Source organism: Pristis pectinata, chromosome 43 (genome assembly GCF_009764475.1).
Source record: "Pristis pectinata isolate sPriPec2 chromosome 43, sPriPec2.1.pri, whole genome shotgun sequence".
Taxonomy (NCBI): Eukaryota; Metazoa; Chordata; class Chondrichthyes; order Rhinopristiformes; family Pristidae; genus Pristis; species Pristis pectinata.
Genome location: NC_067446.1, coordinates 1,267,996 through 1,405,912, shown reverse-complemented (window position 1 = coordinate 1,405,912; position 137,917 = coordinate 1,267,996). Strand labels below are relative to the sequence as shown.

The window sequence follows — 137,917 nt, the reverse complement described above, 5'->3', positions numbered from 1 at the left end:
GGCTATTGTGGAAAATCTGCTGTGTGTAGGCGTATTCAACCAAGAACTTACGTTAATCCATTAGCAGTAAAGACGTTGGCGAAGCAAGGGCTGCCGTGTGCGGTTGGAATGGGGAAGTAGCAGGTCGACATTCCGCAAAGCACGGGTGCAACACTTGGTACCTTGGTGCCTGTGTATACCTGTGGCCAGGCCAGTGATCCTTGCGTCCCGGGTGGGGGGGCACCTCTGCTGCCCGATCAGTCACATCCCTGCCTGTGGCCAGGAGTTTTAAACTCATGGATGTTGGTTACTCGGGTGGCAGTTGCCCACTGTGGAAGGGGTTATAGCCATCTCCTGGACCCATGAAGCCAGCTTGAAGAAACTGCCAATGACCTCTTTCCCCTCCTGGGGCACTAATGTCCGATAGTATCAGTCGTTGGGTTTCCATCGCCGCGAGAATGCACCTGTCCCTCCTTGCTTAGTCTTTGTCCTCCCATTGGAAGCCGCGAGTAATCCGCCAAGTCACCCAGCTGTAGAGGACAAACCCGCTTTCTAACATACCCAAGCTGCTGATGCAATCGGAGAGCAATTTCCCTAGCAGGCTGTGGTACCTTCCACCTTTCAGCAGGCGAGCTTCACTGCGTTGCAGGGACTGTCATCCAGTGGCAGTGGTCTTTTCTGTGGGTGCAGGTCCCTGGCACTTGGAGGCACCCTCTCTTCAGGTGGCCCTCCTCATTTTGCCAACGGGAGGATTAAAACCCCGAAGTCTGTCCAACTTGTTTCTTGCACACCAGCTGGTCCTGGCTGGTGGCATACCCCCTGCCATCCTGAAAAGAGAGAAAATTGGAACCTCATCTCGGCGCCTGTGCGCCCCTTGGTGTCGGGCACCGTGTGTGCTGCAGAGCCGGCGTGCGAGTCGAGCACACGCCACTTAGGGAGGTTCCTTGATGTCTGGAGCAAAGTGGTGGAGGGGGTGGTCTGTTTCAGCCGGGTACCCAGCTCCAAGAGATGGGCACTGGCAGTCCCCATCATCATCATTGAAGACACGCCATCTGGTGTTAATATTGTCTGGCTCCAAGTTTCCATCAGCAACTTCTCTCCTCCTTTTCCCCCACCAAGCACACACCTGACCTTTTTGTTTTATTTTGGAAAGGGAGCATTGCCACTCTTGCTTTCATCCATCCCCGGGAGGGATGTCTCGCATATTGCTTGCCGTGGTTTGACAACCCCTCCCAAAAGCTGCAGAAATGGGTGGCGAGGACCCGCCAGAAACCTGTTGTAGTCCACACTCCCTCTAACGACGTTGTTCTTGTGTGTGTTGTCAGTGACGAGAATCTTCTTGTAAAGCCAATACCACCTACGTTTAACCAGTGACTCTTTTACTCTTTAGGATAACGCTTTTTTTTGTTTTTGCACGGAAATAGAGAAACGTTTATATTTTTTTTTAAAAAAAGAGAAAAATTCATAATTGTAAAACTGTTCTGCTTGTGAATTCACCAAAAACCTGTTTCAGTAAAAAAAAATAATATATACATACATATATATAAAAATATATATATCTATAAATAAAATGGTTGCTTTTACAGTGTTCACATTTACCATCATGTAGGTAACTTGGTTGGTGTGCTGATGCTTTTATTTTTTAGTGACTTAAATTTAAAAAAAAATAAATTAAATAGCGTTCCTCTGCTTTGGCCTACGTCTGACCAGAAGCACATTGAGACTCGTGAACTTTAATCCAGTTTCCTTTTGTTCTCGCCCACAGACCTGTTTTGTAATTTAAAAAAAATGCCTATCTTTTAAAAAAAAGAGTGTGTGACCTTTTTGAGAAACAGCAGGAAGGAGAAAGCGTGGTAGGGAGGGGGAGCAGGGAGATCGGGGAAAGGACTTGCACGTCGTACCTGGGTGAAAAATCGACAGCCACACGGATCAGCAAAGCGCTTCCGTATTTCAAGAACTGCGGCTAGTTTCCGGCCGCCAACGTGATGGAAATTTTTTTTAAATAGATAATCCATTTGTCCGGTAAAGATTGACTGGATGGGGGACCACTTGGTTTATATTTTTTACATTTTAGTAATATATAGAGCTTCCTATAGAATATAAACATATAGTTTCCTATAGAATATATATGTATAGTTACATAATAGATTATAGCTCAGTGCTTCCTTTTTTCTGTACATTGTAATTACCGTGACTATGAATCCTGGCCTGTAGTTTGTGACTGGTTGGGGCAGTACTGGGGCTGTCTCTTCTTTGTAACTGCACTACAGTGCTGGGAGTGTTTCTTGTACTAACTGTATGGAGTCCCTGTTTGTTCAACAGGGCATGGACCGCTCAGAGTAATTATGGAGTCCCTTGTTTGTTCAGTGAGGTAGAGCGCTCTGTGCGCTTTGTAACCGTGTCGAATTCTTCCTCGCTGGGGTAAGGATTGCGCTTGTGTGATGATGATGTTGTTTCTGTTCACTGGTGGGGGGGAAGGGGTGGGTGAAGCTAATTCGCGGTGTAACGGTGTGGAGCTCTTGTTTTTTTTCTTTCTTCAGCAGGGTGTAAGGATTGCTGACTGCAATAGTGCTGGGGTCTGCAAGGTGAGGGTTTCTCGCTGCGTACTGGTTGTTCAGCAGAATGAAGGTCACTGTGTAACCGTGGGTCAGCGTTTGTTCTCTTCATCAGGCTAAGGATTAAGATGCCTCGGTGGCCTGATTTGGTCTCTCATTTAACCTTCCAAGTGACTCTTAAATGTGGCTTCCATGACTCATAGCACGTATGATGAACTAATGTGGTCTCCCATCACTGTCGAAACACAAATAAAAACTTCCAAGTCCTTAATTTTAATCACTTGTAAGAGTTTTACTTGGGCAGTGACGTCTTCTCACAGAGTCCGTTGAACTTCCAAGCCCTCCCCTCTCCCCGCCCCCCGTGGGTTACCCTCAATGCTTTAGGCGGGGCAAGACGTGGGGGTGGTGTGGGTGGGGAAACGGTCTGCTGGTTTGCTAGTTGACCATGGGGATGGATGGGCAGGTGGGTGAAGGGAAGGGGGCAGACAGTAAAAGCCCAGAGCGGGGTGGCTTCAGGGAGCCGAGCTGAGGCAACAGCAGCTTGCTGGGTCCTCGCCTCCACCCCCTTGTGGATCGTGCAAGAGCCCCCTGCTTCCGGCTGGATTGCTAAGACCTGCACCCCTAAGGGAATAACCCATAGGGACCTTCCATTCCCCAGCAACCCGCTTCGTCCGTAGTTTTACCCACACACCTCCTCCTCCACCCACCCCCCTGCCCCAAGATAATGCAGACCCACGTCAGTTGGACTCTGAGCCCATGAGCTGCTGATTGAGAATGCTCGCTGTTGTACTTTGTGCGTGCGTGTGTTTTTTTTTGTAGTCAGATTTATAGATCTAGATTTATATTTTAACAGTTATTAGCTCCATATGTAGTTTGGAGAGGTGGGTGGGGAGGGAGGTTTCATATCGCTTGTGCATCGGGTAAGAGAATTAGGTGGCTGAAACTGACCCAAACGATTCCTCCCGCAGCGGGGTCTTTAAACAAAACGTGGCCCGTTGAAACCAGCTTGTTGACCAGTCAGAATCCCGTTGCGTTATTCTGCCTGTTCCGCGGGACCCTCCTCTCGTGCTGTTGTTTGTTCTCCAGTTGCCCTGCACTTCATTGAGTGGCCACCCCTTGTCCTTTCTTTTTTAAAAAAAAGAGAGAGGTGGGACGCTAGGTCACGCAGTGAGCGTGTCGCAAAAGTGTCTCCCGACTTTTCTGTTCCCGGCCCCCCCAGAAGCCAAGCGTCTTGATGGGTTACTCCGTCCCTCTCCCCTCTCATCCTGGTGTACAGTTACTCAAGTTTACTGTGAATGTTCAGTGAAACTCTCCTTCCTGCACCTTCCCCCCCCTCCCCCCCCCCCCGCCCCCCCCCCACCCAAACCCCCTGACAAGGACATGGCTTCACTGCAGTAAGTGTGAGGTGACGCATGGAGACACTCTGGGAGTGTGTGGGGAGGTGAAGGTGACAGGCCCGGGGGGTGGGGGGGGAGGTGGGGGCACGGACGGGGCTCACTTCCGTGAAGAGCCACAGTGTCACTCGCCCCCACCGCTGGTGTCTGAGCTCCGCGTAAAGACGGCGTCCGCAGCCGGCTGACCCTCTGCCTCTCCGGTGCGACGTTTGGCAGTAACGGCATCCTGAAGCACCCGTAAACCTCACGGTGACGCGGCCTCCACCCCAGCTGTGCCTGGCCGTTGCCTGGCCGTTGCTGGGGAGGTGCCCGTCTGGTGGGGTGGGGCAGTTGCCCTGCACGCAGTTGCCAAGCAACCTTGTCAGCTGGTTTTCCTTCACACCGCTCGCTCTTCCGTACTTCTTGGCAACTTCATTCTCGTCTCCCTGCCAAAGTCTCGTGCTCAGTCTGTGTATTAACTGGTCCATGTCCTGTGTCTTTGTGTGTGCGCATGCGAGTCTGTGTGCCCGCGTGTGTGTGCGCAAGTCTGTGTGCGTGTGTGTGTGTGTGTGTGTGTGTGTGTGTGTGTGTGTGTGTGCGTGCACGAGTCTCTGTGTGAGTCTGTCTGTCTGTCTGTGTGCGCCTGGTCAGATCCCTAGCCGCGTCAGGAGCCAGATTCAGCCCAGCGGGATGTTTTGGGGTGTGGAGGGGGGAGGTGACAGTGGTGTGAACGATGGCAGGGAGCGGGAGCTTGGTGTTGGCGCGGTGCCACCCATGCCAGGAAGGTATCACAGCCCGGCCTTGGCCGTCACCCCAAGAGAACCTGGGAGCCGGTGGGGTGGGGGTGGGCCTGTCACCTGATCGGACTCGGGAGAGGTTAGCGGGAGTTGACGGAGACACATCTGGAAGTCACGGCTGCGACACGGGGCGGGCGCCTCCCCTCTCCCGTCTGGGTCTGCCAGCCCCCTGTCCCAGAGTCCCCCCAACACCCCCGCCCCGTGCTGGTCTCAGGAGGGACCTGTCACGGAGGGTGTCCCGTCACGGAGGGGCTCCCCGGAGACCCTCTGCTCTTCCAGCTCCAACGCCACCTCCCCGCATCTCCCATCACTTGGGTCTGCTCCCGCCAGGCAGGCAGGCAGACTTCCCCGTCCCGTGATCGCGGAACGACCCCGGCAGTCTGCTGCCGACGTACACTGAGAACGGTTCCCAAATCCCCACCGCCCCGCTCCCTCCCAATCTCTCTCTCCAGCACCTAAATCTCCCTGGCGCGCGGTGACCCCGTGGTCCAAAGGAACTAACCAGTGCCACCTGCAGCAGCCAGGCGGACAGAGCCAGCTCTTCCCCTTGGGCCGGCACCAGTGGGTAGAGCTCCCTCCCCGCAGCCCCAGCTGCCCAGGTTCAATCCCCACCTCCGCCGCTGTCTGAGAGGAGTTTGCACGTCCTCTTTTCCCCCTCCGCACCCCTGCGTTCCCAACCCACTGCATGTTACCCCTAGTGTGTCAGTAATAGGATCGGTGGGGGGTGGGGCGGAGGTTAAGGAAGTGAAGTGGGATGGGCTTGGGAGAAGTGCTGGTCGGCGTGGACCCGACGGGCTGAAGGGCCTTTCTCCACGCTCGGCGACTCCCGGCCAAGGGCCGCCGCCTCCTGCTGGCTTCCCCGAGGTGAGCAGAGCCCCGAGCTCAGCCGGCGCAGCAGCGGGAACTGGGGGGAGGGATCCTCATCTGCCTGCAGACCCCAAGGAGGGTGAGCGGGTTGAAAGGTTGAGTGGAGGTGGGGGGGGCTCCCAGGGTCTCAGAACAGTGTGGCCTTCCCCACGGGGTCGGCTCCCCCTGGTTAGAGATGACTGCGAGTAGGTAGTGCGAATTGAAGTGGCTCGCAGTGCCTGCCCCCCCCCCCCCAAATCATTCCCTTCCTCCTTAACACCCCCACCCGAGAAAGCGTTGGGTCCCACCGATCACTGGCGCAGGGAGTTGCCTGCCTGCGCCGCTGCTACATGATGCCTCACTGAGCCGTTTGGGGCCCCACGGGACCCGCCGTTCTCTGTATCGGCAGGGTTGGCAGCCTTCCGAGGTCCACCCCACCCCTCCCCACTTCCTCCGATTCCCCTGCCTCCCCGTTCCTCACTCTCACAGCCTCCTGTGCTCCCTCTGCGAGGGAGGTATCCTCCCCCTTTTCCTCAACTAAACCCCCCCCCCCCAGGGTGAGCTCTGGGGACCCCTTGCCACCTTGGGTCAGGCTGGCTCCCTTCTCTACCCAGAGCCGTGCCAAGGGTCGGGAGCGCACAGGCGCCCTTAGAGGTGGAGGGTATAAGACAAAAAGCCCCACTCCCAGCCATCGAACATGTACCAGTGACTTGCCTGCCCACCCTGTCCAATGCCTCCCATACTCTTGAGCTTATTGCTGGGGTGGGGGGGGGGGTGTGTGTGTGTGTGTCAGATGTCTGTTGCCTGCGGTGCATGTTGCTGTCGTCTCAGCTCCCCACTTCTCCCCCCCCCCCCCCCAACAATCCACAGGGAGGTAAATCCAATTAAACCCCAAGATGTGCTGGTGCATCGAGTGTGTGTCCCCTTCCCACTCCACAGGGGAGGTCATTAACCCCCACCCCGCGCCACTCCCAGTGAGGTTTTAGGAGGGTGTTCCTGCAGCATTCCCCTGCCCACTTCCTCCAACATAAGAGTGCCAGTGGTGCAGTGAAACCAGAATAAATTCCTGACGGGTTGTGTCGTCTAACTGCTTTAACCAACTTGCTCTAGGGAAGGTTTAGCAAAATCTTTTTTTTCAAAAAAAAAATCCTAGCAAACGCCAGACCAAATACACAAGGACTGTTATTCAAAATATACGCAGTGCATGTTGGTGTTTGAGACGCATATAACACACTCTCTCTCTCTCTCTCTCTCGCTCTCTCTCTCTCTCTCTCTCTCTCTCTCTCGCTCTCTCGCTCTCTCTCATTTACCATCAATATTACACACTTTACCTAGTCCCTTGACCGTGGTGTCTTCCCAAACACTTCTAACACGTGTTAATCCCTGCACCCCCCCGCCCCCCCCCCATGTTTTGTGTTAGAATTTTGTTTTTAAACAGATTAATGTATCTTGACTTTATTTTTAGACCGATTGGGGAAAAAAAAGTTTTTCTTTAAACTCTTTCTTGGATTTTTTTTGTTTGGTTGTCGAAAGGGGTTAATGCGGGAGCGACTTTGATTTATTTAACATGCGATCAATAAATTAAAGACAAAACAAAGGTTCTATTTTCTAACTGAAGTATTGGGTTCTTTGTATTAACTAAAGAACACTGAAACGCACTGAGCTTACAGAAAACCACGTGATTTGTTTAAGAAAAAGAGGAAATTTGTATCATTTCAGTTACTGACTTGTCTGAATGTGTATCCGTGTAAGTGACATGAATTCCCTACAACATATTTATTAAAAAAAAGCAAACAAAGCAAAAAAAAAGAAACATTGGCCGCCTTGTTGCTTCTGAGGTGCTTCTGAGGTGCCTCTGTGTCTGTGTCTTGTGTTTTCCTTCAGGTTTGGAGAGGGAGCTCTTGCCTTCCCCGGTCAAAGAGCCGGCTCTTCTGTTGAAGTGCAGCCACTGTTGTAACGGGCCGTGGTCCACGGGAGAGCAGCGGTCATCCAAAGGCTTGGGCTGACGAGGCAAGTCCGCGAAGTTCAGTTAGTCCATGGTGACCGCGTAACAGCAGAGTCATTGTACAACCCAATCCACGGCGTCGTAGCCTTGTACAGCACAGAAACAGGCCCTTCGGCCCAACTGGTCCACACTGACCGAGGTGCCCAACTGAGCTAGTCCCACTTCCCCGCATTTGGCCCACGTCCCTCTAAACCCTTTCTATCCGTGTGCCCATCCAAATGTCTTTTAAATGTTGTAATTGTACCTGCCTCTACAGTGCAAAGACATAAAAAACTATAAATTTATTTTGTAATGTATAGTTTTTTTATATTTTGCACTGTGCAGCTGCCACAAAACAACACATTTTACGTCAGTGATAATAAACCTGATTCTGTCTCTACCACTTCCTCAGGCAGCTCGTTCCACGTACCCACCACCTTCTGTGTGGAAAAAGTTGGGTCGCCTTGCAATCATTCAATCATCCTCCGGGATCTTTTGTGCACCCTCTCCAGACGTCCTCTCTAGCCGGGCAACCAGAACTGCACACAGTACTCCAAGTGCAGTCTCACCAATTTGTACTGCCTGCTCTTATAGACCCATGGAGTTACACAGCACAGGAAACATTCGGCCATCTCATCCATGCCAACCAAGATAGTAATACAGACCAGTCGCATTTGCCTGTGTTTGGTCCACATCCCTCTAAACCTTTCCTCTCCATGCAGCTGTCCAAATGTCTCTCAAACATTGTCATTGTACCACTTTCCTCTGGCAGCTCGTTCCATACACCCACCACCTTCTGTGTGGAAAATGTTGCCCCTCAGGTCCCATTTAAACCTTTCCCCTCTCACCTTAAACCTGTGCCCCTCTAGTTTTAGACTCCCCGACCCTGGGGGAAAGACTGACCATTCACCTTATCTGTACCCCTCGGGATTTTATGTTCCTCTGCTCCAGGGAAAACAGTCCCAGCCTATCCAGTCTCCTCGTAACTCGAGCCCTCCAGTCCTGCTAACGTCATCTTCCCTGCCCCCTCTCCCGCGTAATGACATCCTCCCTACAGCTGGGCGACCAGAACTGCACGCAGTGCCCCAAGTGCGGTCTCACCAACGACTTGTACAGCTGTAACGGGACATCCCAGCTCCTGTACTCACTGCCCCAACCCATGAAGGTCGGGTGTGCCAAAAACTGCCTTCACCACCCTGGGAAGGAAATCTTGTGTCGTTAAGAGGAGAAGAGGGTGGGGAGTAGCGAGGGGGGGGGGGGTCTGATTGCATTGTGCTGTTAGAGAAACTGTGACCGAGCTGTGGGGAAAGATGATGTCATTTATCAAACACCGTCCATCCAACAGGGCGTTGGAGTGGAGGAACAGCCGTGTTGGTCATACACCACGCAAACAGGCCCTTCGGCCCATCAAATCCATTCTGATCACTTAGCACCCTTTTACACTCATCCTATTCCGATCAATTCTCTCCCCCTCCCTAGATTCTACCCCTCGCCCACACACAAGAGGCAATTCACAGCAGCCAACCCCGCACGTCCGTTGGGAGCACACGGAAACCCGCGCAGTCATAGGAGAACGCGCAAACTACACACGCAGACAGTGCTGGAGGTCGGGATTGAACCCGGCTCTCCAGATCCATAAGGCAACAGTTATACCCGCCACACCACTGTACCACTCAAGTCTACGCACTTGATTCTCAATCCTTCATTGAACCACTTTTGCTGAGTTAAGTTTGCAGATTTCTAAATTGAGATTACTGTCATATACACATACACATGTCAAGTCCGTGTGTGCACGGGTGCAATGAAAAACTTACTTGCAGCATCATCACAGGCACACAGCATCAGATAAACAGCATCCACAAGAAAAACATATAAAACAAAGTCCATGTTAGTGCAAAGTGGTCACAGTGTTACTAAACTGTAGTGATTAGGGTTGTTCCGGTCGGTTCAAGAACTGAATGGTTGAAGGGAAGTAGCTGTTCCTGAACCTGGTGGTGTGGGGACTTCAGGCTTCTGTACCTCCTGCCTGACGGTAGCTGCGAGAAGATGGCATGGCCCGGATGGTGGGGATCTTTGATGATGGACGTTGCCTTCTCGAGGCAGCGCCTCCTGTAGATACTCCTGATGGTGGGGAGGGATGTGCCTGTGATGTACTGGGCTGAGTCCACTGCTTTCTGCAGCTTCTTTTGTTCCTGTGCATTCGAATTGCCGTCCCAGACCGTGATGCAACCGGTCAGGACACTTTCAACAGCACATCTCTGTAGAAGTTTGCTAGAGAGTTCAGTGAGAAGCTGAACCTCCTGAGAAAGTAAAGATGCTGATGCACCTTCAGGACGCTGGGCCCAGGACAGATCATCTGACATGTTAACACCATGTAGTCAGCAGCTTGGGCGCATGGGTGAGGTTTTACCTTCAAGTGCCCAAGTTGATTGATTAAAACGAAAGGTCAAATGAGCCCCCACTGTTCTTTCCATGTTGCTGTTATTAAAGGTGTGAATAAACATCATGAACTTCACAGGAAATGAACTTGACATTCAAATGATATGTGACCGAGGCATGAGCCACGTCAGGGCGTTCATCAGTTTTTCTCCAAATTTCAGCACAGTGGTTTATCACGATGCAAGTTTTTCTCCGGAACGTTTATCGTCCTTAAACCTCTGGCAGGTTTCTCACTGAGCCCGTGTCCCATTGCCCCCCCCCACCCCGCAACTGGTTGACCCGGCGCGCCAGGGCAGTCGCAGCTGGCGGCCTGGGGTGCAGAGGGTGGCTGCTGAGCACCGTACAGCGCGAGGCGCGGCAGCAGTACCCCTTGCAGAGCAGAGTTTGCTCTTGGCCGTCGGGGAGTCCCGCTGTCATGCAGTGTTGGCAGCGGCAGGGGTGTCTGGGTGCGCGGAACATAGCACGGTACAGGAACAGGCCATTCGGCCCACGATGTTCTGCTGATCTTGATGCCAGTTTATACTACATGTCCTCCTGTGTATCATTCCCATCCCTCCATATTCACGTGTCTGTCTAAAAGCCTCTTAAACTCCACCAAGCTGTCTGCTTCCACTACGACCCCTGGTGACCCAGTCCACCCTGCGTAAAAAAACTTGCCCCTAGCATGGCCTTTAAACCTCCCCCCTCTTACCATAAAAGCATGTCCTCTGGTGTTTGCCATTTCAACCCTGGGGAACAGACTCTGTCTACCCTATCTCTGCCTCTCTTAATCTTATAAACCTCCATCAGGTCTCCCCTCAGCCTCCACCTCTCCAGAGAAAACCACCCAAGTTTGTCTGACCCCTCCTTATGGCTCATGCTCTCTAATCCAGGCAGCGTCCTGGTGAACCTTTTCTGCGCCCTCTCTGCAGTCTCCTTCCTGTAGTGGGGACGGGAAAGAACGCAGGGGGACGACTAGCGTGAGAAGATCTACGAGGATGATTCCCAGAATGAAAGGGCTGACACATGAGGAGCGTTTGTCAGCTCTTGGACTGTACTCAATGGAGTACAGAAGAATGAGAGGGGACCTCATAGAAATATTTTGAATGTTGAAAGGACTGGACAGAGTAGATGTGGCTAAGCTGTTTCCCAGGACTAGAGGTCACCCATTTAGAACAGAAATGAGGAGAAGTTTCTTTAGCCAGAGGGTCGTGGATTTATGGAATTCGTTGCCAAGTACAGCTGTGGAGGCCCGATCGTTGGGGGTGTTTATGGAGGAGGTTGATAGGTATCTAATTAGTCAGGGTATCAAGGGATATGGGGAAAAGGCTGGGAATTGGGGCTAGATGGGAGAATAGTTTAGCTCAGCAGAGCAGACTCGATGGGCCAAATGGCCTATTTCTGCTCCTTTGTCTTGTGGAACGTGGACCATTCCAAGGCACGGACCTCTTGAGCTACGTGATGCATCCTGGATTAAACTGCACCGCAGAAGAGAAGGGTGAAGGAACAATTGACGAGCATTCGGCTCCCTTTGGCGTGTTGGTCAGATACCAGAGGGCGTGGGTGTGACGTGAGAGGGGCAATGTCTAAAGGAGGTCTGCGGGGCAGGTTGTCCTCCACCGAGAGTGGCGGGAGCCCGGAGTGCGCTGTGGGGGGAGATGGTGGAAGCAGACGTGATAGCTAAGTTTAAGAGGTGTGTAGACAGACGCGTGAGCAGGCAGGGAGCTGGAGGGAGGCACAAGAGATGCCAGATGCTGGAAGCGGGAGCCACACATGATCTAACAGCATCTGTGGGGGAAGGGGAAGGAATTGTCAACCTTTCGGGTCGAAACCCTTTCATCAGGATGTCGACTGCTTATTTCCCTCCATAGATGCTGCCTGACCTGCTGAGTCCCTCCAGCAGGTTGTGTGTTGCAGGGAATGGGGGGATACAGACCATGTGCGGGCAGATGGGATTAGTTCTGATCGGTATCACAGCTGGCACATTCATAGAGCCATACAGCACGGAAACAGGCCTTTCGGCTCAACTCTTCCATGCCAACCATGCCCACACTACCAGTCCTCACTGAGGGGTCAGCGGTGAAAAGGGTGAGCAGCTTCACGTTCCTGGCATCAACATCTCGGAGGATCTATCCTGGGCCCAACACATTGATGCAGTCAGGAAGGCGGCTCTACTTTGTTAGGAGTTTGAGGAGATTTGGTCTGTCACCAAAGACTCTTACAAATTTCTATCGATGTCAGGTGGAGAGCATTCTGACTGGTTGCATCACAGCCTGGTATGGAGGCTCCAATGCACAGGATCGCAAGAGGCTGCAGAGGGTTGTAGACTCAGCCAGCTCCATCACGGGCACAACCCTCCCCACCATCGAGGACATCTTCAAGAGGTGGTGCCTCAAGAAGGCGGCATCCATCTAAGGACCCTCCCCACCCGGGACACACCCTCTTCTCGTTACTACCATCAGGGAGGAGGTACAGGAGCCTGAAGACCCACACTCAACAATTCAGGAACAGCTTCTTCCCCTCTGCCATCAGATTTCCATTGTCCATGAACCCTACCTTGTTATTCCTCTTTTTTTTGCACTATTTATTTATCTTTGTAATTTATAGATTTTTTCTGAGAGAAACAACGGACTGCAGATGCTGGAATCCGGATGAAAAACACGACGATGCTGGAGGAACTCAGGAGGTCCAGGCAGCATCCGTGGAGAAAAGCAGGCGGTCAACGTTTTGGGTCAGGACCCTTCCTCAGGATTGGAGATAGGAAAAGGGGAAGCCCGATATATAGGAGGGAAAAGCAGAGCAGTGGGTGGACAAAAGAGGGGAGACGGGGTGGGCACAGGGTGGTGACAGGTAGATGCAGGTAAGAGATGGTGATGGGCAGGTGCGGGGGAGGAGGGGAGGGCAGGTCCACCGGGAGATGGGGCAATGGTCAGGAGAGAGAGAGGGGAAAAAGATAGAATAAAAGAGGCTGGGTGTTGTTTGTGGGGAAGGGGGGTGGGGATTACCTAAAGTGGGAGAATTCAATGTTCATGCCGTTACGCTGCAAGGTTCCAAGACGGAAAACGAGGTGCTGTTCCTCCAGTTTGCGCTTGGAATTCTCCCAGCAGTGGAGGAGGCCGAGGACTGACATATCAGTGATGGGGTGGGAGGGGGATCTGAAGTGACCGGCAACAGGGAGACGCAGGTTCTGGTTACAGACAGAGTGCGGGTGTTCTGTGAAATGGTCACCCAGTCTCGCCGATGTAGAGGAGGCCACACTCGGAGCACTGAATGCAGTCGATGACGTTAACCTCCCTTGCCCAACCCCCTGAGCTCCCCCAGCAGCCCATGTCTTGCTCTGGGTTCCGGCATCCGCAGTCTGTCGTGACCCCAGCCTTCCGGCCCATGTCCGCGGGGAGACTTCACCCCACTCCGAAGATTCGGCTCAACCGCCACCACCCACCCCCCACCCCACTTTCAGAACAGCCAACATGGAGCTACTCCTGCTGGTCTGAGAACGAAGGGCCCCGCTGCAGCCAATCACCCAGGGCAAGGAACCTGGCGGCTGACCATCGGCAGCAGTGTCCGAGGCACCAGGGCGTCCATTGTTGTGTGATATTGATCGGGGGCTGGGGATAAATGTGGGGTGGGGGGGGTGGGGTCCATCCTAGGTTCAACACATCGATGCAATCGTGGAGAAGGTACGCCAGCGGCTCTGCTTCGTCAGGAGTTTGAGGAGATTAGGTACATCACCAAAGGCTATAGATGTCCGGTGGAGAGCATCCCGACTGGTTGCATCACCGCCTGGTACAGAGGCTCCAGTGCACAGGATTGCAAGAGGCTGCAGAGGGTTGTAGCCTCAGCCAGCTCCATCACGGGCAGAGCCCTCCCCACCATCGAGGACCATCTTCAAGAGGTGACGACATCCATCACCAAGGACCCTCACCATCCGGGACACGCCCCCTTCTCGTTATTACCATCGGGGAGGAGGTACAGGAGCCTGAAGACCCACACTCAACGATTCAGGAACAGCTTCTTCCCCTCCGCCATCAGATTTCTGAATGGTCCATGAACCCATGAACACTGCCTCGTTATTCCTCTTTTGCGCTACTTATTTGTTGGTAACTTATAGTAATTTTATGTCAGAAGAGTAGAACATCTGCAGAGAGCAGCTTCCAACCGGTCACCGCGCTCGGGCGCCAACTGCACTGTAATTCTGGGACATAGCTGTCGTGATAAGTTTTAAATTTCAACTTCAAGTTTATTGTCAGGGGCATATAAACACCCAGGGTATAAGTGCCGTGAACATCAGCTGTTGGCTGCAGCAGCAGCTGAGTACATTACAAGAGAACATAAATTAGACATGCTGACAAAATAAACATAACATTATCACAAGTTGAGAAAAAAGATATAGAAATATATTCCAAGGTGGAATCAAGGTTTCTCCGGTGGGTTCAAGAACCTAACGGCAGTGGGGAAGAAGCTGTTGTTGAACCTTGAGGTGTGGGTCCTCAGGCTCCTCATGGCAGCATGGAGAAGAGGGCAGGTCCCGGATGGCAGGGGTCCCTGACGATGGACATCACTTTCCTGAGACATGTATACATCGTCGACGGTGGGGAGAGCTGTGCCCGTGATGGAACTGGCTGAGTCCCACCGCCTCTTGCGTTCCCACACCAGGCTGAGATGCGACCAGTCAGTGTGGGAAAGGCAGTGATTTTCACAGCTTGGGTGTTGGAAGTAAATGGAGCGTGTGGAATACCAGGCACGTGTGTGTCGGTGTTACTGAAGGTTAATGGATCTCACCAGCGACGGTAACGCCGGCTGTGGCGGTGCATTCTGGAATGTGGGAATGACTGGGAGGCGGGTGAACAATGCCCAGAAAGATGAGGCTGAAGTTGCTGACCTCAAGTGCGGAGTCCAGGGAGCCAGTGGGCTGAAGGGCCTGTCCCTGGGCAAGTCAGAAGGAATCAGAATCAGGTTTATTATCGCTGACGTGTGATGTGAAATGTGTTGTTTTGCAGCAAGGACATAAAACCTTTAAATTACAAAAATAAATAAATAGTGCAAAAAAAAAGGAACAATGAGGCAGTGTTCATGGGTTCATGGACCGTTCAGAAATCTGACGGCGGAGGGGAAGAAGCTGTTCCTGAATCGTTGAGTGTGGGTCTTCAGGCTCCTGTACCTCCTCCCTGATGGTAGTAACGAGAAGAGGGCATGTCCCGGATGGTGAGGGTCCTTGGTGACGGATGCCACCTTCTTGAGGCACCACCTCTCAAAGGTGTCCTCGATGGCAGGGAGGGTTGTGCCCGTGATGGAGCTGGCCGAGTCTACAACCCTCTGCGGCCTCTTGCGATCCTGTGCATTGCAGCCTCTGCACCAGGCGGTGATGCAAGGAGCTGCTGCCAGAACTGGCATTGTATTTTATTGCAGCAGTGCTGAACAGGTCAGCGTTGGAGCAAGGTAGAGAGTTAAAGTTGGAGGGAGCTGAAAATCAGATGCATTCATGAGGAGTAGAGCATCGGTAAATTACTTTATTATTGTCACATGTACCGAGGGACAGTGAAAGACTTTGTTTTGCGTGCCATCCATACAGTCGATTCATTACATCTGTGCATCGACGGAAAACAATAACAGAGTGCAGAATAAAGTGTTGCAGTGACAGAGAAAGTGCAGTGCAGGCAGACAATAAGGTGCAAGGTCATAGTGAGGTAGATTGTGAGGTCAAGAGTCAACAGTCCTATAACAGCGGGGTAGAAGCTGTCCTTGAGCCTGGTGCTACATGATTTTGGGCTTTTGTACCTTCTGCCTGATGGGAGGGGGGAGAAGAGAGAATGTCCGGGGTGGGTGGGGGCTTTGACTATGGTGGCTGCTTTACCGAGGCAGCAAGAAGCATAGACGGAGTCCATGGTTTCTGTAATGTACTGAGACGTGTCCACAAATCTCTGTGGTTCCTTGTGGTCCCAGGCGGAGCAGTTGCTGTACCAAACTGTGGAAAGACAGTACAGCACAGGCACAGGCCCTTCAGCCCGCGAAGTCTGTGCCAAATTAAACTAAATCCACCTCCCTCCACTCCCTGCCTGTTCACGTCAACTAAAAGCCTCTCAAACGCCACTATCATACCTGTCTCCACCACCCCTGGCAGCGCATTCCAGGCACCTGCTGCTCTCTGTGGAAATAAAACTCACCCCACAAATATCCTTTAAACTTTCCCCCTTTCACGTTAAATGCGCGTCCTCTCGTGTTTGACATTTTGACCTGGGGGAAAAAGACTCTTGACGGTCTGCCCTATCTACCCTCTCATAATCTCCCCCTCAGCCTCCACTGCTCCAGAGAAAACACCCCAAGTTTGTCCGACCTCTCCTTGTAGCTCATGCCCTCTAATCCAGGCAGCATCCTGGTGAACCTCTCCTGTACCCTCTCCAAAGCCTCCACATCCTTCCTGTAACGGGGCAACCAGAACTGCACACAATTCAGTCCCAGGTGCAACTGAACCAGAGCTTTGCACAGCTGGAACGTGCCTCCCCGACTCTCAAGCTGAGAGGCAGCCACCAGATCAATGTTTGGCTTCTCCGATGCAGGGGAGTCCCCCATCGTGACCTCCCAATGCAGGGATCTGGACTCTGACAGGTAGATCACTGCCTCACCTCCAGGTCCGGACACAAGGTGAGCTGTGTGTTTTGTGTGTGTGTGTGTGTGTGTGTGTGTGTGTGTGTGTGTGTGTGTGTGTGTGTGTGTGTGTGTGTGTGTGTGTGTGTGTGTGTGTGTGTGTGTGTGTGTGTGTGTGTGTGTGTGTGTAGGGGGGGATGGGGAAGTACCTCTTTAAATCATGTCCCCTTCTCCACGCCAGAACGCTTTCTGTTTCTGTACAGCAAGGGGGAGTGAAGTTTAAGTTCAAGTTACTTTATCGTCAGTCACCCATATGTTATAAAAACACACGGAGGAACGAGATGTCTTTTTCCCCCAGACTCACAGAACAGAGGACATACATAGAACAGAGGACAATACAATAAACACAGACAAAAAAACTGTACAAGTACGAATAGTGCAAAAAATGGTATATACAGAATACAATTTAGTGCAGGGTTAGTGCAAAACCGAGTTGGACGAAGAAAATACAGAACTCAGTGTGTTGCACTAAGTGTATAAACATGTTCAGCAGCAGCCAAAGTTCTTATACGCTGTCGTGCAAACCAGGGGTTTTGACGCGGCATTTGTCTGTGAAACGGTCTCCAGGGTATTCAGGAGCCTGACAGCCTGGGGGGAAGAAACAGTTGTGCAGTCTAGTAGTTCTGGCCCGGATGCTCCGGTACTGCTTGCCAGACGGCAGTGGGACAAATAGGTCGTGGGAGGGATGAGAGGGGTCGTCTATGATTCTGCAGACCTTGCGTGTGCATCGTGTGTTGTAGATGTCCAGGATGGAGGGAAGAGGTACTCCAATGATCTTTTCAGCTGCACTCGCAATTCTCTGCAGAGTCTTACGGTCAGAGATGTTAGTTACCGTACCAGGCAGAGATGCAGCTGGTCAGGACACTCTCAATGGTGCCCCCGTAGAATATGGTGAGGAAGGCACTGGAGTTGGAGTCTCCTCCACGTTGGAGGGAACAACCACCGGTCGGGTGGTGATGAGGCCACAAGGGGGCTCCCCTGAGCTTAAATCGTCCACCCCACTCACACCTTTGCCACTGGCCTGCTGCCCTGTTCCAATGCAACTCAATGCCGGCCTGAGGAACAACCCCTCGTGGAGTTAAAGACACACAGCACAGAAGCAGACCCTTCGGCCCAACTGGTCCCACTTGCCCGCGTTTGGCCCATGTCCCTCGAAACCTTACAAATGTTGTTCATGTACCTGCCTCACCCACTCCCTCTGGCAGCTCGTTCCATGTACGGACCACCCTCTGGGTGAGAACGTTGCCCCTCAGGTCCCTTTTAAATCTTGCCCCTTAAACCTTAAACAGGCAGGTACATTAACAACATTTAAAAGGCACTTGGACAGGTGCATGGATAGCAAAGGTTTAGAGGGATACGGGCCAAACATGGGCAAATGGGACCGGCTTAGATGGGAATCTTGGTCTGCATGGACCAGTTGGGCTGAAGGGCCTGTTTCCGTGCTGTAGGACTATGATTTTGTGTCCTCCAGTTTTTGATTCCCCAACACTGGGAAACCAGACTGTGCGCATTCACCCTATCGATGCCCCTCATGGTTTTATACACCTCTATAAGATCACCCTTCAGTCTCCTACACTCCAGTGAATAAAGTCCCAACCCGCCCAACCTCTCTGTGTAGCTCAGTCCCTCGAGTCCCGGCAACATCCTCGTAAATCTCCCTCTGCACTCTTTCCAGTTTAATGGCATCTTTCCTACAGCAGGGCGACCAAAACTGAGCACGATATTTCCCAACGTTGCCTCACCAACACCTTGCACAACTGCAATATAATGTCCCAATTCCTATACTCAGTGCCCTGACTGATGAAGGCCAGTGTGCTAAACGCATTCTTCACCACCCTGTCTACCTGTGACACCACTTTGATGGAACCATGTACATGTACTCCTAGGTCCCTCTGTTCTACAACACTCCCGGGGGCCCTGCCGTTCACTGTGAAAGTCCTGCCCTGGTTTGACTTCCCAAGATGCAACATCTTGCACTGATCTGAATTAAACTCCATTTGCCATTCCTTGGCCCACTGACCCAGCTGATCGAGATCCCCCTGTAAATCCTGATAACTGTCCTCACTGTCTCTGACACCAGGGGTCATGGGTCCAGCCAGCTTGTTCACACCTCAAACTAAAGCCTTTGTACTTTTAAAATGTAAAGATCATGGAACTTTTTTATATAAGACAACCCAAATGCTAAAAAAAACTTTGAAGTTAATAAATTGGTTTATTATTGTCACATGTACCGATGTACAGTGAAAAACTTTGTTTTGCATGCCATCCATACAGATCATTTCATTTCATCAGTGCATTGAGGTAGTAAAAGGGAGCAGCAATACCAGAATGCAGAATAAAGTGTTACAGCTACAGAGAGAGTGCAGTACAGGCAGACAGTAAGGTGCAAGGGCCACGACGAGGTAGATCGTGAGGTCAAGAGTCCATCTTATTGTACCAGGGGACCGTTCGATAGTCTTATAACAGCGGGATAGAAGCTGTCCTTGAGCCTGGTGGTATGTTCTTTCAGGCTTCTGTATCTTCTGCCCGATGGGAGGGGCGAGAAGAGAGAATGACCCGGGTGGGTGGGGTCTCGGCTGCTTTCCCGAGGCAGCGGGAAGTGTAGACAGAGTCCGCAGAGGGGAGGCTGGTGTCCGTGATGCGCTGGACTGCGTCCGCAACTCTCTGCGGTTTCTTGCGGTCTCGGGCAGAGCAGTTGCCGTGGAGTTGAAGATGTAACAAACGGATGAAGGGAAGCAAAACGCCCAGTGGGTCAGTCAGCATCTGTGAGGTGAGAAGCAGTTAACGACTCGAGCCTGCCGCTTGGATAAAGGGGGAGTGGAAACGGCCAGTGTGTCGTCCTGGGTTCCGGGTGTGCTGGGGGTTGCACAAGCCGCAGGTGGAAGGTAAATATTCGCGAGAGGAGTGGAGGGGAGCGCGGCCCAGTCAGCCTGACCCCTGAGTCACAGAGCTGTACAGCACAGGAATGGGCTCTTCGACCCAGCACGCCCACTCTCGGAGCCCTCCGTGCCATGCCTGCTGAAGTGTCTGTCTAGACGCCTCATAAACCTGGTGATTGTGTCTGATTCCACTCCCACCTCTGGCAGCACCTTCCAGGTATCTGCCACTCTCTGTGTATCCCTCAGAACCCCCTCAAAGCTCCTTCCTCTCACCCTGAACCTATGCTCTCTTGGTTTTGATACTCTTACCATTTGTTACATAGAACATAGAACAGTACAGCACAATACAGGCCCTTCGGCCCACCATGTGGTGCCGACCTTTAAACCTCACCTAAGACTATCTAACCCCTTCCTCCTACATATCCCTCTATTTTAAATTCCTCCATATGCTTATCTAGTAATCTCTTGAATTTGACCAATGTACCTGCCTCCACCACCGCCTCAGGCAGCGCATTCCACGCCCCAACCACTCTCTGGGTAAAAAACCCTCTGATATCTCCCTTGAACTTCCCACCCATTACTTTAAAGCAGTGCAGGTGAGAGGCAGGAGATTTGAGGGGCGGGGGAGAAATCGAAGGGGGAATTTTCTCACCCGGCGGGGGGTGGGGGGGGGTGGGAATCTGAAACGCACTGCCTGAGGAGAGTCTGAGACTCTCGGGACATTTTAGGAAGCATCTAGTGCTAGAATGGCCAAGGCATGGAAGGTTATGGACCCCCATGCGGGTAAGTGGGATCAGGGTAGGGAGGGGCAACGGGCAGCATGCATGTGGTGGGCCGAAGGGCCTGTTGTATGACTCCAGAACAGAGTCAATTCCCTCCATAGATGCTGCCTGACCTGCTGAGTTCCTCCAGCATTTTGTGTGTTGCTCTAGCACCACTGCAGTTCAGTAACACTATGACCGCTTTGCACTAAAATTGACTCTTTTTTCCAGCACCGTCCTCCCTGACAGTGTGGCACTCCCTCAGCACTGCCTCTCCCCACAGGAGGAAGCCACCTCCGCACGGACCCAACAGCACTGCGGCACTGCCTCGGTGCAGCCCCTGCAACAGTGCGGTGCTCCCTCAGCCCTGGACCCAGATGTTTTAAAGTCTAAAGTTTAAAGCCGCGTTTATTGTCAGACGCACAAGTCCATCTGTGCACCAGGGCAATGAAAAACTTACCTGCCGCAGCTTCACAGGCACATAGTGTCCGAGACACAACATTCACAAGAAAAACATAAACCATGCACAATTTTTACAATTAGAAAAAAAATTTAAAAAACCAAAGTCCATTGTAGTGCAGAGTGGTCCCAGTGTTGCTGTACTGAGGCAGTGATTAGGGTTGTGCCGGTCGGTTCAAGAACTGAATGGTTGAAGGGAAGTCACTGTTCCTGAACCTGGTGGTGTGGGGACTTCAGGCTTCTGTACCTCCAGCCCGACGGGAGCTGTGAGAAGATGGCACGGCCCGGATGGTGGGGATCTTTGATGATGGACGTTGCCTTCTTGAGGCAGCGCCTCCTGTAGATACTCCCGATGGTGGGGAGGGATGTGCCCGTGATGTATTGGGCTGAGTCCCACGACTCTCTGCAGCTTCCTGCGCATTCGAATTGCCGTCCCAGACCGTGATACAACTGGTCAGGATACTTTCAACAGCACATCTGTAGCAGTGTGTTAGAGTGTTTGGTGACTGTATGGATGGTGTGCAAGACCTCGGTACAAGTTTAGACTAAGATCTTCATTAGTCACGTGTACACTGAAACACAGTGAAATGCATCTTTTGCATAGAGTGTTCTGGGGGCAGCCCGCAAGTGTCGCCACGCTTCTGGCACCAACATAGCACGCCCACAACTTCCTAACCTGTATGTCTTTGGAATGTGGGAGGAAACCGGAGCACCCGGAGGAAACCCACGCAGACACGGGGAGAACGTACAAACTCCTTACGGACAGCGGCCGGGATTGAACCTGGGTCACTGGCACTGTAATAGCATCACGCTAACTGCTGCACGACCGTGCCTGCCATACCAGACCATGATGCAACCGGTCAGGACATTTCCAACAGCACATCTGTAGAGGTTTGTTAGAGTGTTCAGTGACTGTATGGACGGTAGGCAAGACAATTTTCTCACTGTACCTCAGTACAAGTGACAACAATGAACCAATTTACCAATTTACATGTCAGATCTCCTTAACCTCCCAAGAAAGTGAAGACGCTGGCACGTTTCCGAGGAGCCCTCAGAGGTGACAAATTGGATTTCCTTTGCAAAAACAGAAAGAAGCAGTCCTGCACTCCAGGAAGAATGCTTTGGGTCAGTGGGAGAGGTCCCTGACTGGTTTCTCATTTCTACAGATGCTGCCTGACCAGCTGAGACCTTCTGTTGCGGCCTCGGACTCTGGTTTCTTTAATTTTCCTTTGCCCTTAATTCCCCTGAGTCACTCTCAAACCCTGTACTCTGGGTCACAGTCAGGAGTGCCACCCAATGCCACAACTGACACCTGTAAGGAAAGGGGAAGTCCTGCCTGTTATTTTTCACTCTCCTCCCTTTACGTGTGAAGTTTGAGGGAGGGCGTGCGGGGGCTGGGGCACGGCCCGCGTCGGTTCAGACCAGGGGAAACTTGGCGCTCGTTCAGCTCGAGCTGGGGGACTTCCCGCTCACTCAGCACCCACTGCAGGGAACGTCCAGCTGCCTCGGTGGTTTGACAGATTCTGCTGGAGGTGTCGCGGACCGAGCTTGCTGCAGGGGGCGACGGCAAGTCACCTCCACTGGGCCCGCACTGATTGAGGGCTGCAGCGCATGGAGCCACTGCCTCACAGCACCAAGGACCCGGATCCGATCCCGACCCCGACCCCCGCCTCTCTGTGTGAGAATGTGTGCGTGTTTGTGTGTGTGTCCGAGTGTGTGTGTGTCCGAGTGTGTGTGTGTGTGTGTCCGAGTGTGTGTGTGTCCGAGTGTGTGTGTGTGTGTCCGAGTGTGTGTGTCCAAGTGTGTGTGTGTGTCCGAGTGTGTGTGTGTCCGAGTGTGTGTGTGTGTCCGAGTGTGTGTGTGTGTGTGTGTCTGAGTGTGTGTGTGTGTGTGTGTATGTGTCTCTGTGTGTGGAGCTTGAACGTTCTCCCTGTGGCCGTGTGGGTTTCCCCCACTTCCTCCCACATCCCAACACGTGTGTGCTGGAAGGTTCATTGGCCGCTGTAAAGTGTGTGTGTGTGTATGTGTGTGTGTGTGGGGTGTGGGTATGTGTGTGGGCTGTGTGTGAGTGAGTGTGTGTGGGTGGTATGAGGGTGTGTGCATGAGGGTGTGTGTGTGTGTGGGGTGTGTGTGCGTGGGATGTGTATGTAGGGTGTGCGTGTGTGTTTGAGGGTGTGTGTCTGTATGTGTGGGGTGTGTGTGTGAGTGTGTGTGGGGTGTGGTTGGGTGTGGGTGTGTGTGTGGTGTGCGTGTGTTTGTGTGAGGATGTGTGTGGGGTGTGTGTGTGTGTGCTGTGTATGAGGGTGTGTATGTGGGGTGTGTGTGTGTGTTTGTGTGAGGGGGTGTGTGTGGGGTGTGTGTGGGGTGTGTATGTGAGGTGTGTGTGTGGTGTGTATGAGGGTGTGTGTGTGGTGTGTGTGTTTGTGTGAGGGTGTGTGTGGGGTGTGTGTGGGGGTGTGTGTGTGGGGTGTGTGTGGGGTGTGTGTGGGGTGGGTGTGTGTGGTGTGTGTGTGTGGGGTGTGTGTGTGAGGGTGTGTGTGAGGGTGTGTGTGTGGGGTGTGTGTGTGAGGGTGTGTGTGTGAGGGTGTGTGTGTGCGGTGTGTGTGTGAGGGTGTGTGTGTGTGGGGTGTGTGTGTGAGGGTGTGTGTGAGGGTGTGTGTGTGGGGGGTGTGTGTGTGTGGGGTGTGTGTGTGGGGTGTGTGTGAGGGTGTGTGTGTGGGGGTGTGTGTGGGGGTGTGTGTGTGGGGTGTGTGTGGGGTGTGTGTGAGGGTGTGTGTGTGGGGGTGTGTGTGGGGGTGTGTGTGTGGGGTGTGTGTGTGGGGTGTGTGTGTGAGGGTGTGTGTGTGGGGTGTGTGTGTGGGGTGTGTGTGAGGGGGTGTGTGTGGGCGTGTGTGTGTGAGGGTGTGTGTGTGAGGGTGTGTGTGAGGGTGTGTGTGTGGGGGGTGTGTGTGTGAGGGTGTGTGTGGGTGTGTGTGTGTGAGGGTGTGTGTGGGGGGGTGTGTGAGGGTGTGTGTGAGGGTGTGTGTGTGAGGGTGTGTGTGAGGGTGTGTGTGAGGGTGTGTGTGTGTGAGGGTGTGTGTGTGTGAGGGTGTGTGTGAGGGTGTGTGTGTGTGAGGGTGTGTGTGTGTGTGAGGGTGTGTGTGTGTGTGAGGGTGTGTGTGGGGGTGTGTGTGAGGGTGTGTGTGGGGGTGTGTGTGGGTGTGTGTGTGAGGGTGTGTGTGAGGGTGTGTGTGTGTGTGAGGGTGTGTGTGTGTGAGGGTGTGTGTGGGGGTGTGTGTGAGGGTGTGTGTGGGGGTGTGTGTGAGGGTGTGTGTGAGGGTGTGTGTGGGGGTGTGTGTGAGGGTGTGTGTGAGGGTGTGTGTGGGGTGGGGGAGAATGAGAACGCAGGGAGAATGGAATGTGGGGCTGGTATCAGCAGACGGTTGAAGGGTAGCCTGGGTTCAGTGGGTGAAGGGCTGTATCTCTCTCTGACTCTGTCCCTTCATGCAGAGGGGGTGCATACATGGAACCAGCTGACAGACAAAGGCAGGTACAATTAAAACATTCAAAAGGCATTTGGCCAGGTGCAGATAGGAAAGGTTTAGAGGGCTATGGGACTAGGTTGGTGGGCACCATGGCCAGCATGGACAAATTGGGCCGAAGGGCCTGTTTGCATGCTCTGTTACTCTCTGAATCTATGTCGCATTCACACCCCCCAACCGCCGACTTCCACCGACTGAGCAAGGCCTCAGCTACAAAGTTCCAATCCACATAAAACCGAGACACTGCAGATGCTGGGATCTGGAGCAACAGACACAGAATGCTGGAGGGACTCAGCAGGTCAGGCAGCATCTATGGAGGGAAAAACACAGTCGACAGTCCTGATGAAGGGCCTCGACCCGAAACGTCGACTGCTTATTTCCCTCCCTGACCTGCTGGGTTTCTCCAGCATTTTGAGTGCATTAATCTATATTAAAGCTCTGGTTGGGCCACATTTGGAGTATTACGTGCAGTTCTGGTCGCCCCCCCCCCCCCCCATTACAGGAAGGACGCGGAGGCTTTGGAGAGGGTGCAGCGGAGGTTCACCAGGATGCTGCCTGGATTAGGGGGCGTGGGCTACAAGGAGAGGTTGGACCGACTCGGGTGCGTCTGCAGGAAGGGCAGTGCTATGATTTGCTACACTCCTGCAGGCTGCCATCCGGAAGAGAGTAGGATGTTGTTTACGGGCACCGCCTCTCCCCCACTCAACATAAAATCTTGTGGCCATCGTTTTAAAACAGATTAAATGGACATTAACACATTGCTGTTTGTGGGATTCAGATCGCATTAGTTTATTGTCATACACACCAGGGTGCAATGAAATGCCTCGCTCGCGTGAAGCTCACAGAGTAAACGGTGTACATGGTAATGGTAAATGGGAGAATAAATACAGCAACAAGTGCACTAACAACAGAACGGTGCCAAGACTGTAGTGGGATCGGAAGTAATGCAGAAAGAAATGCTAAAGTGACAATAACGGAATAACCGACAGAGGGAGAGTTAACAGTCCGGGAATGTGGCAGCACCGCCAGGAGGGGGATGGGAAGGAGGTGAGCGTGACGGCAGTAGGGAAGAAGCTGTTCTTCAGTCTGGTTGTCCGGGCTTTCAAACTCAAAGTCAAAGTTGAGCTTGTCATCTGCGCAAGTCCATGTGTGCACGGGTGCAATGAAAAACTTACTTGCAGCAGCACCACAGGCACACAGGCCGTTATACGATGAGATGGACTCTGACCTCACGATCTACCTTGTTGTGACCTTGCACCTTATTGCACTGCACTTTCTCTGTAGCTGTGAGACTTTACTCTGTACTGTTATTGTTTTTACCTGTACTACCTCAATGCACTCTGTACTAACCCAATGTAACTGTACTGTGTAATGAATTGACCTGTACCATTGGTTTGCAAGACAGGTTTTTCACTGGACCTCAGTACAAGTGACAATAATAAACCAATACCAATACATAGCATCAGATATTGGAATTGGTTTATTATTGTCACATGTACCAAGGTCCAGTGAAAAACGTGTCTTGCAAACCGATGGTACAGGTCAATTCATTACACAGTGCAGTTACATTGGGTTAGTACAGAGTGCATTGAGGTAGTACAGGTAAAAACAATAACAGTACAGAGTAAAGTGTCACAGCTACAGAGAAAGTGCATTCACAAGGAAAACATAAATTATACACAATTTTTACAAGAAAGAACACAATTAGAACAAAAAGAACAAAGTCCATTTTGGTACAAAGTGGTCCCAGTGTTGCTGTACTGAGGCAGTGATTAGGGTTTTACCAGCTGGTTCAAGAACCGAATGGTTGAAGGGAAGTCGCTGTTCCTGAACCTGGTGGTGTGGGACTTCAGGCTTCTGTACCTCCTGCCCAATGGGAGCTGTGAGAAGGCGGCACGGCCCGGATGGTGGGGATCTTTGATGATGGACGTTGCCTTCTTGAGGCAGTACCTCCTGTAGATACTCCAGATGGTGGGGAGGGATGTGCCCGTGATGTATTGGGCTGAGTCCACTGCCCTCTGCGGCTTCTTACGTTCCTGCGCATTCGAATTGCCGTCCCAGACTGTGATACAACTGGTCAGGACACTTTCAACAGCACATCTATAGAGGTTTGTTAACTGTGTTCAGTGACGAGCCGAACTTCCTTCACCTCCTGAGAAAGTTCCTGTATCTCCTCCCAGAAGGTAGAGAGAAACGGAAATGGCCAGGGTCTGACTGTGCATCCACTTGCTGCAGTGTTACACTTTAAGAATTGGTTGCAACACAAGATCACAAGACAAGGGAGCAGAGGAAGGCCATTCGGCCCATCGAGTCTGCTCCATGAGCTAAACTAAACTATTCCCATCTAGCTCCAATTCCTGGCCTTATCCCCATATCCCTTGATACCTTGACTAATTAGATACCTATCAATCTCCTCCTTAAACACCCCCAATGATCAGCCCTCCACAGCTGTATGTGGCAAAGAATTCCATAAATCCACGACCCTCTGGCTAAAGAAATTTCTCCTCATTTCTGTTCTAAATGGGTACCCTCTAATTCTGAGACTGTGCCCTCTAGTCCTGGACTCACCCACCAAGGGAAACAGCTGAGCCACATCTACTCTGTCCAGTCCTTTCAACATTCACAATGTCTCTATGAGGTCCCCTCTCATTCTTCTGTACTCCGGTGAGGACAGTCCAAGAGCCGACAAGCGCTCCTCGTACGTCAGCCCTTTCATTCCGGGAATCATCCTCGTAAGTCTCCTCTGAACCCTCTCCAACATCACAGTATAATCCTTCCTGACATAAGGGGCCCAAAACTGCGCACAGTATTCCAAATGAGGTCTCACCAGTGCCCCGTACAGCCTCATCAACACATCCTTACTTTTATACGTTATACCTCTCGAAATGAACGCCAGCATAGCATTCGCTTTCCTTACCGCCGATCCGACCTGGTGGTCAACGTTTAGGGTATCCTGCAGGAGGACCCCCTCTGTACCAGGCTCTGAAAGGGACAGAAACACATGGGCGAGTTTTTAATCCCTCAGCATCCTATTCTGTCACTGCAATGTCAACAAAGTATTGGTCATGCCCCATGGCTGCTCAAGTATTGGTCATGCCCCATTCTCCCTCTTGGTCTTATGATTCATATTATTATAGTTGGGGCTTTTGCAATGCAAAACACAGTGAGAATAAGCTATTCTTATACTTGCGGGCTTTCATTTTGCAAAAAGAGGAACAAGATCCTGAAATGGAACTGCGCTGAATCTGGTAAATATTCTTGAGAATGCCAGCTGAATTGGATTGACAGGCCGCCTGACGAATCAGCAAGTCGTATTCCCGTGACTGACATATCATGGGCGGGCTGAATCCCGGGGCGGGATTCCCGTCCCACGCGGATTTGATTGACAGCAGGCCTTGCCCAATGGGAGGACGGCGTTGGCCAAGAGCCTGGCGAATCGAAAACAGAAGGGAGACGTGGCGGGCCCGAGCTCGGCACCGGCGACCAATGAAAAGGCGAGGGAGAGGGGAAGGGCGAAGACCTCCCACCGCCATCCAATCCGAGCAAGGCTGTATGTTATTGGCAGCTCCTCTGACCAATGAAGGAGGCGGGGTGGGTGGGGACCCGGCCGACTGCCCGCTTGATCGGCGGGGGGATTGGCCAATTGGGAGTGGGGAAGTCAAGGGAGGGGCGGGCCAGCATGAGGAGGCGGGGTGCCGCGGGTCCACCAATCGGGTGGGCCACCAATCGGCGGGGTGGCCGTCAGGCGGTCGGCTGAGGAGACGGCGGGCGGTCAGCGCCGGGAGCCGGGTTACCATAGGAACGGCGGCCCGGGGGTCGGGAGGTCGGGCCTGAGGCCTTCCCGCAAGATGAGCGGGTGGGATCCGGGCCAGGAGTTCATCCACCGGCTGCCCGCCGCCGTCATGCACCGGTTCTGCTCGGTGATGGACTCGCTGGACAGCGCCGACTGGGGCCGCTTCGGTGAGAGACTGGCGAGGGAGCGCCGCGGGGGTAGGGGTTGGCGAGGGAGCGCCGCGGGGGTAGGGGTTGGTGAGGGAGCGCCGCGGGGGTAGGGGTTGGTGATGGAGCGCCGCGGGGGGAGGGAGCGCCGCGGGGTAGGGGTTGGTGAGGGAGCGCCGCGGGGGTAGGGGTTGGTGAGGGAGCGCCGCGGGGGTAGGGGTTGGTGAGGGAGCGCCGCGGGGGTAGGGGTTGGCGAGGGAGCGCTGCGGGGGGGAGGGGTTGGCGAGGGAGCGCCGAGGAGGTGGGGGCTCAGTGAGGGAGGGTCTCGCCGAGGGGGTGAGGGTTGGGGAGGGAGTGTCTCGCAGGGGCGGTGGGGGGCTTAGTGAGGGAGGGTCCCGCGGAAATGGGGGCTCAGTGAGGGAGGGTCTCGCCGAGGGGGTAGGGGGTTAGTGAGGTGAGGGAGCATCTCACTGAGGTGGAGGGTTAGTGATGGAGCATCCCACTGATGGGAGTGTGGTTGATGAGGGAGCCTCTCGCCGAGGGGGTGAGGGTTGGGGAGGGAGTGCCATGGGGGTGGGTTCAGTGAGGGATCTCCTTGCTGAGGGGTTAGGGCTTAGTGAGGGAGTGTCTCGCAGGGGCGGTGGGGGGCTTAGTGAGGGAGTGTCTCGCAGGGGCGGTGGGGGGGCTTAGTGAGGGAGTGTCTCGCAGGGGCGGTGGGGGGCTTAGTGAGGGAGTGTTTCGCAGGGGCGGTGGGGGGCTTAGTGAGGGAGTGTCTCGCAGGGGCGGTGGGGGGCTTAGTGAGGGAGTGTCTCGCAGGGGCGGTGGGGGGCTCAGTGAGGGAGGGTCCCGCGGAAATGGGGGCTCAGTGAGGGAGGATCTCGCCGAGGGGGTAGGGGGTTAGTGAGGTGAGGGAGCGTCTCACTGAGGTGGAGGGTTAGTGATGGAGCATCCCACTGATGGGAGTGTGGTTGATGAGGGAGCCTCTCGCCAAGGCGGTGAGGGTTGGGGAGGGAGTGCCACGGGGGTGGGTTCAGTGAGGGATCTCCTTGGTTAGGGGTTAGTGAGGGAGTGTCTCGCAGGGGCGGTGGGGGGCTTAGAGAGGGAGGGTCCTGCCGAGGAGGTGGGGCTTAGTGAGGGAGGGTCTCACCAAGGAGGTAGGGGGTTAGTGAGGTGAGGGAGCATCTCACTGAGGTGGAGGGTTAGTGATGGAGCATCCCACTGATGGGAGTGTGGTTGATGAGGGACCCTCTCGCCGAGGGGGTGAGGGTTGGGGAGGGAGTGCCATGGGGGTGGGTTCAGTGAGGGATCTCCTTGCTGAGGGGTTAGGGCTTAGTGAGGGAGTGTCTCGCAGGGGCGGTGGGGGGCTTAGTGAGGGAGTGTCTCGCAGGGGCGGTGGGGGGCTTAGTGAGGGAGTGTCTCGCAGGGGCGGTGGGGGGCTTAGTGAGGGAGTGTCTCGCAGGGGCGGTGGGGGCTCAGTGAGGGAGGGTCTCGCCGAGGGGGTAGGGGGTTAGTGAGGTGAGGGAGCATCTCACTGAGGTGGAGGGTTAGTGATGGAGCATCCCACTGATGGGAGTGTGGTTGATGAGGGAGCCTCTCGCCGAGGGGGTGAGGGTTGGGGAGGGGGTGCCATGGGGGTGGGTTCAGTGATGGATCTCCTTGCTGAGGGGTTAGGGATTAGTGAGGGAGTGTCTCGCAGGGGCGGTGGGGGGCTTAGTGAGGGAGTGTCTCGCAGGGGCGGTGGGGGGCTTAGTGAGGGAGTGTCTCGCAGGGGCGGTGGGGGGCTTAGTGAGGGAGTGTCTCGCAGGGGCGGTGGGGGGCTTAGTGAGGGAGTGTCTCGCAGGGGCGGTGGGGGCTCAGTGAGGGAGGGTCTCGCCGAGGGGGTAGGGGGTTAGTGAGGTGAGGGAGCATCTCACTGAGGTGGAGGGTTAGTGATGGAGCATCCCACTGATGGGAGTGTGGTTGATGAGGGAGCCTCTCGCCGAGGGGGTGAGGGTTGGGGAGGGGGTGCCATGGGGGTGGGTTCAGTGATGGATCTCCTTGCTGAGGGGTTAGGGGTTAGTGAGGGAGTGTCTCGCAGGGGCGGTGGGGGGCTTAGTGAGGGAGTGTCTCGCAGGGGCGGTGGGGGGCTTAGTGAGGGAGTGTCTCGCAGGGGCGGTGGGGGGCTTAGTGAGGGAGTGTCTCGCAGGGGCGGTGGGGGGCTTAGTGAGGGAGTGTCTCGCAGGGGCGGTGGGGGGCTTAGTGAGGGAGTGTCTCGCAGGGGCGGTGGTGGCTCAGTGAGGGAGGGTCTCGCCGAGGGGGTAGGGGGTTAGTGAGGTGAGGGAGCATCTCACTGAGGTGGAGGGTTAGTGATGGAGCATCCCACTGATGGGAGTGTGGTTGATGAGGGAGCCTCTCGCCGAGGGGGTGAGGGTTGGGGAGGGAGTGCCATGGGGGTGGGTTCAGTGAGGGTTCTCCTTGCTGAGGGGTTAGGGCTTAGTGAGGGAGTGTTTCGCAGGGGCGGTGGGGGGCTTAGTGAGGGAGGGTCCCGCGGAAATGGGGGCTCAGTGAGGGAGGGTCTCGCCGAGGGGGTAGGGGGTTAGTGAGGTGAGGGAGCATCTCACTGAGGTGGAGGGTTAGTGATGGAGCATCCCACTGATGGGAGTGTGGTTGATGAGGGAGCCTCTTGCCAAGGCGGTGAGGGTTGGGGAGGGAGTGCCACGGGGGTGGGTTCAGTGAGGGATCTCCTTGGTTAGGGGTTAGTGAGGGAGTGTCTCGCAGGGGCGATGGGGGGCTTAGAGAGGGAGGGTCCTGCCGAGGAGGTGGGGCTTAGTGAGGGAGTGTCTCACCAAGGGGGTAGGGGGTTAGTGAGGTGAGGGAGCGTCTCACTGAGGTGGAGGGTTAGTGATGGAGCATCCCACTGATGGGAGTGTGGTTGATGAAGGAGCCTCTCGCCGAGGGGGTGAGGGTTGGGGAGGGAGTGCCATGGAGGTGGGTTCAGTGAGGGTTCTCATTGCTGAGGGGTTAGGGGTTAGTGAGGGAGTGTCTCGCAGGGGCGGTGGGGGGCTTAGTGAGGGAGGGTCCCGCGGAAATGGGGGCTCAGTGAGGGAGGGTCTCGCCGAGGGGGTAGGGGGTTAGTGAGGTGAGGGAGCATCTCACTGAGGTGGAGGGTTAGTGATGGAGCATCCCACTGATGGGAGTGTGGTTGATGAGGGAGCCTCTTGCCAAGGCGGTGAGGGTTGGGGAGGGAGTGCCACGGGGGTGGGTTCAGTGAGGGATCTCCTTGGTTAGGGGTTAGTGAGGGAGTGTCTCGCAGGGGCGGTGGGGGGCTTAGAGAGGGAGGGTCCTGCCGAGGAGGTGGGGCTTAGTGAGGGAGGGTCTCACCAAGGGGGTAGGGGGTTAGTGAGGTGAGGGAGCGTCTCACTGAGGTGGAGGGTTAGTGATGGAGCATCCCACTGATGGGAGTGTGGTTGATGAGGGAGCCTCTCGCCGAGGGGGTGAGGGTTGGGGAGGGAGTGCCACTGGGGTGGGTTCAGTGAGGGTTCTCCTTGCTGAGGGGTTAGGGGTTAGTGAGGGAGTGACTCGCAGGGGCGGTGGGGGGCGCAGAGAGGGAGGGTCCCGCTGAGGAGGTGGGGGCGCAGAGAGGGAGGGTCCCGCTGAGGAGGTGGGGGCGCAGAGAGGGAGGGTCCCGCTGAGGAGGTGGGGGCGCAGAGAGGGAGGGTCCCGCTGAGGAGGTGGGGGCGCAGAGAGGGAGGGTCTCGCCGAGGAGGTGGGGCTTTGTGAAGGAGGGCCTCGCTGAAGCAGTAGTGGTGCTGCAGGAGCCCCCTGCGGAATGGTTGGTTGTGCTGAGGGAGGTGGCCCTGTGGGATATTGTTGCCGCGGGAGAGGTAATGATGAGGGAGCGCTTCACCATTGGGGGCTGTTACTGAGGGAGCCGCTCACTGTGGGGTGGGATTGTTGAGGGAGCCCCTCCCTCCCTGGGGGCTGGTAAATGCCTGACCCGCTGAGTTCTTCTAGCAGTATGCTTCTTGAAAGATAAATGCCTCCTTAAATGTACTTGGCCTTAACTGTCTCATGTGGGGGAGAATTCCAAAGGTTCTCCACTCTGAGTGAAGGAATATCTGCTCATCTCAGTCCTAAATGGCTAACTCTGTATTCATGCTGTGATATTCCTAGTTCAGGACTGCCTGAACTCGTCTGTTCAGTTCTGTCCAGTTGTTTCGTCACACTTCCAGTGACCGAGATACACTCCTGACCTCTGATGGCTTCAGTGTGAAGGTTGTACGTTCTCCTTGTAATCACATGGGCTACCCCCTACGTACGAAAGACGTGCGGGTCAGTGGGTCTAATTAGCCTCTCGCGTGTAGACGAGTGGTTGAATCTGTGGGCTGTCAGTGGGAATAAGGGGAGAATTAATATTGATTGTTTGATGGTATCAATGGCTTGATGGTTGGCATGAACTCAGTGAGCTGAAGAGCCTGTTTCTGTTTCTGTGCTGTACTGTGACTCGATGACTATAATTTTCGGTGAGGCCCCCTCTCATTCCTCCAATGAATACAAGCCCAGGTGTACCTGTCTTTCTTCATGTGTCGTTCCTCCTATCCCAGGGATCGGTCTGATGCCCCTTTGCTGAACTCCTTTCATAGCAAGGCCGTAAGATAAAGGAGCAGAGTTGGACCATTCGCTCCATCGAGTCTGTTCTGTCATTTAATCATAACTGATTTCTTTTTCAAACCCAATCCCCTGCCTTCTTCCCGTAACCTTTAACCTCCCCCCCCCCCCCGCCTTAAATACACCCAATGACTTGGTCTCCACAGCCCTCCTGTGGCAAAGAATTCCACAGATTCACCACCTTCTGGCTGAAGAAATTCCTCCTCATCTCAATTCTAAAGGGATGTCGCTTTATTCTGAGGCTGTGCCCTCAGATCCTGGACTCTCCCACTGATGGAAACATCCTATCCACGTCTGCTCTGTCCAGGCCTTTCAGTGTCCGGTAGGTTTCAATGAGATCCCCTCCCCTCATCCTTCTGAACTCCATGGCCCAGAGACATCAAATGCTCCTCATAGGTTAAGCCTGTCATTCCCGGGATCATTCCTGCGAACTTCCTCTGGACCCTCTCCAGGGCCAGCACATCTTTCCTCGGATACAGGGCCCGAAATTACTCTCAATATTTCCAAATGTAGCCTTATAAAGCCTCAACGTCCTTAAATAAGGAGCCTAAGACCTGCACACAATACTCAGTCTCATCAAGGCCCTGTGTGATTTCAGTAAGACATCCCTGCTCCTGTCCTTGAATCCTCTTGCTATGAAGGCGGATATACCATTTGCCTTCTCAATGACCTGCATGCATACTTTCATTGCTTTCTGCCAAAGGCTCCCTCATCTGAGATGTTTGCTGGGGTTTTTTTGTACCTTTCCACAGATGCTGCCTGACCTGCTTAGTTTTTATTTTCTATTTTTATATTATGTTGGTTCCATTTATCTTATTCTACTCTTACTCGTACCATATTCCGCTTGTACACAGCCTGCCAGACACGTCCCATAACCTTACCAATAGCAACACATTACTCAGGCCGAGAAGGTTAATGTGCCATTATTTGCCACCATTAAGCCGTAGAACCATACAGCACAAAACAGGCCCTTCGGCCCACCATGTTGTGCCGTCCATCAAACCACCCTCACACTACCTAACCCCTTCCTCCCGCATATCCCTCTATCTCATGTTCCACCATATTGCCTATCCAACGAGCTCTTGAACCTGTCCAATGTATCTGCCTCCACCACCACCCCAGGCAGTGCATTCCATGCACCAATCACACTCTGGGTGAAAAACCTCCCCCTGACATCTCCACTTCGACACGTCCTATCATGTACATTCCCTTTGTTCCACACGTGCCTCCCCCCTCCACCTCCTTTTCCACCCCCACTGAAAACTGACTTCTATCTCTCTGTTTCCAAGTCTGACAAAGGGTTGCAGACTGGTTGATTGTTTCTCTACCCACAGATGCTGCCTGATCTGCCAATTTTTTTTTCCCCAGTACTTTCTGTTTTTATTTCAGCTTTTCAGCATCTGCAGTTTTCTTTTTATTTTCACTTACCTTCATTGACTGGTGTGTACACCTTTTCCAGATCTATCAGATAATAATCTGCCTTCCTGTTTATGGTCCCAAAGAGCATTTATCCACATTAGACGGCATCTGTCTTGCATTTGCCCATTCACTCAACCTGGAGCCTCACTCTGGAGCCTCTCTGTATCCTCAGAGCCCAGCAAGGTTGGCATTTTATTGCGCACCCATAACTTCTTCTCACAGACTGCTGAGAAGCTGTGTTGGTTAGTGAATTTAGTCACTGAGAAGACATCCCTTGGATGTATTTCATAAATCCCACCTGTTCATCCCAGCCGGCACGGTAGTGTAGCGGTTAGCGTAATGCTATTACAGCGCCAGCGATTGGGGTTCGATTCCCTTTACCGTCTGTCAGGAGTTTGTACGTTCTCCCCGTGTCTGTGTGGGTTTCCTCTGGGTGCTCCGGTTTCCTCCCACATTCTAAAGACGTACGGGTAGGTTAACTTGGGGTTTAAAATGGGCGGCGCGGACTCGTTGGGCCAGAAGGGCCTGTTAACGCGCTGTAAATAAAATTTAAATAAAAAAATTTAATAGCCATTTTTGAGGTCAAGAAGGGTGTCAGTCTTCTGGCAAGAGACGTGTACAGCTTCAGACATAATGATTTTTACACCACAGATTTTAGTGAAGCCAATGAGGTTGATAGTTTCTTGTCCACTGTTAGGGATAGCAAGTTACTGTCCTACGTTTAATTTTGAACCTGAATTTCAGTTCCCTAATGCAACAGACTTGTGCCTCTGGATCAGTAGTCCACCCCTCTGGATCAGTAGTCCACCCCTCTGGATTACTGGTCCAGTAACCTAACTGTACTGAGGAATGGAAGATGGTGATCTCAGCCAATATTTCCACTGGTGTTGAATTTATGACCTCCCATATTCTTGTGCCTAGTCTAGCCTTATTTAGCAATCGGGGTCTTGTCAATGAATTTGCTGCTTCTCCGAAGTATGCCTGTCGGAGTTCTTTGTACTCCTTTTCCTGATATCTCTTTGGCTTTCTATTCCCTTTCTCATCTCCCTTAACTTTTAGATTCAGTCTGATTCTCCCATTCATTATCAAGCTGACGTCTGTTGGACAGTCTCCCACTCACCAACTCCTCCTGCCATCAGGATGTCAATAGTTTTGGTTTCCCTTTCTCCCCTTATTGGGATTCACCTGCATAGTATTCCAATATTTTTCTTATTCCAGACCAACAATTGATCCATTACATTTTTACCTGCCTGCCATTCAGATAAACTGGGCCAAATTCTGACTTGGGTCACAAAAATTACAAATCATTCTGTAGTTATTCTAGATTGTGACTTGTTCTTCATAACTAACCTAAGACTATGATCACTATTACCTTGTTGCTCCCCCATTCACTACTTAGCCTTCATTCCACAGGACTAGATCTAGCGATGCATATTCCCTAACTTAGAGGAAGCTAACTAACTGAGGAAAAATTGCCTGAATACAATCCAGATACCCCATCCTATAATATCAAAATATAATGGGACAGCTACTAAGTTAATTCCTGTACCAATAAGTTTTAATTGATTATAAACTTTGCATTGCTGCTATTCTTGTAGTTCATGCCTCTAAAATATTGTTTGGAATTCCAAAGAAACTTGGTGTTGTATATTACAAGATTTATATATAAAGTAATCTGTAACACTTATTTCAATTCAGATTCAATAATCTTCAATAGCTTTTAATTTGTGCAAAATAACCTTCAAGATGTAATATTGCAATATATATTGATTACACAATTCAATATTCATAAATACCTCGCCAAATAAAGTGGCTTCTCCATCACCATTTAAAAATGCATTTAACATTTTTAACAAGAATTGTAATAACCTAAATTATGTATCAAAAATCAATTACATCAGCTTTGCACCACTTAAAGATTCATAAAGCAAGAATATATTTGTCTCTGGTGTTATTTTTAGAGTAAGTGTCATTTGAATATTTGCACTTCTTTTATTTCTTAGCGTCTATGATAGCACTATGTTTTTTTAATTAATTTTTTAAAAGTTATATACATCATTTAATATAAAACAGAACCCAAGGTTGGGTTAGCTTGGAAAATACTGCAGCTGCTTGGGTTGGATTGGACCAGGTTAAGTGTTGATATAAAAATGTGCTGATGGTCATGTCTTGATAACTAAGTGCGCTTATGTATGAGTAAATTAGCAGGGGTGTAGGTTGGGTCCTTGTTGGTCACACAAGAGACTGCAGAAGCTGGAATCTGGAGCAACAAACAAGCTGGAGGAGCTCAGCATGTGGAGCAGAATCTTTGGGGTGGGGATGAGGGGGGCGGAAGGAGGAATTGTTAACATTTTGAGGCAGGGTCTCGACCCGAAACGTCGACAGTTCCTTTCCTCCTGCAGGTGCTGCTCGACCTGCTGAGTTCCTCCTGCAGATTGTTGCTTTATGTTGGATTGGGTCAGGACAGGTTTTACTTTTATACCCAAGCGGATCGCTTAATATAAAGTAATTTAGTCCAATTGGGATTTGTACTGTGATCGCTGTTCCCAGATGCTCCCTCTCCTCGTCATTCTGTGCTTGGCCAACACTACAACAAGGAGCACGGAGTCAAAAGAGGAGAGAGTAGTTTGGTTGGTTGAGGGCATTTGGGGGAGGGATCAGAGTCATAGGGAAATACAGCACGGAAACAGGCCTTTCAGCCCAACTAGTGTATGCCGACCACGGTGCCCACCCAGCTAGTCCCAATTTCCTGCATTTGGCCCCTGTCCCTCTCCCCGCCCCTCCATGTACCTATCCAAGTGCTGCTTAAATGTTACTATCGTACCTATAACAGGGAGACCAAAACTGTACACTGTACTCCAAGTGCAGTCTCACCAACGACTTGTACAACTGCAACATGACATCCCAACTCCTATACTCAATGCCCTGACCGATGAAGGCCAGCGTGCTAAATGCATTCTTCACCACCCTGTCTACCTTTGACGCCACTTTCAAGAAGCCATGCACTTGTACCCCTTGTAGAATCTCAGGCGTACAGGAGTGAGGTAGGTCAGCTGGTGGAGTAATGTCACAACAACAGCCTCTCTTGTAGTGAAAAATCATTCATTTGGGGAAGATGCCTTTTACTGCCAATGAAAGGTTGCACTGCAGTCACCATTGCAATGTCCAAGGTACATCGGCCACATGATGACCAGATGTTTCGGGGATGTTGGCTGGCAGATCAGTGTTGGCCTCAGAATGCTGGGGAATACTCAGACACAAGAGACCGCAGATACTGGAATCTGGAGCAACGAACCATCTGCTGGAGGAACTCAGTGGGTCAGGCAGCATCTGTATGGTGGGGGTGTGGGGGGAAGGTAAATACCGGTCGATGTTTCAGGTTGGGTTCTGATGCAGGGTTTCGACCCGAAACGTTGATGTTTCCTTCCCCGCTCCCACAGATGCTGTTTGACCTGCAGAGTTCCTCCAGCAGATTGTGTGTTGCTCCTGGGGTAACTCCCCAACGTGGGCCAGCACATTAGGGGACTTGGTTAACGTCCTGCAACTGTGCCACCCATTGGCTGTTGCATAGTTCCTGGACATAGCGCTTGAGCCTCTGAAAGGGGAGCTGGTGGCCTCATCCACTGACTCATTATCCCTCATCCAATAATACAGTGCAGGTGTACAATATGAGGCATAGATCGAGTGGACAGTCAGAGACTTCTTCCCAGGGTGACATGGCTAACACGACAGGGCATAATTTTGAGGTGATTGGAGGAAGGTATAAGGGGGATGTCGGGCAGTTTTTTCACACAGAGAGTAGTGGGTGCGTGGAACACACTGCCGGCAGAGGTTGTGGGGGCAGATACATTAGGGACATTTATGATACTCGTAGCTAGACACATGAATGATAGGAAAATAGGGGGCTATGTGGGAGGGAAGGGTTAGATAGATCTAGATAGAAGGGTTAGAGCAGGATAAAATGTCGGCACAACATTGTGGGCTGAAGGGCCTGTACTGTGCTGTAGTGTTCTATGTTATAGGGTTTTGCATGTGAGTTTTTGAATATTTCACTTGCAGACAGACAATAACTCCCATAAATTACTGTAGGAAGTAATGGATGCGTTTCACAGCAAGTTATTGTTGCAGGAACAGAGGGAATCGGTTGTGGATGTGCATGAATCCAAGGCAGTTTGAGGGAGAGTGGCTAGTCTGGAGGCCTGAGATCGATAGAGACATAGTGTGCTGCATTCCATCCCAGGGATTGCTGTCTGGGAACGGGGATCCGGGTAGCCTGCTTACGATTGCCAGCACATGTGAAAGTCCAACATGTTCGGCATTGTAGCAACGAACAAGACTCTGGGGAAACTCTTTTGGTGGGGGGGTCAGGCAGCGTCTGTGGAGGGACACAGAGTCGACGTCGAAGGCTTTCGAAACGTGGACTGCCCACTTCCCTCTACGGATGCCGCCTGACCCGCAAAGTTCCTCCAGCGCCCTGTCCGCTGCTCCAGATTCCAGCAGCTGCCCTCTGTTCCTTATGCGTTCGGCCTTGTACTTGAGTGGCACCTGGCTTCTCTTCACCGACGCTTAGCTGCGTTACCAGTATGCTCTTCGATCCCGGAATGGTGCTCCCTTGCAGGGGGGACGAGAGTCTTCGTTGCTTCACTCGGGAGCTGCGTATGGTTAAGTGCGTGAGGGAGGTCAGTCTCATTGAGAGTGGGTGACACATTGAGAGCGGCTCCAGAGACCCAGGTGTTAGCTTTCATAAGTCGAGGAATCGAGTTTAAGAGCTGCGGGGTAATGATGCAGCTCTACAAAACTCTGGTTAGACCACACTTAGAGCACTGTGTCCAGTTCTGGTCGCCTCATTATAGGAAGGATGTGGAAGTGTTGGAAAATGTGCGGAGGAGATTTACCAGGATGCTGCCTGGTTTAGAGAGTATGCATTATGAGGAGAGACTAAGGGAGCTCGGGCTTTACTCTTTGGAGAGAAGGAGGATGAGAGGAGACATGATAGAGGTGTACAGAATATTAAGAGGAATAGATAGAGTAGACAGCCAGCGCCTCTTTCCCAGGGCACCAATGCTCAATACAAGAGGGCATGGCTTTAAAGTAATGGGTGGGAAGTTGAAGAGAGATATCAGAGAAAGGTTTTTTACCCAGAGAGTGGTTGGGGCATGGAATGCGCTGCCTGGGGCAGTGGTGGAGGCAGGTACATTGGTCAAGTTCAAGAGATTGCTAGATAAGCACATGGAGGAATTTAAAATAGAGGGATATGTAGGAGGAAGGGGTTAGATAGTCTTCACGAGGTTTAAAGGTCGGCACAACATTGTGGGCCGAAGGGCCTGTATTGTGCTGTACTGTTCTGTGTGCAATACCAACCTCTGGCACTTGAAAGTCGAGTTTATTGCTATGTGCACAAGTCCACGTGTGCAATGAAAAACTTGCTTGAAGCAGCATCAGATGCACAACATTCACAAGAAAAGTGTAAGTTATACAAGGAAGAACCCAATTAGAACAAAAAAAAAGTTTATTTTGTGCAGTGCGGAGTTTGCACGTTCTCCCTGTGACTGCATGGGTTTCCCCCAAGTACTCCAGTTTCTGCTCACATCCCAAAGGGTTGGTGGGTTAATCGGCCGTTGTAAATTGGTATTGGTTTATTATTGTCACTTGTACCGAGGTACAGTGAAAAACTTGTCTTGTATACTGATCGTACAGGTCAATTCATTACACAGTGCAGTTACATTGAGTTAATACAGAGTGCATTGAGGTAGTACAGGTAAAAGCAATAACAGTACAGAGTAAAGTGTCACAGCTACAGAGAAAGTGCAGTGCAATAAGGTGCAAGGTCACAACAAGGTAGATCGTGAGGTCATAGTCCACCTCATTATATAAGGGAACCGTTCAATAGTCTTAGTGAGGTAGGAGCTTTCCTTAAGATAAGATCTTTATTAGTCACATGTACATCGAAACACACAGTGAAATACATCTTTTGCGTAGTGATTTTTGGGGGGCAGCCCACAAGTGTCGCCACGCTTCCGGTGCCAACATAGTATGCCCACAACTTCCTAACCCGTACGTCTTTGGAATGTGGGAGGAAACCGGAGCACCCAGAGGAAACCCACGCAGACACGGGGAGAACATACAAACCCCTTACAGACTGGCCGGATTTGAACCCGGGTCACTGGCGCTGTAAAGCATTATGCTAACCACTATGCTACTGTGCCTGGTGGTACGTGCCCTCAGGCTCTTGTATCTTCTGGCTCTTGTATCTCCTGCCCCCCTAGTGTGTGATTGAGGGGTAGAATCTGGGGGGAGTTGATGGGAATGTGGGGAGAATTTTTTTTTAAAAAATGGCTTGATGTAGGATTAGTGTAAATTGATGGTTGGTAGGGATTTGATGGGCTGAAGGGCCTGTTTCTATACTCTCTGACCAGGCTGAGTTGCTTTGGAGGTGCAGGACTGGTGAGGGAAGGGAGGGAGGTATGTCAACTGATGCAGAAAGGTGTCTGTGTGATGTATTGGTTTATTATTGTCACTTGTACCGAGGTACAGTGAAAACTTGTCTTGCATACCGATGGTACAGGTCAATTCATTACACAGTGCAGTTACATTGAGTTAGTACAGAGTTCATTGATGTAGTACAGGTAAAAACAATAACAGTACAGAGTAAGGTGTCACAGCTACAGAGAAAGTGCAGCGCAATAAGGTGCAAGGTCACAACAAGGTAGATCGTGAGCTCAGAGTCCATCTCATTGTATAAGGGAACCGTTCAATAGTCTTATCACAGTGGGGTAGAAGCTGTCCTTGAGCCTGGTGGTTCGTGTCCTCAGGCTCCTGTATCTTTATTCCCCGAGTAGTCCAGGAAAGTGACTGTGGATTGTGGCAACGGACAATCTGCTGGAAGAACTGTGGGTCTCAACAAGAGACGTCGAGAATTCCTCTCTCTTCACCCCACCCCACAGGTGCTGCTCGACCCGCAGGCTTCCCCCAGCGGGCTGTTTGTTGCTTCAGATTCCAGCGTCTGTGGTCTCTTCCGTCTCCTGTGGAATGTGGTGGCTGTTGGTTTTCAAATGGCCGGGGGGGGGGTGGGGTGGTTTAACGGAGGGGTGGGTTAATAGATAAGATATCTTTATTAGTCACATGTACATCGAAATGCACCCTTTGCATAGAGTGTTCTGGGGGCAGCCCGCAAGTGTTGCCACACTCCCGGCACCAACATAGCATGCCCACAACCTCCCAACCCGTACGTCTTTGGAATGTGGGAGGAAGCCGGAGCACCCGGAGGAAACCGGAGCACCCGGAGGAAACCCATGCAGACATGGGGAGAACGTACAAACTCCTTACAGACAGCAGCCGGAATTGAACCCGGGTCGCTGGCGCTGTAAAAAGCGTTATGCTCACCGCTACACTAGCGTGCCTGCCCAAGGCAGTTCGTTGAGTTTATTCACCTGCTTCCTGGTTGGATAGAGTGAGTCATTTCCACGGGATGTCTCCTCGGCCTTTGGCTCTCCAGCACTCGGGGCGCAGTGCTGAGACTCTCCAGACCCCTGCTTTTTATTTTAATTAAACAGAACATTGTTAAGAAGTCAGAATGTTAAGAGGTTACAGCAGGACATAGATAGGATGCAAAACTGGGCTGAGAAGTGGCAGATGCAGTTCAACCCAGATAAGTGTGAAGTGGTTCATTTTGGTAGGTCAAGTATGATGGCAGAATATAGTATTAACAGTAAGACACTTGGCAGTGTGGAGGATCAGAGGGATCTTGGAGTCCGAGTCCATAGGACGCTCAAAGCGGCTGCACAGGTTGACTCTGTAGTTAGGAAGGCATACAGTGTATTGTCCTTCATCAATCGTGGAATTGAATTTAGGAGCCAGGAGGTAATGTTGCAGCTATATAGGACCCTGGTCAGACCCCACTTGGAGTACTGTGCTCAGTTCTGGTCACCTCACTACAGGAAGGATGTGGAAGCCATAGAGAGGGTGCAGAGGAGATTTACAAGGATGCTGCCTGGATTGGGGAGCATGCCTTATGAGAACAGGTAAGTGTGAAGTGGTTCATTTTGGTAGGTCAAATATGATGGCAGAGTATAGTATTAATGGTAAGACTCTTGGCAGTGTGGAGGATCAGAGGGATGTTGGGGCCCGAGTCCATAGGACGCTCAAAGCGGCTGCACAGGTTGACTCTGTGGTTAGGAAGGCATACAGTGTATTGTCCTTCATCAGTCGTGGAATTGAATTTAGGAGCTGAGAGGTAATGTTGCAGCTGTATAGGACCCTGGTCAGACCCCACTTGGAGTACTGTGCTCAGTTCTGGTCGCCCCACTACAGGAAGGATGTGGAAGCCATAGAAAGGGTGCAGAGGAGATTTACAAGGATGCTGCCTGGATTGGGGAGCATGCCTTATGAAAGCAGGTTGAGGGAACTCGGCCTTTTCTCCTTGGAGCGACGGAGGATGAGGGGGGACCTGATAGAGGTGTATAAGATGATGAGAGGCATTGATTGTGTGGATAGTCAGAGGCTTTTCCCCAGGGCTTAAATGGTTGCCGCAAGAGGACACAGGTTTAAGGTGCTGGGGAGTAGGTACAGAGGAGATGTCAGGGGTAAGTTTTTTACTCAGAGAGTGGTGAGTGCGTGGGATGGGCTGCCGGCAACGGTGGTGGAGGCGGATACGATAGGGTCTTTGAAGAGACTGTTGGATGGGTACATGGAGCTGAGAAAAATAGAGGGCTGTGGGTAAGCAGAGTAATTTCTAAGGTAGGGACATGTTTGGCACAGCTTTGTGGGCCGAAGGGCCTGAATTGTGCTGTAGGTTGTCTATGTCTCTAAGTCAACATGAAGGTTGACAGCTGAAGCTAGACATCAGGACTGCACTCTGAGCCAGAGGCAGGAGTCATGTATGAATGCGTTCTGACAGTAACCCTGAAGTCAGCAAGAATGCACTGCCCTCTTGCTATGAGATAGTGACTCACTTTTGTGTTGAGTCAGTGTTTGTCGAGTGACTCATTGTTGGACAGATCTCAAGGTGAAGAATTATTGCCCAACGAGAGACTCGCACTCATCAGTCACGAGATCCGCAGCCCCCGTGATGTTATTTTTTATTATCATCTCTTGGGGGTTTCCCCTAACGTCTTTGTCAGCTACGGCACTGAGTGTAAGAGGTGTTGCAGTTGTACCAAACGTCGGTCAGGCCGTGCTCAAGAGTGCTGCACGCGTTTCTGGCTGGAAGGATGCGTCTATACTAGAGAAGATTCACAGGGATATTTGGTTGTCACGTGTACTGAGGTCCAGTGGAAAACTTGTCTTGTGTACCGATGGTACAGATCGATTCATTACACAGTGCATGGAGGTAGTACAAGGGAAAAGCAATAAGAGAATGCCTCAACATCGACTTCTCTTAACTGTTGTTAACCCCACCCCTCTTCCCCCTCCCCTTTGTCTTTCCTCATCCCTGTGGCCCCCTCACCCCTTCTCTTTCCCCTCCACTGCCCTCATGACCTGCCCATCTATTCCTCACCTCCTTCCCTTTATTCCATGGTCCACTGCCCTCTCCGACCAGATTCCTCCTCCTTCAGCCCTTTGCCTCTTCTACCTGTCATCTCTCAGCTTCTTACATCACTCCCTTTCATCCCCCCCCCCCCCCCCCCCCCGCCTCTCACCTGGACTGACCTATCACCTGCCTGCGTGTGCTCCTCCACCTCCCCTGACCACCTTTTCCGGCTTCTGCCCTCTTCCTTTTCCAGTCCTGATGAAGGGTCTCAACCCAAAACATCGACTGTTTATTTCCCTCCATAGATGCTGCCTGACCTGCTGAGTTCCTCCAGCATTGTGTGTGTGTGTGTTGCAGAATGGAGTGTTACAGTTACAGAAAAAGTGCAGTGCAGGCAGACAATAAGCTGCAAGGGCCACGACGAAGTAGACTGAGGTCGAGGGTCCATCTTGTCGTACTAGGGGGACCGTTCAATAGTCTTATAACAGTGGGATTTGGTGGGGCTTCAGTTATCAGGAAAGAGTGGATGGGCTGTGGGTCTGTTTTTCCTGCAGTGAAGAAGGTCGGGAGGTGAAATGATAGCAGTGTATAAAACTATGAGAGGGGTAGATAGCGTGGAAAGTCTCTGTTTCCTTTATAAAACTAGGGAGCAGAGGTTTAAGGTGAGAGGGAAGAGGTTCAAAGGATCTGTGGGGTACATTTTTCACACAGAGTAGTTGGTACCTGGAATGAGCTGCTAGATGAGGTGATGGGGTCAGGAATATGAGGAGGGGCCGCGGTCTGGCGTGATGTGTTTCAGCTTGGGCTTACAAACTGAAACGTACCGGGTGCTATTTCCTGCTCCCATTCAGCTTACTGGGGCTCATTTTCACATTTTTAGACTTTGAGGTGCACTGAAAATTTTATTATACAATTGTGTAACATTTAAAAAAAAATGAAATGAAAGTGAGTTAAGGGGTGTAAAAGTACAGTTCTGGTCGGCCTGCTATAGGGTGGATGTGATTGAACTGGAGAGAGTGCAAAAAAAGATTTGCAAGGATCTTGCGGGAATGGAAGGCTTGAGTTATAGGGATAGATAAGATATTCATTTGTTAGTCACATGTACATGGAAACACACAGTGAAATACGTCTTTTTGCGTTGCTAAGAATGTGCTGGGGGCAGCCCACAAGTGTCATCACTTTTCCGGCCTCAACATAGCATGTCCACAACTTCCTAACCCGTACATCGTTGGAATGCGGGAGGAAACCAGAGCACCTGGAGGAAACCCACGCAGACACGGGGAGAATGTACAAACTCCTTACAGGCAGCGGCGGGAATTGAACCCGGGTCGCTGGTGCTGTAATAGCATCACGCTAACCGCTATGCTACTGTGCCACCCAGGGATAGGCTGGGGCTTTTGTCCCTGAAGTGAAGAAGGCTGAGGGGTGACCTTATGGAGGTTTATAAAATCATGAGGGGCACGGATATGGTGAATAGCCACAGTCTTACTCCCAGGGTAGAGGAGTCCAGAACTAGAAGGCACAGGTTTAAGGTGAGCGGGGAAAGATTTAACTTCTTCCACACAGAGGGCGGTGGGTGTGTGGAACGAGCTGCCGGAGGAAGTGGTAGAGGCGGGTACAATTATGACATTTAATAGACATTTGGACAGGTGCGTGGATAGGAAAGGTTTGGGGGGGATATGGGTCAAACACGGGCAAATGGGACTGGCTCAGTTAGCCAACTTGGCTAGCATGAGCAAGTTGGGCTGAAAGGCCTTTTTCCCTGCTGTATGACTCTGGAACCTCTAAGGGGCATCAATAGGAGTAGCATCCAGAAAATCTGTTGGACTGGTACCATGGAAGCCCCCGGGGTGGCAGGTTATTGTAGTTTTATCATAGGTATTGTTGCAGCTGTATAGGACCCTGGTCAGACCCCACTTGGAGTACTGTGCTCAGTTCTGGTCACCTCACTACAGGAAGGATGTGGAAGCCATAGAGAGGGTGCAGAGGAGATTTACAAGGATGCTGCCTGGATTGGGGAGCATGCCTTATGAAAGCAGGTTGAGGGAACTTGGCCTTTTCTCCTTGGAGCGACGGAGGATGAGGGGGGACCTGATAGAGGTGTATAAGATGATGAGAGGCATTGATCGTGTGGATAGTCAGAGGCTTTTCCCCAGGGCTGAAATGGTTGCCACAAGAGGACACAGGTTTAAGGTGCTGGGGATAGGTACAGAGGAGATGTCGGGGTAAGTTTTTTACTCAGAGAGTGGTGAGTGCATGGAATGGGCTGCCAGCAACGGTGGTGGAGGCGGGTACGATAGGGTCTTTGAAGAGACTTTTGGATAGGTACATGAAGCTGAGGAAAATAGAGGGCTGTGGGTGAGCCTAGTAATTTTTAAGGTAGGGACATGTTTGGCACAGCTTTGTGGGCTGAAGGGCCTGAATTGTGCTGTAGGTTTTCTATGTTCTTTTATTGTAAAATACCTTTCCCATCATCAGTTGTGGAGAGGGTTGGCTGTCGGAAGTGAACCTGACATGAAGGATTGGAATGAACGTAGGGAGAAGTAGAAGGAGTTAATGATTTGCGGTCTCTCCAGGTGAACGAGTGCATTACTGGTGAAAGGAACAGACTATTCCTTTGTGGGGCGAGAGGGTGTGTAGCCTGTGGAAAGGACAGCCTGCACATTGAAAGATTGCACTGGAGTGGAACTAATGGGAGGGTGGTGATGGGGAAACTAACCAAGCAGCCCGCAATGAAACAATTCAATAGAGAAAAGTTGCCAGAAGATAATTGGTTGATGAAGTCTACGCTGAGCCATAAAGCCTCAAGTCTGGGAGGAAGAGTTGGGGGTGGAGTATACTTCCAGCAAGTGAAACGTATTCTGGCAGTGTTGTTCTGGCTGTCGGGATCAAGAAACAGGAGTTTTTCAGTGAGCAGCCGATATTTCTCTCTGTCCCTCTCTTTCTCAACCCCCACCCTCCCTTACAGTCAGATCTGTGGTCGCCCCCTCTTCTAACTGACTTGAGCAAGGCACAGCCTTTAAACGGACGTGTCACGATGCTCCCAGCAACATGACTCACGGTGCATGAGTGTGACGCATCTCTGGATGGCTGGACTTCAGCGCACCTTGGGTCTGTCAGATGAAAGTGGTTTCTCTTTGCTGGAAGGATGGTGCAGTAGCTTGTGCCTGTCGTGAACTTCATGAGCTCCAGCTCGATATCCAAAACTTGTCAGGGCTGACGGTGGGTAAACTTACAAGGCAGGAGGTGACCGTTCAAGTCCATCATTGCCTGTGCTGGTAAGAAAACAGCTGCATGTCCTAACCCCTGCCAACACTGGGTCTGAAGCCCTGCAGCTCACAACTTTTAAAGTGCACATCCAAGTACAATCGAAGCAGAAGGTAGAACAGGACAGCACAGGAGCAGGCCTTTCAGCCCACGGTGTCTGTGCTGGACACCATGACCGATTGAACTAACTCCCTTCTGCCTGTGCATGATCCAGATGCCTCCATTCCCTGCAGATTCTATCTGGAAGCCTCTTAAATGCCACTATCGTATCTGCTTCCACCACCCTTGGCAGCCTGTTCCAGGCACCCACCACTCTCTGTGTTTAAAAAAAAACTTCTTTAAACTTCTTCCCCCTCTCCTCTTGTACTTGACATTCCTACCCTGGGGAAAAAGACTGACTGTCTACCCCATCTGTGCCTCTCATAATCTTACAAACTTCTATCAGGTTGCTCCTCAGCCTCTGATGCACCGGAGAAATGGGACGAAGATTTCTACCATTCCGACTCTTACTCTCCAACTCCCTGCTGCGTGGGGAGGGGAAAAAATGCCCCCACCTTCAAATCTGATCCTTCTACCGTTTACTTTAAGTGAGTTCCCAGCCTGCACGACCTGTAGGATGAAAATAAAATGCCCCCACCTCTGATCTGATCTTCTATCAATTACTTTGGTTTTTAACTCTTTGCTGGGGAAATGTGCCTTTATTTATCTATGCCCCTCCGACACTTCAGTCAGTCTGCCGCTGCCTTCTCTGTTCCAGGGAGAGGAACCCCAGCCTATTGACTCCCTCAGTCTTTCCTCATGACTAACGCTTTCCAGTTCCTCTGACCTTGTCCCTGCCATTGTCACGTGTACCAAGCTGCAGTGAAAAACTTTGTTTTGCACACCCTACATGCAGATCATATCATCACATCAGTGCATTGAGGTAGCACAAGGGAAAACAATAACAGAATGCAGAATAAAGTGTTACAGTTACAGAGAAAGTGCAGTGCAGGCAGACAATAAGGTCACAATGAGGTAGGTTGTGAGGTCCAGAGTCCATCTTATCGTACAAGAGATCTGTTCAATAGTCTTATCACAGTGGGGTAGAAGCTGTCCTTGAGCCTGGTGATGCGTGCTTTCAGGCTTTTGTGTCTTCTGCCCGATTGGGGGGGGGGGAAAAGAAGAGAGAATGTCTGGGGTGGGTCTTTGATTATGTTGGCTTCTTTCTTGAGGCAGCGAGAAGTGGAGTCCACGGAGGGGAGGCTGGTTTCCGTGATGTGATGTCATGACCATAGCTGTACACAGTACTCAATATGTGACCTAGCTAGTGTTGTGCGTGGCGCTGGTCTGATCCTTCTGCTCTGCACCACCCTCCCCTCCATGGAGGAGTTGGGCAGGTGAGGTTTTTATCCCTTGGACCATAAGAACTGAGGGGCGACCTTACAGAGGTGTATAAGATCATGAGGGGCGTAGACAGGGTGAATGCATGCAGTCTTTTTCCCCAGGGTTGGGGAATCCTGAACTAGGGGGCAGAGGTTTAAGGGGAGAGGGGAGAGACTTAAAAGTGACCCAAGGGACAACTTCATCACCCTGAGGGTGGCGCATATGTGGAATGAACTGCCAGAGGAAGTGGTTGAGGTGGGTACGATAACATTTAAAAGACACTTGGGCAGGTACATGGATGGGAAAGGTTTAGAGGGATGTGGGCCAAACGCGGGCAAGTGGGATGAGCTTAGATGGGCACCTTGGTTGGCACGGACGAGTTGGGCTGAAGGGCCTGTTTCCGTGCTGTATGACTCTGACCCTCGGGTCTCCAACCAATGAAGTACTTTGAACGTGTTGTCATTGGAAGGGAGCAATCGGCTCCCATAAACAGCAGCATTGTTGTGATCAGAGCATCTGTGTACCGTAATGCCGTGTGTGGAGTAAACACTTGTCCCCTCCTCTGGAACAGACAGCCCTGTGTCCCTTAACCGCAGGATCCTTCATGAGAGAGCTTCGACGTTTAACACTCCATATGAAGCACTGCACCTCTGGCGTGTTACTCCCTCAGTACCGCGACAGAACGTCAGCCTAGATTTGGGAGATTTAGCAGCACTTGAACCCAGGTCTTTCTGACTCGCAAAAAGCAGTAAATCACAGCTGCCGTTCTCTATGGTGCGGAGGCTTCCTTCATGAATCCGAGAGCCTTTCTGCTTGAAGTAACGCTGTTCAAAGCACTTCCTGCAGCTTTTTCTTCCGCTCCATTTGTTTTCGCGTAGTTCAGCACTGGACGAACGAATGGGGTGGAAGAGAAAGTTCAGATGAGCCACTTGCCTGCCTCCCTTCCTCTGTGAGGACATTACATAGAACAGTTCAGCACAATACAGGCCCTTCGGCCCACAATGTTGTGCTGACCTTTAAACCCAGCCTGACTATCTAACCCCTTCCTCCCCCATATCCCTCTATTTTAAATTCCTCCATATGCTTATCTAGCAATCTCTTGAATTTGACCAATGTACCTGCCTCCACCACCGCCCCAGGCAGCGCATTCCATGCCCCAACCACCCTCTGGGTAAAAAACCTTCCTCTGATATCTCCCTTGAACTTCCCACCCATTACTTTAAAGCCATGCCCTCTTGTATTGAGCATTGGTGCCCTGGGAAAGAGGCGCTGGCTGTCCACTCTATCTATTCTTCTTAATACTTTGCACACCTCTATCATGTCTCCTCTCTTCCTCCTTCTCTCCAAAGAGTAAAGCCCTAGCTCCCTTCGTCTCTCCTCATAATGTATACTCTCTCTAAACCAGGCAGCATCCTGGTAAATCTCCTCGGCACCCTTTCAAATGCTTCCACATCCTTCCTATAATGAGGCGACCAGAACTGGACGCAGTACTCCAAGTGTGGTCTAACCAGAGTTTTATAGAGCTGCATCATTACCTCGCGGCTCTTAAACTCGACCCCTCGACTTATGATTGTTGGTGAGGGGGAGACCCGTGACTTAAGATGAGCTGAACAGCAGCTGTGGAGTGCGGATACAACTCTGGGGACTTGGCAGAGTTTGTAGTCGATTTCACAATTGACAGCAGTGACTTTCGTTTCTTCATGCCTCTGTCTCACAGTGATTGAACCCAAGCCAAATTATTCACATGAATGGATTGATACGTCTGTTCTGCCTAACTCATCAGACAGGTTTTAATGCTTGAAGATCCCAGATGGAAGGGGTGTCTTGAGTTTCTCTGTTTACTTGCTTAGAGCATGTACATGTCAGAATCAGGTTTATTGTCACCGACATATGTTGTGAGATGTGTTGTTTTGCGGCAGCAGTACAGTGCAAGACACAAAAATTACTATGAGTTACAAAAGTAAATAGTGCAAAAGACGAATAACAAAGGGCCTCTTTCCGTGTTGTTTCGCTCTAAAACCCTTCTTCAACAGTGCTGAGGTCAAGAGGGTTGAGAGCTTTAAGTTCCTTGGAGTGAACATCGCCAATAGCCTGTCATGGTCCAACCGCGGAGACAACACAGCAGGCACGGTGGTGTAGCGGTTAGCATAGTGCTATTCCGGGTTTAATTCTGGCCACCGTCTGTAAGGAGTTTGTACGTTCTCCCCGTGTCTGCGTGGGTTTCCTCCGGGTGCTCCGGTTTCCTCCCACATTCCAAAGGCGTGCAGGTTAGGAAGTTGTGGGCGTGCTATGTTGGCTCCGGTTTCCTCCCACAATCCAAAGGCATACGGGTTAGGAAGTTGTGGTCGTGCTATGTTGGTGACACTTGCGGGCTGCCCCCAGAACACTCTATGCAAAAGATGCATTTCACTGTGTTTCGATGTACACGTGACTAATAAAGAAATCTTACCTGGCAATAAATGGTGACCTCCCCAGTGAAGCCCAAGTCCCAGGAAGGAATGCAGCAGGTCAGCCGGCGATAAAAGTTGACGGCCGGCCAGAGACTCTCTGTAACCATGCCAATGGGTTCGCGAGGGCTGAGTGGTACTGCTTGTCTCCAGTGACCCAGGCTCAGTCCCAACCATCAGTGCTGTTTGTGCACTCTCACATTCTCTGTGACTGAGTGGGTTCTCTTGGGTGTTACAGCATGGAAACAGGCCCTTCAGCCCATTGCATCGATGCCGACCATCGTGCCTATCCATATCAATCCCACTCGCCTGCATTAACTCCATATCCCTCTGCACCCTGCTCATTCAAGTACCTGTCTGGATGCCTCTTCAATGTAAGATATCTTTATTAGTCACTTGTACATGGAAACACACAGTGAAATGCACCTTTTGCGTCGAGTGTTCTGGGGGCAGCCCGCAAGTGTCGCCACGCTTCCGGCGCCAACATAGCATGCCCACAACTTCTTAACCCGTACGTCTTTGGAATGTGGGAGGAAACCGGAGCACCCGAAGGAAACCCTTGCAGACACACGGGGAGAATGTACAAACTCCAGTGTTATTACTATTCCTGCCTATACTACCTCTGCATCGATTTAAAAATTGGTGAGTGTCAAAGGGGACGTGCTAAATTTCTTTAGCCTTCTGAGGAAGTAGAGGCGCTGGTGAGCTTTCTTGGCCCTGTTGTCTGTGTGATTGGACCAGGACAGGCTATTGGTGATGTTTGCTCCTGGGAACTTGAAGCTGTCAACCCTCTCGACCTCAGCACCATTGATGTAGACAGGAGCATGTACACCACCCCCTTTCCTGAAGTTAATGACCAGCTCTTCTGTTTTGCTGACGTTGAGGGAAAGGTTGTCATGACACCATTCCACTAAGCTCTCTATCTCCTTCCTGTACTCCAACTCATCATTATTTGAGATACGGCCCACTACGGTGGTGTCATCTGCAAACTTGTAGATGGAGCTAGAGCAGAATCTGGCCACGCAGTCATGAGTATATAGGGAGTAGAGTAGGGGGCTGAGGACGCAGCCTTGTGGGGCACCAGTGTTGAGAATAATAGTGTCTGCCTCTGTGTGTTGTCCATAAGACAAAGGAGCAGAAGTCGGCCACTTGGCCCATCGAGTCTGCTCCGCCATTCTATCAGGAGCTGATCCATTCTCCCATTTAGCCCCACTCCCCCGCCTTCTCACCATAACCCTTGATGCCCTGGCTACTCAGATACCTATCAGTCTCTGCCTTAAATACACCCAATGACTTTGCCTCCATAGCTGCCTGTGGCAACATATTCCACAGATTCACCACTCTCTGGCTAAAGGAATTTCTCCATATCTCTGTTCTGAGTGGAAGCCCTTCAATTCTGAAGTCGTGCCCTCTTGTACTAGACTCCCTTACCATGGGAAACAACTTTGCCACATCTACTCTGTCCAGGCCTTTTAACATACGAAATGTTTCTGAGGTCCCCCCTCATTCTTCTGAACTCCAAGGAGTACAGCCCAAGAGCCGTCAAACCTATGTTAACCCTCTCATTCCTGGAATCATTCTGGTGAATCTTCTCTGAACCCTCTCCAATGTCAGCACATCCTTTCTTAAATAAGAAGCCCAAAACTGCACACAGTCTGTTTGGATTTTGCACGTTCTTCCTGTGACCATGTGGGTTTCCCCCCCGGCCGCTCCCACGTCCCAACAGCGTGCGAGTCAGTGGGTTAATTGGCCGCTGTAAATTACTGCAGCAGTGTGGGTGAGTGGCAGAATGAGGGGGAAGTTGTGGGGAATATGGAGAAGATGAAATGGGATTGGTGTACAGTGTTGGCTGATGGTCAGCATGCACCCAGTGATCCAAAGGGCCTTGTTTCCTTGCTCTGTGACTTCTGCAGATTGTACAACTGAGATGAGACTTCTAGTTATAAACTCTGTGCTGCTCGTCCAACTGAGCCCAGCCCCCTCGCTTGTCGGAGTACCAGGGCCAGCCCCAGCAGCCTTACAGCATTGTGAAAGTATGTTAATTGTCCCTTGGTGCCAGCAGCACTCCCTCTCTCCTGGGATATACTTGCACAGGGGGATGTTCAGGGAAGGTTCACGAGGTTGATTGCTGTGACGTTGAGGCTGTCTGACAAAGAGTGTTTGAGGTGGGTGGTCCAATGTTTGGTGATCTCACTGAAGTGCAGTATTTCGAGTGGGGGAGTGGGACCAACATGGTGAATCCGGAATGAAAGGGGAGCAACAGTCTGCTGGATGAACTCGGGCGGGTCGAGCAGCATCTGTCGGGGAGGGGGAAGGAATCGTCAATGTTTCAGGTCGAGACCCTGCGTGTCCTGATGCAGGACAATTCCTCTCCTTGACAGATGCTGCTCGACCCACTGAGTTCCTCCGGCGGATTGTTTGTTGCTCCAGATTGCAGCATCTGCCGTCTCCGGTGTCTCAAGAATGAAAGGATGGAGACTGGAGCTGTAAGTTGTACAGCACCGTTGTACCAAAATAAACTCATCCCATTTATCTGCGTTGGGTCTGCAGCCTCCTATGCCATTGCGATTCATGTACTTGTCTGGACGCTTCTGAAGTATCGTGAGAATCTCTGCCTCCACCACCCCCCCTGGATCTTGAAGGAGCTGCCTTCCAGAGGCAAAGAGATGAGGAATTTCTTCCGGGAGTGGGGAATCTTTGGAATTCTCTCCCCCAGAGAGCTGGGGGGTGCTGAACCGTTGTCATGTTCAAGGCCAAGATAGTTAGATGTTTGGATGAAAACAGTCTCGGGGAAACAAATAAACTACTGGAGGGGTCCAGGGGGTCCGGCAGAATCTTGAAGGAGCTGCCTTCCAGAGGCAAAGAGATGAGGAGGAAGATGCACAGCTGATGTTCCGGGTAGACATCGGGACAGTCTCGACCCAAAAGGTCGACTGTCCGTTCCCAACTACCCACCCACCTGCCCCCCCCCCCCCAACTCACTGAGTTTCTCCTGATTCCAGCATTGCAGCCTCTCGTGCCTCCGGTCTTGGGAACAGGTTGGAAAGCAGAGTAGAGGGCGAGATCGGCTGCGATCAGCAGGATGGTGACCCCAGCTAGAGAGGCTACTGCTTGACCTGGTCTGGATTCTCGCGTCTTTGCCTTTGTCCCTTGCCTTGATCCATGTGCAAATCCCCTCAAGAAGCTGATTCCATTAGCCACTATGTGGAATGGCACCTAATGGAATCCGTTTCTTGAGGGGACTTGCGCAAGGAATTGAGTTTCCCTCCAGTCTCTGGATAAAGAATAAGTCTGGTCAGACCCCACTTGGAGTACTGTGCTCACTTCTGGTCGCCTCACTACAGGAAGGATGTGGAAGCCATAGAAAGGGTGCAGAGGAGATTTACAAGGATGCTGCCTGGATTGGGGAGCATGCCTTATGAGAACAGGTTGAGTGAACTCGGCCTTTTCTCCTTGGAGAGATGGAGGATGAGCGGGGACCTGATAGAGGTGTATAAGATGATGAGAGGCATTGATCGTGTGGATAGTCAGAGGCTTTTTCCCAGGGCCGAAATGGTTGCCACAAGAGGACACAGGTTTAAGGTGCTGGGGAGTAGGTGCAGAGGAGATGTCAGGGGTAAGTTTTTTACTCAGAGAGTGGTGAGTGCGGGGAATGGGCTGCCGGCAACGGTGGTGGAGGCGGATACGATAGGGTCATTGAAGAGACTTTTGGATAGGTACATGGAGCTGAGAAAAATAGAGGGCTATGGGTAAGCCCAGTAATGTCTAAGGTAGGGACATGTTCAGCCCAGCTTTGTGGGCCGAAGGGCCTGAATTGTGCTGTAGGGTTTCTATGTTCTAAAGCAGGGTTAGAAGACCATTGCATTCCCATTCCCCCCTCTGCTCAATGCACAACCTAAATGCAGTTCATCACTGGCTCCTTGGGAACTCTCAACATTATAATTCTGCTTTTGGACCAGTGGATATTGGTCAGGGCAGCATAGAAATTGGCCTCAATCTGTCACGTGGGTGCTGGCCAAGCACAGCGGCACAGTTCCCGAGACTTGGGTTCAATTCCGGCTTTCGTGTGTGTGTGTGTGTGTGTGTGTGTGTGTGTGTGTGGAATTTGCACATTCTTTCTGCAACCCCGTGGGTTTCCCTCCCGAGTGCTCTGGTTTCCTCCCACATCCAGGATGTGGAAGCGTTGGAAAGGTTGCCGAGGAGATTTACCAGGATGCTGCCTGGTTTAGAGAGTATGCATTATGAGGAGAGAATGAGGGAGCTCAGGCTTTACTCTTTGGAGAGGAGGAGGATAAGAGGAGACATGATAGAGGTGTACAAAATATTAAGAGGAATAGATAGAGTGGACAGCCAGCGCCTCTTTCCCAGGGCACCAATGCTCAATCCAAGAGGGCACGGCTTTAAAGTAATGGTTGGGAAGTTGAAGGGAGATATCAGAGGAAGGTTTTTTACCCAGAGAGTGGTTGGGGCGTGGAATGCGCTGCCTGGGGCGGTGGTGGAGGCAGGTACATTGGTCAAATTTCAGGAGATTGCTAGATAAGCATATGGAGCAATTTAAAATAGAGGGATATGTGGGAGGAAGGGGTTAGATAGTCTTAGGCGAGGTTTAAAGGTTGGCACAACATTGTGGGCCGAAGGGCCTGTATTGTGCTGTACTGTTCTATGTTCTATCCCAACTATAGTGCAGCTCGGGGCCGCTGTAAATCGCCCCCAGTGTGCAGGTGAGGGATGGAATGTGGTGCAAATGGAATACAGGGAAAAATTAGTGGAGAGAGGGGGAATGCAGCATCTCACTGAGTCTGTGTTTGACCATCCACAATCCATTTACACACATCCTGCACTCATCCCATTATATCCCCCCCCACATTCCCGTCAAATCCCACCACTCACTCACACACTGGTGGCCAATTAACCCACCAAACCCTGCGCAGTCGTTAGGACGTGGGAGGAAACCAGAGCACCCGGGGGAGGGAACCCACGCGGTCAGAGAGAGAACGTGCAAACTTCGCTCTCGCTCTCTCTCAGGACGCACAGACCAGCACTGGAGGTCGGGATCGAACCCGGCTTTCTGGCTCTGCGAGGCAGCAGCTCTGCCTGCTGCACTACTCTGCCGCACCTGCATCAGTACATTGGCTCTCTGCTTGTAGTTTCCAGAGAATGTGGCATCAACCTCATTGAAAGAGGCCATTCAGCCCTTCTAGTCTGTGCCAACTTTATTCCGCCAGTCCCATTGACCTGCACCCAGTCCATAACCCTCCAGACCTCTCCCATCCATGTATCTATCCAATTTATTCTTAAACTTGAGAGTGAGCCCGCATTTACCACGTCAGATGGCAGCCCGTTCCACACTCCCACCACTCTCTGTGAAGGAGTTCCCCCTAAACCTTTCCCCTTTCACCCTAAAGCCATGTCCTCTCGTACTTATCTCTCCTAATCTCGGTGGAAAGGGCCTGCTTGCATTTACTCTGTCTATACCCCTCATAATTTTGTAACTTCTATCAATCTCCCCTCATTCTTCTACTCTCCAAGAATAAAGTCCTAACCTGTTCAATCTTTCCCTGTAACTCAACTCCTGAAGACTCGGCAACATTCTAGTGAATCTCCTCTGCACTCTTTCAATCTTACTTCAACAGTTTTCATATCCAAACACCCCAAGCTTTAATGTTTATGAATATGTCTGACATTCACAGACATTCAGTGGTCCCAACTGTCATTAAAGAGCTACCCTCTGATTTATATTCCTCGTAACTCTATCTGAAAGCAAAAAATACTTTCTAATCAACAGAATATATTTCCCTTCCAAAAGACCTTCACCGACTCTGGTCCCACCACCTCCTCCGGTTGCCCCCACCCCTTCAAAGTCAAAGTCGAGTTTATTGTCAGATGCACAAGTCCATGTGTGCATGGGTGCAATGAAAAACTTCCTTGCAGCAGCATCACAGGCACAGAGCATCAGATGAGGAGCAAGAAAAACATAAATTGAACACCATTTTTACAAGAAAGAATACAATGAGAACAAAAACAATCAAAGTCCATTGTAGTGCTAAGTAGTCCCAGTGTTGCTGTACTGAGGCAGTGATTAGGGTTGTGCCAGTTGATTCAAGAACCGAATGGTTGAAGGGAAGTAGCTGTTCCTGAACCGTGGTGTGGGGACTTCAGGCTTCTGTATCTCTTGCCCGATGGTAGCTGCGAGAAGATGGCACGGCCCGGATGGTGGGAATCTTTGATGGACGTTGCCTTCTTGAGGCAGCTTCTCCTGTACATACTACCAATGGTGGGGAGGGATGTGCCCGTGATGTATTGGGCAGAGTCCACTGCTCTCTGCAGCTTCTTGCGTTCCTGCACATTCAAATTGCCGTCCCAGACCGTGATGCAACTGGTCAGGACACTTTCAACAGTACATCTGTAGCAGTTTGTTGGAGTGTTCGGTGACAAGCCGAACCTCTCTAACTTCCTAAGAAAGAGAAGCTGTTTTTCATAAGAAAAACATAAATAATTTCTCTGGAGTTCAGAAGCTGAGGTATATAAGATTATGAGAGCCATGGACAGGGTAGGTGGTCAAAATCTTTTTCCCATGGTAGACCTCTCAGAAAGAAGAGGGGATAGTTTTAAGGTGGCAGGAAGAAGATTTAAATGGGATCTTGGAGCTAAGTTTCTTATACAGAGCGTGGCTGATATCTGTAACCAGCTGCCCAGAGGAGGTGTGGAATCAGATACAATTACTAGTTTAAGAGGCATTAAGACAGAATCTCAAATAGGCAAGGTATAGAAAGATATGCAGAGCAATACAGCACAGATACAGGCCCTTCGGCCCAACCAGTTCCTGTTGACCACCCAGCTGGTCCCAATTTCCTACGTTTGGTCCATCTCCCTCCAAGCCCTGCCCCTCCATGTACCTATCCAAGTGCTTTTTAAACAATACCGTTGTACCTGCCTCACCCACTTCCTCTGGCAGCTCGTTCCATCTACTCACCACCCTCTGCGTGGAAAAAGTTGCCCCTTGGGTCCCTTTTTAAATTTTCCCCCCCTCACCCCTAGATTTGGACTCCCCTACCCTGGGGAAAAGACTGTTACCGTCCACCTTATCTACGCCTCTCATAATTTTAAACACTGCTACAAAGTCTCTCCCTCATTCTCCTACACTGCAAGGAATAAGGACCTCGCCTGGCCGACCTCTCCCTATAACTCCGGCCTTCTAGTCCTGGCAACATCCTCGTGCAGCCCTAAAGAGGGCAAATAGTATTAGTGTAGCTGGGCAAAAAGGTGAGCATGGACATTGTGGGCTGAAGGGTCTGTTGTTGTGCTGTAAGCTCTATGACTATACACAATTTTTACAGGAAAGGACACACTTAGAACAACTTGTTTCAATCCCCCCTGCTAAACTAGTGAAAACAACGTGAGGGGGATGTGTGTAAGAGAAGATATCTTTATTAGTCACGTGAACATCGAAACACAGTGAAATGCATCTTTTGCGTAGTGTTCTGGGGGGGCAGCCCGCAAGTGTCGCCACGCTTCCGGCGCCAACATAGCACGCCCACAACTTCCTAACTTGTATGTCTTTGGAATGTGGAAGGAAACCGGAGCACCCGGAGGAAACCCACGCAGACACGGGGAGAACGTACAAACTCCTTACAGACAGTGGCCGGAATTAAACCCAGGTTACTGGCACTGTAAGGCGTTATGCTAACCGCGACACGACCGTGCCTGCATATTGCGATGCGCCTGGCTGGGATCAGTGGGCAGACGGTCGTCCATTGTGTGGTCGCGATCTACAAGGGATTGTCGTTTAACCTTTTCAGCTTCCTACATCGTCAGCGACGTGACTGACCTGAGGCTACTGGAGATCCGGGGGGACGTGGGTCGGACGCAGAACGTGATGTGGTACTGGATGAACCGAAATGGAACTGTGGGTCAGCTGTTGCATGTTCTGACCAGCCTCAACCTGTGGAGAGCCAGAGACATCATCCTGTCATGTGAGTCACAGTCCCGTGTAAATTAATTGCTAAATAATATTGTCACTTGTACCGAGGTCCAGTGAAAGGCTTGTCTTGCAAACCGATTGTACAGGTCAATTCATTACACAGTGCAGTTACATTGGGTTAGTACAGGTAAAAACAATAACAGTACAGGGTAAAGTGTCACAGCTACAGAGAAAGTGCAGTGCAATAAGGTGCAAGGTCACAACAAGGTAGATCGTGAGGTCAGAGTCCATCTCATCGTATAAGGGAACCATTCAATAGTCTTATCACAGTGGGGTAGAAGCTGTCCTTAAGTCTGGTGGTACATGCCTTCAGGCTCCTGTATCTTCTACCCAATAGGAGAGGAGAGAGAATGTCCTGGGTGGGTGGGGTCTTTAATTATACTGGCTGCTTCGCCAAGACCGCGAGAGGTAAAGAGAATCCGAGGAGGGGAGGCTGGTGTCATAATGCATAGCAATAACAGAATACAGAATATAGTGTTATAGTTACAGAGAAAGTGCAGTGCAGGCAGACAATAAGGTGCAAGGGCCATGATGAGGTAGATTGTGAGGTCAAGAGTCATCTTATCGTACTAGGGGACCGTTCAATAGTCATAACAGCGGGATAGAAGCTGTCCTTGAGCCTGGGTGGTACGTGCTTTTCAGGCTTTTGTATCTTCTACCTGACTGGAGAGGGGAGAAGAGAGAATGTCTGGGGTGAGTGGGGTCTCGGCTGCTTTAACGAGACAGTGAGAAGTGTAGGCGTCAGTCCCTGGCGGGGAGCTGGTTTCTGTGATGTGCTGGGCTGTGTCCACAACTCTCTGCAGTTTGTTGCGGTCCCGGCAGAGCAGTTGCCGTACCAAGCTGTGATGCATCCGGATAGGATGCTTTCTATGGTGCATGATTAAAAATTGGTGAGGGTTAATGGGGCAGATGCTAAATTTCTTTAGCCTCCTGAGGAAGTAGAGGTGTTGGTGACCTTCCTTGGCCGTGGTGTCTATGTGGGTTGGACCAGGACAGGCTGCTGGTGATGTTCACTCCTAGGAACTTGAAGCCCTCAACCCTCTTGACCTCAGCACCGTTGATGTAAACAGGAGTGTGTGGATAACAGAATCAGCAGACTGGGCCTGTACTCTCTGGAGTTTAGTGCAACCAGAAGCGATCTCAGGAATGAGCAGATTAGTAGTGTTTGTTAAGGTTGGGGTAGTTGCAGGGATGATATTTCTCTTGGCTGGGGTGTTTTGAACCATGTGTTACAGTCTCAAAGTCAGGGGACGGTCATGTCAGGATGGAGATGAGAGAGACTGCACGATGCTGGGATCTGGAGCAACAAACAATCTGCTGGAAGAACTTGGTGGGTCGAGCAAGCATCTGTGGGGAGCAAAGGAATTGCAGATATTTCAGGTCATAAGAAGTAGGAGTCCGGCCATCTGGCCCGTCGAGCCTGCTCCGCCATTCAATAAGGTTGTTGACTCAGCTCCACCTACCTGCCTTTACCCCGTAAAACCCTGACTATGCAAAAATCTATCTAACTGTGTCTTTAATGAGCTAGTGTTTACTGCTTCCCTGGCAGGGAATTCTACAGATTAACATTAGTATTGGTTTATTACCGAGGTATAGTGAAAAACTTGTCTTGCATACCGATGGTACAGGTCAATTCATTACACAGTGCAGTTACCTTGAGTTAGTACAGAGTGCATTGAGGTAGTACAGGTAAAAACAATTAACAGTACAGAGTAAAAGTGTCACAGCTACAGAGAGTGAAGTGCAATAAGGTGCAAGGTCACAACAAGGTAGATCGTGAGCTCATAGTCCATCTCATGGTATAAGGGAACCGTTCAATATTGGTATTGGTTTATTATTATCACTTGAAACCGAGGTCCAGTGAAAAACTTGTCTTACAAACCGATCGTACAGGTCAATTCATTACACAGTGCAGTTACATTGAGTTAGTACAGAGTGCATTGAGGTAGTACAGGTAAAAACAATAAACAGTACAGAGTAAAGTGTCACAGCTACAGAGAAAAGTGCAGTGCAAATAAGGTGCAAGGTCACAACAAGGTAGATCATGAGGTCCATCTCATCGTATAAGGGAACCGTTCAGTAGTCTTATCACAGTGGGGTAGGAGCTGTCCTTCTCTCTGGGAAAAGCAATTCCTCCTCATCTCTTTCCTGAATCTACTCCTCTGAATCTTGAGGCCATGTCCCCTAGTTCTGGTCTCACCTACCAGTGGAAACAACTTCCCTGCCTCTGTCTTATATACCCCTTCCATAATTTTACATGTTTCTATAAGATCTCATTCTCATTCTCCGAAACCCTGCATCGGGACAGATAAGATATTTATTTATTAGTCACATGTACATCGAAACACACAGTGAAATACATCTTTTTGCGTCGCTAAAAATATGCTGGGGGCAGCCTGCAAGTGTCGCCACTCTTCTGGCACCAACATAGCACGCCCACAGCTCCTAACCCGTACATCTTTGGAATGTGGGAGGAAACCGGAGCACCCGGAGGAAACCCACGCAGACACGGGGAGAACATACAGACTCCTTACAGACAACAGTGGGAATTGAACCCGGGCGCTGGCGCATTAATATCATTAAGCTAACCACTACATTACCGTGGGAGAGGGGAGACGCCCAGCATAAAGAAGAGGGGTGAGACAGGGATCCGAGGTGATTGGTGGGCCGAGGAAGGGGTGTAAGATGATGGGCAGGTAGGGGAGGGGAGGTGGAGCTGGGAGACTGTGGTAGGTGAATGGTTGATGGAGGCTAACAGAGACACAAGCATAAATTCCTTCACCTTGGGGTGGTAAACTGTTGGAGAAGGCTCTGCCCAAGAGTGCCGTGGGAGCTCAGTTGCTGAGTATATCTAAGAAAGAGATTTGATAGACTTGTGGCTGCTGAGGAATCAAGGGACACAGGACAATGATGCAGAGCTCAAAGATCATAGAACCATAGAACACTACAGCACAGAAAAACAGGCCATTCGGCCCCTTCTAGTCCTGTGCTGAAACCTTATTCCGCTAATCCCATTGACCTGCACACCAGTCCATCTCCCATCCATGTATCTATCCAACTTATTCTTAAAACTTGAGAGTGAGCCTGCATTTACCACGTCAGATGGCAGCCGTTCCACACTCCCACCACTCTCTGAGTGAAGAAGTTCCCCCTAAACCTTTCCCCTTTCACCCTAAAGCCATGTCCTCTCGTACTTATCTCTCCTAATCTAGGTGGAAAGAGGCCTACTCGCATTTACTCTGTCTCTACCCCTCATAATTTTGTAAACCTCTATCAAATCTCCCCTCATTCTTCTACGCTCCAAGGAATAAAGTCCTAACCCGTTCAATCTTTCCCTGTAGCTCAACTCCTGAAGACCCGGCAACATTCTAGTCAATCTTCTCTGCACTCTTTCAATCTTACTGATATCCTTCCTGTGGTTAGGTGACCAGAACTGCATACAAATCAGCCATGGCAAAACAGGCACGAGGGGCCGAATGGCCCCCCCCAATCCTTGTCTGGGAATGAATGTCCTGGCAAAGCCGGGAGCAAGAAGTTTTGCACCATTCTGCTTTGTACTTGTTGTTGTATGTATCATTACCACGTACCCTGTTTACTCTGAGCTTCAGGTGAACAAGGAATTTCATTGCACCCTGATGTATTTGACAATAATCTGATCTATTCTGACTTGTGGAACGTTGTTCACTCCTTTCCTTCCTGCACACGGGGAAACGTTCCGACCAAATACCTTGGCCTTCCCTGCAGTGCAGTGTCGTCCCTCTTTGCGCGACGGGGGAGTGGAACCGTGCGGCACGCGCTCAGGACTTTACCCAACGTCACCATTCAGAACACAAGAGCAGGACAGCACAGGACGGACCCTTCGGCCCACGATGTTGTGCCCACCTACTCCACGATCAATCTAACCCTTCCCTCCTACACAGCCCACAACCCTCCATTTTCCTTGCATCCATGTGCCTATCCAAGAGTCTTTTAAATGTCCCCATTGTATCAGCCTCGGGGGGGGGGGGGGGGGGGGGCGGTGGAGGGGGAGGCAGTAGTGGAGGCTGATCGGAAGGGGTTGGAGTACTGTGCTCAGTTCTGGTTGCCTCACTACAGGAAGGATGTGGAAGCCATAGAAAGGGTGCAGAGGAGATTTACAAGGATGCTGCCTGGATTGGGGAGCATGCCTTATGAGAGCAGGTTGAGGGAACTCGGCCTTTCCTCCTTGGAGGATGAGGGGGACCTGATAGAGGTGTATAAGATGATGAGAGGCATTGATCGTGTGGATGGTCAGAGGCTTTTTCGCAGGGCCGAAATGGTTGCCACAAGAGGACACAGGTTTAAGGTGCTGGGGAGTAGGTACAGAGGAGATGTCAGGGGTAAGTTTTTGACTCAGAGAGTGGTGAGGTGCGGGGAATGGGCTGCCGGCAACGGTGGTGGAGGCAGATACGATAGGGTCCTTTGAAGAGACTTTTGGATGGGTACATGGAGCTGAGAAAAATAGAGGGCTTGTGAGTAAGCCGAGTAATGTCTAAGGTAGGGACATGTTCGGCACAGCTTTGTGGGCCGAAAGGCCTGAATTGTGCTGTAGGTTTTTCTGTGTTTCTATGTTTCTAAAATGGAGGGTTGTAGCAGTGCTGTTTGTTGAATTCTACTCGTCTCTCCTGCTTCCTTTATCGTTTCCCTTCTGTTTACTCCCCTTCAGAAAGGAGCCTGTATTTGGTGACAGCGGTGTTGCTCAGATAAGAGTCTGAGCAATGTATGTGGAGGGAGTTCGGGGCAGGCACAGACTCCCCTTCAGAGGTAACTAATTGTTGAGATTCAATGTGTGTGTTTGAGTGTTTTTTTTGCATAAATTGGAAGGGAATGCTTGTGTTGTGATATTGAGCAAAGCATGTGCTGTGCAAAGAAAAAAAATCTGGCCATTTCCGAGAAGAATGTGCACTCTTCTGCCTCCCAGTGCTGTAACTTCTCTGCGAAGGTGATTTGTAATTTGGTTTTGTGCAGGGGAACCATGGTTGGCCCTGGCCAGCTTCTGCCCCAGGTTTCACAACCTGCATTTTCATTTAATTTGCATTTTCAAATCTCATAATCAAAGAGCCCTCCCACCCCGGACATTCTCCCTTCTTCCCCCCTCCTGTCGAGCAAGAGATACAAAAGCCCTAAAGCACGTACCGCCAGGCTCAAGGACAGCTTCTATCCTGCTGTTATAAGACTACTGAACGGTCCCCTAGTACAATAAGATGGACTCTTGACCTCACAATCATAGAACATGGAACAGTACAGCACAATACAGGCCCTTCGGCCCACAAGTGTTGTGCTGACCTTTAAACCTTGCCTAGGACCATCTAACCCCTTCCTCCCACATATCCCTCTATTTTAAATTCCTCCATGTGCTTACCTAGCAATCTCTTGAATTTGACCAATGTACTTGCCTCCCCACCGCCCCAGGCAGCGCATTCCACGCCCCAACCACTCTCTGGGTAAAAAAACCTTCCTCTGATATCTCCCTTGAAACTTCCCACCCATTACTTTAAAGCCATGCCCTCTTGTACTGAGCATTGGTGCCCTGGGAAAGAGGCGCTGGCTGTCTACTCTGTCTATTCCTCTTAATATTTTGTGCCCCTCTATCATGTCTCCTCTCATCCTCCTTCTCTCCAAAGAGTAAAGCCCGAGCTCCCTTAGTCTCTCCTCATAATGCATACTCTCCAAACCAGGCAGCATCCTGGTAAATCTCCTCTGCACCCTTTCCAACGCTTCCACATCCTTCCAAAAATGAGGCGACCAGAACTGGACACAGTACTCAAGTGTGGTCTAATCAGAGTTTTGTAGAGTTGCATCATTACCTCGCGGCTCTTAAACTCGATCTACCTTGTTGTGACCTTGCATCTTATTGTGTACCTGCACTGCACTGCACTTTCTCTGTAACTAACACTTTATTCTGCGTTCTGTTACTGCTTTTTCCTGGTACTACCTCAATGCACTGATGTGACGAATTGATCTGTGTGGACGGCATGCAAAACAAAGTCTTCCACTGTCCCTCGGTACATGTGACAATAATAAACCAATTTACCTCATCACAGACACAGTTCATCCACCAGGATTCACAGCAAATGGATCAGGAATTGGGGTGGCAGTGGGCAGAGACCCTTCCTCAGAGTCCCAGGGAACTGGGTTCCATAACCAGCACGAAAACAAGCCATTTGGTCCAACTGGTCCATGCTGACCAAGGTGCCTTCCTGAGCTCGCCCAATTTGCCTGTGTTTGGCCCGTATCCCTCTAAATCTTTCCTATCCATGTACCTGCCCGAGTGTCTTTTAAATGTCGTAATTGTACCTGCCTCTGCCACTTCCTCTGGCAGCTCGTTCCCCTATCCCTCTCTGTGGAAAAGGTTACTCCTCAGGTCCCTTTTTAAATCTTCCCTTCTCACTTTAAATCTCTGCCCCCCTAGTTTTGGACTCCCCGACCCTGGGGAAAAGATTGTGACCATCACTATGATTTTTTTTTTGTACCTTCTGCCCAATGGGAGGGGGGAGAAAAGAGAATGTCCGTGGTGGATAGGGTCTTTGACGTTGGCTGCTTTACCGATGCAGTGAGAAGTGTAGACAGAGTCCACGGAGAGGAGGCTGGTTTCCGTGATGTGCTGAGCTGTGTCCACAACTCTCTGCAGTTTCTTGTCCCGGGCAGAGCAGTTGCCATACCAAGCCGTGATACATCCGGGTAGGATGCTTTCTGTGGTGTATCAATAAAAATTGTTAAGGGTCAATGGGGATGTGCTGGACTTCTTTAGCCTCTTGAGGAAGTAGAGGCACTAGTGAACTTTCTTGGCCGTGGCATCCATGCGGTTGGACCAGGACAGGCTATTGGTGTTCAACTCTGAGGAACTTGAAAGCTCTCAACCCTCTCGGCCTCAGCACCATTGATGCAGACAGGTGCAGTGCCCCTTGTACTCATGAATTGGAAATTGTTTTAATATCAGTTAGACTGCAAGGTAGTTAGCTGGAGGAAATGAGTAGGGAGGGTGGGGAGGGCTTGGTGGTTTCTGAAATCCTGTTAAAATTCCAGTCCGCATTATCTGCTGCCTTATCATAGTGCTGTGAGCAATTGACTCATAATTCAGCCCATGAGGTTTATCTTGTTACATTTTTTCCAAATACTTGTTTATTCAGTTATTGACTCGTTCTTAAGATGCGGACAATGAAGTCCGGCATTGCAACCTCTAACTACACCTCAACTGAGGAGCCAGAGAAAGTCGACCTGGGTTCTGGAGAGGCATACAGACCAGGCAAGGGTGACGGTTCCTAATGTCCTTGGGCATTGGGCACGGATCACACAAAGTCGGAAGCAAGGTGCCACAAGTGATTGGGAAGGCAGCTAGAACTTTGGCCTTTATTGCAAGAAGGCTAGACTTTGGATAGAGTGCAGTTGGTGAGGCCACACCAGGAGTACCGTGCACAGTTTTGGTCCCCTTACTCAAGAAAGGATGGACTGGCACTGGAGAAGTGCCGAAAAGATTCACTTGGCTAATTCCTGGGATGAGGTTACATATAGGCCTGGATAAAGTGGATGTGGAGAGAATGTCTCCATTAGTAGGATGTTGAGGCTCTATAAGGCGTTGGTCAGACCACAACTGGAATATTATGAGCAATTTTGGGACCTGTATTTAAGGAAGATGCGTTGGTCCTGGAGAGAGTCCAGAGGAGGTTCACAAAATGATCCCAGGAATGAAAGGCTTAACCTTTGAGGAGCATTTGATGTCTCTGGGCCTGTACTCCATTGTTCAGAAGTATGAGGGGAGACCTCACTGAAACCTACCAAATACTGAAAGGCCTGGATAGAGTGGACGTGGAGAGGATGTTTCCCTTAGTAGGGAGAGTCTAGGATCCGAGGGCACAGCCTCAGAATAAAGGGACGTCCCTCTACAACTGAGATGAGGAGGAAATTTCTTCAGCCAGAGGGAATCTGTGGAATTCGTTGCCACCAAGAGCTGTGGGAGGCCAAGTCATTGGGTGTACTTGGCAGAGACTGATGGGTTCTTGACTGATAAGGGGGTTAAGGGTTACGGGGATAATGGGGTCGGAAAGAATCTCAACCATGATTGAATGGCAGAGCACACTTGATGGGCCGAATGGCCTAATTCTGCTCATATATCTTATGGTCTTATGAGAAGATTGCCCTGTCACCAGTGGCTAAAGAAGTTCGATCTGTATTCTTTGGAGCCTTGAAGAATGAGGGGCAATCTTACTGAAACGCACAAGACCGAGGGGATATGCCAGCGTACATATCAAGACTTCTCACTTGTGAGAAAGACTTGAACGAGGGACGTGGTTATAAGATAAGGGAGCAGTCATTTCAAAGTCAAGGTGGAGCTTTGTAAAATGTGCAGTGAAAAACTTACTTGCAGCAGCATCACAGGCACATCACGTCAGAGATGCACTTAACACTGAGCTGTGTCTGAAAAAACATCTTGCAGGAGGATAGTGGATCTCTGGAAGTCTCTGCTTGGAGGAATTGTGGGGACTGGATCATTGCGGATGTTAAAGGGGATAGATTTTTATGGCATTAAGGGCAATGGAGAACTGGCACATTTGAGGGCAAGGCCGATTGGCCATAATCATTTTGAATGGAGGTGTGGGCTCGAGGGGCCAAATGGCCGATTTCTTCTCCTCCTCCTCCTCCTCCTCCTCCTGAGAGGTGGTGGTGAATCGGGCAGGTTCTGCTGACAGTTTCAGCAGCTTCACGGCTCCCGTGGGTGAAACTGGCCACCTTCCTTCCAGTAAAATTACGTGATCTCAGTGATCTGGTGCTAAGATTTTATCTTTTGAAGGTTTGAGTGGGTGACCAGGGAGTTCCCCAGATTTTACCCTACAGACATCATCTTCAAGGTAGCGGGCACATGCTTGTCTTCTGGCACAACAAGGCACTTGCTGATGGGAGATGGGGATGTGGTGGGGGTGGTGGGGAGCTTCTGCCATCTAACCTGTGCACTTTCTCTGTAGCTGTGATGCTTTACTCTACTGTTATTGTTTTTAACCCTGTACTACATCAATGTACCTGCACTGTGTAATGAATTGACCTGTACGATCGGTATTGCAAGACAAGTTTTTCACTGTACCTCGGTACAAATGACAGTAATAAACCAATAGCTATACCAGCGACTTGGTTAACAGATGCTGGAGGGGGCCAACCTGGTCAGAAACGTGTATCAGGTTGCTTCCAAGCGCAGCGAGGACGTGGAGCCTTTGGAGAGGGCACAGAAGAGGTTTGCCAGGATGCTGCCTGGATTAGAGGGTCTATGCTACAAGGAGAGGTTGGACAAACTTGGGTTGTTTTTTCTGCAACGCTGGAGGCTGTGGGTTGACCTGATAGAAGTTGATAAAACTGAAGGGCATTGATGGGATAGATAGTCTTTTCCCCCAGGGTAGAAGTGTCAAGTACTAGAGGGCATAACATTTGCGTGAGAGGGGGAGATGTACGGGGAAAGTTCCCTGCACAGAGAGTGGTGGGTGCCTGGAACGGGCTGCCAGGGTTGGTAGTGGAAGCATGAACGATAGTGACGTTGAAGAGGCTTGTGAACAGGGAATGGAGGGATATGGATTGTGTGCAGGCAGAAGGGATTTGTCTAATTTGGCATTGTGTGTGGCACAGCCATTGTAGGCTGAAGGGCCTGTTCCTGTGCTGTTAGTGTTCGATGTTCTATGTTCCAGTGTGGGCCGAGCACTGTGCTGTGAATCACTTACTCTATCACATGCTTGTAATTGAATGGAGCCATTGGTTCGAGCCCAAGTGCCTCCTTTACACCATCTGGGGTGAGGAGGTTCTGGCACAGGAAAGGAAGTAGTTACTCCTGCAAATTAAACCCTGCTTGGGTGTTTATCAAAGACTGGCAGGTTGTTCCAAACTTAAAGTTATACAACTCTTTTCCATCGCTATGTCCATACTGATCCTTGAGCACTCATCCATACAAATCCCATTTACAGCACTTGGTCCATAGCCTTCTCTGCCTTGGTGATTCAATTGCTCATCCAGATACTCCAACAAGCTTCTACAGATGTACTGTTGAAAGTATCCTGACCAGTTGCATCACGGTCTGGTACGGCAATTCAAATGCTCAGGAGTGCAAGAAACCGCAGAGAGCAGTGGACTCGGCCCAATATATCACGGGCACGTCCCTCCCCATCATCGGGAGTATCTACAGGAGCTCTGCCTCAAGAAGGCAACATCCATCATCAAAGATCCCCACTGTCTGGGCCGTGCCATTTTCTCGCAGCTCCCGTCGGGCCAGAGGTACAGAAGCCGAAGTCCCCACACCACACAGGTTCAGGAACAGCTACTTCCCTTCAACCATTCGGTTCTTGAACCACCGGCACAACCCTAATCACTCCCTCAGTACAGCAGTACTGGGACCACTCTGATCACTTTGCACTACAATGGACTTTTTTTGTCTAATTGGTTTCTTTCTCGTAAAATTGTATTTAATTTATGTTTAATTCATGTTTTTCTTGTGAATGCTGCCTATCTGATGCTATGTGCCTGTGATGCTGTTGCAAGCAAGTTTTTCACTGCACCTGTGCACACATGGACTTGTGCATCTGACAATAAACTCGACTTTGACTGCTCATAATGTTGTACACCTCTATCAGTTTCCTCCACTCCAAGGATAACCAAGCCCACACTCTCCAGTCTCTCCTCGTAAAGAGACGCTCCATCCCAGGCAATGTCCTGGGGAATCTCCTCTGCATCCGCTCCAGTGCTATCACACCCTTCTCGTTGTGTGGTGACCAGAACTGTACGCAGTACTCCAGCTGTGGTCTGACCAATGTGTTACAAAGTTACATCAGAATCGAGTTAATTATCACTGACTTTATGTTGTGAAATATGTTCTTTTGCAGCAGCAGTACAGTGGCAAAGACGTTAAAGGTTACTATAAATTACAAAATAAATAGTGGCAAAACAAAAGGAGTAACGAGGTAGTGTTCATGGGTCATGGACTGTTCAGTACTCTGATTGCAGAGGGGAAGAAGCTGTCCCTGAATCGATGAGTGTGGGTCTTCAGGCTCCTGTACCTCCTCCCCGATGGTAGTAACAGAAGAGGGCACGTCCCGGGTGGTGAGGGTCCTTAGTGAATGCCGTCGCAGTATAAGGCTGAGGGAAGGACTTGTAACTCTGTCGAGACGGAGCACTAATACACTAGCAAAGTACTGAAGCATCATAACGTTGGAATAGTGTTCCAAGCAGGGAAGTTATGTTCCAGCCAGTCCCCGGGTTACAACGGGGTTCCGTTCCTGGGAACTGTTCATAATCCAAATTTTTCATGAGTCGGCAATGAACAAGAACAGCATGTGGGAGAGGATCACAGAGCCAGCCGCTATGGGAGAGTGAGTAGGAGTGGTATTGGTTTATTATTGTCACTTGTACCGAGGTCCAGTGAAAAACTTGTCCTGCATACTGATCGTACGGGTCAATTCATTACACGGTGCAGTTACATTGGGTTAGTACAGAGGTGCATGGCTGCTGCTCAAGGTCTGGCTGCACTTCAGCCCGACGCTGTTGATCTACGGTCACCCGGTGCGGCGCGGGGCGGGTCGCGCAGAGGATCTCCTGGTGCGTCTTCTGCTGGGCCTGGCCAAGCTTGCTGTCCACGGGTCCGGCGGCTGAGGGTTCTGGCCTGCCTGCCCGTCTTCCGTGCTTATGTCCACGCGCAGGTGTCCTCGGAGAGGGAGCACGCAGTCTCCGCAGGGCACCCTGGTTGAGTTCTGCGCTCGGTGGGCCCCTTGGGATTGCGTGTGTCGTGGATGGAAAGAATGCGATTCCTACTCTGAAGTGTTGAATGGTGCAATTAGTGGTTGTTTTCTCTGCTGTATTGTGTGTGCATTTCGTGGGTGTTTAGTTCACATTATTTTGGTGTAGTTGTGTAGCTGCTTAGTTTCTCTACTTCTGTATTAGTTGTAGCGTTTTGACACTGGTTGTCTTTTGTAGAGCTTTTGGTTAATAAAGATTTATATATAAAAAAAAGTACAGAGTTGTACTTTGAAGTGGTGCTGGTTAAAAACAAACCAGACTTAAGTGAGTGTGCTCAGCACTCCCAGCCCCCGGTAGTTGTGGCTCGGGGGGGTGGGGGGCGCGGAGAGAAGGCAGGCGGAAATGCCCCCTTCCCACCCAGCAGAAGATGTCTGCAGCCCCGCAGCAGCCGGCAAATCCGTCCCCATCCATCCCGCCGGGTCTCGAGGCAAACCCATGCGTTCACAGGAGGAACGTGCAGTCCCTGCACAGGGGTCGGGATTGAATCCGGATCCCTGGACTCTGAGGAAGGGTCTCTGCCCACTGCCACCCCAATTCCTGATCCACTTACCATGAACCCTGTGGAGGAACTGTGTCTGTGATGAGGTAAATTGGTTTATTATTGTCACACGTACCGAGGGACAGTGAAAAACTTCATTTTGCGTGCTGTCCACACAGATCAATTTGTCACATCAGTGCATTGAGGTAGTTCCAGGGAAAACAATAACAGGAATGCAGAGTAAGTGTTTACATCTACAGAGAAAGTGCAGTGCAGGCGACAATAAGGTGCAAGGCTATAACAAGGTAGATTGTGAGGTTAAGAGTCCATCTTATCGTACTGGGGGACTGTTCAACAGCGGGATGGAAGCTGTCCTTGAGCCTGGTGGTACGTGCTTTCAGGCTTTTGTATCTTCTGCCCGACGGGAGGGGGTGAAGAGAGAATGTCTGGGGTGGAGGGGTCTTTGATCATGTCGGCTGCTTTCCCAAGCCGGCAAGAGGTGTAGCCTGCGAGAAGGGCTGCACTCCGCTGCCGTCTGAGTCATCCTGCTCGGAGGCAGGCCCTCTTTGTTGCCGTCAGGACTCATTTCTAGTCGAGCTGATGCCTCCCAGCACCAGAGAACCAAGTTCGATCCTGACCTCGGGTTCTGTCTGTCTGTGTGGAGTTTGCATGTTCTCCCTGTGACTGTGTGGGTATCCTCCAGGTAACTGTAGCACTTTATTCCACATTTTGTCATTACTTTTCCCTTGTATTACTTCAATGCACAGCTGTAATGAAATGATCTGTATGGATGGCATGCAGAGCAAAGTTTTTCACTGTACTCCGTACATATCAGAATGAGGTTATTATCTCAGTCTTAGATGATGTGAAATTGTTGTTTTGTGGCAACAGTACAGTGCAAGGACAAAATTACCATAAGTTGCAAAATAAATACTGCAAAAACAAAAGGAATAGTGAGGTGGTGTTCATGGGCCGTTCAGTAATCTGATGGCGGAGGGGAAGAAGCTGTTCCTGAATCGTTGAGTGTGGGTCTTCAGGCTCCTGTACCTCCTCCCGGATGGTAGTAACGAGAAGAGGGCATGCCCCGGGTGACGAGGGGTCCTTAGTGACGGATGCCACCTTCCTGAGGCACCGCCTTTTGAAGATGTCCCCAACGGTGGGGAGGATTGTGCCCGTGATGGAGCTGGCTGAGTCTACAACCCTCTGCAGCCCCTGTGCATTGGAGCCTCCATACCAGGCGGTGATGCCACCAGTCAGAATGCTCTCCACCATACATCTGTAGAAATTTGTAAGAGTCTTTGGTGACATATGAAACCTCCTAGACAATATTAAACCAATTTTACAGGCAGCAGTGTTCTGTACCCACTGACCCCCACCCTACCAGGGGGAAGAGATCCTGGAACAAAACCAGAAAACTGCTGTGGAAAAACACAGCAGGTCAGTCAGCTTCTCCAGAGAAAGAAACTATCAAGGTTTCAGGTCTGTGACCGGGGAAGGGAGAGAAGGTGGGCAAAGGACATGTCGAACCAAGGGAATGTCTGTGATAGGATGAGTCTAAATGGCAGGGTTTGAGGGGTTCTGCAGCTGGGTGTTGTACAGATGATCCCGCCTTGTAATTAGCCCATCTCTGTGCTCTCATCTGTCCACAGCCTCACCACTTACATTGCATTACACAGACAAAGAAGCTTTATACGCAGGTAACGGCCCCCATGAAGCCAGTTGGTCTCACCATATCAGAGAGATTCCCTTTTTTTCTCTACCCCATTTCCTCCCGCACCTCCTACTGGAAAAACTAGTTTTTTCTCTTTCCAGTTCTGACAGAGGGTCTCTGACCTGCACTTAACTGTTTATCTTTTCACTGCTGCTGCTTGACCTGCTGAGTATCTCTAGCCTTTCCGGTTTTTGTTTCAGATTTCCAGTGTCTGCAGTTTTTAATTGCCTTTCACGACCTGCTTGCCTCTGATCATCGCAACATCCTTGGTGAATCTTTTCGGCACCCTTTCCGCCTCAATGACGTCCTTCCTATTAGCTGGGCAACCAGAACTGCCCACAATGTTGTCTTGAATTGAAAATCTGAGGGATACGCAGTGGAAATGTGGGAGTTCGTCTTTGTGTTGGGTTACATGGAGAAGTTGGGCAGGCTCGGATTTATTCCTTGGAACGTAGGGGGCTGAGGGGTGAGTTTACTGAGGTTTATGAAATCATGAGGGGCATGGGTAAGCTCAGTCTTTTTTCCAGGGAAAGGGAAATCAAAACTAGAGGGCACAGGTCCAAGGTGAGAGGGGAAAGATTTATAAGGGACCTGAGGGGCAACCTCTTCACTCAGAGGGTGGTCTGTATATGAGACTAGGTGCAGAGGAAGTGCTTGAGGCAGGCACGATAACAGCATTTGAAAGACACTTTTAGACAGGTACATGGATAAGAAAGGTTTGGAGGGATAAGGGGCAAACGCGGGCAAATGGGACTCGCTTAGATGGACATCTTGGTTGGCATGGATGAGTTGGGCTGAAGGGCTTGTTTCCATGCTGTATTGACTCAATGAATAGGCAGGAGGGGCTGCAGTCCAAGAAGGAGGGAGAACCTGGCTATTCTAGGGACATGGCTGTATTTCAGACAGATACGACTATTTTAATGTAATGCTCTGGAGTTCGGTAGATTTCCTGTTATTCATTTTCCATCAGCCGGTCATACTTGGATGTAACAGCGGGCCTGGAATGAGTGGCCTCTGTCTTAATTTAGACTGCGTCACATGCAGAGTTTTCCTCCACAACAGCCTTTACTTTCCCCCTGAGGATCTGCAGATGTCCTAGCGACGCTGCCCGTCAGCTGCCACTTGCAGGTTGACGTCGGAACTGCAAGCATCAGTGGCTCTCTGCAGCAGTCTCAGCCTGCAACAGGCCACTGCTTTGCAGTTTGTTTTCTCTTCATCAAATCCGCATCCGGCACTCTTGCCGTGTAGGGAATAAAAAGAAACGTGCATTTAAATGTCCGTCTCACTGACCTCTTCCCTATGTCCCAACTATCTGAGGAGCAGCATCCGATTAGACACATTGCAGATCCCCAAACAGCAGGTCGATGTCCTCAGAGAGAGAGAGAAAACATTTCTCGCATTTTATCTCTCCACATTCCATCCATGTTACCTTGCTAATTTTGCTTAATTATTCCGCATTTATTGAGGATAGGTTGAGCGAGCTGGGGCTTTTCTCTTTGGAGAGGAGGAGGATGAGAGGGGACTTGATAGAGGTGTACAAGAGGCATAGATCAAGTGGACAGTCAGAGACTTTTTCCCAGGGCGACAATGACTAACACGAGGGGACATAATTTTAAGGTGATTGGAGGAAGGTGTAAGGGGGATGTCAGGGGTAAGTTTTTTTTACACAGGGTGGTGGGTGCGTGGAACGCACTGCCTGCAGAGGTTGTGGGGGCAGATACATTAGGGACATTTAAGAGACTCTTAGATAGACACATGAATGATAGAGAAATGGAGGGCTATGTGGGACGGAAGGGTTAGCTAGATCTTAGAGCAGGACAAAATGTCAGCACAACATTGTGCGCCGAAGGGCATGAACCACCAGACTTAAGGACAGCTTTTACCCCCACTGTGATAAGACTATTGAACGGTTCCCTTATACAGTGAGATGGACTCTAACCTCATGATCTACCTTGTGACCTTGCACCTTATTGCACTGCACTTTCTCTGTAGCTGTGATGCTTTACTCTGTACTGTTATTGTTTTTACCTGTACTACATCAATGCACTCTGTGCTAACTCAATGTAACTGCACTGTGTAATGAATTGACCTGTACGATCAGTATGCAAGACAAGTTTTTCACTGGACCTCGGTACAAGTGACAATAATGAATAATACCAATTTACACATGAAGGTTCTAAAATACTAACAGGAGTAGGATACTCGGCCCTTCGAGCATACCCCCACCATTCAATGTGATGGTGGTTGATCTGCCCCAGGCTGCCAATCCCCCATAACCTTCAATCCCCCTGAAATTTACCTACTCCCCTTCAGACACCCCCAGCGAGCTAGCCTCTGGGGTAGTGAAAATCCAGGGACTCACCACCCTCTGCGAGCAGACATTCCTCTGTCCCTTGGTTTTACATATTTAAGTAGCTGGGAAGGCGTGGAAAAGATTCACAGGACCAGAGGGCTCGTGTTACAAGGAGAGGTTGGGAAGGCTGGGACTGTTTTCCTTGGAGTGAAGGGGACTGAGGGCAGACCGAATGAAGGTTTGTAAAATTATGAGGGAGATCAGTAGAGAAGTGTTTTATCTCCGGGGGTTGGGGCGTATAAAATTAGAGGGCGTAGCTTAACGGTGGCAGGGGAAAGATTTGAAGACCTGAGGGGCAAGGTTTTCCACACAGAAGGTGATGGGTACATGGAACGAGCTGCCAGAGAAACTGGTAGAGGCAGGTACAATTACAACACTTTAAAGGACATTTGGATAGGTACATGGATAGGAAGCGTTTAGAGGGACATGGGCTGAACGCAGGCAAATGGACTGGCTCAGGTGGGCAACTGGTCAGCATGCACCAGTTGAGCCAAAGGGCCAGTTTCTGTGTTGGATAACCAGCAAGTATGTTCTCTCATTCGAGACGCCCACGAGTGGATGCATCTCAACATCTACACCTTATGTGTTTGATAAGATCACCTTCCATTCTTATTGGAGTTCTTTGGTATTGGGATTGGTTTATTGTTGTCACTTGTACCGAGGTCCAGTGAAAAACTTTTGCAAACCGATCGTACAGGTCAATTCATTACACAGTGCAGTTACATTGGGTTAGTACAGAGTGCATTGAGGTAGTACAGGTAAAAACAATAACAGTACAGAGTAAAGTGTCACAGCTTCAGAGAGAGGGCAGTGCAATAAGGTGCAAAGTCACAACACACGTGACTTCAGGGTCTATCTTGTTGCACTTAGAGTCATAGAGATATACAGCGCCGAAACAAACTCTTTGGCCCACTGAGTCTGTGCCGGCCATCGAGCACCCATTTGCACCAATCCCATTTTATTCCCACCCCCCCACCCCCCCCATCAACTGCTCCCGATTCTCCCACAGGGAGTGATTTACGGTGGCCAAGGTGGGGGGTGGGTGGGGGGGGGGGGGGCAGCGACTCACGGCGGCCACGGGGTGATTTACAGCGGCCACAGCAGAGATACCCATGCAGTTGCAGGGAGAAAGTGCAAAATCCACACACACAGCACTGGAGGCTGGGATCAAACCCGGGTCTCTGGAGCTGTGAGGCAGCGGCTCGGCCCGCTGCACCACTGTGCAACCCTCTGTACCTTTGAATTCCACTGGGTTTACGTTCAGTGAATGTTGTCCTTGCCGGCAACACCCATGTCCCCCAAACAGGTAAATCTAAAGCAGAGGTTGTGTAGGCTCGGACTTAACGTAGGAGATTGATAGAGGTATGAGGGGCATAGACAGGGTGAAAGCACTTTTTCCCCAGGGAGAGGGTGCTAAAAACAAGAAGGCATAGGTTTAAGGTCAGAGGCAAGAGATTTAAAAGGGACATCAGGGGGCAGCTTCTTCACACAAGAAGCGTATTTGGAACGAGCTGCCAGAAATAGTGGTTGAGGTGGGCACATTAGCCACGTTGAAAAGCCATCTAGATAAGTACATGGATAGGAGAGGTTTAGAGGGCTATGGGCCAAACACGGGCAGATGGGACCAGCTTACTGGGCAGCACGGTCGGCATGGATGAGTTGGGCTGAAGGGCCTGTTTCCGTGCTGTGTGAAACACAGAGCACAGATGTCACCAAGATGGAGCCAGGCGGCTGTTGTGAGCAGCATTTGATTTCAGTCTGTGTTGTGGGGTATTCCTGCAGAAATCATCCTTGCATCATTGCCGGTCAGGGCACCCACACACAGCTTCTATATATAGTGGTGGTGACGCAGGCAGAGGACAGGATGTGGGCACTTCCTGCCCCTTGCAATCAGCAACCGATGGTGTGGCAGCTCGCGGTTCCTCAGATCCCATCGGGGACTGAATTCGATCCCTGCGGGCGTGCTCAGCAGGGAGAGGAATTACTCTGCAGCTGGTGTGCAAACAGATGACCAAGCTGCACTACCCTAGTCACTACCTCAGTACCAGCAGCACTGTGACCACGTTGCACTACAATGGACTTTGTTTTTGTTCTGATTGTGTTCTTTCTTGTATAATTTATGTTTTTCTTGTGAACGCTGCTTATCTGATGCTCTGTGCCTGTGATGCTGCTGCAAGTAAGCTTTTCATTGCACCTGTGCACACATGGACTTGTGCATCTGACAATAAACTCTGCTTGAAACACCAGTTGTCAGGAAGGTGGGTTGGTCTGGATACCCACCTGGAGGCAGTGTTGGAGTCCAGAACAAGGATAGGAACACAGAACAGTACAGCACAGGAACAGGCCCTTCAGCCCACCATGTTGTGCCAAACTAAATGAGTCATCAATGCCCAACTAAACTAATCCCTTCTGCCTACACGATGTCCATAATCCCTCCATTCCCTGCACATCCATGTGCCTATTTAAGAGCCTCTTGAACATCTTGTCGTATCTGCCTCCGCTTCCACCCCGGCAGCACATTCCAGGCACCCACCACTCTCTGTGTAAAAAAAAACTTGGATGTAGATAAGCTGGGGCCCGGAGTGCTTTTACATTTCCCTGCTCCCTCTAAACCTACCAGATTCACTGAAAAATTCATTATACAAATGTGTAACATGTCCCCGATATTCACCATGTCCCTGATGACCCTCACCAACTTTTTACCGATGCACCACAGAAAGCATCCTATCCGGATGCATCATGGCTTGGGACGGCAACTGCTCTGCCTGGGACCACAAGAAATTGCAGAGAGTTGTGGACGCAGCCCAGAGCATCACGGAAACCAGCCTCCCCTCCGTGGACTCTGTCTACAGTTCTTGCTGCCTCGGGAAAGCTGTCAACATAATCAAGGACCCCTCCCACGCTGGACACTCTCTCTTCTTACCCCCTCCCATCGGGCAGAAGATACAAGAGCCTGAAAGCGCGTACCACCAGGATTAAGGACAGCTTCTATCCTGCTGTTATCAGACTGCTGAATGGACCTCTCAGATGCTAAAGATGAATTCTTTGATCTCTTACCTCGTCCTGGCCCTTGCACTTTACTTGTTTACCTGCACTGCACTTTCTCTGTAACTGTAACACCATATTCTGCATTCTGTTTTCCTTTTCACTACCTCGATGTACTTATTGGAATGATGTGTCTGGACGGCACACACACAAAAGCTTCTCGCCGTATCTCGGTACATGTGACCATAATAAACCAATACCGGCACAATGCAAAACAAAAAGCAGTGGAACAAAGGCGTGTTCAAGTATTAATAGGAGTAACATCCACATCCAAAGTCGTGAGTATGCCAGATTATTGGAATTTTGTGTGGCTTGTTGATGGGAAGGAATTGGGAGTTCAGCAAATTTTTAGCTGTACGGTGGAGAGCATTCTGACTGGTTTGACGTGTTGAAGCTATAAATTAAAACAAAATGTATTGCAAAAATTAGGACAATACAGGAATAAGAAAACTAGAAGCACGATAGAATAAAATTGATTCTGACTGGTTGTGTCAGCGCCTGGTGGAGCTCCAGTGCACAGGATCGCAAGAGGCCGCCGAGGGTTGTAGACTCAGCCAGCTCCATCATGGGCCTCCCCACCATCGAGGACACCTTCAAGAGACGGTGCCTCCAAAAGGCAGCGTCCATCACTGAGGACCCTCACCACCTGGGACACGCCCTTTTCTCGTTACTACCATCAGGGAGGAGGTACAGGAGCCTGAAGACCCACACTCAATGATTCAGGAACAGCTTCTTCCCCTCCGCCGTCAGATTTCTGAACGGTCCATGAACCCATGAACACTACCTCATTATTCCTTTATTTTTGCACTATTTATTTATTTTTGTAATTCATAGATTTTTATGACTTTGCACTGTACTGCTGTCACAGAACAATAAATTTCACGTCGGTAGGTCAGTGATAATAAACCTGACTCTGCTCCTGAGCATTGCTGCCTTGTATCATCGGTGTGCCTTGACAATGACTGGCAGCAGGTAGGGGCTATGAAGGGGAGACTTGCTCATTGATGAAGGCAGCTGCCACAGCAGAGACAGGAAAGATCTGGAGCGCAGTATTCTGAGCCCTGTGTCTGGCTCTGGACTATGCTGGGATGTGGAGAGACAAGAGTCCCATTTGTTACAAGAACCACTCTTCTAGGTACAATTAGTATTTTAAAGTATTTTAGAGATTCTTAATATTGAGTTTTATTGTTAAGTTTATTTGGTTGCATTGTGGTTTTAGTGTTTGTTCTTCATAATTTTTGGTGCGGTAGTTTTATTCTATCGTGCTTGCAGTTTCATTATTCCTGTATTGTCCTAATTTTTGCAATACATTTTGTTTTAATTTATTGCTTCAACACATCAAACGATGTGAACATGTTGTAACTAACTAACAGAAAGGTTAACCACTCACTTAGCCTATCTATATCTCTCTGTAGACTCTCCGCATCCTGTGCTACACCTATTTCTCGGTTTATTGCTGGTGCCAATGCAATGTTATTATTTGGTGGCCTATAGACAACTTCCATCAGTTATTTTTTCCCTTTACTATTCCTGAGGGCAGGCACGGTAGTGTAGCGGTTAGTGTAACGCTTTACAGCCCTAGAGACCCAGGTTCAATTCCCGCCGCTGTCTGTAAGGAGTTTGTACGTTCTCCCCGTGTCTGCGTGGGTTTCCTCCGGGCGCTCCGGTTTCCTCCCACGTTCCAAAGACGTACGGGTTAGGAAGTTGTGGGCGTGCTATGTTGGCACCGGAAGCGTGGCGACACTTGTGGGCTGCCCCCAGACCACTCTACACAAAAGGTGTGTTTCACTGTGTGTTTCTATGTACATGTGACTAATAAAGATAGCTTATCTTATCTTATGTAGACCCCGGTTCTTGGTGGGTGCCCTCTTTTTCATTATTTTAGTTTGTTGTTCAGTGCATCCATCCAGGACAAAGCAAGTTGTTGACAGAGTTAACTGGAGGCATGTGGAGGGAGGGGCGGCGAGGAGGGAGTGCCACACTGCGTGAGGGGTGCCAAGGAGGAAGTGCCGCACTGCACCAGAATTTATATCCCTTGGTCAGTGTTTGAAGTAGACAGGAAAGGAATTCTAGAGAAACAAAGGACTGAAGATTGCTGGAATCTAGATGAAAAACACAACGATGCTGGAGGAACTCAGCAGGCCAGGCAGCATCCGTGGAGAAAAGCAGGCGGTCAACGTTTCGGGTCAGGACCTTTCTTCAGGACTGAAGATAGGAAAAGGGGAAGCTTGATATATAGGAGGGAAAAGCAGAGCGGTGAGAGGTGGACAGAAGAGGGGAGGCGGGGTGGGCACAGGGTGGTGACAGGTAGATGCAGGTAAGAGGTAGTGATGGGCAGGTGTGGGGGAGGAGGGGAGAGCAGATCCACCGGGAGATGGGTCACAGGTGGGGAAAAAAGGGGTAGAAAAAAGAGAAGGGGGCTGGGAAAGGGAAGGAGCATGTTGCAGGGGTGGGGATTACCTAAAGTAGGAGAGTTCAATGTTCATGCCGTCAGGCTGCAAGGTTCCAAGACGGAAAACAAGGTGCTGTTCCTCCAGTTTGCGCTTGGAATTCTCCCGGCAGTGGAGGAGGCCGAGGACTGACATGTCAGTGATGGGGTGGGAGGGGGAGCTGAAGTGACCGGCGACGGGGAGACGCAGGTCGCGGTTACGGACGGAGCGCGGGTGTTCTGCGAAAGAAAGGAATTCTCCCTGGTGTTCTGGGCCTGTATTTATGCTGCATCCAAGATCTATAAAAATAGCTTATCTCGTTGTAGCTGCAAGCTTGCCGTGCCCAGTTTGGTCTCTGTCGATGTTGAAGCGGTGACAACATTTAGAACGTAGAACACTACAGCACAGAACAGGCCCTTCGGCCCACAATGTTGTGCTGACATTTTATCCTGCTCTAAGATCTATCTAACCCTTCCCTCCCACATAGCTCCCCATTTCTCTGTCATTCATGTGCCTATCTAAGAGTCTCTTAAATGTCCCTAATGTATCTGCCCCCACTACCTCTGCCGGCAGTGCGTTCCATGCACCCACCATTCTTTGTGTAAAAAAACTTACCCCTGACATCCCCCTTATACCTTCCTCCAATCACTTTAAAATTATGTCCCCTCGTGTTAGCCATTGTCACCCTGGGAAGAAGTCTCTGTCCACCCAATCTATGCCTCTTGTCACCTCTCATCCTCCTCTCCAAAGAGAAAAGCCCTAGCTTGGTCAACCTTTCCTCATAAGACATGCTCTCCAATCCAGGCAACATCCTGGTAAACCTCCTCTGCACCCTCTTTAAAGCTTCCACATCCTTCCTACAATGAGGCAACCAGAACTGAACACAATACAACTGAATACAACATGATTTGGGAAGGTACTTTGGCTGCGAGGCCTTTTCAGAGCCCCTTCCTGTGTAATCACAAGTGCCTGCATTTACTGACCCACAGCGTGCTCTTTCTGTGTTCCAGGGAGACCTCCGGTCCACCCACCGTGGCCCAACGCAGCGCCCGCCAGGCCAATTCCGTACTTGCCTGCAGCAGAGCCCCTGTCCGCGGCCACTCCGCTGTCCAGTCGACCGAACTCCGAGAAGAGTTTCAACGGCAAGCTGAGTGACAGGGAGACGGTGACCTTTGATTCTCCCGGTAAGCGGAGCAGGCCAAGGGCGAACCATGCCCGCCTGTGGCATTCTGTGCCGGGCTGCCTGCCGCCTCCGGCACCAAGGCTACACCAATCATGGGGGCCTCGTGCTCCAGAGACCCGAGTTCGATCCTGACCTCTGGCACTGTGTGTGTGTGTGGTGTGTGTGTGTGTGTGTGTCTCTCTCTCTCTCTCTCTTTCTGTTTGTGTGTGTGTCTCTCTCTCTGTGACTGTGTGTGTGTGTCTCTGTCTCTCTGTCTCTCTGTGTGTGTGTCTCTCTCTCTCTGTCTCTCTCTCTGTTTGTATGTGTGTCTCTTTCTGTGTGTGTGTGTGTGTGTGTGTGTGTGTGGAGTTTGCACATACTCACTGTGACTACGTGGGTTTCCCCTGGGTGCTCCAATCTCCCCCCACGTCCCAATGACGTGCGGGGTTGGTGGGTTAATCCGGCACTGTGTAAGTGAGGGTCAGCATCCGGTGGGGAATAAAATGGGTTAACGGAGGATCAGTGTAAGATGGGTGCTTGCAGACGTGGGGATCGGTGGGTTAAATCGGCCGCTGTGAATCTGCCCCTGGTATGCAGGTGAGTGGTAGATTCTGGGGGGAGTCGGTGGAATGTGGGGAGAATAAAGAATTTAGGAATGGTTCGAATGGGAGGTTGAGGGTGAGCACAGGATCTGTGGGCCCAAGGGCCTGGCTCTGATCTGTGACTTGATTTCAACAAGCCTCAGAGGGTTAAGCTGTGCAGGGTTGGCCTTTTCATGGGGAGTTTGTACCTTCTCCCTGTGTCTGCGTGGGTTTCCTCTGGGTGCTCCGGTTTCCTCCCATATTCCAAAGACGTACGGGTTAGGAAATTGTGGGCATGCTATGTTGGCGCTGGAAGCATGGCGACACTTGCGGGCTGCCCCCAGAACACTACGCGCAAAGGGTACATTTCACTGTGTGTTTCGATGTACGTGTGACTCATAAAGACATCTTATCTTTTAGTTCCTTCCAAATCAGTGCCGAAGAATGAGCTTCCACGCCCATCCACTCCTCCGGACAGCTTGTTTACAGATCCTAGCAAGGTAATTATAAGCTCCAGCCAAAGGAAGTAACAGATCCCAGGGAGGGGCGCTGCATCTTTTGCAGACGAATACTTGGCCTCTCTGGAGGTTCTGCAGATGCTGGAATCTGGAGCAATACACTCGTGTGTGTTGCTTGGCCTCTTTAAAGGTTAATGGTTCTTCCTCCTAATCTCTCCCGCATTGGCTCTTTAGATAAATGTGCCAGGGTACGCAAGGGGTGACTAAACCGAGCCACACGGAAGCTGTAACTGGGAGGATGTAAAAGGCTTTAATTCAGTGCCACGGTGATTACTGTCAATACAGTGACAGTAATAAACCAATATTAGTAATGGACCTCCTAATAATGTTAACTAAAGCAAAAGGAAACAAACGACTTGCCACTATTTTGATGAGGGTTGCTGCTTTATTGGTATTGGTTTATTATTGTCACTCGTACCGAGGTCCAGTGAAAAACTCGTCTTGCAAACCGATGGTACAGGTCAATTCATTACACAGTGCAGTTACATTGGGTTAGTACAGATTGCATTGATGTAGTACAGGTAAAAACAATAACAGTACAGAGTCAAGTGTCCCAGCTACAGAGAAAGTGCAGTGCAATAAGGTGCAAGGTCACAACAAAGTAGATCGTGAGGTCAGAGTCCATCTCATCGTATAAGGGAACCGTTCAATAGTCTTATCACAGTGGGGTAGAAGCCGTCCTTGAGCCTGGTGGTATGTGCCCTCAGGCCCCTGTATCTTCTACCCGATGGGAGAGGGGAGAAGAGAGAATGACCCGGGTGGGTGGGGTCTTTGATTACGTTATGTAGGTGGCCACTGTGTGATGAATTGACCTGTACGATCGGTTTGCAAGACAAGTTTTTCACTACCACCTTGTACAAGTGGCAATAATAAACCAATACCAATTATTTGGGAGTTATGAAATTATGGATAGCAGATAGTAATTAAAATGAGGATGCGAGAGACTGCAGGACCAGCAGCAATAAAACCTGTTCACAATTAACTTCAACTGCTTCACCAAGACAGCAAGAGGTAAAGACAGAGTCCAAGGAGGGGAGGCTGTGTCCGTGATGCACTGGGCTGTGTCCACAACTCTCTGCAGTTTCTTGCGGTTCCGGGCAGAGCAGTTGCCGTACCAAGCCGTGATGCACCGGATAGGATGCTTTCTGTGGTGCATTGGTAACAGTGATGAGCAGCTGCTCCTGGTGCAGCAGCAAAAGATCAGGGAGGTCTCCATACACATCAACTCCTGCTGAGGGCAGCCTTCGAGCTCGATGTGTGCCTGCTAAAGCAGTGCTGCTGGGGGCAGTGGTCAGACAGTCCCAAACATTCATGCAGTAGAGCTTTCAAAGTCTTGTCACATCTGCAGGACACTGCAGGCAACTTATCCACAGCAGCACGTTGGTGACTCAGTCACGCTTTTATAAAGTGGGGAGAGAAGGGCCTTGCCTGACCTTGGAACAACTCCGTTCCCTCACTTACTTCCCCATATCCCGTTCCCTCCGGCGTTCTCCGTATCCCGTTCCCTCCCGCGATCCCCGTATCCCATTCCCTCCCACGTTGCCCGTATCCCGTTCCCCCCTCTGCGTTGCCTGTATCCCGTTCCCTCCTGCGTTGCCCTTCCCTCCAGCGTTCCCTGTGTCCTGTCCCCTCCGGCGTTCCCTGTGTCCTGTCCCCTCCAGCGTTCCCCATACCCTGTTCCCGTATCCCGTTCCCTCCCTCCTTCCCCATATCCCATTCCCATATGCTGTTCTCTCCCGCGTGCCCCAGTTCCTGATAGAGCAGGTTGTTACAGCGTGTCATGTTATGATAAGATAAGATTACTCTATTAGTCACATGTACATTGAAACACACAGTGAAATGCACCTTTTGTGTCGAGTGTTCTGGGGGCAGCCGCAAGTGTCGCCACGCTTCCGGCACCAGCATAGCAACATAGCACGCCCACAACTTCCTAACCCATACGTCTTTGGAATGTGGGAGGAACCGAGCACCCGGAGGAAACCCACGCAGACACATGGGGGGAACATACAAACTTCTTACAGACAGTGGCCGGAATTGAACCTGGGTCTCTGGTGCTGTAATAGTGTTACACTAACTGCTACACTACCGTACCGTTGTGTCCTCCTCCTGTCCCACACCAGTAGAATGCCTTCTCGGATTTTCTGCAGCAATGATCTGGCGAGGTCTTCTGGAATGTGCACATTCTGTTCCTCTCCATTTTAACTGTTTTCTCCCCGCTGCCTCAGGACCCTCCAGTATCTCGGCCCATGTCCCCGCCCTGCGTGAGGAAGAACGTGTTCCACTGGCCACTGAGCGAACTCAAAAATGGCACTCACAATTTTGCGGAGAGGCAGAAGATCGGTGAAGGGGGTTTCGGCTGCGTTTACCACGCATTAATGCGTCACACCGAGTATGCTGTCAAAAGACTGAAAGAGGTGAGTGGCAGGAGACGGTGTACCACGTGTATGTGGAGTGTGCGAGGTTGCAGCCCCTCTTTGCGTATCTGAAGGGGCTGCTGCTCAAGTTCTGGCTGCACTTCAGCCCAACGCGGGGTGGGTCTTCTTCTGGGCCTGGCCAAGCTGGCCGTCCACGGGTCCCGGCGGCGGGCGGCCGAGGGTTCCGGCCGGTCCACCTGCCTGCCCATCTTCCGTGCTTGCGTGCGGGTGTCCTTGGAGCACGCGGTGTCCACGGGCTCCCTGATTGTGTTCCGTGCTCGGTCGGCCCCTCAGGGGATCGTGTGTGTCGTGGACGGTGAGAATGTGATTCTTCTCTGAAGTGCTGCGTGTGCGTTTAGTGGGTGTTGTATTGCGAGTGTGTTTAGTGGGTGTTTAGTTGGCGTTATTTTACTGCAGTTATGTAGCTGCTTAGTTTGTTTCTTCTCTTCTATATCAGTTGTAGTGTATTGACGCTGGTTGTCCTTTTTTGCAGTGCTTTTAGTTAATAAACAATTATATTAAAAAAAAGAGGTGAGCGGCCAGGAGGATTTCCTCCGCTGGTGAATTCTGCTCTGGCAGCGCGGTGTTGCTTCTCGCTCAGTGTGGGAAATTACTGCCAGTTCAGTTACATTATCTGATGTAAACGGGCTCAGGTAACATCGTTATCACGCCCTTTGACCAGATTCTGCTCGACTTCCACCTACAAGTTTGCAGATGACACCATGGAATCTCACATAACAATGAGTCAGAATCAGGTTTATTATCACTGACATACGTACGTCGTGAAATTTGTTGTTTTGCGGCCGCAGTACAGTGCAAAGCATAAAAATTGCTATGTTCTAAAAATAAACAAAAGGAATAACGAGGTAGTGTTCATGGGTTCATGGACCGTTCAGAAATCTGGTGGCCGAGGGGTAGAAGCTGTTCCTGAATCGTTGAGTGTGGGTCTTCAGGCTCCTGTACCTCCTCCCCGATGGTAGTAATGGGAAGAGGGCATGTCCTGGGTGGTGAGGTTCCTTAGTGACGGATGCCGCCTTTTTGAGGCACCACCTCTTGAAGATGGCGGGGAGGGTTGTGCCCGTGATGGAGCTGGCTGAGTCTACACCCTCTGCAGCCTCTTTTGATCCTGAGTGTTGGAGCCTCTGTACCAGGCTGTGGTGCAACCAGTTAGAATGCTCTGTAGAAATTTGTTGGGAGTCTTTGGTGACGTACCAAATCTCCTCAAACTCTGAATGAAGTAGAGCCACTGGCGTGCCTTCTTCGTGATTGCATCAATGTGCTGGGCCCAGGATAGATCCTCTGAGATGTTGATGCTCAGGAACTTGAAGCTGCTCCACCTTTCCATCGCTGACTGACCCTCAATGAAGACTGGGGTGTGTTCTCCCGACTTCCCCTTCCAAAAGTCGGAATACAGGAAGGAGATAGAGAGCCCAGTGACATGGTGTTATGACAACAACCTTTCCCTCAATATCAGCAAAACAAAAGAGCTGGTCATTGACTACCGGTTGGTTCAAGAACCAAATGGTTGAAGGGAAGTAGCTGTTCCTGAACCTGGTGGTGTGGAGACTTCAGGCTTCTGTACCTCCTGCCTGACAGGAGCTGCGAGAAGACGGCACGGCCTGGATGGTGGGGATCTTTGATGATGGACGTTCTTGAGGCAGCGCCTCCTGTAGATACTCCCGATGGTGGGGAGGGATGTGCCCGTGATGTATGTGGGGAGAATAAAATGGGATCAGTGCAAATGGGTGGTTGACGTCTGGCGTGGACACGATGGGCAGAAGGACCTGTTCCTGTGCTGTGTTTCCAGCACTGGTAATTTTTATTACTTTCGTTTACTGTCGGACGGAGGCGCTGAGATAATGCTTGCCTTAGAGAGCCCTGGGGCAGGGAAGCTGGCACATTAAGTGGGCTGATCTCACGCAGTGTGGAAGTCATTCACCGACGATGCTCTCTTATCAATGCAGGATTCTAACTTGGACTGGAAGACGGTGAGGGAGAGTTTTTACACCGAGCTGGAGAAGCTTTATCAGTGAGTAGAGCTGACCTTGCTCAATGTGCAAAGTGCTCCCACCTTCGCCATCCCCTCTGCCCACCTCATTCCGTCGGACCACCCCCCCACCACCACCCTTCCTGTCCTGGTCCACCTCTGCCGATCGTCCCCCTGCTCCCTCCCCTTCCCTGCCCGTCATCCTTCACCCCTCACCCTTCTGTTGTGTAACAGATTCATGGGTCTTGAGGGACAAGGAGTCTGGACACAGTCTTTGAGTTAAAATGATTTATTTATAAAAGACAAACGTGAACACACACACACACACACACACACACACACACACACACACACACCACACACACACACACACACACACCACACACACACACACACACACACACACACACACACCACACACACACACACCACACACACACACACACACACGAAACTGGACAGAGACGATCAAGGAAGAAACAATATGAAGCCTGCCACCCCACGACTCAGTGCAAGCATCGGCTCTACACTACTGGGAATCTACATAGGATGCTCCTAACCCTTGTGGAAGTGCACACTCTTACCAATGGTCTCCTCAGCGTTGTTTCACAATTCCCGGAGCAATCGAGAGAGAGAGAGAACCACGCACATGTGGCGTTCTTTATAGTGCTGGAGGGCTGGGTGGTCCAGCCCAGGTAGTTCAAACAAGCCAATGGCCCAAGGCCAGGTACAAAGGTGTTTGCAGAGGCCAGTGGTCAAGTGTGGACTAATGGGTGGGTGGAGCCAGACCTTGACCCTGTCACGTGACAGCCATGACCCTTCACGATACACCTTCGCCCCTCCTTCACCCTTCACCCCTCCTCGGTCCACCCTGTCACGCCCCTCTCCCCCTCTCCTCTTCACACCGGTCACTTCCCCTCTCCATTCGACCTGCAACCTGGACGGTTCCTTCATCCCTCGGCCCCGACTGAGGACCACCCGCTCCGAGCAGTTGGCGCGGCACTGCCTCGTTACTGTAACAGGTTCGAGAGGTCTCAAAGGGCAAGGACTTAACTCTTATGAGTTAAAATGATTTATTTTTAAAAACAAACATGGGAAAAGATAACAGGAGCAACACACACACACACCCACTGGTGATCGTGAACGTGGGGGAACTGCAACAGGGGTAAGATACACACACGCAACAAACTGGGGACATACAATCAAGGAACAGTCAATACGATGCCTGACACCCCTCAACTCAGTGCAGGCACAGCTCTGTGGTCCCAGGGATCTTTAGCTAATCTCTTTTAAACAGTACACAGCTTACCAACAGGGCATCCCTCAGAGACGAAAGAGGCAGAACCAAGCATGTGGCACTCTATACTGATGGAGGGCTGGGTGGTCCAGCCCAGGTAGTTCAAACAGGCCAATCACCCGAGTGTGGGACTAGTGTGCCTGGATGGGTGGGGGTGGAGCTAACCCTTGATTGACAGTGGTGTGTCTTCCGACCAGATGGGTCAGTGTTGTCACTTGAGAGCCCCCCATCTCCCAATCTACCTCGCCCGCAGCCCTCGCACCTTACTTGTCCACCGTCCCTGCACAAGCCCTGGACAATGGGGGCAAAAGTGTAGCAGCCCTGAGGGCGCCTCACACCTGATGACCAAGTTCTTCCCAGTTATTGAGAGGCAGCGCCGTTCCCACAGTCCCATTCTCTGCTTCACCCTCCCAATCCACTCCCGCCAATTTTTGTTGCACGCCCCAGCCCCTCCGAACCAGATCCCCAGCACCTTCAGGTAGTCAGGCCTGACGGTGAAGGGGACGTTGGATCGGTGGGGCCAGTTGCCGAAGAGCATGGTCTTGCTCTTTGCACGGTTGATTCTGGCCCCTGATGCCGACTCAAACTGGTCGCGGATACTGCTCAATCTGTGAACTGACCTCGGGTCCGAGCAGAAGACGGCGACGTCGTCCATGTACAGGGAGGTTTCACCTGGGTGCCCCCACTGCCTGGCAACGTCACCCCTCTGATGCTCTCGTCCTTCCTGATGGATTCGGCAAAGGGTTCTATACAGCACACGAACAAGGCGGGAGAGAGGGCAGCCCTGCCTGGTGCAGGTGTGGCCTGTTCCTCGCTCCTCCGGCTTGGGAACCACCCATGCCGTCTTCCAGTTTGTCTGGGGATCCAAGATGGAGCGGGTCCGACAGGTCACCATGCACGTCCCTGACAATGGGGGGCAAAAGTGTCCCAAATGTCACCCTCCTCCTGTTGACCACCTTCGTCTGTGGCTGCATCAGGCTGTGCGTGGAACCAAAGTACGTGGGCACCAAGTGTCACTACGTGCTGAGGTTCAACCTGTCCCCAGTGTTGCGAAGGATGGGCCTGGCCCTGTTGCCGTGCAATGTCCCAGTTCAGTTGGACGTTGCTGCAACTGCCTCTCCTTCATGGAAGAGTTCTTCCAGTCCATCTGGCAGAATGTCTCATCGCCAGAACTCACCAACAAGCACCAAGACCTCGCTTGGCTGGTGGTGAGGGGGGCCCTCCCAGTCAGATCCTTCCTGCGTGGTCGAAACATCAGTCCCAGCGCGTGCTGCCCCTGGGAGGACTGCGCTGGGGACGAGACGTTCGCCCACCTCTTTGCAGGCTGTGGATTTGCGAGGAGGGTGTGGCAAAAGATGCAGGGGTCCTTGTCACGTTTCATCCCCAGCAGCTGCGTAACAGAGGATTCTCTGATCTACGGGCTGTTCCCGGGGACACACACAGAGACGGACATCAACCGCTGCTGGAAGGTCATCAACTCGGTGAAAGACGCCCTTTGGTCTGCCCGAAACTTGGTCTCCCGGCACTGCGAGATGTCCATAGGGGAACGCTGCTGACTGGCACGTTCCAGGCTGCAGGAGTACGTGCTGAGGGACGCACTGAAGCTGGGTGCAGCCAACACAAGGGCTCAGTGGGGAAGGTCCGCGGTTTAGGGTTCTTCTGCCACTGCGGGGGGTGGTGGGGAGGTGGTCAGGCGAGGAAGCCCGTTAAGTGGTGTGAATATGGGATTGGGGTATCACCCCAGGGAGCCACATAAGTGGCATCGGTGCGGTGGGTTTTTAAAAAAGAGGTAACACTAGTGATTGATCCGTACACGAATGTAAAGGTTTGCACTGTCTTATTGTTGTATATACTTGGTTTTTTATGATGAATAAATTTATTTTGGTTAAAAAACCACTGTGCAGGCACCAGAGACGGCAGAGGCTGGAATCTGGAGCAACAAACGATCTGCCGGAGGAACTCAGCGTCTCCGGGGGCTGAGGGGGAATCGTCGACGTTCGGTCTCGGAACCCTGCATTGGGACCGGTGCAGAGTTTCGAGCCGAAACGTCGACAATTCCTCACCCCACCCCCCACACACACAGACACTGCTCGACCAGCCCAGTTCCTCAGCCGCGAAGCGCCCAGTTGTTTTACTCTCGTACCCCTCCCCCCACCCCGTGACGCTAACCCCCCAGGCCTTCGACACCCACAGGTACCGACACCCGAACATCATGGATCTGGCCGGATGCTGTGTGGAGGATGGGGTCTACTGCTTGGTGTACACCTACATGTCAAATGGCTCCCTGCAGGAGCGCCTTCAGTGTCAGGTACCACAGCCAGTGACTGAACCTCTCCCCGTCTTTGCTTCGTCGTCTTTGGGGGACCGAAGGCCGGGGGTGGGGGGGGGGGGGGGGGGGGGAGAAACGAGCATTGCAACGGCACGGAAAGAGGCCCTTCGGCCCAATTGGTCCATGCCGACTGAGGTGCCCATCTCAGCCGGTCCCATTTAAAAACCATAGAACAGCACAGCACAGAAAACAGGCCATTCGGCCCTTCTAGTCTGTGCTGAAACTTTATTCCGCTTGTACCCTGTAATGAATTGACCTGTACGATCGGTATGCAAGACAAGTTTTTCACTGTACCTCGGTACAAGTGACAATAATAAACCAATACCATTGACCTGCACCCAGTCCATAACCCTCCAGACCTCTCCCGTCCATGTATCTATCTAATTTATTCTTAAAACTTAAGAGTGAGCCCGCATTTACCACATCAGATGGCAGCCCGTTCCACACTCCCACCACTCTCTGAGTGAGGAAGTTCCCCCTAAACCTTTCCCCTTTCACCCTAAAACCATGTCCTCTCGTACTTATCTCTCCTAATCTTGGTGGAAAGAGCCTACTCGCATTTACTCTGTCTATACCCCTCATAATTTTGTAAACCATTTGGCCCATATCCCTCTGAACCTTTCCCATCCATGGACCTGTCCGAGTGCCTTTTAAATGTTGTTAATGTACCTTCTTCACTCACTTCCTCTGGCAGCTCACAGAGAGAGGTGAATCTCCGGAATCCTCTTCCCTGGAGGCTTGATTACAAAATACAGGAGCAGGATGAGGCCCTTCAGCCCATCGCGTCTGCTCTGCCACTCAACGGTGGCTGATTTCTTTTACAACCCATTCTCTCCCGCCTTCTCCCTATAACCCATAACCCGCCCCCCCCCCCCCACCAATCAAGAACCTATCAATCCCTGCCTTAAATACACCCAGTGACTTGGCCTCCACAGCCCTCCGTGGCAACGATTCCACAGGCAAGGGGCACCTAAAGAGGAAATCCATCACATTTTGAACAATCGGGGAATTGAGGGGTGCTGCCTCGGGAAGGCAGCATCCACCATCAAAGATCCCCACCATCCGGGCCGTGCCATCTTCTCGCAGCTCCCATCGGGCAGGAGGTACAGAAGCCTGAAGTCCCCACACCACCAGGTTCAGGAACAGCGACTTCCCTTCAACCATTCGGTTCTTGAACCGACCGGCACGACCCTAATCACTGCCTCAGTACAGCAACACTGGGACCACTTTTATCACTTTCCATTAAAATGGACTTTGTTTTTTGTTCTAGTTGTGTTCTTTCTTATAAAAATGGTATATAATTCATGTTTAATTTCTGTTTTTCTTGTGAATGCTGCTTATCTGATGCTCTGTGCCTGTGATGCTGCTGCAAGGAAGTTTTTCATCGCACCCGTGCACACACGGACTTGTGCATCTGACTTTGACTTTGACTATTGGGAATTGGCACAGTAGAGGAGACGAGGCCTGGGGCAGATCAGGCGATCAAATACTAGAGGGCATGCATTTAAGGTGGGGTGGGAAAGTTTAAAGGAGATGTACAGGCCAAGTTTTTTTTACACAGAGAGGAGTGGGTGCCTGGAACAGGCTGCCAGGGGCGGTGGTGGAGGCAGATACGATGGAGGCATTTAACGGGCCGTGAATGTGCGGGGAATGGAGGGATGTGGATCATGTGCAGGCAGAAGGGATTTCGCCATCATAGATCTCCCTCATCTAATCCGCTAAGCATGGCAGACAAAGAAAAGAGATCCACATTCAAGTGAACTTGAAATGATTCAATCTACCAGTACTTACAGGACAGCACAGGTTATACACAGAGTGAAGCTCCCTCCGCACCGTCCTGTCACACACTCCCGGGGTCAGACCCAGGGTGAAGCTCCCTCTGCACCGTCCTGTCACACACTCCCGGGGTCAGACACAGGGTGAAGCTCCCTCCGCACCGTCCCGTCACACACTCCCGGGGTCAGACACAGGGTGAAGCTCCCTCCGCACCGTCCCGTCACACACTCCCGGGGTCAGACACAGGGTGAAGCTCTCTCCACACCGTCCCGTCACACACTCCCGGGGTCGGACACAGGGTGAAGCTCCCTCCGCACTGTCCCATCACACACTCACGGGGTCAGACCAAGGTGATGAGAAGAGATGTACAAGCCTATTCCTGTGCTGTGCTGTTCTATTTTGAATGGTGGGGCAGACTCGAGGGACTGAGTGGCCTATTCTTGCTCCTATTTTCTTATGTTCTTGATTTAGCTAATGTTTCCCAGAGTTAATCAATATCTATTTTTTAAAAATTGAACGAAGATTAAACAGTGGAGAAGTCCTGATGCGGGGTCTCAACATGAAACGTCAACCATCCCTCTTCCTCCACAGACGCTGCCTGACCTGCTGAGTTTTTCCAGCAGTCTCCTGTTTGCTCCAGATTCCAGCATCTGCAGTCTCTTCTGTCTCTGTAAAATTGTGGGAGGTTCAGACAGCACGTGTGAACCCACCGCAGAGGCACACGGCACAGACACAGGCCCACTGGGTCCATGCCGGCCGGTAAACACCCATTCACACTGGTCTGACATTTATCCCATCTTTTATTCTTTCCACATTCCCATCCCACCCCCGCCCCCTCCAAATTCTACCCCTTACCCACACTCTGGGGGCAATGTACAGCGGCTGATTAACCCACAGATCCTGCACATCGCTGGGATGTGTGAAGGAGCTGGAGCACCGGGGAGAAAGCCACGTGGTCACAGGGAGAGCGTGCAAACTCCACACACGCACGCACACGCGCGCGCGCGGATGGACACACACACACAAACACACAGACACAAGTACACGTACACAGACACATTCAACACACATACACAAATGGACACACACATGGATACATACATGGATGGACACATACATGGACGGACACATGTACACAGACGGACACACACAGTGCCGGAGGTCGGGATCGAACCCGGGGCTGTGAGGCGGCGTCTCTACCCACTGCGCCACTGAGGTTTTTGGTCGATGGGGGAGGTCGAGGATCACGGGAGCCAGGCAGGAGAGTGGAACTGAGGCCAACAGCAGAGCAGGGTTGAAGGGGCCGAGTGGCCTGCGAGCGTTGTTTCAGCTGAGCTGCCTTCACTGGTTACACACCCGTCCCCACCTCCAGCTCCTCTCTGTTCCTTGGGGAGCAGTGGGCTGTTGATGGGGACATCTTTCTTTCCTTTTCAATTTTTTTAATTAATTTTCAAATTAATACAGATTAATATATAGCATCAGTGTTTGTACACGTAATACACGGAGATCAGGAGAACAACCATGGCATGGATAATCATAAAGAACAGTAAAATATAAAAAAATCTGTAGCTCCCACGATCTCTTAGTAAATGAATATAATAAAAGAAAGAAAAAGATTTATTGTGTATATAAAAGAAAGGAAAAAAATCCCCAAATCAATGAGAAAATTATAAACAAAATATCAACCAAACTAAGCTAAGCAGAAAATTTCAAAAAAACAAAAAAAAACTGGACTGAAATTTCTCAGTCGTCAACTCCGTTCCTCCAAGTTGGAAAGTTATTGAAAGGGGATCTATATCATGTGAAAATATTAAATAAATGGACTCCAAATATCTTCAAATTGAAGCGAAGGATCAACAGTGCCACTCCTAATTTGTTCCAAGTTTAAACATGATATAGTTTGAGAGAACCATTGAAGTCATAGGGGGTATTGGATCCTTCCATTTAAGCAAAATGGATCTTTTGGCCATGAGGGACATCTCCAACCCTCACCCAGCTCTCTCTCTCTCTCTCTCCCCCTCCTGCAGGACGGCACGCCCCCGCTCTCCTGGCTGCGGCGGCTGGAGGTGCTGCTGGGGGCCGCCCGCGCCATCCAGTTCCTGCACGGCAGCACCCCCAGCCTCATCCACGGCGACGTGAAGAGGTGACCGGACCAGCCTTGCTCAGCGGGCGGGCAGGGGGAGGGGAGGGGCGGAGGGAGAGGGGAGGGGAGGATCAGAGAGAGGGGGGAAGGGGAGGGGTGGAGGGAGGGAGGGGCAGGGAATGCATGGGTGGGGTAATGAGGGGGGAGGGGCAGTGGGGAGGAAGCGGGCAGGGAGAGGAAGGGGCAGTGGGGAGGGTGTTGCAGAGAGGGAGAGGCGGTGGGGGAGGGACAGTGGGGAGGGGTGAAGGCACGGGGACTGTGCAGAGGGTGGGAGCAGGATGGAAGGAGGGGTCAGTGCCGAGGGAGAGGGACGTGTTTCGGATGCAGTGACACTGATGTACCCTGGCCCCGCTCACCGCGGTGGGCTCTCACTCTGGGCTCCAAAGGCACTCGCTCCCCACTGTTTAACTTCCGACCTCGATGCACTTGAGTTAAAGTGCATCGAGGTTGGACCCCCGTGCTCGGACCCCCCCTCCGACCACTCTAAGTGTCCTTCTCTGTTGCAGCTCCAACATCCTCCTGGATGAGAACTTCGTTCCCAAGCTGGGGGACTTTGGTCTGGCTTGTTTCAGCCGATACTCCAACACCTCCGGCAAGAGCTGCACGGTTGCTCGGACCCGGACGCTGCGGGGGACATTGGCATACCTGCCAGACGAGTACATCAAGAGTGGCCAGCTGGCGGTGGAGCTCGACACCTACAGCTTCGGTGTGGTGAGTGGCGGACACACCTGAGTGACGGGACAGTGCGGAGGGAGCTTCACTCTGTGAATGACCCCAGGAGTGTGCGATGGGACGGTGCGGAGGGAGCTTCACCCTGTATCTGACCCCTGGGAGTGTGTGACGGGACGGTGTGGAGGGAGCTTCACCCTGTATCTGACCCCCAGGAGTGTGTGACGGGACAGTGCGGAGGGGGCTTCACTCTGTGTCTGATGCCGGGAGTGTGTGATGGGACAATGTAGAGGGAGCTTCACTCTGTGTCTGACCCTGTGCTGTCCTGTAAGTGTTGGTGCCTTGAATCATTTTGGGTTCATGTGAATGTAGATTTCTTTTCCTTCTCTGCAAAGAATGGACTGGATGAGGGCTATCTAAAATGGCAAGACATTCACCTGCTGCAAATGAATTATGTCGCATCTCTGGGAGGAAGCAAAAAGGAGGGGGAGTGTATAGGGTGGAGTTCGAACCATCTCCAACCACAATAGGGAGAGGCAGGAAATGGGGATACTGCGGAATGCATCACCTTCAATTTCAGCCGGAGCACAGTTGAGTCAGAAAGTCATGGTTAAAGTCCCTCTCCAGGCACTCAATCGGGGCTGAGGGAAGCGGTACTCTGGGAGATGTTGACCTACAGATCAGATCCACTCTGCCTCCTCAAGTATCAGAGATCTCACTGCTACTAGCTGGAGCTGGGGAGGTCCTGGGTGTCTGGGGCCGGTGTCAATCCCTTCCAGCACCATCAAAAGGGATGGTTTAGTCATTATCACACTGCTCTCTGTGCAAGTTTGCAAACTGGTCCCCTGCTGGTGAAAATGCTTCAAAAGTTCTTCATTACTTGGGACATACACTGTTACAGCACACTCTTAATAGCAGGACCCTTAACAGTGTTGATGTAGTTAGTCTAAGTCCACTGCTCCCTGAAAGTGGCCGCACAGGTTGACAGGACGGTAAAGAAGGCGTACGGTGTGCTTGCCTTTATTAGTCGAGGCATTGAGTTCAAGAGTCGGGAAGTCACGCTTCAGCTTTATAAATTTAAAGCATACAGTTAACGGCAGGACCCTGAGGAGCATTGATGTACAGAGGGATCTTGGGGTCCAAGTCCACAGCTCCCTGAAAGTGGCAACACAGATAGATAGGTTGGTGAAGAAGGTGTACAACGTGCTCGCCTTCATCGCTAGGGGCGTGGAGTGTAAGAGTCAGGAAGTCATGCTGCAGCTGTATAAAACTTGGAGCACTGTGTGCAGTTCTGGTTGCCCCATTACAGGAAGGGATGTAGAGGCTTTGGAGAGGGTGCAGAGGAGGTTCACCAGGACGCTGCCTGGATTAGAGAGCATGAGCTATAGGGAGAGGTTGGACAAACTTGGGTTGTTTTCTCTGGAGCTGGGGAAAGATTTAGTAGAAACTTGAGGGCAGCTTTTTTACACAGACGGGGGTACAAATAATGGTTTTTTTTCTCTGGAGTGCGGAGGCTGAGGGGAGACCTGACAGAAGTTTATAAGATTATGAGAGGCACAGATGCAGAAGACAACCAGCACCTTTCTTCCCCAGGGTCGAAATGTCTAATACTGGAGGGCATGCATTTAAGGGGAGAGAAGGTAAGTTCAAAGGAGATGTGTGGGGGCAGGTTTTTTTTTACACAGAGATAAGATATCTTTATTAGTCACATGTACATTGAAACACACAGTGAAATGCACCCTTTGCGTAGAGTGTTCTGGGGGCAGCCCTCAAGTGTCGCCACGCTTCCGGCACCAACATAGCACGCCCACAACTTCCTAACCCGTACATCTTTGGAATGTGGGAGGAAACCAGAGCACCCGGAGGAAACCCACGCAGACACGGGGAGAACGTACAAACTCCTTACAGACAGCAGAACGGAATTGAACCCGGGTCACTGGCACTGTAATAACGTTATGCTAACTGCTACACTACCACAAGTGGTGGGTATCAGGAATGTGCTGCCAGGGGTGGTGGTGGAGGCAGATACGACAGAGGTGTTTAAGAGGCTCTTAGATAGCACATGGATATTGGTGTTGGTTTATTATTGTCACTTGTACCGAGGTCCAGTGAAAAACTTGTCTTGCAAACCGATGGTACAGGTCAATTCATTACACAGTGCAGTTACACTGAGTTAGTACAGAGTGCATTGATGTAGTACAGGTAAAAACAATAACAGTACAGAGTAAAGTGTCACAGCTACAGAGAAAGTGCAGTGCAATAAGGTGCAAGGTCACAGCAAGGTAGATCGTGAGGTCAGAGTCCATCTCATCGTATAAGAGAACCGTTCAATAGTCTTATCACAGTGGGGTAGAAGCTGTCCTTGAGCCTGGTGGTACGTGCCCTCAGGCTCCTGTATCTTCTACCCGATGGGAGAGGAGAGAAGAGAGAATGTCCCGGGTGGGTGGGGTCTTTGATGATGCCGGCTGCTTCACCAAGACAGCGAGAGGTAAAGACAGAGTCCGCGGAGGGAGGCTGGTGTCTGTGACGCGCTGGCTGTGTCCACAACTCTCTGCAGTTTCTTGCGGTCCTGGGCAGAGCAGTTGCCGTTACCAAGCCTATGATGCACCCAGATAGGATGCTTTCTATGGTGCATTGATAAAAGTTGGTGAGTGTCAAAAGGGACGTGCCGAATTTCTTTAGCCTCCTGAGGAAGTAGAGGCACTGGTGAGCTTTTTTGGCTGTGGTGTCTAGGTGATTTGACCAGGACAGGCTGTTGGTGATGTTCACTCCCACGAAGTACGGACGTGATGCAGGTAGAAGGGATTAGTTTAGTTGGGCGTTTAATTTGTTCAGCACAACACTGTAGTGCTGTATGTTCTGTGACGTCCTGAGGTACCAGTCTGTCTTCCAGTGACACGTTGCCCCACACTCACCCTTCCTTCTCCGCCTCTCTCTGTAGGTTCTGTTGGAGATCCTGACCGGAAGGAAGGCTTTGGAAAATGAAGGATCGGGAAAGTACGAGTATCTGGTGAGACTCCTTTCCACTCGCAGCAGCCCCCTGCATATCTCCTTTCCCTGTTCACATCGGGAAGGGTCAGAGGCTGCTTCAGTCATCTGCAGTGTCACGGGGAGAGGGGGGTCACACCGCCCGGGATCAGGCCCTTCGGCCCACCGTGTGGATGCCAGCCATCACGTACCCACTTACCCTCACCCCATTCCTCACCACTTGGTCTGTCACCTCTCTGCCTTGGTGATTCAAAGTCAAGTTTATTGCCACATGCATGAGTCCAGGTGTGGCACGGGTGCAATGGAAACTTGCAGCAGCAACACAGGCACAGATAAGCAGCCTAATTAACCATAAATTAGACACAAATTTTACAAGAAAGACAAGATAAAATATCCTTATTGGTCACACATACATCGAAACACACAGTGAAACCCGGAAAAGTGTGAAGTGATACACTTCGGGAGATCGAATTCGAAGGCAGAATACAAGGTTAATGGCAGGACTCTTAGCAGTGTGGAGGAACAGAGGGATCTTGGGGTCGATGTCCATAGATCCCTCAAGGTTGCCGCGCAGGTCGATAGGGTTGTTAAGAAGGCGTATGGAGCGTTGGCCTTCATTAGTCGGGGTATGGAGTTCGAGAGCCGCGAGGTAATCACAAGATCACAAGACAAGGGAGCAGAAGTAGGCCATTCAGCCCATTGAGTCTGCTCCAAAGAAAAGGGAAAAACGAAATGAGAAATTGGGGAGGTGGGGGGGGCAGAAAAAAAATTCTAACCCCAATTTCCGGCCTTATCCCCATATCCCTTGATACCCCGACTAATTAGATATCTATCTATCTCCTCCTTAAATGCCTCCAATGATCTGGCCTCCACTGCTGTACGTGGCAATGAATTCCACAAATTCACCACCCTCTGGCTAAAGAAATTTCTCCTCATCTCTGTTTTAAACCTGTACCCTCTAATTCTAAGACTGTGCCCTCTGGTCCTGGACTCACCCACCAAGGGAAACAACCTAGCCACATTTACTCTGTCCAGTCCTTTCAACATTTTAAATGCCTCTATGAGGTCCCCTCTCATTCTTCTGTACTCCAGTGAGTACAGTCCAAGAGCCGACAAATGCTCGTCATACGTAAGCTCTTTCATTCCAGGAATCATCCTCATAAATCTCCTCTGAACCCTCTCCTACATCAGCACATCCTTCCTAAGATATGGGGCCCAAAACTGTACACAGTACTCCAAATGAGGTCTCACCAGTGCCCTGTAGAGCCTCATCAACACTTCCTTACCTTCATACACTATACCTCTAGAAATGAATGCCAACATAGCATTCGCTTTCCTTACCGCCGATCCGACCTGGTGGTTAACCTTTAAGGTATCCTGCACGAGTACCCCCAAGTCCCTTTGTACTTCTGTACTTTGAATTTTCTCCCCATCTAGATAATAATCTGCCCGCTTATTTCTGTTTCCAAATATTTCTCAACATTGAATCTCATCTGCCATTTCCTTGCCCATTCTCTTAAACTATCTAGGTCTGTCTGCAAGCTTCCTGTCTCCTCAATACTCCCTACTCCTCCACCTATCTTGGTGTCATCCACAGACTTAGCCACGAAACCATTTACTCCATCGTCCAAACCATTAATGTACAAGGTAAAAAGAAGCGGCCCCAACACCGACCCCTGCGGAACACCACTAGTAACCGGTAGCCAACCAGAGCGAGATCCTTTTATTCCCACCCTTTGCTTCCTGCCAACCAGCCAATGCTCCACCCATTCTGTTATCCTACCTGTAATTCCATGACCTCTCATCTTATTAATCAGTCTCTTGTGCAGCACCTTGTCGAAGGCCTTTTGAAAGTCTAAATACACAACATCTACCGCCTCTCCCTACCTGAGATTTCCTCAAAAAAACTCCAATAGGTTGGTCAGGCAGGATCTTCCCTTCACGAAACCATGCTGGCTTGGACCTATCTTGCCTTGCAGCTCTAGGTATTCCGTAACCCCATCCTTGAGGATCGATTCCAATAACTTTCCCACCACCGATGTCAGTCTAATAGGTCTGTAATTTCCTTTATGCTGCCTCCCTCCTTTCTTATACAGCGGAACTACATTTGCGACCCTCCAGTCCTCCGGAACCACCCTGGAGTCTATCGATTCCTGGAAAATTATCGCCAATGCCTCCGCTATCTCTAAAGCCACCTCCTTCAGAACCCGGGGATGCACCTCATCCGGTCCGGGAGACTTATCAGTCTTTAGCCTATTTAGTTTTCCTAGCACCTTCTCCCTAGTAATCTTAACTGAACTCAGTTCCATTCTGTGAAACCCCTGACTGTCCGGTATATTGCTGATGTCCTCCACAGTGAAGACCGATGCAAAATACTCATTTAATTCCTCTGCCATCTCTTTATCATCCATTATAATCTCTCCCGCACCGTTATCCATTGGTCCTATATAAACCCATGTCTCTCTTTTACTCCTTATATATTTTAAAAAACTCTTAGTATCCTTTCGAATGTTATCTGCCAACTTCCTTTCATAATTCATCTTTTCTTTTCTAATGACCTTCTTTGTTTCTTTCTGCAGGTTTTTAAAAGTTTCCCAGTCTCCTGTTTTCCCACTAATTTTTGCTTCCTTGTACGCCGCCCCTTTTGCTTTTATTTTAGCCTTCACCTCTCTCGTTATCCACATTTGTGCCTTTTTTCCATTCAAAACCTTTTTTCTTGGAATATATCTATCCTGCATTTTCCTTATTACTTCTCTCTCTCTCCTCCCCCCCCCCCCCCCCACCACCACCCGTTGCAGCTCTTTCGAACTCTGGTCAGACCACACTTGGAGTATTGTGTTCAGTTCTGGTCGCCTCATTATAGGAAGGATGTGAAAGCTTTAGAGAGGGTGCAGAGGAGATTTACCAGGATGCTGCCTGGATTGGAGAGCATGTCTTATGAGGATAGGTTGAGTGAGCTAGGGCTTTTCTCTTTGGAGAGGAGGAGGATGAGAGGTGAGTTGATAGAGGTGTACAAGATGATAAGAGGCATAGATCGAGTGGACAGTCAGAGACTTTTTCCCAGGGCGACAATGGCTAACACGAGGGGACATAATTTTAAAGTGATTGGAGGAAGGTATAAGGGGGATGTCAGGGGTAAGTTTTTTTACAGAGAGTGGTGGGTGCGTGGAACACACTGCCTGCAGAGGTACATTAGGGACATTTAAGAGACTCTTAGACATATGAATGATATAAAAATAGGGGGCTATGTAGGAGGGAAGGGTTAGATAGATCTTAGAGCAGGATAAAAGAGTCAGCACAACATTGTGGGCCCAAGGGCCTGTACCGTGCTGTGGTGTTTCTATGAAATGCATCTTTTTGCGTAGAGTGTTCTGGGGGCAGCCCTCAAGTGTCGCCACGCTTCTGGCACCAACATAGCACTCCCACAGCTTCCTAACCCGTACGTCTTTGGAATGTGGGAGGAAACCAGAGCGCCCGGAGGAAACCCACGCAGACACAGGGAGAACGTACAAACTCCTCACAGACAGCGACCGGAATTGAACCCGGGTCACTGGCGCTGTAATAGCGTTATGCTAACCACTACACTACCATGCCTGAACACAAATAGAACAAAAGAGATCAAAGTGCAGAGTGGTCCCAGTGTTGTTGTACTGAGGTAGTGACTAGGGTTGTGCCGGTCGGTTCAAGAACCGAATGGGTGAAGGGAAGTCGCTGTTCCTGAACCTGGTGGTGTGGGACTTCAGGCTTCTGTACCTCCTGCCCGACGGGAGCTGTGAGAAGATGGCCCGGCCCGGATGGTGGGGGATCGTTGATGGTGGATGTTGCCTTCCTGAGGCAGCACCTCCTGATGCTGGGGAGTTGTACAACGGATGGGGACGGGAGCTGACAGAAATTGGGAAGGGAATAGCTCTGAGGTGGATGAGGCAGGGGTTGCTGGGTGAGTGGAACCCCCTCTCATCTCCGCCACTGATCCCTGTCATCCCGAGCAGAAAGACATCATCGAGGAGGAAGAGGAGAAAGAGGACGAGGAGGAGAGCGCGGGGCGGACGGACTCGGCCGTGGCGAGGGGTAGGCGGGTGGCTGCCCGGGTCTGCCGGAGACACCTGGACCAGAGGGCAGGAGCCTGCCCCCAGGAGGTCCCCCTCCAGCTCTGCATGTTGGCCACCGAGTGCCTCAACCACAAGAGGAAGAGGAGACCAAAGATGACCAAGGTGATTGGCGTGCCGGGATCGGTACTGGAGTCAGAGGACGTGGGAACAGGCCCTTCAACCCCTCTGGTCCATGCCGGCCCAGGGACCTGTCCGAGCTAGTCCCAGTTGCCTGTCAATTGGTTTAGTGTTGACACACATACCGAGATATTTAGTTTGCATGTCATCCAGACAGATCATTCCATGGAGGTAATTGTCACAGGTACCGAGGTACAGAGAAAAACCTTGCTTTGCATGGCATCCAAACAGATCACTTCAAAGTCGTTTATTGTCATGTGCACAAGTCTGTGTGTGCACAGGTGCGATGAAAAACTTACTTGCAACAGCATCACAGGCACACAGCATCAGATAAGCAGCATTCACAAGAAAAACAGCAATTATACATGGTTTTTACAAGAAAGAACACAATTAGAACAAAACAAAGTCGGTTGTAGTGCAAAGTGATCAGAGTGGTCCCAGTGTTGCTGTACTGAGGCAGTGATTAGGGTTGTGCCGGTTGGTTCAAGAGCCGAATGGTTGAAGGGAAGTCGCTGTTCCTGAACCTGGTGGTGTGGGACTTCAGGCTTCTGTACCTCCTGCCTGATGGGAGCTGTGAGAAGACGGCACGGCCCGGATGGTGGGGATCTTTGATGATGGATGTTGTCTTCCTGAGGCAGCGCCTCCTGTAGATACTCCCGATGGTGGGGAGGGATGTGCCCGTGATGTATCGGGCTGAGTCCACTACTCTCTGCAGCTTCCTGCGCATTCAAATTGCCGTACCAGACCATGATGCAGCTGGTGAGGATACCTTCAACAGTATAGCTGTAGAAGTTTGTTAGAGTGTTCAGTGACAAGCCGAACCTCCTTCACCCTCTGAGAAAGTAAAGATGCTGGCGCGCCTTCCCTCTGATCCACAACATCGAGGTAGTACAAGGGAAAAGCAATAGCAGAATGCAGAATATTGTGTTATAGCTACACAGAAAATGTAGTGCAGGCAGACAAATAAAGTGCAAGGGCCACGATGAGGCAGATTGAGGGATCAAGAGTTCATCTGTTAGCATACAAGAGGTCCATTCAAGAGTCTGACAACAGTGGGATAGAAGCTGTCCTTGAGCCTGGTGGTACGTGCTGTCAGGTCTTTGCATCTTCTGCCCAATGGGACCAGGTCGGGAGGGGCCCTTTATTACGTCGGTGCACATGAGACCGCAGACCCAGGAATCTGGAGCAATGCCCAAGCTGCCCAGAGGAACCCAGCGGGTCGGGCAGCATCTGTGGAGGAAAGCGGACGGTCGACCTTGCGGATTCCAGGTGAGGGGTCTCGACCCGAAACAACGCCGGCTGCCCGTCTCCCTCCACGGACGCTGCCCGACCCGCTGGGTCCCTCCTGCTTCCTGCGTGTCGCTCCTCGATCGCGCCGGCTGCTTCCCTGAGGCGGCGGGAAGTGTTGACGGAGTCCGCGGAGGAGAGGCTGGTCTCCGTGAGGCGACGGGCTGCGTCCGCCACTCTCTGCAGTTTCTTGCGGCCCCGGGCCGAGCAGTTGTCGTGTTGACCCGCGATTCTTTCCGCGGTGCAGCGATAGGCTAAAGAAATTCGGTTTGTCCCCTTTGACTCTCACCAACTTTTACTGATGCACACGGAAAGCATCCTATCCGGATGCATCATAGCTTGGTACCGCAACTGCTCTGCCCCGGACCGCAAGAAACTGCAGAGAGTTGTGGACACAGCCCAGCACGTCACGGAAACCAGCCTCCCCTCCTTAGACTCTGTCTTTATCTCTCGCTGCCTTGGTGAAGCAGCCGGCATAATCAAAGACCCCACCCACCCAGGTCATTCTCTCTTCTCTCCTCTCCCATCGGGTAGAAGATACAGGATCCTGAGGGCACGTACCACCAGGCAAGGACAGCTTCTACCCCACTGTGATAAGACTATTGAACGGTTCCCTTATACGATGAGATGGACTCTGACCTCACGATCTACCTTGTTGTGACCTTGCACCTTATTGCACTGCACTTTCTCTGCAGCTGTGGCACTTTACTCTGCACTGTTATTGTTTTTACCTGTACTACATCAATGCACTCTGTACTAACTCAATGTAACTGCACTGTGTAATGAATTGACCTGTACCATCGGTATGCAAGACAAGTTTTTCACTGGACCTCGGTACAAGTGACAATAATAAACCAATACCAGACTTGGGGAGTGTCAACAGGGGAGGTGGGAGGGGTCCTCGGTGACGTCGGCAGAGGCGGGAGTGGGTGGCGCATCGATGACTGACCATCCATCCCCGCGCTCACCTTCCCTCCTCTCTCTTCCCCCCACCCCCACCCTCGGCAGGTCTATGAGAAGCTGGAGGAGCTGAGGGACGCCCTTCGGACGCCGTCCCGCCAGGAGGCGCCCCTCTCCCTCTCCGCCAGCTCGGACGGGGACGGCTGTGTGTCGGAGCTGTCGGACCGGCTCCAGCGCGGCTCGCTGAGCCCAGTGCAGAACACCTACCGCTTCGGCGGGGACTCGGGTGACAGCGGCACCGCCCCCCACTGGCAGCCTGCGCCAGACACGCCCTTCTCTGCCGGCGGCTCGGACCTCTGCTCCGCCCTGGAGGCCCTGGCAGCCTGGCGACCCCCTCCTGGCGGGCTCCGCCAGCCGGTGGAGAGCGAGGAGAGCTCCACTGACCACGGCGGGGGCAGCTGCTGGGGGGGTCCAAGCGGTGCCGGCTGGAGCTGTCAGATGGGGATGGAGACGGCGGCCCCGGTCCCGGCCCCTCCGCTGACAGACTCACCCTGCTGGCCGCCCAGCGGCGTGTCCTGGCCCCCGGTCTCAGGAGATCCCCGCGGAGCGCACACCTCCCTGTCGGCGGACTCCCAAGGTAAGTGCACGCTTGTAACCCATTCATAACAGTGGCCGGCTGTGGCTTTTTCTGTGTACGGTTGTGGTTTTTCCCGTGTCCGCTTGTTTCTTTTTCTGATCCACCTGTTTCTTTTCCCGTGTCCGTCTGTTGCCTCTCCCCATGTCCGTCTGTTGCTTCTCCCCGTGTCTGCCTGTTCCTTCTCCCCGTGTCTGCCTGTTCCTTTTCCCATGTCCGGCTGTTGCTTTTCCCATGTCCGCCTGTTTCTTTTTTCGATCCACCTGTTTCTTTTCCCGTGTCCGTCTGTTGCCTCTCCCCGTGTCCGTCTGTTGCTTCTCCCCGTGTCTGCCTGTTCCTTTTCCCATGTCCGGCTGTTGCTTTTCCCATGTCCGCCTGTTTCTTTTTCGATCCACCTGTTTCTTTTCCCGTGTCCGTCTGTTGCCTCTCCCCGTGTCCGTCTGTTGCTTCTCCCCGTGTCTGCCTGTTCCTTTTCCCATGTCCGGCTGTTGCTTTTCCCATGTCCGCCTGTTTCTTTTTTCGATCCACCTGTTTCTTTTCCCGTGTCCGTCTGTTGCCTCTCCCCGTGTCCGTCTGTTGCTTCTCCCCGTGTCTGCCTGTTCCTTTTCCCATGTCCAGCTGTTGCTTTTCCCGTAACCCCCTGTTGTTATTCCCACGTCCACCTGTTTCTTTTCCTTTTCCTGTGTCTGGCTGTTGTTTTTCCCCTGTCCAACTGTTGTTTCCCCCCTGTCCGACTGTGGCCTTTTCTGTCTGACAGTAGCTTCTTCCATGTCCTACTGTAGCTTTTCCCATGTCCGACTGTGGCTTTATCTGTGTCCGACTGTGGCTTTATCTGTGTCCGACTGTGGCTTTATCTGTGTCCGACTGTGGCTTTTCCCGTATCCGACTGTAGCTTTTCCCACATCTGGTTGTAGTTTTTCCTCTCTCCGGCCGTGGCCCTCCCTGTGTATGGCCGACGAGAGGGCATGTGACAACCTTGGCTCCGCCCCTCGGTCCCCGGCCCCGCCCCTCAGGGAGAGGCCACTGCCTCAGCCCCGCCTCTTGTAGAGACCGTGCCTTCCCTGGCTCCGCCCCTGTCTATCTAGGCCACGCCCCTGGAGGGGTCACATGACAGTGGCAGCAGCCCTCTGTTGGCCCTGCCCCTTCCTCCCTTGCCCTCACACCAGGGTATCCAGCTTCCCTCTTGCCCTGCCCCTCAGGATGACACCTGACATTTCTTGGCCCCGCCCTTTGAGTGGACACAGGACTGGCCCCGCCCCCTCACTCTCCTGGCCCTGCCCCTCCGTCCCCTGGCCCCGCCCATGGCTCCCTCCTCCCACGGCACGACCTTCCCCACCCACAGGCTCTTGACCACCTGCCGCGACCTGCAGCCTCGCCGAAAGCTCAGATTGTCCCCGGAAGGGAGACGTCTCCGCGGGGCCGGCACAGGCGCGATGAGCCGAACGGCCTCCTCCCCGTCGCCCCGCCGTCTTCCCCCCCTCTCTGGACCCTGCCTGCCATCCAGTGACGGCACTTTGCTACTGCAGGCTGCAAGGGGCACTCCTTCCATCTCCAGCCCCTGGCTCCAGTCCATTGGACCCTCCCCCCCACCCCCCCAAAGACCCTCTCCACACCCCCCCACCCCACACGACGTAGGAAGAGGCCACCGGCCCATCTGCCCTGTGCTGGCTCACAGAGTGCAGAGCACAAAGCGTCCGCAAACACGACGCCCACATCCCTCCACTCCCTGCACACCCACGTGCTGATATAAGAGCCTCTTAAACGCCTCTACCGTATCTGCCTCCACCCTGACGGAATGATCCCACTCCCCGCCAATCCTCCTCTTTCCCCCCTCCTGAATCTATCCCTCACACACACACTGGGGTGGGGGGGGGGGGGGGCAGTTGATGGCCACCCACGTGGGGGGTGGGGGTGAAGAAACGGGACCATCCGGAGAGAGAAGTTGCAAAGTCCACGCGCAGACAGCGGCAGAGATCGGGATCGATCTGGGGTCTCCAGAACTGTGAGGCAGCAAGTTGGCATTTATTCTCAGGGGCATACACACCCAGGGTGTAAACGCCATGAACATTAGCTGTTGGCAGCATCAGCTCAGTACATTGCAAAATTACATAAGTTTAAATTAACACAAATTACACATAACTCACACAACAAAAGAAACATGACAACCTTGATGGAAGGAGGGAAATCCAGTCCAAGGCTCTGTTCGGGTTTTCCAGGTGGGTTCAAGAACCTGACGGCAGTGGGGAAGCAGCTGCTGTTGAACCTTGAGGAGTGGGTCCTCAGGCTCCTGTACCTCCTGCCTGATGGCAGCATCGAGAAGAGGGCAGGGCCCGGATGGTGGGGGTCCCTGACGATGGATGTCACCTTCCTGAACAGTGGGGAGAGCCGTGCCCGTGATGGAACTGGCCGAGTCACACCGCTCAAGTTCAAGTTACTTTATTGTCATTACCCCATGTGCTATAAAAACACTTAGGAACGAGGTGTCGTTTCCCCCAGACTTTCACAACAGAGGACATACATAGAACAGAGGATGTACAATAAACGCAGACAAAAAAAATTGTACAAGTACAAATAGTGCAAAAAATGGTATAAACAGAATACAATTTAGTGCAGGGTTAGTGCAAAACTGAGTTGGACGAAAAAAATACAGAACTCGGTGTTGCACTATGTGTATAAACATGTTCAGCGGCAGCCACAGTTTTTGTACGCAAACCAGGGCTTTTGACGCGGCATTTGTCTGACACTGTCCCCAGGGTATTCAGGAGCCTGACAGTCTGGGGGAAGAAACTGTTGGACAGTCTAGTAGTTCTGGCCCGGATGCTCCGGTACCGCTTGCCAGACGGCAGTGGGACAAATAGGTCGTGGGAGGGATGAAAGAGGTCATCTATGATTCTGGAGGCCTTGCGTGTGCATCGTGTGTTGTAGATGTCCAGGATGGAGGGCAGAGGTACTCCAATGATCTTTCCAGATCATTCTCTGCAGCCTCTTGCAATCCTGCGCACTGGAGCCTCCGTACCAGGCGGTGATGCAACCAGTCAGAACGCCCTCCACAGTACGTCTGTAGAATCAAAATCAGATTTATCGCTGACTTACATGATGTGAAATGTGTGGTTTTGTGGCAGCAGTACAGCGCAAAGACATCAGAAATAATGAAATAATACAAAAAAAAGGAATAATGAGGTAGGGTTCATGGACCGTTCAAAAATCTGATGGTGGAGGGGAAGAAGCTGTTCCTGAATCGTTGAGTGTGGGTCTTCAGGCTCCTGTACCTCCTCCCCAATGGTAGTAACGAGAAGAGGGCATGTCCCAGGTGGTGAGGGTCCTCAGTGACGGATGCTGCCTTCTTGAGGCACCGCAGGTTGTGGTCACAGGAGGGCTGTGCCTGCGATGGAGCTGGCTGGGTGGACAGCCCAAGGTTGTCAAGAGTCTTCGAAGGCGTGCTGAATCTCCTCTAAGAAAGCGGAGACGCAATGGCGTGCCTTCCCCGTGGTTGTATCCACGTGCTGGGGCCTGACATCCCCACTATTCCCCACCCCCCAGTTAAATAATAACTGGGCAGAGCCTGTGGAACTCTCCCATCGCTGGGACTCTTCTCCTGCCCTGCCTGCCTGTACCTAAATAACCCAAAGTTATTTAGGTACAATAACTTTGACCACCCAAAGTTATTGTACCTAAACCTGATGGAACTGTTAGATTTTGCACAGATTACAGGAAAGTGAATGCTGTAACAAAGTCAGATGCCTACCCTATTCCTAGGGTGGATGATTGCATAGACAGAGTGGGAAAGGCAAAATTTCTTACAAAGATTGACCTATTAAAAGGGTACTGGTGTGTTCCATCAACAGATAGAGGAAGGGAGATTTCTGCCTTTGTAACCCCTTCTGGATTGTATGAATACAATGTTTTGCCATTTGGAATGAAAGATGCTCCGACAACATTTCAGCGAATGATTAATTCAGTGATTCATGGGTTAAAACATACAGATGCCTATATTGACGACTTAGTGACCGGGAATGATACTTGGGAGGATCACATCTCTGCGTTAGAAAGGTTGTTTGAAAGACTTTCCGAGGCTAACCTTACAGTTAACTTGGTTAAAAGTGAATTTGGCCGTGCTACTGTGACGTATCTTGGGTATGTTGTAGGTCAAGGCAAGCAAGCTCCTGTTCAGGCAAAAGTTCAAGCAATATCTGAGTTCCCTATTCCCACCTCGTCCCACCTCGCCGGCTGGGCGGAGAGCTGGTGCTGAAGCCTCCTCTTGTCTCCGCCACAGCTTCGTCCTTGCCGTCCCGGCAGATCGTGGTCAACCCAGCCAAGCAGAAGATCCTGCAGCAGTTAGCACTTTACAACGCGGGGCAGATTGACAGCAGTGAGCTGCTCTCCTCTGCACCAGGGCAAGGTACGGCCGGGGGACGGGAGGTGTGTGTGTGGGATAGCACGGTTGTCGGCGCGATGCGCTCGAGCTCGGTAGTGAAGCATCGCGGAGATTCCCCTCCCTTCCCCTCCCCACCCACGGCCGTCGGTGACAAGACCGGGTGTGATGCAGAGGGATCGCCGCAGGAGGGGCAGTGAGCAGGGAGAGCCGCAGGAGGGGTTGGGGAGCTTCACCCTGTGTCTGACCCCAGGAGTGTGTGACGGGACGGTGCAGAGGGAGCTTCACCCTGTGTCTGACCCCGGGAGTGTGTGATGGGACGGTGTAGAGGGAGCTTCACCCTGTGTCTGACCCCGGGAGTGTGTGACAGGATGGTGCGGAGGGAGCTTCACCCTGTGTCTGACCCCGGGAGTGTGTGATGGGATAGTGTGGAGGGAGCTTCACCCTGTGTCTGAGTGTGTGACGGGACGGTGCGGAGGGAGCTTCACCCTGTGTCTGACCCCGGGTGTGTGTGACGGGACGGTGTAGAGGGAGCTTCACCCTGTGTCTGACCCCGGGAGTGTGTGATGGGACGGTGTAGAGGGAGCTTCACCCTGTGTCTGACCCCGGGTGTGTGTGATGGGACGGTGTAGAGGGAGCTTCACCCTGTGTCTGACCCCGGGAGTGTGTGATGGGACGGTGTAGAGGGAGCTTCACCCTGTGTCTGACCCCGGGAGTGTGTGATGGGACGGTGTAGAGGGATCTTCACCCCGTGTCTGACCCCGGGAGTGTGTGACGGGACGGTGCGGAGGGAGCTTCACCCTGTGTCTGACCCCGGGAATGTGTGACGGGACGGTGTGGAGGGAGCTTCACCCTGTGTCTGACCCCGGGAGTGTGTGATGGGACGGAGTGGAGGGACCTTCACCCCGTGTCTAACCCTGGGAGTGGCCTGTACTCGCTGGGGGAGTCAAAAACCAGAAGGCACAGGTTTAAGTGGAGAGGGGAGAGATTTAATAGGAATCTGAGGGGCAACTTTCTCGCCCAGAGGGTGGTCTGTACATGGAACGAGCTGCCAGAGGGTGAGGCAGGTACATGAACAACATTTGAAAGGCACTCGGACAGGTCCATGGATAGGGAAGGTTTAGGGTAGGAAAACCAAAACCAGCCATGACTGAATAGCAGAATGGGCTGAATGGCCTAATTCTGCTCCTATGTAGACCATAGAACAATACAGGCCCTTCGGCCCACAATGTTGTGCCGACATTTTATCCTGCTCTAAGATCTATCTAACCCTTCCCTCCCACGTAGCCCTCCATTTCTCTGTCATTCATGTGGCTATCTAATGTGTCTGTCTATATCTTATGGTCGAGAGGGATTTGGGCCAAAATGCTGTCAACCGGGACCAGCTCAGCAAGAGGGAGTCTGTTTTGCTGCTGTGTGACTCTGTGACTCCCACCCCCTCCTCAACCAGCTGGGGTTTAACAGTTACCACAGGGCGGCCTTTACCGATGAGCTGTAACCGCCATGGGAGGGGACGGTGGGGTGTTGGCAGTCTTGGCGGAGAGCGGTGGTTGAAGCTGTACCCCTTTCTTACCCCCCAGAGAGCGGGTCCTGGGTCAGTCGGCGAGCCCCGGAGGAGAGTGACGAATTCAACTGAGGGAAGGCCGGCCACTTCTCACTCCGTGGGTCTGGGACCACCCCCCACCCACCCTGCCGAGACCCCCATACCCACCCCCAGCCCTCCACTGAGACAGGTGGTGGGTCGCTGGGACCGTCCCCGAGGAGGCATGGAGGATCGGGGCGGGAACCTCGCAGACCCCTCTCCCGCCGGACTCTCGCCTGCCAGCGGGGGGACCCACCCACCCACCCCCCCCCCAGGTTCGGGGAGGTGGTCTGTGCTCCCCCGCCAGAGGCGTCGGATACCCCGACCCGTTCCCCGTGTCGTGCAGACCCACGACTCGGCGACCGAGGTGCCCCCGCGACTCGGCGACCGAGGTGCCCCCGGGGTTTGGCTGGGGAAGGGTGGGTTTCCCCCACCCCCCTCCCGTTCCCAGCAGAAACCGGGCCCCGGGAGGTAACTCCACCCTCTCCCCTCCCCTCCGGGAGAAAGGAGCCTCTCCCTCCTGGGTCATCAGTAGGTCTCTGTCCCCACCCCACCCCCACCCTAGGCATTCTCAACCTGTCAGGGATCCACTTGTTACTGGCTGGAGGCAGACACAAGGACAACCCACTGTTTCCCCCCCCACCCCCCCACCTGCTCTGAGGCAGTGCTCCTGCACACCCCCCTCCGCCTCACCCCCACTACACCTCACCCCCCTAACCTGTCCCTTTCCCTCACCCGTCCCACTCCCCCTCCCCTCTCTCCCCCTCACCTCCCCCTCACCCCCCCCTCCTCCCCTCACCCCCCCCCCCGACACCACAAGACCATTGCAGCAGGAGTTGGCCACTCAATCTGAACCACCCCCCACTGCCCTCAGGCCAGGGGGTGGGGTGGGGGGGAGAGGATCCCAGAGATCCCCCCCACCCTCCGTGGTTGTTCCCTCAGCACCTCTAAGGACCACCCCCCCCTCCCCCCATCACCACGTCGCCCCCGATCGAGACCACCGGGAACGTCTCTGCACCTCCGCTGTCCTGTCCCCTCGGCACCCGGGATGTCTCATCAGATTGCCCCACCACCCCCCCCCCCCCCGCCTCCACAAAGACCAGGGATACCACCCATCAGCGACGGGATATCCCGGGAATGAGCTGCATTGGGACTGACTCCAGTGCCATTTACACCGGAACCAAACCTGTGCACTGAACTCTAGCTGTGGCCTCACCAGCGCCCTGAATAACTGGAACAACACTTGGCCTGTTTCCAAACTCCGTGCCGTGAAGGAGGTCGGACAACTTTCACTTCGGGACACCAGAGCCACATGGCGGGGGGGGGCATCAAACTGCAACCCCCCCCCCACCCTACCCCCAACAAGCCAGAGACCAACGACCAGTCGTGAGGAGCATCCGGAGAGGGATTCTGGAGCTTGGGGGGGCCCTGGGGGCTGAAGGCGGAGTTGTTGACCTGGGTACGAGCGTGGAGAGGAGCCACCATACCGGATCCGGTGGCGGTGGGAGGTCGACGGAAGGGACTTGTGAAATGAGGAATGGGGTTCTCGCTGCGAGTCCTGGACACGGGTGCGGAGAGCGAACATCCTTGTGGGGGAGCGGAAGGCTCAGGACCCCGGCCTGCGGGACTGGACTTCGGGGGCCGCTGTGCGTGTGGGGATGAGGCCGGGGATGTGCTGCCTTATTGTCACTTGTACTGAGGTCCAGTGAGAAACTTGTCTTGCATCCCGATCGTACAGGTCAATTCATTACACAGTGCAGTTACATTGAGTTAGTACAGAGTGCATTGATGTAGTACAGGTAAAAACAATTAACAGTACAGAGTAAAGTGTCCCAGCTACAGAGAAAGTGCAGTGCAATAAGGTGCAAGGTCACAACAAGGTAGATCGTGAGGTCAGAGTCCATCTCATCGTATAAGGGAACCGTTCAATAGTCTTATCACAGTGGGGTAGAAGCCGTCCTTGAGCCTGGTGGTCCGTGCCCTCAGGCTCCTATATCTTCTACCCACTGGGAGAGGGGAGAAGAGAGAACGTCCCGGGTGGGTGGGGTCTTTGATTATGCTGGCTGCTTCGCCAAGACAGCGAGAGGTAAAGACAGAGTCTGTGGAGGAGAGGCTGGTTTCCGTGATGCGCTGGGCTGTGTCCACACTGGATGGAGATTTATAAAATTATGAGAGGCGTAGATAGGGTAGACAGCCGGTATCTTTTTCCCCAGGGTGGAAATGTCTAATACCAGAGGGCGTGCATTTAAGGTGAGGGGGGAAAGTCCAAAGGAGATGTGCGGGGCAGGTTTTTTTTACACAGAGAGCGGTGGGTGCCTGGCATGTGCTGCCAGGGGCGGGGGCAGATACGACAGGGGCGTTCTTGAGGCTGTTAGACACATGGGTGTGCAGGGAATGGAGGGACGTGGGCCGGGTGCAGGCATTTAGACATGGTGGGTGGAGGGGCCTGTTCCCGTGCTGCACTGTCACAGTTTCCAAGATCCCACGTGCAGGCAGATGTGTGGTGTAAATTGCCACCGTTGTTGGCACCGACGTGGTGGGGTGAAGAGCCTGTGTCACCGATCTGTATTCCATGGAAATGGGAGGAGCTCGGGAAGGGCCCGTCTCTGCGCTGCGAGTGAGAGCGCGGCCCCCTGACAGTCTGGCTCCGGTGAGGGTGCAGTCAGTGGCTGCTGATGTTAGATGAGTCCCCAAACCATGCAACAGGGAGCGTGGCAGATTCCGGGACAAGGGACAGCCCAGTGCTGAGGGAGCTCCACTCTGCAGGATGGGCCTATTGTTCCCGCCGCCTCCCTGTCTGTGGAAGCTTGCTGTGCCTGATGGAGGGGAGCCACGTTTCTCACACCACCCAACAGTCCAAAAGGACTTCGCCAGCGGTGCCCGGAGCCTTGAGGGGGGCCCCGAGGCAGTTAAGAGGCGCTGGAGAAATCAAGGGTTTGTTTCGTAACGGCAGGAGACAGCAGATGCTTGGGATCCGGAGCTGAAAGCGTTGGAGGAACTCAGCTGGAAAAGTCGACCCGCGCTGTAATCATAGAACAGTACAGCACAATATAGGCCCTTCGGCCCACACTGTTGTGCTGACCTTTAAACCTCGCCTAAGACTATCTAACCCCTTCCTCCCACATATCCCTCTATTTTAAATTCCTCCATATGCTTATCTAGCAATCTCTTGAATTTGACCAATGTACCTGCCTCCACCACCGCCCCAGGCAGCGCATTCCACGCCCCAACCACTCTCTGGGTAAAAAACCTTCCTCTGATATCTCCCTTGAACTTCCCACCCATTACTTTAAAGCCATGCCCTTTTGTATTGAGCATTGGTGCCCTGGGAAAGAGGTGCTGGCTGTCCACTCTATCTATTGCTCTTAATATTTTGTACAATAAAACAGACAACAGCAGAACCAAGGAGCCTATCATTGATGCTTTATTAGTGTAACGCTGGCGGGAGTGAGGGATACAGAGAAAGAGTAAACAGTGTAACCCGAGCTCTGTACTGATCCCCACTGAGAGATTTACACGCTAGTGTGCCTCCTTTTATACTTAATCTAAAGAGGCCTCCATGAGAAGTTGCACACACTCGGGCATTTGCTTACAGCAAACTTCTAGCAAAACAAGATAGGCCTTAAGCACTTCTTTGTTTTGAGCATTTGTTGGCTCTTGGACTGTCCTCACTGGAGTACAGAAGAATGAGAGGGGACCTCACAGAAACATTTCGAATGTTGTAAGGACTGGACAAATTAGATGTGGCCAAGCTGTTGCCCTTGGTGGGTGAGTCCAGGACTAGAGGGCACAGTCTTAGAATTAGAGGGTACCCGTTTAGAACAGAGATGAGGAGAAATTTCTTTAGCCAGAGGGTCATGGATTTGTGGAATTCGTTGCCACGTACAGCTGTGGAGGGCTGATCATTGGGGATGTTTAAGGAGGAGGTTGATAGGTATCTAATTAGTCAAGGGATGTGGGGATAAGGCCGGGAATTGGGTCTAGATAGGAATAGTTTAGTTTAGCCCGAATGGCCTACTTCTCCTCCTTTGCCTTGTGATCTTGTTTGTCACCAGCACCTGCACATCACGCAGTCATAACTATCGTCACGCCATGGTCGAAGAGATAATAGCCGCACACCGTTAACCCTTACATTTCCAGTTATCTTTTACAAGGCGGGTCAGGCAGCCTCCGCGGAGGCAGAGGGACAGTCGCCGTTTGGGGCCGAGTCCCTGCATCAGGACTGAGAGTGTGTGTGTGTGTGTCGGGGGGGGGGGGGTAGATAGTCAGAATAAAGAGGTGAGGGAGGGGAGGGCTGGAAGGTGATTGGTGGATCCCAGAGAGGAGGGAGGTGATGGGCAGGTGAAGCCGGGGAGGGGGTGCAGTGGGGAGACGGATGCTGCCGGATAGGTCGGGACTCGGGACAGATGAGATGAGAGAGGGGAGGTGGGGACTGAGGCTGGGAGGTGATGTGAGGGACACAAGGAGAGGGGAGGTGGGGACAGGCTGGGAGGTGATGTGAGGGACACAAGGAGAGGGGAGGTGGGGACTGAGGCTGGGAGGTGATGTGAGGGACACAAGGAGAGGGGAGGTGGGGACTGAGGCTGGGAGGTGATGTGAGGGACACAAGGAGAGGGGAGGTGGGGACAGGCTGGGAGGTGATGTGAGGGACATGTGATAAGGGAAAGGAGGAAGTAGACCAGGTATGTGAGGAAGGAGAGGCAGGTGGACCCGGTGGGACAGGGGACAGGACACCCGGTAGGTGATGGGCAGGGAATGAAACTGGGAAAGGTTGGGAAGCAGAAGGAGAGAGAGAGAAGGGGTGCGCAGGTTACCCGAAACTGGAAAATTCACTGGTCTATGCAAGTGGGACTTAGCTGGGGAGGGTGGCTTGGCTGAGGGGAATCTGCGGGTGCCCTTCTTAATGTCAACATGGCTCCTGACTGCCCTGCTGGATGAGCATCGCACTCAAAAGATCGAGCGCGAGGATTCAGCGGGGCGCGTCCCGGCGGAACGAGTCAGAGCTACAGAACAATGACCGAGGCAAAGACGGGGTCTCAGAGATTCACTGGCGAGATGGTGCTTTATTTATCACAACTGGTACAAAGGTGGAAGTGGGCAGGACGACACGGTTGAAAAATCCCTTCCGCATCAGACGACGCCTCAATGGGACGAGGTGGGTGTTAATTCTCTTGTCCTGGAGAGTCGGGGAAGAGATATGGTAAGATGTCACGTGTACATCGAAACACACAGTGAAGTGCATCTTACTGCGTAGAGTGTTCTGGGGGCAGCCCGCAAGTGTCGCCACACTTCTGGCGCCAACATAGCACACCCACGACTTCCTAACCCATACGGCTTTGGAATGTGGGAGGAAACCGGAGCACTCGGAGGAAACCCACGCAGACACAGGGAGAACGTACAAACTCCTTACAGACAGCGGCTGGAATTGAACCCGGGTTGCTGGCGCTGTAAGCGTTACGCTAACCGCTACATTACCGTGTCTGCCCTTAGACAAGAGGCAAGGAGCTCGTTCTGCCCATTGCACTCATGATGGTTCTTGTCTCACCAGTGTTCTGTAGAGTTGCATCAAAACCCTACGCATCTTGCACAAGTTTCATCGGCCTTTTGAATTATTGGTCACACCCCAACCGGTGGACCTGCCAGTAGAACAGACATTACCACAACTGGAAGTCCCTTCCACCAGGAGGTGAAGAGTGAGCCAGCCCAGTGATCAATTCCAGTTACAACTCCCAGTCCCTGCCTACATGTGGCAAGTTCTGGTTAACATTCAGGCGTGGGCTGGTGAGTCCCAGCAGAATGCGAAGCTCCACTGAGGGAGAGTCTGACCGCCTCCCCTCGGGTGTTGAATGGGTTTTACCATCGTCAAACCTCCCACCAGCAACATCCAGGAAGGTCCCTTATAGACCAGAAATTCAACCAGACCACCAGGTCAGAGGCTGGAGATCCTGTGGACAAGTGACTCACCTCCTGATACCCCAAGGCCTTCACCCCGCCCCCCCAAGTCTACAGAGCACAGGTCAGGAGGTCAGGAGTGCAACGGGACACTCCCCACTTGCCTGGGTGGAGTTAGTCCATGCACTCTGCATCCGCCACATTACCTCTCCCCCATCTACACGTCAGGAGTGTGACGGGACACTCCCCACTTGCCTGGGTGGAGTTAGTCCATGCACTCTGCATCCGCCACATTACCTCTCTCCCATCTACATGTCAGGAGTGTGATGGGTCACTTCCCACTTGCTTGGGTGGAGTTAGTTCATGCACTCCACATCCGCCACATTACCTCTCCCCCATCTACACGTCAGGAGTGTGACGGGACACTCCCCACTTGCCTGGGTGGAGTTAGTCCATGCACTCCGCATCCGCCACATTACCTCTCCCCCATCCACACGTCAGGAGTGTGACGGGACCCTCCTCACTTGCCTGGGGCGAGGGTGGCCCCAACAACTCTTGAGAAGCTCGACACCATCCAGGACAGAGCAGCCCACTCGATCGGCACCCCACCCACCCCCCAGAACCCTCCCTCCCTCCTCCACAGAGGCTGTGCTGTCTGCTGAATGCACCACGGTCCCTCGCCCTGGAGGCTACTCTGACAGCACCTCCCGAACCCGCCAAGGGCAGTAGGCGCAGGGGAGTGCCACCGCCTGCAGCTTCCCCCTCCTAGTCTCACAGCGTCCTGGCACCGAAATACATCGTTCCTCCACCATTGGATGTCAATGCTGGAACTCCCTCCCCACCGCAGGAGCCTTTTCCCCCCATGGACTAGGTACGGCTCCCCCCCCATCCCAGCACCTTCTCCAGGGCAGTTCAGGAAGGGCAATACACTATCTCACCAGTGACACCCGTCCCAAAGAGCACACAGAGGAGAGGAGAGGAGAGACTCACCGTCCGATCCCAGGAGTCCTTCGAACAACTGCATCAGCAGATCTCGGTACTGTTGGACGCCCCGTTCTCCCACCGAGGCCTGGGGGGGTAAGTCCACCTGAAACACAGCCCACTGTCAGCAGGGTCAGGCAGGTAAAGACCCCCTCATACTCTGGGGAGCAGAGGCGCGCCCTGCCCCGCACTGTTCTGGACCCTCCCTGCTGAACATTTCTCGTATGCCGTACGAGGAGGCCATTTGGCCAGTCACATTGCTGCTGGCTCTCGGAGCGACCCTATTCCCCCACCTGTTTCTGTCCCCCCCGCTCTCACATGACCACCAGCTCCCCCCCACCCCCCCCCCCCCCCGACAGCTGCCTGCATCCAGGGCAAGTTACGGTAACCGATTAACCCACTGGGTCGTTGGGATGTGGGGGGAAACCACACGGTCACAGGGAGAACGTGCAAACTCCACACACACACACACACACACACACACACACACACACACACACACACACACACACACACACACACACACACACACACACACAGTGCCGGAGGCCAGAATTGAACCCGCATCTCTGGAGCGGTGAGGCAGTGGCCCTACCCGCTGCAGCACCATGCCACAGATCACGTTACTGACGGACGGTGAGTGTTTACTGAGGGACACTGAGGGTTCAGGGGGTTTACTGAGGGACGCTGAGGGTTCAGGGGGTTCACTGAGGGACGCTGAGGGTTCAGGGGGTTCACAGGGACGCTGAGGGTTCAGGGGGTTTACTGAGAGACGATGAGGGTTCAGAGGGTTCACTGAGAGATGATGGTTCAGAGGGTTTACTGAGGGTTCAGAAGGTTTACTGACAGATGGTGAGGGTTCAGAGGGTTTACTGAGGGACGCTGAGGGTTCAGGGGTTTACTGAGAGATTAGGGTTCAGAGGGTTTACTGAGGGTTCAGAAGGTTTACTGACAGATGGTGAGGGTTCAGAGGGTTCAGGGGGTTTACTGAGAGATGAGGGTTCAGAGGCTTTACTGAGGGTTCAGAAGGTTTACTGACAGATGGTGAGGGTTCAGAGGGTTTACTGAGGGACGCTGAGGGTTCAGGGGGTTCACTGAGAGATGATGAGGGTTCAGAGGCTTTACTGAGGGTTCAGAAGGTTTACTGACAGATGGTGAGGGTTCAGAGGGTTTACTGAGGGACGCTGAGGGTTCATTGACGGACGGTGAGTGTTTGACGTGCTGGGACACACAAACTCACCTGCTCCACTCCAGCGTTGCGTCGGTCTCCCTTTGCCTGAAAGGTCACATCGCTGTAGACCTCTCGCCTTGTGCTGGGTTTCTGAGGAAGACAGAGACAGGGACGCGTCAGATGCCCTGACCCCCGCAACACCGGCTCCCAGACCACGGGAGAGCGTGGAGGAGCAGCAGGACGCGGGGCAACGGCGCTCGATTCACTGGGAGGGTCTCTCCCCGAGCTGCTGAGCGCGTGTGGCCATGCCACTGACAGGAGAACCCAGCGGCGGGGAGTCTGCCAAGGCGTGGCTGAACAGTCCAGACACCAAGCGAGGAAGGTGTCAGGAGGAGCAGTGACGGGTTGGTTGAAACCCAGCCCACCCAATCGCTCCTGGTAAGCACAGTCCTCCATTGCAGGCAAGGACCCCAGTGAATCTCCTGTGCACCCTGTCTCCTGCAGTCTGGCGACCAGAAGTGTACACAGCACTCCAGGTATTCCCCAGGGCTCGGTGCTGGGCCCTGCTGCCACTTGTCACCTGTATCAATGACTTGGATGAGAACGTACAAGGCACGGTCGGTAAATCTGCGGGCGACACTAAAATAGGCGGTGCCATTGACGGTGAAGGTGGTCACCAGGATTTACAGGGGGATCTCGATCAGTGGGCTGAGGAATGGCAAATGGAGCTTAATTCGGATCAGTGTGAGGGGTTGCATTTTGCAAACAGGGCAGGACTTTCACAGTGAACGGCAGGGCCCCGGGGAGTGTTGTGGAGCAGAGGGACCCAGGAGTACAGGTACATGGTTCCCTGAAAGCGGTGTCGTAGGTAGTAGACAGGGCAGTGAAGAAGGTGTTTGGCACGCTGGCCTTCATCAGTCAGGGCACTGAGTACAGTTGACAGGACGTTGGTGAGGCTGCATTTGGAGTATTGTGCTCAGTTTTGGTCGCCCTGCTATAGGAAAGATGCCTTTAAGCTGGGAAGAGTGCAGAGGGAGATTTACGAGGGTGTTGCCGGGACTCGAGGGATTCAGTTATGGAGGGAGGTTGAGCAGGTTGGGACTTTTTTCATTGGCGTGTAGGAGACTGAGGGGTGACCGTATAGAGGTGTATAGACCGTATGAGTGCCATCGACAGGGTGAATGCGCACGGTCTTTTCCCCAGGGTTGGGGAATCAAGAACTAGAGGGCACAGGTTTAAGGTGGGGGGGGGGAGATTTAATAGGAACCTGAGGGGCAACCTTTTCACCCAGAGGGTGGTGAGTACATGGAACGAGCTGCCAGAGGAAGTGGTTGAGGTGGGTACATTGACATTTAAAAGGCACTCGGACAGGTACATGGACGGGAAAGTTAGAGGGATAGGGGGCAAATGGTGGGGACCTTGGTCAGCACGGACCGGTTGGGCTGAAGGGCCTGTTTCCGTGCTGCACGACTCTACAATTTCAGGTGTGGTGTGGATGAGGTGGTGGTGAGGGGGGACAGGGGGCAATCGAGATGGTGTCTCAGAGCCATGTCCCTGCTGGGTATCACTGCTCGGGACGGTTCTGTGCGTGGTCTGGCTGCCCGGAAGGGACATTACCTGCTGAGTGTCATCGCAAACCAGTGCAGGAGGTCAGGATCAGAAGGAAGTGGTGGCAACACTGCCTCTATTCCACCTCCCCTTTGCCAAGACACCTCCTGTTCTGGGGCTCTCGCAGATGAGACGGGCTGAGTAGCCTCACCTGCACCACGAGCTGTCTGCTGCTGGGGGGGGGGTGGGGGGAGACATTGGGGGCAGGAAGATCCGGAGGCAAGGAAGCACCACTCTCTCCCACCTCCCCAACCACTGTCACCAGAAAAACATGGCGAGGATTGCGCGCCAAGCTCGCTCTTACCCCAGTGCTCCCCCCCTGACCGTTGCTCCTGTCCAGGGGCCGGGGGTGGAAGCTGGCTCCCGCCTCTGCCTCGAGGGCGAGGGAAGCAAGGAGTGCCACGGACACCAGGGCCACCAGCAGATGATTCCCCTCCATTCCGAGACCTGTGGGGGGTGGGGGGTGAGAGAGAGGAGGGGGCAGGGGTTAGTACAGCACAGAAGCAAGGGTGACCTGCATTGTTGTAGTGGACTGGACCATCGGAAAGAACTGCATCCCCCCACAACTGTTGGAAGTGTGGTTCCTGTCCGTGCACTGAGGCGTTCCATGAGACAGCACTCCCTCCTCGCCACCCCCTCCTCGCCGCCCCCTCCTCGCCGCCCTCTCCTCGCCACCCCTCCCGCAACGCTCCCTCCTCGCCACCCCCTCCTCGCCGCCCCTCCCGCAATGCTCCCTCCTCGCCGCCCCGTCCTCACCACCCCCTCCTCGCCACCCCCTCCCGCAACGCTCCCTCCTCGCCGCCTCCTCCACGCCGCCCTCTCCTCGCCACCCCCTCCTCGCCACCCCTCCCGCAACGCTCCCTCCTCGCCACCCCCTCCTCGCCGCCCCTCCCGCAATGCTCCCTCCTCGCTGCCCCCTCCTCGCCGCCCCCTCCTCGCCGCCCTCTCCTCGCCACCCCCTCCTCGCCACCCCTCCCGCAACGCTCCCTCCTCGCCACCCCCTCCTCGCCGCCCCTCCCGCAATGCTCCCTCCTCGCCGCCCCCTCCTCGCCGCCCCCTCCTCGCCGCCCTCTCCTCGCCACCCCCTCCTCGCCACCCCTCCCGCAACGCTCCCTCCTCGCCACCCCCTCCTCGCCGCCCCTCCCGCAATGCTCCCTCCTCGCTGCCCCCTCCTCGCCGCCCCCTCCTCGCCGCCCTCTCCTCGCCACCCCTCCCGCAACGCTCCCTCCTCGCCACCCCCTCCTCGCCGCCCCTCCCGCAATGCTCCCTCCTCGCCGCCCCCTCCTCACCGCCCCTCCCGCAACGCTCCCTCCTCGCCGCCCCCTCCTCACCGCCCCTCCCGCAACGCTCCCTCCTCGCCACCCCCTCCTCGCCGCCCCTCCCGCAATGCTCCCTCCTCGCTGCCCCCTCCTCGCCGCCCCCTCCTCGCCGCCCTCTCCTCGCCACCCCTCCCGCAACCCTCCCTCCTCGCCACCCCCTCCTCGCCGCCCCTCCCGCAATGCTCCCTCCTCGCCGCCCCCTCCTCACCGCCCCTCCCGCAACGCTCCCTCCTCGCCGCCCCCTCCTCACCGCCCCTCCCGCAACGCTCCCTCCTCACCGCTCCCTCCTCGCCGCCCCCTCCCGCAACGCTCCCTCCTCACCGCCCCTCCCTCACCGCCCCCTCCTCACCGCCCCTCCCGCAACGCTCCCTCCTCGCCGCCCCTCCCGCAACGCTCCCTCCTCGCCGCCCCTCCCGCAACACTCCCTCCTCGCCACCCCCTCCTCGCTGCCCCTCCCGCAACGCTCCCTCCTCACCGCTCCCTCCTTGCTGCCCCCTCCTCGCCACCCCTCCCGCAACGCTCCCTCCTCGCCACCCCCTCCTCGCCGCCCCTCCCGCAATGCTCCCTCCTCGCCGCCCCCTCCTCGCTGCCCCCTCCTCGCCGCCACTCCCTCACCGCCCCCTCCTCACCACCCCTCCCGCAACGCTCCCTCCTCGCCACCCCTCCTGCAACGCTCCCTCCTCGCCGCCCCCTCCTCGCCACCCCTCCCGCAACGCTCCCTCCTTAGATCCTAGGCTGTAACCCACTCCCGGGGACCTGTTATTCTATATATAAACCCCCTGAACCCCTGGATCAGACCCCAGCCTGTGACCCACTCCTGGGGACCTGTTATTCTATATATAAACCCCCCCGAACCCCTGGATCAGACCCCAGCCTGTAACCCACTCCCGGGAATCTGTTATTCTATATATAAACCCCCCCGAACCCCTGGATCAGACCCCAGCCTGTAACCCACTCCCGGGGTCCTGTTATTCTATATATAAACACCCCGAACCCCTGGATCAGATCCCAGCCTGTAACCCACTCCCGGGGACCTGTTATTCTATATATAAACCCCCTGAACCCCTGGATCAGACCCCAGCCTGTGACCCACTCCTGGGGACCTGTTATTCTATATATAAACCCCCCCGAACCCCTGGATCAGACCCCAGCCTGTAACTCTCTTGCCCTCAGCTCGGTTTGCAGACTCGGCTGGCGTCAGTACCTGGCCTGACTGTTCCCCTGCCTCTACCTGTGGGAGACAGTTACCTGTGGGCTCCCGACCAGGTGTGTTAGTAGATCTGTGCCCGTGTGCGGGGCTGGATTCCCCCGGGGGGTATTTGTACCAGGACGGGGGTGGAGGTGCAGCCTGTAATCTGTGGAGTGTTCCCGGGGAGGAAGGAATCCTGCGCTTGGTTCACTCCCAGTGTTTGACATTGTGTCTGTTCCCGGCAACCGCAGCGGGGCCGGCTGCTGCGGGGGAGATGGATGTTTGTGGATTCCTGCATCTGTGGATCGTCGCCCTGCTGGTCCCTGGGCGGAGGGGAATGTGGAGGGAGGCAGGGAGGGAGGGAGGGAGGGAGAGGGGGATGAGAGGGAGGGGGAGAGGGGGATGAGAGGGAGGGGGATAGGGGGATGAGAGTGAGGGAGAGGGGGATGAGAGGGAGGGGGAGAGGGGGATGAGAGGGAGGGGGAGAGGGGTGAGAGGGAGGGGGAGAGGGGGATGAGAGGGAGGGGGAGAGGGGTGAGAGGGAGGGGGAGAGGGGGATGAGAGGGTGTGGGAGAGGAGAGGGTGAGAGGGAGGGGGAGAGGAGAGGGTGAGAGGGAGGGGGGAGAGGGGTGAGAGGGAGGGGGAGAGGGGGATGAGAGGGAGGGGGAGAGGGGGGGGCAGGGGAGAGGAGGAGGTGACAGATGAGGTGATGGTTGGACGGGGAGTGTGTGTGGTGAGAGGAAAATGAGGGAGAGGGGAGATTGAGGGTCGGGAGGACCAGAGAGTGAGTGGGAAGGAGGTGGGTAGGGGAGGTGTTGGGGAGTGAGGGGTGTGGGTAAGGGGTGAGAGTGGTGACGGTTGTTTATTGCAGCGTTTGCGTGTTCCCGGTTGGGACGGAGGGAGGGGCGGTGTGGGGTGTGGGGTGTGGGTGTGGGGTGTGGGTGTGGGTGTGGGTGTGGGGTGTGGTGTGTGGGTGTTGGGGTGGGGTGTGGTATGGGTGGGGGGGTGGGTGTGGGGTGGGGTGTGGGAGGGGGGGGTGGGGTGTGGGGTGTGGTGTGTGGGGTGTGGGGTGTGGGTGTGGGGTGTGGGTGTGGGTGTGGGGTGTGGGGTGTGGGTGTGGGGTGTGGGGTGTGGGTGTGGGTGTGGGGTGTGGGGTGTGGGTGTGGGGTGTGGGTGTGGGGTGTGGGTGTGGGGTGTGGGGTGTGGGTGTGGGGTGTGGGTGTGGGGTGTGGGTGTGGGGTGTGGGGTGTGGGTGTGGGGTGTGGGGTGTGGGTGTGGGGTGTGGGTGTGGGGTGTGGGGTGTGGGGTGTGGGTGTGGGGTGTGGGGTGTGGGTGTGGGGTGTGGGGTGTGGGGTGTGGGGTGTGGGGTGTGGGTGTGGGGTGTGGGTGTGGGGTGTGGGGTGTGTGGGGTGTGGGGTGTGGGGTGTGGGGTGTGGGTGTGGGTGTGGGGTGTGGGTGTGGGTGTGTGGGTGTGGGGTGTGGGTGTGGGTGTGGGGTGTGGGGTGTGGGTGTGGGGTGTGGGTGTGGGGTGTGGGTGTGGGGTGTGGGTGTGGGGTGTGGGGTGTGGGGTGTGGGTGTGGGGTGTGGGTGTGGGTGTGGGGTGTGGGTGTGGGGTGTGGGGTGTGGGGTGTGGGGTGTGGGGTGTGGGTGTGGGGTGTGGGTGTGGGTGTGGGGTGTGGGTGTGGGGTGTGGGTGTGGGGTGTGGGGTGTGGGGTGTGGGTGTGGGTGTGGGTGTGGGTGTGGGTGTGGGGTGTGGGTGTGGGGTGTGGGGTGTGGGGTGTGGGGTGTGGGTGTGGGTGTGGGGTGTGGGTGTGGGGTGTGGGTGTGGGGTGTGGGTGTGGGGTGTGGGTGTGGGGTGTGGGTGTGGGTGTGGGTGTGGGGTGTGGGGTGTGGGTGTGGGTGTGGGTGTGGGTGTGGGGTGTGGGTGTGGGGTGTGGGGTGTGGGGTGTGGGGTGTGGGTGTGGGTGTGGGGTGTGGGTGTGGGTGGGGTGTGGGTGTGGGTGTGGGGTGTGGGGTGTGGGTGTGGGGTGTGGGGTGTGGGGTGTGGGTGTGGGTGTGGGGTGTGGGTGTGGGTGTGGGTGTGGGGTGTGGGTGTGGGGTGTGGGTGTGGGGTGTGGGTGTGGGTGTGGGTGTGGGGTGTGGGTGTGGGTGTGGGTGTGGGGTGTGGGTGTGGGTGTGGGGTGTGGGGTGTGGGTGTGGGTGTGGGGTGTGGGTGTGGGTGTGGGTGTGGGGTGTGGGTGTGGGTGTGGGTGTGGGTGTGGGGTGTGGGTGTGGGGTGTGGGGTGTGGGGTGGGTGTGGGGTGTGGGTGTGGGTGTGGGGTGTGGGTGGTGGGGTGTGGGTGTGGGGTGTGGGTGTGGGGTGTGGGGTGTGGGTGTGGGGTGTGGGGTGTGGGGTGTGGGTGTGGGGTGTGGGTGTGGGTGTGGGGTGTGGGTGTGTGGGGTGTGGGTGTGGGGTGTGGGTGTGGGGTGTGGGGTGTGGGTGTGGGTGTGGGGTGTGGGGTGTGGGGTGTGGGTGTGGGGTGTGGGGTGTGGGGTGTGGGTGTGGGTGTGGGTGTGGGGTGTGGGTGTGGGGTGTGGGTGTGGGGTGTGGGGTGTGGGTGTGGGGTGTGGGGTGTGGGGTGTGGGTGTGGGGTGTGGGGTGTGGGGTGTGGGGTGTGGGGTGTGGGTGTGGGGTGTGGGGTGTGGGTGTGGGGTGTGGGTGTGGGTGTGGGGTGTGGGTGTGGGGTGTGGGTGTGGGGTGTGGGTGTGGGGTGTGGGTGTGGGGTGTGGGGTGTGGGGTGTGGGGTGTGGGGTGTGGGTGTGGGGTGTGGGTGTGGGTGTGGGTGTGGGGTGTGGGTGTGGGTGTGGGGTGTGGGTGTGGGGTGTGGGTGTGGGGTGTGGGGTGTGGGTGTGGGGTGTGGGTGTGGGTGTGGGGTGTGGGTGTGGGGTGTGGGGTGTGGGTGTGGGGTGTGGGCAGTGCACCCGTACTCAAGCGCACAGAATTCCTACCTTCACACCACACTCACCCTCCCTCCCTCCCTCCCTCCAACTCCCCCCACCCTCCCTCCCTCCCTCCAACTCCCCCACCCTCCCTCCCTCCCTCCCTCCAACTCCCCCCACCCTCCCTCCCTCCCTCCAACTCCCCCACCCTCCCCCCACCCTCCCTCCCTCCCTCCCTCCAACTCCCCCCCACCCTCCCTCCAACTCCCCCCACCCTCCCTCCCTCCCTCCAACTCCCCCCCACCCTCCCTCCAACTCCCCCCACCCTCCCTCCCTCCCTCCAACTCCCCCACCCTCCCTCCAACTCCCTCCCTCCCTCCCTCCAACTCCCCCCAACTCCCCCCCACCCTCCCTCCAACTTCCCTCCACCATCCCCCCTCCCCCACCCTCCCTTCCTAACTGCCCACCGTCCCTCCATCTCGCCTCCCCACCCTCCCTCTCTCCAACTCCTCTTCCCTCCCCCCCCCCCACGTTGCAGCTGTATACAACTTTGGTCAGGCCACATCTGGAGCACTGTGAGCAGTTCTGGTCACCCTGTTACAGGAAGGGTGTGGGGGCTTTGGAGAGGGTGCAGAAGAGGTTCACCAGGTCGCTGCCTGGATTAGAGGGCATGAGCTACGAGGAGAGGTCGGACAGACTTGGGTTGTTTTCTCTGGAGCGGCGGAGGCTGAGGGGAGACCTGATGGAGGTTTATAAAATAATCAACTTCCCGCTCCCGTCACTCAGGGTAACTGAGCTTCGAGGTTCCTGGGAGTGAACATCACCAACAGCCTGTCCTGGTCAAATCATGTAGACACCACGGCCAAGAAAGCTCACCAGCTCCTCTACTTCCTCAGGAGGCTAAAGAAATTCAGTATTTCCCCATCAACCCTCACCAATTTTTATCGACGCATCACAGAAAGCATCCCCTCCGGATGCATCACGGCTTGGGACGGCAAGTACAACTACAAGTAGTTATTAATAAATAGATTCTGACGCATAAACATGGCTCATGTGTTTCTGTTGTTGCTGGTACCTAACACTCTGTGCTTTCCTTTTTACTACCTCGAGGTACTTGTGTCTGGGATGATCTGCCTGCATGGCATGCAGACCAAAGTCTTTCACCGTATCTCGGTCCGTGTGACAATAAACCAATTACCTCTGTACCCCTACCTAACCGTGCTCGTACACAGGACGGGAAGCTCGACTGGGACGCTCCCTGGGGGATTTAAACGGCATGGGGGTGCAGGAGGGAGGGGGGAGTTTCTCACAGTGTGGAGTTGAGGGATCTCGCAAATCTCTCACTGGGTTTCCAGTCTCGGCTTCTCAGCTGGTGAAGGACACAGAGACACGTGGTGAGGGGGAGGGGGGGAGGGTTGGTGTGGGCGAGAGAGAGGGACGCATGTCGCCCTCCTGGGCTAGAGGGGATGGGGCAGGGGGATACACAGAGGCAGACCAGGGGGAGGGAGAGGCTGAGGCTTTACGGTTTGTGAAGCTGCAACAGGCGGGGGTGTGACACTGGTCTGTGCGAGGTTACGGTGCATGGCGAGGAGGGAGCACTGCGCCGCGGGAGGGGTGGCGAGGAGGGAGCGCTGCGGGAGGGGCGGCGAGGAGGGAAGGATGGTGAGGAGGGATCGCCGCGGGAGGGGCGGCGAGGAGTGTTGAGGAGGGAGCGCCGTGCCGTCGATAATGCTGACTTTTCAATGAGACATCGAATCATCAATCCTGTTTGCTGTGTACGTGTACTGAGGGAGAACTCCTTCTCTGAACTGTCGCCCGGGCTTACTACGAATGCCGTCGGGCTATTTGATGAGGGAAGGCTTCGCAGAAAGGTGTTGCTGATCACCTAGGACTTGCAACATTGGGTCCCAAGGAGCACAAACTTCGCCCCAGGTATCTGCACGCCTTCCCAATCCGGCCGTCCCATTTGCCACCAGAGTGCCTGTACTGAGAGTCCTGGATGTTGAGTGCCTCTGGGCTATTTGACAAGGGCAGGCTTCACTGCAAAGCCCTTCTCCTGGTCGGAACCATCACCCAACCTTCTGGTGTAGGCACCTTCACCAACTTATATGTAAGTCCTTTCACAGTGTTGTCCGTCCCTGTCTCTGCAGCCTCGTCAGGCCCCTGCATCCCCTGTGGGCCCCTGCACCCTCCCTGTCTCCTGCACTATTTGTACTGGTCCCAGTTGTTGTTGTAGGCGAAAGAGCCCGAGTTGTTGTTGTAGTGGTCCCAGTTGTTGTTGTTGTTGTAGCGCTCCAGTTGTTGTTGTAATGCCCCAGTTGTTGTTGTAGCGCTCCAGTTGTTGTTTTTGTAATGTCCCAGTTGTTGTTGTAGCGCTCCAGTTGTTGTACCTGTCACGTGCTGTTGTAGTTGTTGTAGCGCTCCAGTTGTTGTTGTAGCGCTCCAGTTGTTGCTCTCGCTGCCTGCGGATAGCCGGAAGTGACGACATGGAAGCGGATTGGCTGGTTCCCCCTGCAGCTGCCCACGGTCGCCAGGGCGACAGCCGAGTTGCCATGGAGACGGGCCTTCCCGCAAGGGCTGGAGGTCATGAACCCTGCAAGGAAGGAGCTCCCACATGTGAATGAAGCGCCCACTGCCCGCCCAGTGACGGAGGCCACGCCCCCCGCCCCGCCTGCTGGCCCCGCCCAGTGAGGGAGGCTCCGCCCCCCGCCCCGCACGCTGGCCCCGCCCAGTGACGGAGGCCACGCCCCCCCGAAGTTTCCTCACAAGCGCCGCTTTGTCTCTGCGCCTGTCCCCGGGGGCGGGGCCCGTGGCCTCTGATTGACACCCATTCTCTCCAATCAGCAGCAAGCTGTCTGCATCTCCACCAATCAGCGCGACCCGAAGCCCGTTGACTTATTTTTCTCTTTGCATCTTCGATAAAACTACTTCTGCTCCGATTCTGCCGTCTCAGCAGGGATTGAGAACCGGCAATTCTTATATCAAAATTACAAGGGCGATCTGGGGAATAAAGTGACGGATTTGCCCCCTGCATGTGCAAAAGATAACTAAAGCTGGTGCGTGGTTAACGGTGAGGCGGCGAATGTTGAATGACACCCAAAGGTGTGAGATCGTAGGCGGGCGGCTGCGGTTGCCATGGGCAACCAGATGGTTCCCGCCTCGATTCCGTCCGCGCGCCTCTTGCTGTGACGTCACCTCGGCCCCGTAAAACCGTTAAAAGCAGCACAGGAAGATTTCCTGTGGGGGTGGGGGCCGGCTGCGGGAACCGTTGCCATGGTTGCAGGCGCTCGGTGACGTCACGGATGCCGGCACCCAGAAGGCGGGCCCTGACTCCGAAGATTAAGGTTTCTTAACAGGAATATTTGTTTGTAAATTAACCTCCCCCCCCCCCGCGCTTTAAACAAATATGGGCAGGGGCGGGAGGTTGTGGGTGTGGTGATTGACAGCCATGGGAGGCGGCGGGGCCAGCGAGGGGGCGTGGTCACCGACCCGCCGTGTAGGGGGCGCGGCTTCGTCTGCATGGGTTCTCCAAGGGACAAGGGGAACAATGGCGTTGACGGACGTGGCCCCGCCCCCTCCGAGTAGGGGGCGGGGCTCCCCGAGGAAGGGGGCGTGGCTCAGCCCAACGGACATGGCCCCGCCCCCTCTCTCTCATGCAGTGGGCGTGGTCGTGAGCAGCGGGAAGGGGGCGTGGCCTTCCCCCTACCGTCCCGAGTAGTGGGCGTGGTCAGGCGGGAGAGTGACGTCGGGGAGAGGAGGAGGGGGCGTGGCCTCACGCCACCACCCACCCCCCCCCTCCCCCGGCAGTGGGCGTGGTGAGGCGGGTGAGTGACATCGGGGACAGATAGAGCAGGGGGCGTGGCCAGGCGGGTGAGTGACGTCGGGGAGAGGTGGAGGGGGCGTGGCCCGCCGGGAGGGAGGCCCCGCCCCCTCTCCCGTCGCGCGCGCGCGCCGCCGCCGGCGGAAGATGGCGGCCTCCACGCTGAAGTGGAAGCGCGTCTCGGGTTCGAGCGGCCCGGTGCCGCGGCCCCGCCACGGACACCGGGCCGTGGCCATCAAGGAGCTGATGGTGGTGTTCGGCGGCGGCAACGAGGGCATCGTCGACGAGCTGCACGTTTACAACACAGGTGAGGCGGGAGGGAAGCTGAGGTAACCTGAGGTAAATAAACCGGTTGTGCCACCCCCTCCGCCGCCCCCTACCCCGCCGGGCGCGGGGAGAGTCCCCCACCCCGGTCCTCGCCTGCGCCCCACCCCCCCGGGGCGGTGGGGCCCGGTTTGTTTTGGGGGGGGGCGGGAGGGCGTCGAGGCGGATGGGCGGTGACGTCATGCCAGACAAGATGGCGGCCGCCACAGCAGCGGCTCTGGCGCCAAACTGCCTTCCCCGGGCTCCTGATGGAGAGAACCCCCCCCCCCCCTCCTCCACCTCCTCCCCTCCCTCCTCCTCACCAAAACCCACTCCTCAACACTGCACACTCAGAAATGCAGCCTGCGCATTCCGGCCCGCTGGTCCTCGGCTGCACCCTCCAATCTTTGCACCTGGGGTTCTCATTTATCAGCTCAGATCTCTTTCTTCCAGATGTTATGCGTTCAAATCATCTCTCTCTTCCTCGGAATCTCTTGCGAGAAACATATCTCTTTGCGATTTAACATTTTTCTAATCGTACTTCCTAATAATTTTGGACACTTCTCTTTGCAATTTAGCATTTTTCTGATCGTACTTCCTAATAATTTTGGACAGTTGTCTGCAATTTAGTATTTTTCTAATTGTACTTCAAGTAATTTTGGACACTTCTCATTGCAATTTAGTATTTTTCTGATCGTACTTCCAAATAATTTTGACACCTCTTTGCAATGTAGCATTTTTAATTGTACTTCAAATAATCTTGGGCACTCTCTTTGCAATTTCGCATTGTTAATTGTACGTCAATTTTGGACACGGGTGTATAATATTTTGTTAATTGCAAATTTTATTTTATTTACACTTCAAAAATTATTTAAACCCATGGTCTTACTTTAAGTATACGGACAAAAGAATTGCAAATTCGAAATACTATTTAATTTTCAATTTGCATTTAAGATGTGAGTGTGATTTTTTAAAAATTTAAGACTGATGCCAATCTATTTGTATGAAAAATCATTAAAAATTGTGCTTTTCTTTTAAGGAAAAGGATTTTAATTTGTGTTTTTTAAATTTCATTTTGAATAATGTAATTTCAAATTTAAAATTGAAGATTTCACAAAGCGAGTTGATTGCACTTCAAAGACTTTGACTTCCTCTTAAAATGTAATGCATTTTTAATTTGTAATTTTTCTTTCTGGACTTAATGAGAGATTATTTGTTGCTATGGTTTTGGATCTTTTTGTTTTACAATGCAGAATGGAAACCATTTCAGTTATTGTGTCACTGTGGATTAATTCCCTTCCCTGGCCCTTTTCCCATTCTGTTCAGGGTGTCTGCACAGGAGTGATCCCTCTTTCAAAGTCCTTTATTTACTAAGGCAATAGATGTCGAGGTTTTCAAAAGGCTATTAACAATTCCGTCCATTGTATCCCCTAAATTCAGAAAATCCCTCTCACCTCTCTCGCCACTCTTTAAGTCCTCTTAAAACCTGCCCAGATACTGTAAGCTATGGTTTTGTCTCCTCTGAGCCCTGAGGTCATGAGCTCGAGCACAAAAAAACACAGACTCTGACCGTAGTATAGTGTTGGGGGTGGGGGCAGGGAACAATTGTGCTATCAGGGGTAGGGGAGAGCATAGTGGGAGTGGCATGCTTTAGGGCTAAGAATTTGGACTATGTTATGCTATTGCAAATAAGCAGGGTGGCATGGATAGGTGGTCTGAAGCAGTGCTCAATGCCGTCTGAGACACCTGGATGTTGCCTGGGCTGATCTTGCCTCTGGCAGGGAAAGTGATGGAGTCATTAACAGCAGAATGGAGATATTGGCTGTTGCATGCCCTGGGAGTGTGTGCCAGAACAGTGTAGAGGGAGCTTCACTCGGTAAGCTATGTCTGACCCTGGGAGTGTGTGATGGGACGGTGTAGAGGGAGCTTCACCCTGTGTCTGTCCCCGGGAATGTGTGATGGGACAGTGCAGAGGGAGTTTCACTCTGTGTCTGACCCTGGGAGTGTGTGATGGGATGGTGCAGAGGGAGCTTCACCCTGCGTCTGACCCCATGAGTGTGTGACGGAATGGTGCAGAGGGAGCTTCACTTTGTGTCTGAATTCGGGAGTGTGTGATGGGACGGCGTAGAAGGAGTTTCACTCTGTTTCTGACCCTGGGAGTGTGTGATGGGATGGTACGGAGGGAGCCTCGCCCTGTGTCTGACCCCGGGAGTGTGTGATGGGACGGTGCGAAGGGAGATTCAGTGTGTCTAGTGCATTGCTTTTCCTCTTTGAGGGGGTGTCTGATTGGATGGCAAAGGTTAAAGACAAGAGGAAATTTCTGTCTTGTTTGTGCAGGATGTTGGGCAAGGATTGCTGTGCCTTGGCACCGTGCATAAAGATTGTGCCTAGTTGTCTGGCGATCCACTGCTGTATTACTGACCAAGGATTGCTGGTTTCTGCAATGTTTGTTTTCGGAAATAATTTCCCTTTGTGTCAAGGCCTGCTGCAGTAGGGCAAGTGTCTTTCTGCATTTGTTGTGTGCCTTCAGGGCAAGCTATTGTTCTTCCGAAATCCTGGCCAACTTATGCATGAGATCTTGAACTGTGCTCCTGCCTGAATGTGAAAGATCCCATATTAATAACCGCCATCAAATCTAATGCTGGGTAATCAAGCAATCACATTGATATTCCTTGTTATCGATTCATCCAGTGTTCCCCTCGATTCTACCCCTCACCCACACAATCATAGCAGCTGATTTACCCAACAATTCCGCACATCATTGGGATGTGGGAGGAAACCGGAGCACCTGGGGGGGAAAGCCACACAGTCACAGGGAGAGTGTGTAAACTGCACACACGCACACTCTTGGTTGTAAGACTATTGAACAGTTCCCCAGTACATTAAGATGGACTCTTGACCTCACAGTCTACCTTGTTATGGCCTTGAACCTTATTGTCTGCCTGCACTGCACTTTCTTTGTGGCTGTAACACTTTATTCTGCATTCTGTTATTGTTTTACCTTGTATTACCTCAGTGCACTGTGTAATGAATTGACCTGTATGAACGGTATGCAAGACAGGTTTTTCACTGGACCTCGGTACAAGTGACAATAATAAACCAACACCACACAACCCTGATGATAAGTAAATTGGCTCGTTATTGTCACAGTGAAAAACTTTGTTTTGCATACCATCTATACAGATCATTTCATCACGTCAGTGCATTGAGGTAGATATCTTTATTAGTCACATGTACATTGAAACACACAGTGAAATACATCTTTTGCGTAGAGTGTTCTGGGGGCGTCCCGCAAGTGTCGCCACGCTTCCGGCACCAGCATAACCCGTACGTCTTTGGAATGTGGGAGGAAACCGGAGCACCCGGAGGAAACCCATGCAGACACGGGGAGAACGTACAAACTCCTTACAGACAGCGGCCGGAATTGAACCCAGGTTGCTGGCGCTGTAATAGCGTTATGCTAACTGCTACACTGCTTGCCATACAAGGGAAAAGCAATAACAGAATGCAGAATAAAGTGTTATAGTTACAGAGAAAGTGCAGTGCAGGCAGACGATAAGGAGCAAGGCCATGACAAGGTAGAGTGTGAGGTCAAGAGTCCACGTTATTGTACAAAGGGGGACCATTCAATGGTCTTATCACAGTGGGGTAGAAGCTGTTCTTGAGCCTGGTGGTACGTGCAGCAGCGGAGGTCAGGATCGAACCTGGAGCCGCGAGGCAGCAGCTCCCCCAGCTGAGCAACTAGAAGACAAGCTAGGTGTGGACATTGCTAAGTTAGGATCTGGATGCTGTTGGCAAGGGCAGTGTCTATTGCCCGTCGCTAATTCTTCTTGAGAGGTCGTGGGTGATGTAATGCGGTGCAGAAGAGGCATGGTACAGTTGTGTGGCTTGTTTGGTGCCTTCAGGAGACATGTTAAGAGTCAACCACAGGTTGGGTCTGGAGTCACGTACAGACCCGGACCTGGTAAGGTTTCCTCCCTTGAAGGACCTCAGATGGGTTTCTGTATGACAATCTGGTAGATTTCATGATCATTGTGAAGATGAGTTGTATTTTTTTTTCCCCCAAATTCAAGTTTTATTCTCAGAATTTAAATTCCACAGCTGGAGTGTTAGTTCACTTCTCTAGAATAGAACACCGGGAAATAGGAGCAGGAATTGGTTACCTGATGCCCTCAAGCTGCCCACCAAACATTATGGCTGATCTGCCCCACGCCTCAGCACAATTCCCCGATTTCCTTTTTCTTTCAAAAATCTATCTACTTCCCTCTTTAAATACATTCAGTGATCTGTCCTCCGCACCCCTGCTGGGTAGAGACTTCCAGAGGTTCAACATAGAGCCATACAGCACAGGCCCTTCGGCCCACACCATCTATGCCGACTGTGATGCCAGATTAATTCTATCTGCCTGCACATGAGCCGTGTCCCTCTGTTCCCTGCATGTGCATGTGCTTATCTTAAACGACACTTTCAAGTCTGCTTCCACCACCGCCCTCCAGGCACTCACCAAGACAAAACTTACCCCGCACATCTCCTTCAAACTTTCCCCCTCTCACCTTAAATACATGTCCTCTAGTAGTTGACATTTCTACCCTAGGGAAAAGATCTACCCTCTTTATGCCTCTCATTATTTTATATATTTGTCCGGCTGACTCTCAGCCTCTGACGCTCCAGAGAAGACAATCCAAGTTTGCCCAACTTCCTCTTATAGCTCGCGCCCTCTAATCCAGGCAGCATCCTGGTGAACCTCTTCTGCACCCTCTCCAAAGCCTGCACATCCAGAGGCCAGTCTGGTAAATTAACTGACGCACCATACCGGTATTGAGTGTCCGTCGCCTACCAATTATGTGGTTATGATCAAATTATGTAAACTGGCCGTGGGCAAGTTGGTAATTGGTTTATCACTGTCACATGTACTGAGATACAGTGAGAAGCTTTTGTTTGCCATCCAGACGGTTCATTCCATAAGTACATCGAGGTAGTGAAAAGGAAAACAGAATGCAGAGTATGGTGTTACAGTTACAGAGAAAGTACAGTGCAGGTAAACAAACAAAGTGCAAGGGCCACGATGAGGTAGATTGGAAGATCAAGGGTTCATCTTTAGCGTACGAGAGGTCCATTCAAGAGTCTGATAACAAAGGGATAGAAGCTGTCTTTGAGCCTGGTTGTGGTACATGTTCTCAAGCTTTTGTATCTTGGGCAGGCACGGTAGTGTAACAGTTAGCGTAACGCTATTACAGCGCCAGCGACCTGGGTTCAATTCCCACCGCTGTCTGTAAGGAGTTTGTACGTTCTCCCTGTGTCTGCATGGGTTTCCTTTGTTGGCACCGGAAGTGTGGTGACACTTGCGGGCTGCCCCCAGAACATTCTACACAAAAGGTGCATTTCACTGTGTGTTTCGATGACCAATAAAGAAATCTTATCTTATTCGGCCCGATGGGAGAAGGAAGAAGAGAGAGCGACCGGGGGTGGGGTGGGGGGTTCCTTGATTGTGCTAGCTGCTTTCATGAGGCAGCGGGAAGTGCAGATGGTGTCAGTGGAGGGGAGGCTGGTTTCTGTGACTTGCTGGGCTGTGTCCACAACTCTCCGCAATTTCTTGCAGTCCTGGGCAGAGCAGTTCCCGTACCAAGCTGTGATGCATCCAGGTAGAATGCTCTCTATGGTGGCACTCTTTAATTAGGCATAAAGTGTACCTGGAAATCTTGATTGTACATAAATGTCATTTGTTGTCGTACTGCCTATCTGAGTCCAGGTTATGTGAGTTTTATTTTGAGTCTGTTTTTTCTGCTGACTCCCCATCCCGTGTGCATTGCACCGTTGCAGGCCCATGCACAGTAAAACGCTGATAACCAGCATCTGATTGTTTGGTAATCCCGATGGTCCAAGGTGGAAGTCTAGAGTGCAGGCAGGGCGCACATCCAAAGTCGAGGGGTTTCAATTGCAATGGGAGCTGGGAGCCAAGGTCTGAGTCCTGGAACATTGGTGGTCAGGGATGGGGGTAAGTTCGTGAGCAGAGCCAGGGTCTGCAGTTCTTGTATGTTTCTTGCTCCCTTTAAACTCACCGGAAAATTTATTGTACCACTGTGTCGTGCAGCAAAAGTTTAGTGGGGTATAGCACCCAGCAGCCCAGAAAGTCTTTTAGTCTGGCGCCACTAACCCCAAGGGAGTGGGGTTATCGGGGTTTCACTGTACAGGCAGTCCCCAGGTTACGACAGAGTCAGATTCCCATCAGTCGGAAGTGGAGTCGGTGCGTGGGAGAGGATGACAGAAGCAGCGGTGAGGGGAGGGCGAGCAGGCACTGGGAGAGCAGCCACCAGCTGGCCTCACTGGTTCAGTGAATGAGTCTGCTCAGCACTCCCTGCTTTGCTTGGCTTGACCCCAGCCCCCGATTGTTGTGGCTCAGGGGGAGGGGTGGAAGGGAGAGGAGGCACGTGGAATTGCCCCATTCCCACCTGGCAGAAGATAAGATAAGATTTCTTTATTAGTTACATGTACATTGAAACACACAGTGAAATGCATCTTTTGCATAGAGTGTTCTGGGGGCAGCCTGCAAGTGTCGCCATGCTTCTGGTGCCAACATAGCACGCCCACAACTTCCTAACCCGTTTGTCTTTGGAATGTGGGAGGAAACCGGAGCACCCGGAAACCCACGCAGACACGAGGAGAACGTACAAACTCCTTGCAGACAGTGGCTGGGATTGAACCCGGATCACTGGTGCTGTAATAGCCTTGGGCTAACCGTTACACTACCATGCCTGCCCTCTACACCACCGTGTCATCCTGCAGCCCCACAACAGCCGGCAAGTCTGTCCCCATACATTTTGCCAGTCTCCCAAACGCTTGTTCATATGTAGAGGGTGTCTGTAAGTTGGCTGTATGTTAACGTGGGGTGGGCTATATCTAGTTCTACGTTGGATGTATGTCCATTATAAATTGTCAGGTATTTCATCTTGCAGGCTGTGGATTGGGAGAACTGGCTACTTATTTGGGAGCCGGGAGGTTGCTTTCTGGAGATGGAAAGAGATTGTAATGTTGGTACATCCAGTTCCTGCATGTAAATCTTCCACAAACTGGATTGTGATAAGGATCAGGAGATACAAGAGCCCGCAGAAGCTGCATACAAACTGTAGGAGGAACTCAATGGGTCAAGCAGCTTTGTGGTGGGTAGGGAAGGAATTGTCGACATTTCAGGTTGAGACACTGCATGAGGGCTGAGGGTGGAGAGGGAAGATAGCCAGTCTGTAGTTCGTGGGCCGAAGGGCCCATTGCTGTGCTGTGTTCATAAGGAGGAGAGGTGTCCATAAGGAG

At 52.4% G+C, this 137,917-nt stretch overlaps 2 protein-coding genes and 1 long non-coding RNA gene across 6 annotated transcripts in view; all 3 read left to right on the top strand.

Moving 5' to 3' along the window:
- The first annotated feature begins 27,943 nt into the window (after nucleotides 1-27,943).
- irak1 (interleukin-1 receptor-associated kinase 1) lies at nucleotides 27,944-111,776 on the top strand. 4 transcript variants are annotated; one of them, XM_052009074.1, is made up of 14 exons: nucleotides 27,944-28,177; nucleotides 58,567-58,740; nucleotides 81,556-81,729; nucleotides 82,709-82,788; nucleotides 85,032-85,220; nucleotides 87,185-87,249; nucleotides 90,698-90,812; nucleotides 94,637-94,752; nucleotides 95,259-95,463; nucleotides 98,363-98,431; nucleotides 102,399-102,620; nucleotides 104,931-105,459; nucleotides 109,730-109,855; nucleotides 111,409-111,776. In XM_052009074.1, exons 1-14 carry the CDS (start codon nucleotides 28,066-28,068, stop codon nucleotides 111,462-111,464), a joined length of 2,232 nt encoding a protein of 743 aa, XP_051865034.1. In that variant the 5' UTR covers nucleotides 27,944-28,065; the 3' UTR covers nucleotides 111,465-111,776. The 4 variants fall into 4 exon arrangements, with proteins under 4 accessions (XP_051865034.1, XP_051865035.1, XP_051865037.1 ...); XM_052009075.1 differs by lacking the exon at nucleotides 109,730-109,855; XM_052009077.1 differs by lacking the exons at nucleotides 27,944-28,177; nucleotides 58,567-58,740 and adding an exon at nucleotides 79,606-79,894.
- On the top strand, nucleotides 42,533-54,520 carry LOC127566639 (uncharacterized). Its single transcript, XR_007955760.1, has 3 exons — nucleotides 42,533-42,677; nucleotides 45,792-45,884; nucleotides 54,350-54,520. It is a non-coding gene; the product is annotated as an uncharacterized LOC127566639 (long non-coding RNA).
- An 18,636-nt stretch (nucleotides 111,777-130,412) lies between the features above and the next one.
- Nucleotides 130,413-137,917, top strand: part of hcfc1b (host cell factor C1b) — a 61,835-nt gene continuing 54,330 nt past the window's right edge. The window contains exon 1 of the mRNA XM_052008964.1: nucleotides 130,413-130,616. Within this exon, the coding sequence (XP_051864924.1) occupies nucleotides 130,457-130,616 (160 nt within the window). The 5' untranslated portion in view covers nucleotides 130,413-130,456. The remainder of the gene's footprint in view (nucleotides 130,617-137,917) is intronic.

What these genes read in the sequence shown, in the direction of transcription:
- irak1 (XM_052009074.1), top strand. Translation starts at nt 28,066, where the DNA reads ATGAGCGGGTGGGATCCGGGCCAGGAGTTCATCCACCGGCTGCCCGCC. An exon ending in CGCCGACTGGGGCCGCTTCG is followed by an intron (nt 28,178 to 58,566) that starts GTGAGAGACTGG and finishes TAACCTTTTCAG; the next exon opens with CTTCCTACATCGTCAGCGAC. An exon ending in ATCCACGGCGACGTGAAGAG is followed by an intron (nt 94,753 to 95,258) that starts GTGACCGGACCA and finishes TCTCTGTTGCAG; the next exon opens with CTCCAACATCCTCCTGGATG.